Source organism: Saccoglossus kowalevskii, chromosome 21 (assembly GCF_978046115.1).
Source record: "Saccoglossus kowalevskii chromosome 21, keSacKowa6.1, whole genome shotgun sequence".
NCBI classification, from domain to species: Eukaryota; Metazoa; Hemichordata; class Enteropneusta; family Harrimaniidae; genus Saccoglossus; species Saccoglossus kowalevskii.
The window spans coordinates 10261568-10373940 of NC_140661.1; the positions used below are offsets into that span (position 1 = coordinate 10261568).

The 112373-nt window shown below is 37.0% G+C and overlaps 2 protein-coding genes, 1 long non-coding RNA gene and 1 pseudogene across 3 annotated transcripts; 3 read left to right on the plus strand and 1 right to left on the minus strand.

Annotated features, from left to right (window-relative positions):
• The first annotated feature begins 571 nt into the window (after positions 1–571).
• Positions 572–41220, plus strand: LOC144350483 (atrial natriuretic peptide receptor 1-like). Its single transcript, XM_085495437.1, has 21 exons — positions 572–1148; positions 19530–19861; positions 20064–20199; positions 21027–21121; positions 28323–28455; positions 30258–30339; positions 30634–30757; positions 30980–31054; positions 32331–32408; positions 32565–32669; positions 32944–33187; positions 34438–34506; positions 35369–35524; positions 37425–37593; positions 37808–37957; positions 38065–38188; positions 38346–38414; positions 39255–39429; positions 39608–39706; positions 39860–39951; positions 40125–41220. Exons 1-21 carry the CDS (start codon positions 572–574, stop codon positions 40257–40259), a joined length of 3219 nt encoding a protein of 1072 aa, XP_085351563.1. The 3' UTR covers positions 40260–41220.
• On the plus strand, positions 13234–14581 carry LOC146729619 (uncharacterized). Its single transcript, XR_014928084.1, has 2 exons — positions 13234–13513; positions 14223–14581. It is a non-coding gene; the product is annotated as an uncharacterized LOC146729619 (long non-coding RNA).
• Positions 41221–45859: 4639 nt separating the features above from the next.
• On the minus strand, positions 45860–75208 carry LOC102803279 (atrial natriuretic peptide receptor 1-like). Its single transcript, XM_085495438.1, has 21 exons — positions 74539–75208; positions 68933–69228; positions 68151–68286; positions 62967–63055; positions 62184–62322; positions 61123–61210; positions 60692–60803; positions 59330–59404; positions 59016–59093; positions 58610–58714; positions 58160–58231; positions 56071–56233; positions 55282–55440; positions 54346–54514; positions 53353–53502; positions 52393–52516; positions 50726–50794; positions 49173–49347; positions 48946–49044; positions 48096–48187; positions 45860–47788 (listed from the first exon to the last, which is right to left on the minus strand). Exons 1-21 carry the CDS (start codon positions 75206–75208, stop codon positions 47720–47722), a joined length of 3129 nt encoding a protein of 1042 aa, XP_085351564.1. The 3' UTR covers positions 45860–47719.
• Positions 75209–80473: 5265 nt separating this feature from the next.
• Positions 80474–105563, plus strand: LOC146729620 (atrial natriuretic peptide receptor 1-like; annotated as a pseudogene).
• Positions 105564–112373: the final 6810 nt, after the last annotated feature.

Genomic DNA, 112373 nt, shown 5'->3' on the forward strand with positions numbered 1-112373 from the left:
TCGTGGGTTAAACACCAAAGCAGCGGAGTACAAAGTGTGTGGGCACAGATCACAAGGTGAGTCGGAAACTCTACAGTGCACTGCGTGAGAACGTGAACTCGTTTCGAAGTCGTTCGCTACTTGGGATTAAATACTCGTAGATTTTCACCGTGACGGATACTCAACTCTGCGTTGACCATTGCGGGTGAAGGAATCAAGGTGTGCCCAGGCAGGGAGATGCCACGACACTGTACGTTCTGCGAAGAAAAGCTAACTTGGGCTGTTTATACATAACGTTAAGTCACGTACGATTGCCTCGCTAATTCAATCGGTGTTCTTATTTAAAATATTAACCATATTTAGTTGTTTTCTGTTTGTCGTTAAGTACACGCTGAAAAACACGATGCGTACACACGCACTTTTTTGTGTTTGTCTTTTCATTTTTGTCTTGTCCCTAATCGCGAAATCAAACGACGTATCGCTGGAGAGCAACGTTTGGGGCGAAGATGTAATCGAAATACAAATCGCCGTCATTCTTCCTAAGGACACTGACACACCGCCGGAAATACGACACTATCCGTACAGGTTCGAAATGGCATGTCCCGCGATCGACATCGCTGTTGAAAAGTTGATGATGGCGGAACATTCTTTCGGTGGACGGAATGTGACCATGACAATTAGGAAAGTGGACTCTGGATGTTCTAATGCCGTTGCTCCGATTCGTGCCGTAGAGTTCATCACGGAAAAACAAGTAGACGTATTTCTCGGACCTGCGTGTGACTATGCCGCCGCAGCCGTCGCCAGATTCGCCGCTCACTGGGCCATACCTTTCCTGACGACTGGTGCTAAAGCAAAGGAATTTGCGATGAAAGACATGGCTGATTTCCGCACACTGACACGAGCTCACGGTCCCTTTTTAAAAATGGCCGAGTTTATGATGGAAATATTGCGTACGTTCGAGTGGAATAGAACCGCAATTATTCACAGTGATAAAGACGTTTCCCTGTACAGAGACTGCTGGCTGTTCGGCGGTGCCCTGTTTCATTTGTTTCAGGGAGCTGGTTGGTACGATCCTGGCAAGGGCTACCCTGGGTACCAAAAATTTGAGGAGGACCTTGATCCCAACTATCGCGAAATCCTACAAGAAATCGTTATGCCACATGGTAGAAGTAAGTGAATTAAATTATATATATATCGCTAAGCATTTCCCAAAATGAAGCATTTAAATACTCATCATGTCTACGCGTGAAACGAAATGAAGGGCTATTTTTAAAGAGTACAAACATATTCGTGTTATTTTCTGACCCGACAAATAACGTATTGTCGCCAAAGCGAAACGTAAATGTTGACTCTGGTCTCGCATTGTTATGATTGAGCACGGGCGTTTATCTGTTCGTGATACTGCCGTCCCCACCTAGAGCCACATTCTTCTTACTTGGCACAACATGAATGACGGCGCATACGTCGAAAGTGCCGACGCGTGCTGTTAAACAATATTTCAAAATTACGTGGATCGGCTATTTCCTCAACGAGGTGGCATTTAAAACGTTGGCTAATTTGCGACAGTGAGAAATGCGACCAAGCACTAAGTACCGTCGACGTATGTGGTTCAACAATTGCACCCAGGGGAGAAGCACGCACGTATCTACCACTCTCAAAGACACGATTTTAAAATGTAACGAGCGTATTGGGTATACGAGTGGCTTGTGATCTGTCAACAGAAGAAAAAGTGGTTATATTTATTAGCAGACAATCGCGTCACTCTAGTAGTAAACGTAAGACGTATATATACGACCCCCATATATTTTCTGAATGCTGTAGTTAATAATTACCTATCACAAAAAGTACCGATGACATTTTTAATGAGTCCTCGTTATTATAAACACACGAATGTTTTTTATAATCGTCTAATTATTATTTATGCATGTTTTGGGAAATCGACATGAGCTGAGATAAGGAAGTAATTAATGAATATCATTAAACACTAAACATGATCATGTGTAGTATTTAATTAGTGACAACATTAATTAACTATTGTCAAATATGGTTATTGATATTATCATTCAAAAAACCGTAATTATGATGAATTGGTTTTCTGGGCAGTGATGATGAGATTATTAACGGGCAGTGATCGTAGCTGCTGAGCGCGCGCCCGAGTTTCGTGTATCGCGTTGTGTATCTTGCAGGGAATCCACGTCGAACACGACGCGGATCGACGATCAACGCCTTTTAACTGTTATCAAGTAATTCCCGGAGAAATATGACATTACTAACGTACTATATGATCAATGTGTTCCATTAAGCCGTGATAGTTATAGTATTACATACTGTCAAATGCGATACTACTATCTTTTAAACATAAGATTATTTTTACCCTTTAAGCTACGAGAAGCATGCAAGGAAACATACACAACGGTGTGGAGATGAGAGTGATAGGATAGAACAAATGTTGATTTATTCAAACATTGTTGAATAAATGCACTACACAAATCAAGATGCATACGATTTTAAAAGGTTTAACACGATACAGTGCGTGTTATCAGCGTGCGTACTGTCAAACGTGGTCTTATTGGACGAGTTCATTTCGTACATACACTTAATTGCAGTGTATGCGACCCATTATTCGCGATTCATATAGGTGTCATGAATACCATGGCAACACCGGTTTGTGTCATGAATTGAGTGTACTCTAAGAAATCCGATTTTTAAAACATCTTTTGAAAAGGGGGTCAATACGTCGATTTTTTAAAGTGCTAACAAAAAAGTGTTTACATACAAACGGCCTATGGGTGCTAAATGAAGACAAACGCACGGTACGGGTATCTAGTGGCATCCACCATTCAGACACTATTAAATAATACTTCGTCCTGATTGGTTACGCCTAACACAATAATTAGAAAAAAAAAACACGAATGAAAAAAAAGAAAAAAGTATTCAAGAATGTATATTTGCGTATTTAATATTCGTTAATAGAAACATTCAGATTGCCAACAAAATTTTACTGTAAATTAGTCGCAGTTTGCTCCATCGTAATTTGTGACGCTGTTATTGCGAAGTAGGTTCAATTCACCCGTGTAGATGAAAACAAAATTTTCGTGACACGTTCTGAATAACCATACTGTTGAGTACATCTACAGCGCGATAATTTTACCGGGTACACATACAATTTGTTATGCACTCATGCATATAATTACTCGTACTCTCCGAAAAACTAATATTATTACTACCGCTAACACCTGAATCATTTGGCGTAGTTACAATTGGTGGTTACAGTGAATGTGAAGTAATAATATTATTACTGTTCACCTCTACAAGCAGTGGGCGCGATGTTTATAAAAGTACGACGGTTATTGGCACCTTCAGCTAGCATAGCTCATGTTCATGTCATGCCCAGCGTGCGGAACAGAGTTTGACTTTTTAAAATAATATATTAAAAATGTGTCAACATTAATATGATCATATATCCTAGGGTTTACGACATGATTCAAGTTTGACCAATTAATGTCATTCTTTGCAACACGTGATATGTACGATGGAACGAACAAAAAAGCCAAAACAAAACAACAACAACAACAAAAGCACAGTGTAAGTACACGGACGCAACCCAGCCATTCACCCAAATCGGACTGGAATTCCACGGGACACGCTATTTGATACAATCGTATCTGCACCCCTACAACGTGTGGACATTTTACAAGATTATTACACTGCCATAGCAATAGTATAATTACATGTACATGGCGAGGGTATGCTGTGTATTGCCTTCAATTACTAAGACATTGTAAGATTCTCTCCGTGTGGCTTGATCGAAACGTAACAATACATTCACGCTGCACAAAGAAACGCACGGAGACACGCAGACTTTACTAAGTGCTTTCACTGTGTACACTAATGCTATAGAATTTTACGCCATAGTGTACGTTCTCCGAAACGTGCCATGTTTTTTTCCCATTCTTGTATAACGTTGTGGAGTCCAATTAACACGGGCATCTCATATTTACCCTATATTTCACACAAGCATCTTTATGTAACCGGAAAAAGTTTAAAAAGGTGTGAACATTTACTCATAGACTGGAAATTAATTATCGAAGATAAAATTGTAAGGGCTATTTCATACGTATCAATCAATTAATCGGAGAGTTAAGCACCCACAATTTTACAAAATTGAAAGAGTTATTTGTCTACTTTTTAAAATCAAACAGTAAAAAACGTCATTTGATCTGATTTAAAAATGGACCTCAAGAATACATGTATATAGTTTAACTACACTGGCATTGGGAATCAAGCTGAGCCGGCTGAATACTCCTAAATGAATTGTTCCAGCATTTCAATACCAGCTGGTTTTCGCTGACATTTTACTAACAAGCCTAATGCTTGCCTATTAAATCAAATAGTTTGAAACACGAACCCACCGTTCCTTGCTAAATGTTGTTTAATTTCAAAATAAAGTGGATTACATTACCTAAGTGACCGCTTGTTTTGATACAGCTTCCAATGGTGGATTGAAACCTATAATGAAGTTTTGCGTATTACCGCACCGAGGTCGTATTAACGCACTGAACAGAACGTAAATATGTTCTGATTCACGCATAAAATGTTCTTTTGTATTTTAAACTACACGCAAAATAGGATTCATTAACTTTATCCGTACTAATATTAAGCACGCATTCACGCACTAGACGAGGGGAGGCGTATTTTAGAACATACACACACACACAACATCGATGGATCTTCCATGGGAGCCAGCTTGGTGTGTTGCCGCAGGGCGTATACCGCTTCTTTCACAACGGGAGAAATTTCGATTACATATTGTTTTCCGAGTAATTTTATTATCGGATAGCATGACTTTTAATATACACAATGCTTTTGTTAGGTAGCAAACATGGAGACATTCCTTTTCTATTCAATCAAAATGTTGTAATTTATCATCGTTGGTGGGTGAATAATCACAGTCAACTGTCAGAACAAGTCGTCAGGTTACGTGATTATAAACTAAAACAGTCTGCCTTTATATGGTCACTTCGAGGCGAAGCGCAAATCTAAACTATTATTCATCTCTGTAAATTTCATCAAATACGTTGATGAAATAGGACATGCAAGCCCGTCTAATAAACGTTTGTCTTCTATATTCATTAAACCGATTTTATTGCATAATGAAATATACATACTGATAAAATAGAATGAACTTCTATTTCAAATAGCCACTGTCATGCAAGAGGATTTTGTTCGAAACAGGGAGTCAGTTAGCTTTGTTCAGCCTCATTGATTCCAATCAACGCCGGTGTTTGAATAAGGGAATACAGTGCTCGTTACGGTCAAATCAAATACCTCAGTTACATTGTAGTTTTTCAATACAGTCTACTGTAGAAATTGTTACATATACTCAACGTTTTCCAATACGATCGTTCGGGACAACGTGGTTTCAAGTTAATTATGTACAATTAGACATCAATTCCATGTTAACTAATACAACACATTGCTTTTAGATTGGTGCAGGGACGATTATTTGTCGACTGTGGTAAGTCTCATTGAGCACTATTTTCACTATAGTGAGTTGTAGTGTAAATTTTAATTAGAATCTTCCCCAGTGAAAGTAATAATGGTTCGACTGCACATTTAATTGTTCGAAATAAATCACCTTATAGGCGGTGCTCGCACTGGTGGCAATGTTCTCGACGTTATTTATGCGACGTCGCAGACTCACAAAGCCGTTTCCCCCACAAGCGAAGTTTAACTTAAATATAATAACCAGTTTAAGTATCAAGCGTCTTTTATAAATGACTAGGCGATAAATAACGAATTAATTCGGCAGCAACCTTACAAAACAGGTTTACTTACGAACGAACAGGTTTACGAACGCTGGGGGGGGGGGGGGTTGTGGGTCACGCCTGATCGGCGAAGTAAGCTAAACATACCCGCCCGTAGTTGGTGCAATTGTCATGTGTACAGGGTAGCTGTTGTTCTAAACAATTGATCCCAAGGCATTGGAAATGAGCGATATCAAATATCTGCATGGGTAGCAAGCTCAGGCAAGTGTCTCAAGTGTTCCCACCAGTAATGCGTCAGTACGGGTTTGGGGGTTTAGCTGGTCTGGACAGTTGATAAATAGTAATTATAGTAATTATCCTAAATGGGCCAAAAACGTCACGGGTAAATAAAACTAATGATATAAGTCATGCTATAAACAGTATAAACCTTCACCTACGACTTTGTCGGATTCGTAACAAGCGATCGAGATAAAACAAAATATACGCACATTTAAAGACGCAAACAATGGGCGGCTGGCAAACAGCTATGGTTATGCAAATTGAAACGGCATATCGTTCACGCTGAAGTACAAACTCAGTATTGCCTACAGAGGTTAGAGATACCCAACAGATGTTCCTGTAATAAAATACAGGTAGTTGTACGGCAGCGAATTTCACTGAGCCAATGAACTTGACCAGATTATGTTAAACATAAAGGTTTTCAAATAATTAGTCCCAGTGTCGAGAATGTGTGGTGTAAATTGTTGCGACGCTTGGTGAATTCCTATAATCGCCGCAGTGTACTCGTGTTTTACATTCAATAAAAAGAATGTTCCACTGGCAGTAGTGGAATGGGCTCATCGTCCCGAGAGAATTCGCGGTTTCTGTTCACTGAGATTCGTTGTATCATTGACGTCGAATAAATAAAGATATGACATTAAAGGACCAATCTTCGGGTGATTCTAAACTTCTTGACCTTCAGCATTGAGTTCTTCGCTATTGTTTCGAGATCGGATGAGCATCTGAAGTGTGATTGTATCGCTCATATAGTACAACATTTCAGTGTAAACACTGCGGTATTTACACTTCTGTGCAGCGAAGTACTTCGAATAACGCATAAACTTTACACTTAAACCCTTCTTCCAAGCTTTGTTTGTTTTGTAATTGAAACCAGCCATTTTGTACCCATGTCTGACCCACCATATGTTGAATTTACCACGATGATATATGCGATTGTAGTTTTAATCGGACTAAATAAATCGTCCATGCCTCTTCTGCTTCGCTTTAAAATGCATCTCACGAGGTTGGATATAATCACTACGTTGAATCCCATACAACGCGATTGAGACTTCGACAATGGTGCTCTTCCATTACGCAAATGGCCATCGGGTGTGAAGTGTCAATACGTAGTGGAAAAACGCCGATCCACTTATCCGTCTTACTGTTTGCACTGCGTACATTAGTTACCAAACAGGTGCAATGACCGGCTGTTCATACTTATAGTTAGAAAAATAATTTACATTAAAGGAAACACGTGATCTGCGCACACGTACCATCATGTCTGATAAAAGAATGATGAAACAAAAGCTTATCTGCCTAAACATGTTGTTTTATTTATATACATGTATATATTTTTAAATCTGCCTAACATTGTAACACAGCCTGGTTTGAATTTAGTTTAACCAGGAATGTTTTTAGAACGTTATAAACATGCTGTGAACACAGTCCCTTGAGGGACTGTGCTGTGAACTACTAGTATATCTGCGTTCCATCCAATTTCTACCACAATCCCTTGCGCGCAACTCAACCGTTGGGTACTTGACCGTGAAATAATCTTATATTATTTGGATTCAAATCATCAGCCAAGTTCAAATCTACTACTTTAAGGAGGTATATGATAGAATTTCCGACAATATTCGACCGTACCTTAAAAGAAATTTGTGAGAAATTAGGCATTGTCTTTGGGGCAAGCTCGGAGGACATCGGAAAATGAATAACATACCTCGGGTGCAAGCAGACTGACACACACACGGACAGACAGACAGACAGACACACACACACACACACACACACACACACACACACACACACACACACACACACACACACACACACACACACACACACACACACACACACACACACACACACACACACACACATACATGCATGTAGACGGTCAGACAGGGACATGACGGACACATAGTTATAATTGCATTACCTGTAGTGTAATGACGTATGTTTTCTCTATTGTTGCAAAGAGAGACTAATTAGACCAATCGTAAATGCTGGATCACGTGACAACCAGATACAAAGTCGCCATTTAGTCTTACTGAAAAGAACAAACACATTAGGAAGAATACGTAGCGGCACTCGTAACTACGGACTTTGCGAATGTTTTTTTTTTTCCTCGGTAAATACACAAATTGAAAAGATTACAGTTTGCCCGGATGAACATCCTTCAGTTGAACGAGGTTTCGAACTACTTACGATAATTGCAGTGGAATTGTGCGCTGGTTGTTAAAGTAACTCAAAACTTGTACGCAGTCCTGCTTAATTAATTACTCTAGGTTTTACTGATAATACGTTTAGTGAGTTGTACTCATTGTTTACTTACGCAGCGTTGGAATGAAGCGAAGTGGTCGTCACCTGCGCATGCGCGTGAATTGAGTCCCAAGCGACTGCTAGTACTCAACAGCGCACGCTAAAACGCAAGGGCGCATGGGTAGACGCTTTAGGTAAACAACGCCATGCTAAGGTCGTTTGCCGCATGCGCAGGTGACGACTTCCCGGCTTTAATCTTATCAGCGATACGCAGGGTAATATATTGAAATCAAATACGCATATAACGCATATATAATGTTTTATTCAGTTACGTTGTATTGGAGGAAATAATTTCCCATTAGAAACTAGACATAACTGCTATTTCGCCAGCATGTTATATATATGAGCTACTGATCTGAGCGATGATACGGTGGTTAGAGTGTTCGGCTCTATCAATGAGACGATTCGCGTAGCCGTCTGTTTACTCAGCAGTCGGCCCCGACTTTCTAACACTCAGTATTAGATCAAGGGGAACTGCTTTGCACGTAAACATGCAATTAACAACCAAAACAACAATGGTCATGAGATACAGGGGTTACTATAATGTCTTGGAAATCCCCCTTGCGTACACTTATTGAGAAAAAAGCTACCCAAATTTCATTCTTAAAATTTGTTTCAAAATGGCCGACAAGATGGAGTTACGAATAAAATAAATGGTGGTTGGACTGAACAGAGGGGCGAAGTCGGCTGTAACATACACTTTATTCTGGCGGGAAATCGATACAACTTAAGTGACGCTTATTTTTTTTTTTTTAGCAACTATATCTAAATAAAATATTCGTATATGAATAAATGGTAAACATTGCTTGTGTAATCAACACACAACAGGAGTGTGTTGGGGAGATATCGATTGTTGACGATGCAGTTCAGTAATTTCGTTGATACCGCCAATTAACCGCTTCATTGCCAGATTAATTGAGATTTATCGCCAGTTTATGGTCGGGACAGTGTCGTAAATACTACCTCCTAAGGAGGTAATGGCAAACTGATCAGCGAGCTCGTTAAAATGTAACGACCACCTCATTGACGATGTGAAAACACAGATAAACCTGTTTTTACAAAGCACGGTTTCTACTTTATTTATTTATCATTACGATAATTGAACTGTATTTATTTGCTTACTTGTACGTTCGTTGGTTACCCGTGGTATCAGTAAGCATTTCCACTTAATGCGATGCGATATAAGGCTTGAATCGAGCTCAGTCCCTTGGGAACTATAATTATATACATACTTCTCGTTTTTATCCCATCCATTCAATATTACTTATTTATGAAATTTTCATGCACTCAAGGGTACATGGCGTAGCTATATGTATTGGAATGTACGCGTCGTACTAGTATGCGAGGTTGCACCTAGCGATGCGGGTATTTATGTCATTAAAAAAAATACATAAATTCACACATGTACCAGCTTTGATCGCCACTTTAACGAGGTGGTGCGAAAAATCACCCATCGCGGTATCTCGGCAAATGCGGCGAAGGAGCGGCGTATATGAATTGATTCGGGAGAGTATTGTATTTATTTATTTGAGAAGCATAGAAATGGTCCGTATAATCGTGTTATACTGGATTGTTTCCTTCTTTGGGTAATTGTGACAATTTTTAACATATAAAACAATAAAACAAGATATAATATCATTCTATGAAAGTTTGGCGACAATTTGCTGACATTGACGTCTTTCTAATTGTTTCCCCTGCATGCGACGTTCTGACACACGGCTAGTAAATTCTTCCGTAGTTTAGTACTAACGTGTCAGACGATGACTCTGTCCACTGCGCAAAAATATTATCAAATATCCCGAAGGCCGTGAATAATAATTGCCATGTAATCTGAATTATGACTTGAAGAATTTATCGCAATTCGATGACTAATCATTATGTGATTGAAATCAATCATGTGACATTTTGGTGCGCAGTAGTTCGTTATACATACCTCCAGATACTAAACCCTTGAACTAATTATTTGGACCATTCACACCTTCAATTGCTTTGATCTATCCGCGTTGGTGTGTTACTTTTAAGCACCGCGTAATGTGTGTGGAGCCCAATCCAACCTACTAGTGCGACTATTTCGTCGTATTATTTGTTCTTTACCAGTGAAGCTGCTTGTGAGTGACCTAAGCACATTTTAAGACCTAAGACTATTTTAAATTTGTTTAATACTGTGTCACAATTTTCGAATTTTTAATTCGCGATTCAATTGTGCAATCTAGGTATTATGTAACAGTTAGATATGCCAGTGAGAAATTGTTCTTAATTACTGCCAATTTACATGATTACATTGCAAAGTGACAATTATTGCTCGCAACGCGTTTATTACATTATTGATTGATTGATTAAGAAGGATAATAAATTAATACAGATTTAATTTCTAGTCACGGTCGAATAACATGATATCATGGCCATATTCGATACTTCAAGGTGTCCTGTATGTTGCTCGGTATATAGTTAGAATATCTACGTACGCGACCAGAATAAAATGACAACCACATTATGCATCGAAATACACACGGTAGTTTGGTAGTTCTGGAAGAGAACTGCACCAGCACATAACGGTTTTACCCAGTTGACGAGTCGCGATGAAAAGTATCTCCGATGTGCAGTCATCTGAAATTCCCCGTCTACAACGTCTCGTTGGTTTTCATTGTTGATTATATTTTACCTAATCCCTTTTATTCACTTTGAGGTAAATATGAATATGTTGATGTTGGGAAGTTTGTTTTCATTACATTCGGGAAAACGCGCATTGGGCTATTGAAATCAGTATTTTTCATATAGTATTCGGCACATGCAAAGCCATCAAATCGCCGTAGCAACGGCGATGTCTTAAGAAGATGGTGATCATAACACTCAACAGAATGTTCGTATTTATTTCACGGTCAATTTGTGTTATTTTTTATCAAATTCTAAAGAACCTATTACCAGTGTAGTCTTCAGCTGCGCACAGTATGTCGCCTGTCTAATGTAGTTTCCCATGCTGTCTGGCTAAAGGTCACAATGTGTTTTGCTATTTTGTAAGGACAAAGTGGCGAGTGCTGAAAAACCAAGTTTCGAAAAAAATAATGCTTGCTCTGAGCTACGTTTTTGGAGAAAGGTGTAAGAACATAAAGTGGCACCAAGTATCAATTTATTGAAATATCTTTACATTGTTGTGTATATTACCTTGATTGTCACGTGATAGTTCTCATCCGGGTTACATTCCTATCGTATCAAAATGTGCATGCTAATAAAATTGTACTGTCCAACAAATATGGTGGTTGTCAAATTATTAATATGACGTAATCGCCAATATAGTACTCTTAGGTTGACAATGAAACATTCGCTATCCGTTCATCCTTATTTCGAGACGGACTAAACTGGAAAAATTAAATTACTCTCCTGATTTGCTATCAACATTTTGAGAGAAAGAAATCTATGTAAAGCCTTTAATTTAGTTAATGTACTCACATGAGAACCTGACCATGACTTTTACTCTATTTAATGACTTGACATTAAGGTAGCGGGACTATTATTTGCATACTTGTTTTCATCTTCTAATTGTGACTAAATGACTACAAATAGACCCGGGAAAGTATATATTTTTAGAATCGCCAGACTTCAAGCTTTTCACAAGTGTATTTTGCATGCCCGTATCTGCATTCTACGACGCGTTACTCAATCAAAGGTGAAAAATTACTTTTTCTGTAAAAAAAATAATTACGCATTTATGCTGGCGATAAGAAGTATTTTTTTCACTTTTCCTAGTTGTTCAATAGTCTGGTAAATTGAATGTGTCTGGTTAGTTTTATTCAAGCAACGCGTTTTAAAAAATAGTGTCCTGAATTTCAATTACTGTTTTAGTCGCATTGCCCCCAACTCAAACCACAACTCCTTGGTAAATAATCGATGAAATAGTTTGTCTGGACACATTCAAGTTCCTCTCATTGTCACCTTAAAGCTGTGAAAATTTGGTGTTAATCCGACGACAATAAGTATACGTTATTTTTTGTTAAAGACCTTGTATTTTGAAAAACATAAACTCCTAGAAAACGTCCATGAAGTCACAGCAAAGATTTTCAAGCTTGTTTATCTGCACAATCAATTTGTTTTCCCATCAAGGTCTGTTTTACCATGTGTAGGGACATCCAAATGTGTAAGGCTATTGGAAACCCAAAAAATAAAGGAATGGAATAGCTATAATTGGATACATTCGGCATATGAAAACACCAAAATCAATGATTTTTTTCAGTGGCTGTGTGACCTTGTGTCTGACACATTCATATGCAAATGACTAATCTGTGAAACAAACAGGGGCGGAGACAAACCACTCAAATGTTTGGAAACACTCATTGTGTGTCAGATAGCTACTGATAACACATCCTAACATTGCTTTGTCTTGAGTTTATCTTTGAAACTTATAGGCACACAGATTAAACCTGTGTTGTTGATTTTGGAAAACACTACTGAGGCTGCCTTGCTTCCCTTCAGAAAATCTACATTTTAACCAACTTACATGACATTCTATGTTATATTGACTTTATCATATGAAAGTTTATGGTGCATTTCATCAATTAATAAATAAATGTGAAAATCGTAATTTTCAACACAAATAATAGTCTCGCTACCTTAAATTAGTCTAATTTAATTTACCGATAATCTGTAATGCTATTTCAGCTAGATAAACGAAAGATAAACCTTAGTCTTTCGAGGCATTAAAGTGCCTGTGAAATGGCTGCTATTTTCACGCCTAAAATTATCAATTAATACATAAATATTATTAATTTTTATGTTTCTAAGCATAAATTATTTTTTTTAAGTGAAAAAATGCGTTTTGAACTCAGTCTACAGCAACTTTATTTTTTGTATTTTAAAACGAGGCTCCTCATTAGCTATTCATTTCCATGCAGAAATTCCCCTTGTGACGTCAGAAAGGGAAGTCGCATGGCAGCTTGCATTGCCGATACGTGTAAAAAAGGCAAATTTCTTGTGCAGTTTTCTCGTCTTTGACTAAATTGTCACTTATGTACTTGTTCGTCGAGGAAGAACGGGCCATAATGAACACTTGGTTATCAAATTTGTTGCATGTGGTTGAGTTAGATGCGAGATATGTCCGTTCTGGTGTAGCTGGTCACAGTGATGTCACCGTCCCCGGCGCACGTTTGTAAACTATCGCTGAACCTCGGCACTGGACAACTTTCGAGTCGGTAAGAAGTTCTAGTTTTTTTTTTGTTCTAGTTAAGCTTACTGCTCTTTATAAAATATCTTATCGATAACTTCAAAGAAGTATGTGTGAACTCTTTATGCTCGATAAACTTAGATCGCGAATTTCCTCAGAAATATTGCCTGCTCCGTTCAAACGTGCATTGGCATCCATATTGGATTTTCGTTCATGGTCGAAGGCGCGAGTGTCTCGTGTGGCCCGAATATCATCGGCGTTTTACTTTATCACGTTTGATTTTTTTTTTTTTGCACAAATGAAACTCTTATTTTCCCACCATCAACTATTTCTGTGGGCTGCCTTACACACGTAAAATGCCCAATGTTTTTACCTGGCTTCCCTTCACACGAAGCGCGGGTGTGCATTACATCCGCAAGTTTCAACATTTTAAACGTAAATTTGAAAAATGTTTGGTGAAATAAAATTGACTTATTATTATGAAAAGAAAATGAGGAAAAACAAATTTAATTATTTTTCGAATAATCGTTTGAGAGGATTGGGTGGCAATTGCTTATACTTATGTACTAATTAGTGATTGTACATGTGTTTAATATTTTTTTCATCCATAATTCAAACACATATATAACATAATAACTAATAATAGTAAAAAAAGATGCATCATAAAACGAATGAATTACGTATAAACAAATGCCAAATAAAGATTGTGACCTTATTTATTTTCTAAACCTCCACAGGTTAACGAGGGGATACTTGAAGTTCCTTGAAAAAGACTACAGATGTACTACCAGAGCGAGCAGTAACAGATTTATCAATATTTATGTCAGCGAATTATTTAGGACTTAAATTACCAAATCTTGGTTTTTCATAGATTCCAAAATCTAAAGATGTGTTTTCTTTTTTTTCATTGTCACACAGTGTCACTCAATTAAAACCATATACTATAGTAATATTAATCCATGTACAAATTATATTTTATTCACATTATTTTCTTCACATACATACCTCCATGCATACATGTACAGACAATCCAATGTTTACATTGTCATATTTCTTTGTTCATCACAAGTCTAAATAAAATTTGTGAACTGTGTAACGTAGCCGTGTTTTTTATTAGCATAATTGTTGCAGCATCTGGAAATCAACGGGGTTGGTCTGGGCTGCACAGTCAGTCGAAGTGTCGACTTTTACTTCCACGGAACTATCTACCCCTTTATTGTTTGTCAAAATCGGATTTGACGCCTGAATTGTCTTATTATTCAGCAGGTTACTAGGCACGTCACTACATTGTTTTATTTCATCGATCGTCTGAGTCAAAAAACAAAACGAAAAAAACATTCAAAATTAAAATAAAAAGAAAACATATTTTGACATTCTAGACGTTAAACTATAGTGATCAATAAAATAGGGAAATAACTAAAAAAAACGACAAATCACAGTTACTAAATAAATGACAGCCGCGTGGAAATAGATTCAGTTGAAATGGGTGAACGCGTCGGGTCACGACGAGGACAAGTGCGTGACTGGCGGCGTTTAATTGGATAACAAAAATAATTGAGAGCAACACGCATACAGACAAATTCAGAGTGGACTCGAGTTTGCGTGATTGTCATACTTATTTACTTGGTGATAACGCATTGACGGCCAAAGCCCGGATTCTTATTCCATAAATGATTTCTAGACAATTCGACCCAAGACACTTCGACCCAAATTGAACATCTCGACCCACCGCATCGACGCGACCCTGTCTCAATGTGGCGACGCGAACCTCTATCTAGTTCAACGTTGATCGACTTCTTTTGATTCGAAACTTCGTGTTCTATCTACTAGTATTTCCAATGCGTGTGGTCGGCGCCTTTGATTGCGTTAATTTTGTTTTTTATTCGCGAAATCTATCACTGGCAGCGTTTGTTTTGTCATGTCTCATAACTGAAAGTCCAAGCTGATTTTGTTTTGGCTGTAGGTATGAAAAACGGGTCGGGATTTTTTGGGGTCGAGATGTTCAGTACCCCCATAAATTATTTCGCAGATCAAGCTGGAAGTAAAGTAACAGAGGTGTGAACTCAACATTCAACACCAACCACCGAACAATTCAGAAACTTTTAGCCTGCGAAAATGAAAACAATTAGCAGTGTGTAAGGACTGCGTAATTTCCTGTTTGTCCGACGCGTCGTTTTCGTGTTACTATCAAAAATTATTGATACCTTTACGTAAGGCAAACTTAATTGTCTCTATAAAGCGATAATCAGGATGGCAAAACAAGTCGGTGATCATGGGCTGGTTCGGAATCTATTTCTTTCAAAATTGTTGCGCCAGGTTTAAGTTGTCGGCGCTTCTCTTTAAAACCTAGTTGTTTTTTCACGGCCGAAGACAGTTTTTCGAAAAAAGAATCTGAGGTGAAGTGGACACTACATATGACGCTGTAAGGAGAAGGTCCACCCCAACCTTTTCTCGTTGTTTTCACGGCTTTCGTCCACTGACGTCGCACCTTCGGATCGATTGGAAACGTATGAATACTTGCACTATGACTATACGTATTACTGCAACCGCCCACAACACAACGTTTAACCATCATAAACGTTTGTTCTGAAAACAACTTCTAAAAACTCTCTATCTCAAAAAAAAAAAAAAAATTGACAAAAAAAAGAAATGCCGACCGAAAAATGTATATCGTTTAAAAGTATGTTGAATGACGCAGTGTTATAAAAGTACAGCCCAGGAGTATGGCTTCCTCTCATATTTTGGCATTTGGTGGCGCACTTTCGGCGAGAGTCGGAAATCCGGAAACAGTCGACCGTTTCAGGATAGGTGGGCGTGGCTACAGCACGAGATATATCTTAAATTTACTTGGATAGGAGTAACCATTTTGAGAAAAAAAATCAATAACTGCTCACTTCAGTAGAACACGGATCTAAAATAGTTAACGTGTGGGTGGGCATTACACAGGCACTTTAAAGTGCCGCGCTGTGTTTGATATGAGACCCATGAAAGGTGTGTGAAAATACTCGTTTGCAATTCTAACGCGCGCTGCGTGAGAACCGCGGCGCGCTACCCGACGGCGGCAGCGCGTTGCGCAACGTGGGTGCTGCGCTGATTGACGCCTATGGCGCTACTTGGACGGTGGCGTGCTGCGTGACGACTGTGTCATGCTGCGTGACGGCGGTGGCGTTTTAATGTATTATAAATTAGATAAAAAAACACACAATTGTAATCGTATACATGGAATAGGTCTCCTATTCTTAATAATACGAGAAGGCTAAATCAGGTTTCACTCTGTTAATTGGGGATTCGCTATTGATTTCTGGTAAGTGGGATTTCTAATGACATGATTTAGTTGGGAGTCTTGGGTACGAACATGTGGCAAACGTCAATAGTACGTGAGTCATGATATGACGCCAGCAAGCCTACAAGCCTACACACATGTACGACTGGCGATTAGAGTGTTAATAACATTTGAATTGCATCTATCGCCGCTTGCCACAAATGGCAACCGTCGACGATTATCGATTTAAATGAGACGATTGTTTCGTAAGATTAGAGAAATATTCAATGTGTTCCAAGCTCCCGACATCTGTTTTTTTAAAAGAACACTTTTATATTTAACGAAATAGAAAAACAAAACAAAAAAAAACACATTACGGTGGATTTACATCTGAAGGCCAGTACGATCATTCAGTTCGCTCATTTAGTTACTTTTATATAACCGGGATTTGGCGAGGTCATGTAAGTACGTCATTTTATATATCGAATATCTCGTTACATTATAACGGCGGTCGCAGGTAAAATGGGGAAATTCATAATTTAATATATAATACAGAATATCGTCTGGAATATGGCTGGTATTTATGGTCGGCTGTCTGGTCTCTCTCGTAATCATGATTTGAATATATATTCTTCCCTAATTAAACGTGTCGACACATGTGCCAGTGAAATTATAAAACAGTGTAAGACTTCATACACATTCAACTTGAGAGCGGAATATCTATCTTTTCCTCATCAAAAGTGTCGGAACCTGTTCCAGTGAAATTATCTAACAGTATGAGATGTTTTACAGATTCAACTTGAGGGATGAATCACCAATATAAAATTCAGCAAATATTTTTTTTTTATTTCTTTTAACCGGAAGTCTATACACTGAACTCAATAAAATCACTGACAGTTTACGTCATCGTTAAATACAGATGTCTTGTTTCCGACTCATAAAATATTTGTCAAACGATTGCCGTATAGTGATATTCAAACTAGCGTTAAAACGCGTCGTATTCGTTGGGGTTACGCTTACAAAATGCCCCGATTGTCTCACATGACACTGAATGACAACAAATAAATAAATAAAACACTGTGTTAAGGTAGCGAGACTATTATTTGCTTACTTGTTTTCATCTTCTAATTGTGACCAAATGACTACAAATAGACCCAGGAAAGTACTAGTATATATTTTTAGAATCGCCAGACTTCAAGCTTTGCAAAGGTGTGTTTGCCATGCCCCTATCTGCATTCTATGACCCGTTACTTAATCAAAGGTGAAAAATTACTTTTTCTGTAAAAAAATTAATTACGCATTTATGCTGGCGATAAGAAGTATTTTTTTTTTCACTTTTCCTAGTTGTTCAATAGTCTGGTAAATTGAATGTGTCTGGTCAGTTTTATGCAAGCAACGCGTTTTAAAAAAATAGTGTGCTGAATTTCAATTACTGTTTTAGTCGCATTGCCCCCAACTCAAACCACAACATAGTTTAATTATATCCAAATTGAGCTTCTTACTTACGCAACAATTTCTGCGAACATGCTCTGCGCGACGGATTTAGTGCTTCACAGTAGGCGTTTCGTTGTTGTTTTACAATGTGTATCTAATTTTTCTAGTAACGTCTCCTGCCACACTGTTCAATTACAACCAAAAGAGCGCTAATTAAGAAGACCGGCGCTTATACTCACAGCCGGCGAAGTTGTTGCTTTGCGCTTTGTAATCAAATCTACCGTCGCACACAATAATGGCCAGTCTATATTTATTGCCGCCTCCACGTTAGGACAATGTATATTTTCTGTTATTCAAGTATTGGTTAAGAATATTAGCGCTAGACATTTGTTACCATGGTTATCCAATTATCTCAACTAACAACGTTAATCAATTTTAAAAACTATTTGGACAAGTAGAGCAAATTGCGTATCGATGTATTCTGAACACAACGGATCATATGTTATACTATTATTGTACTTTTGTATACTTTATGATAATCTCTTTAGTAATTTGCCCTCTATTTGACTTTAGCCTCTGCTGTTACAGAACATTACCTATTAGTTGGTGTATTACGCACAATTAGCCATTATTAAAAGACGTTCGTTTAATGTATTAAGGGAATTTATCGCTAATCCAACGTCTGAGTGCACACACTGTAGCGATTTTCCGACGCATCGATTTACCGGTAACATTCATTGGAGTCGAACTTATTCAGTTATTAAACAAAGTGATTAACCGCTGAGTGAGTGAAATTGCTTTCAGTCGAGTTACCTACCAACAGTCAATCATATTTTCGCGCAGTCATTGCTGCAGTGAACGGTCCGAGTCGCAGCACAATGAACGAACTACGATATTTTTTTGGAGGGGGGGGGGATTAAACATATCAGAAATCTTATCTTATATTAGTCTACACGCATTTCTAAAAATTGAAATAATCTGCCTGGATATACTCAATCCTATAAAAATTAGGAGAGTGTTCCACCCAACCGGAACGTTTTTTTTATTTTTGTTGAAATCGACAAAATAAATCAAAATAAAGCAGAATATTAAAGCCAGCAAACTTGATTTGCACTCACCCAGAGTGACAAATTTGGTACATTTTTTTGTTCTATTCCATGGAATCAGTGTTTGTGTCATTTCAAGGAACAGATTAATACTTCTTGAGGAAAAATGAATAATGACATTTCCAGTGTCAGTTATTGCACGACCTTGATCTATAAACTCCTGTTAACTTATATGAATCAGATTTTGTCAAAGTTTTAATTGAAATTGTTTCATGTAAACTACGTTTTCTCATTTACGCTAGTTGTGGTAATGTGCGCATCCGGAGCAGCCGTCAGAAAAATCATGTTAGCCGCCCACGACCTGGGGATGACGAAGATAAATAAGAAAACTGGCCGTGCTGAATATGCCTTTTTTAACATACAACTATTCGACAGTGCCTACTTCGGAGATATTGGTTGGAAAAATGGAACAGAAGGTGACGCAAGAGACGAGGACGCGAAGGAAGCTTATCGTTCGCTGATGACTTTGACTTTGAGAAAGCCCGATACGAAAGAATACCAAGATTTCGCTAGAGAAGTGAAACAGCGAGCACTGGAGGATTACGGATTTGACTATGACAAGGAGGGGGAAGATGTGAGTCCATTCTTTTTATTTCTGTTAATAAGTTAGTTTGAAAAACATATATCTCATTTAAAATAAATGTCTTTTAAACACTATTGAACAATAGCAACTATCGGTTCATCACGTGGATTTCGAGATTGTCTAGACATTACAAACGATGATTTCACTGTGAACACAGAACACTTCGTTCTCATAACGTGTCTTGGATTTGTAGGTGAACAGTTTTGTAGGTGCTTTTCACGACGCCGTTATTTTATACGCATTAGCGCTCAACGAGACTTTGGAGGAAGGCGGCACGCCGCGCGACGGTCACACAATCACGCACAAGATGTGGAACAGAACATTTGAAGGTGAGTCACATGGCTTTAATAATATATCTCTCTATTCATTCCCCGCGAATGTACCTCGTGGTAATTTGACAGTTATAAACATACCGCTAAAATTCTCTGTTGCATATTAAACTTGCATTTATATTCAAGTCTTGGACACAGTCAGCAGGAAACACGTACAGATCTGACTCTTGTATGATTCTTATGAACTTATTTACGAGCACCTGTTTACCTGTCATAGTTCGAATACCGAACTTTATTCCAGCCGTTCCGACAGTTACGGTTGACAGAATGATATCATACCGTGACTCGACATGTAATATAAAATGACACATATCTTCTATTGAACGCGTGAACACTTCATTAGCATTAATTTTTAATCGCCCTCTACGATAGTCATTTGTCATGTATGACAGACTAGGTTCGATAAATAAATACCTTCAAACTGAAACACAATATTTGTTTATTTCATCCAGGAAGATTTGTCAAAATTTTTAGGCAGTCGTTTTAAAATATTTTAAAAATATTTTTTAGGACTGCTTATTATAAAATGTGTGTTGTATGTCAAGTACGTAATACAAAATGGTTTGATTCCCCGGGGCATTTGTCTACAGCTCACGAAAATGCCCACATACTTTCTCAACGTTTTCCCAAATATTACCATTCACGAGAAGAATCCCAATCGATGTAGCAAATCACCGATTCAATCAACCACATATCCCATATACTTTTCTAAATTATTCAAACATTTACCATTGTTGCCACAACACGGTGGATTGTATCCATGCTTTTATCCATGCCTATGGATTGCCCTAGTGTGACCGTCAGTTTTTGTTTTTACAACACAGGCATCAGTGGCGATGTGAGAATAGATGACAACGGAGACAGAGACGCGGATTATTCCCTTTTGGAGATGACGGACATAGAAAATGGAACATTCTCAGTAAGTAACAGTCATATGTGTCTGTGTACAGTAATCGGGCCTGTTAGTATATGACCTAATATCTGTCATTGCTAAAACCCGCAAATTTAATTATTGGCATCGGTGACACCTCCGTAAACTTTGAATTGATGTCGCTGGTAGTGCTCCGGGGCATCGACACGTTGTTGAAGTCGGCTTTTAATTATATATACACTTGATGGCAGCATGCTCCTATTGTTCATACTATTACCCAATATAACTCTGCCTAATGAAATGCACTAGGGCTTTAATTAACCGCGATATTACGCAACTACTCTCAAATGCCGCGCAACGCGCCTAAAACACGTTACGAGTTTAAGCTAAGATGAAAAGACTTATAACTAGCAGCCTTGGTAATAATATTAGTTTATTTGTATCTTTCTCGAGAACCAAGCATAGACCTAGCATATCATCAATAACATACATTATTCCAGGGTTATATCCATCATACATATTTCATAGTGTTGAAAGAAAACTGCCGGGTTCTATGGAAACAACATTATTCAATGATCAAATTGAAAACTAATGAAGCGACGTCCTTTTTTCTTTTGCGCTAATGTCTAGCATCGAATCATTTAATCATAGGTCTATGATTCCTTTATCAATAGCTGATAGTCCAACTATGTAGGCAAATCTAAGTAAGGAGGTTATTAACTGGTAATACAATTTACGTGTAGGTTTTTCTCAAATGATACGCGCCAGTGATTAAACAAACAGATCCGACAAATATCGTCAAATTGGCAGCCTTTAATGCGATGGGCGGTATAGCTACCCACGGCGTCGAGGGTTAACCAGCACTTAACGTTATTTATGAATCAAAGGTCGACGCACTGCCGCTTAATTATTGTGTTACAACGGGGCAAGGACGGTAGGACGGTGTCGTGCGCAATATTACATGCCCATCCGATTAATTATGGGCAGTGTGGTGTCCCCTATTTCATTTCATTGCCTCCAATAACGAAATTGTTTATTTTTCGTACTGGAAATGAACTCGCGTTCTAGGTCGAAGTGACCGGTGTCTAGATTGACGATCGATCAATTCTACACAGTAATTGCAGCTCTTGGAGTAATTGCCACTGAAATCGAAAACATTGGAGTGACAATATGCGAAAGGGCGCTTCTAATTCATTATATAATGAGCCTTTTATATTTGCCTAAATTGTAGCAACGGTCACACACATTCAAATAGTCGAGATATATAAATACTTCGCTATTCGATGCTGTACACGTTTTTGGTATTGATTTTCTAAACTGATATTTTCATATAAAATATTTACTGAACAGCACAAAGCTATATATTGTTGGAAAGCTTATTTCACACTGGATATGAAATCGACAAGATAGTGTGTGTATGGACGTGTATAGTCACGTGATCTCTGTGTAAACACAGAAAGCCATTTTCGGTAAAAAATAATTGAACCAATAAATAAAACAAATTTAGTGGAACATTGGCAACAAAACAGTTTTTCAGACGACGCTCACCACCATTCCGTGTTAATTGAGATATATATCTACATGGTAGTTGGAGAATAAATAATAATTTAGCTATCTTGAAAAAACAATGCGATCTGGTTCTTTCCGGTATTAAGAAATTAGAATGTAATTTCGAAACAAATAGGAAAATAGAAAAATCCCAGGCGGCTTGAGAGGGAACATATCGTAGAGTGTCTGTGCGAAAAATTAGTATAATGCGTCCACTAAAACTCGAGATCAAAGGCCTGCAGTTGCCGTGAATCGCTGTTTTGTTTAACCGAGAACATGGCAAAAACAACTTAGCAGCAACGTATCGTCGGCTAACTCAAAATCCGTTTGTCCCTTGGATCAAAACAAACTCATAATGAATAGTCATGGTGTCTGTCTGTCATAATCACACAGATGTGTGGATATGCGTGGTCGCAATTGGTTATAAAGTACGAAATTATGCTCCCGAATCCAATAGGAAACACTGTTTCTCGGCGTGACAAAGCCGCGCCAAAATGACGTCATGATTTACATATTCATTAATACGTTGTGGGAGGAGATACTCCTTTTCTGGAAGACTCATTACCATACATTGCCCTCCATGGAAGGTCATTCTCTTGCTCAGCTGCTGAACCAATAACCGTGGCTGAACGCACCACCAGAGTCAACTACATGTAGTTTTCTTTCCAAGATTTTTTTTTACTGCGCGAGATGTCTCAACGAAGATCTGTATTATCTGATTTGAATGGCAATGAGGGGAAGAGAAGTCACAGCGAGCGCTGAACTGAATCGGGAGATGCGATCGCTTAGGTTTAAAGTGTCTGTCGATCGGGCGGTGAATTTTCAGTTTGTTTGCTCCGTTATTATTTTGTTGATTTGTAAAATAACCTGTTTGCCATAAATCGTGTTTTCCGTTTTTTAGTTCCCAAAACTGTTGTGACAAAATTAGTGTGATGATTCTTTTTCCATCTTCAATGCGTAATACATAGTACCGGAACAACTGCTGGCGGGGACTAATGCCGGTATCTTACATTCAGTTCACTTTCTATATCATGTATGACAAATCTAACTTCATTGAATCCGTCAAATTATTTATTGAGAATGTGAAGATTAAGAAAAATAAAACAGGTAAAACAAGGATGCTCACACACACGCTTTTACAGCTGCTTGACTCGTGCTTTACGTGTAGCCATGGTGTAAGTCCGGCCCCAAGTGTTTCACTTCCGACTCATTGTGGTCGGAGTCCATGACACGTAATTTGGTCACGAAAACTAAGTCTGCCATGTGCTCAAATTTTCTACCTTCTGTTTATACCTCCATGGTCTGATCAATTAAATCGTGGAAGGTACCTTCCATGATTAAATTTTCATAATAATCGCTTTACATACTGTCGACGTTCTTCTCCAAATTTCCTTGCAATCGTTTTCTTTCGTCACTGTCATAGTCGACCCCAAGACGGTCTCATAGTCGACTGCTTGAAGAGCGAGAAATTCAACGAAATTAAATTTGTGGACGATCGTAAATGGAATGCGTGTAACTTGTACCTCGGACTACTAATACTTGTATTACTAGTCTGAGCTTGTACTGAATGCACGAGACTGTTTATATTTGCTATGGGTGGTGACTATTATGCAAATTATCTGTCTATTATGTCTTTGGCTGATTAATTAAAACATGTCTTTCAAAACAATGACATGTGCTTTTGTTTTTAATTAACAAAAACTGATTTTTACACCCTATAAAAACATCCAATTCACTTGTTTTCCCACTGAGTGTTTGCTCCTTGTAGTCCAGCATTGAAAAATACAAAAAAGTAGAATTTTGTGTTTCAAAGCAAAAAAAGGTGTACAGCATCCTTAAACTGGCGCTCACACAACACCTCCGGTATCAAGGCCACTTATATCATAAACTACTGGGAAATTCATTAACTCTTCAATGTCTGTTTCAGAGCCAATGCACAAACAAACACATGGCTGATTTGAAGTGAAATCCCACCCTACACTGACTAAGAAGTCCTCTTGACATGACAGTACATAGTAAACATATCGCACGATCTGTTTACTTGATGCAAAGCTTCTCACATTCGTGAAGTGTATCGCATCGTTTTAACACGTGTTTGCACTTTATTCACCCGTCCAAATAAGTGGCAGAACGCCCACTTGAACGTGAGATTGCGGGTCAATGTCGACTATTCTTTATACTATTAACGCCAAACGAAAATAAATGTTGTGTTTCCGATAACATGCCCTTATAAATCGTGCTAGGTAGATAGGTAAATATTTATTTTTCCATTCTGTAATGGGCTATTTTTAGTCACCACTGTCATAAACATGTGCGCAACAAGGAAAACTGTCAAATTTGAATTTTTACTTATTATCAAACCTGAAGTGTTTTTGTATTCAGCTTCAGATGCCTTGTGCAAACGTAAACATTTTTTGAATCGAAAATATATTTTAAATGCAATAATTGACACCCTATATTGTAGTCACGAGCATGCCCACTAAATGTTACTACAAGTACTCGAAGCTCTTTCTGCAAATCCAGCTATACTTTTCTCACTTGCATAGTGGACATATGAAGCTTAGATGAATCATCTCCTTTACTACATCTGCTACAGCAACACGATACACGCTCACTGTCAGTGCAAGAACATCACGTTGATTTCTCAAGGGGTAGTTGTTACTTCGCCCAAGCAAATATGTATGAACGCTCAGCCAACCTACGCCCGATGCAGACCCTCAACAATCAGATACTAGTATTTATTTCATGTTGAAATCCCAGGATAGTTATCTTCAAAATTATCTTCCAAAGTACGGTTGTATTTTGTATTTACATGTAAACAATTCTATTAGCAGAGAGCATATCACGTTGTTGAATGCTATACCCCCTTATGCTCATGGATCATTGCGTCTGTAATCTGCGAGTGATTTTTTTTAACTCTGACTCTGGCTCTGACTAAATGATGAACCTCAAAATTGTTTGAAATTATCTTAACATCGGAGTTCGAATGCATTTACCTTATTTGATCAAGCCTAGTTGGTGATTTTTCGTCGAATGTTTATTCTATATAATGTTTTAATGAACAAATAAATCTATTTAATCACTAGTTTACCAATTGAATAATTCATTTTCGAAGAAAAATACCACAATCTTTTAAACTTTAAATTTCATTTCCACAATGGTAATTCGAATAACATAGATCAATATCATACAGCGACGATGTAAATCGTTGAATGTCGATAGTGAATTTGAATTAAATCAAAAGAAACCGTGCAAAAACGTGTCAACTCAAATCTCCATCTAAGTTTGAAGTTTTAATCGATTCCACAGAAAAAAATCAGGAGTGTCATAGAAAATACGTCGCGATATGGCATGTATTTATGACTATGTGCAAAAACGTACAAGAGGATATTTAAACAGTAGTCGGACTTCGTTATACATAATAGTGTGCTAGTCCATATGTAATGGAATAATTTGCAATAATAACAATTATTATACATATCCCACCATACCGCCATAAGTTACAGCGTGCCGTAATTTTGCGGTATATTACTGGGTATTTTCATCCTACCATATAAGGAAATGCGAATTCCAAATATGGAATTATTACGCGCGTACGCGTCCTCGTCCTCTAATAATAGAAACAAACATGGCTGATTCTGTTCTAAATTTTTTGGATTTCCCATGATGTATCCCTGAAAGGAAAAGATGCATAATAATAAGGTTATTACGAAGATACCTCAAAGTACTAGTATGCAATCAGACAGTACGCCGTCGCATCGACCTCCGCTGCGTGTCGATCGATACATCCGCTGTACTGTCTTCGTGCATACTTTGAGGTATCCTCGTAATAAACTCATATTGTTCTTCGAAGTAAGGGAAGTGCATTCCAGAGCTCTTTATGATATGTTCTGTTTTTGAGTCAAAGGGTCTGGACAAAGGTCTACAATATCAGCATTTAATATAATTTTGAAAGTAGAAATAACATCATACCAATTAAAAATCACATAAAAAATATTGTTAATAAACGCTATCATCGCGGAACGTGCTTCACTCTGTGTATTGTTCGTTTAACACAACAATAGATGACGTTTCGAGTGAAAACAATGCCGTTCAGTGTACAATTCCAGTAGCGTGGTTAACAAGCGTGTTGATGGTATTTATTTAATTCCAGACGTGTACTATACTTTATAATTCTATAGCTCATAAGAATGACGCAGAGCATTTTGTAAATTTCGTGTTCCAATAATACAAATCGTGTATATCCTGCATATAATATATTTTTTGGGAAGATTGAGAAAAAAAATGAACTCGGACCTTAATGGCGCATAGCTTGAAATAATGAAACGAGGCGAGATTGATTTCATTTTCCGTAATTGTATTGTTTCATATCTGAAATTAATCTAGTCTGAAGTCACCAATGGTTTGACATTTCAACAAATTGTCTATGCATAATAAATTACATCATTTCTCAATATGCAATTCTAATACACTAATTCATGTTTTTCTGTTATTATTTTTTTCATAATATTTATTCAATGATTCGATCCATCAGATTAAACCTAGATTTTTCAATCTCATAATGGTTGGTGAGATTGTTTAGATTAATTCAACAATTCTACCATGGCACGCATATATACGATTATATCATACACTGACTTTGTAGTTTCCTTATCTATCTAGTATTCAAAAACTCCTCTCTGATAATCGGAATGTATCGTAGGAGTTAGATGAGATACAATGATATGTTGAATGTACATTCTAACTTGAGCTTTATTTTCAACAGTTACATACGGGACACTACACCTATAGCTACCGAGTTGATATTCCCTCAGGTGTATAGGTTACTCCCACAATTCGTAATCAACTCCGCATGTTTTCGGTAGAAAAAAGGGAAATCTAATCATTATAATATCAATTTTTGAAAGATGCAGATTTTTCTCTGAAATGGACATATAATATTACACACATTTAACTTGGCTGTGAAATGCGATCCTAGTTATATCGTTGTATATTCAGTCAGTATTATGTTAGTTGCGGTGAAGTTCCTCGCATACCCACATAACATCAATGCGTTCATTCAGACACGGTCAAAGAGAGACCGATCCGTGGGGAAAGACGAATTCTTTCCCAAGGGTGTAACCGGCGCCGCTACTCAAGCCGCCGAGCATATACTAAATTTTTCTCGTTGAACCCGACGATGTTTGAAATTAAACTTCCGGCGATCTTGTGTGCTTGGGATACTATATAGTCGTATAAATAGTATAATACGGAAGTGTGCAATTTTTATTTGATTGCTGTTAACATTGGGTAGTTGCCATAGTTTCAACATTACTGGAGGGAATGGGAAAGGTTCAACTTATTTAGTTTTTATAAAATATTTTTTGCTTTTTTATCACATCATACTCTCAAATAGTGTTCCAGTCTTTGCCGCCATTGCGTTCTCTGTTCCTCCAAATACCACTGTTAAGTGAAAATGCACAATTCAGAGGGCAAAAATAAATCTCGCGACCCTCTCGCTCTCAGTGAGATTTCGGCGGCCGTTTTGCAGATAAAGTGTGTTGCTATACAGCTCAGAAATCACTTTCAATTATATCACTGACGCCTTATTATGTTCTTCTCATTTTAACCCCGGGCTCATACTCTACAGTACATATCGCATGCATCATTCGTTGTTCGAATTACACGAAGTGATGATTTCATATTACTATTATTATTTCAGGTTATTGCAAACTATTACGGCACCCGAAAAGTGTTTGAGCCGGTAGAAGGAGTTAAAATCGACTGGCCCGGAGAAACACCACCTGACGATGTACCGGAATGTGGATTCGAAGGGGAACTATGCATTGATACAGGTTAGTGAATAGCTCATAAGTCGATCTCATGTGGTTTATTAGTTCGTCGGAAGTACTACGAGATCCTAAACTTAATTATGTTAAAAAATAGTATTCCATTTGAAAAAATAATTGATGATACTGCTTCAATAGTAACTCGACAGCATCGCAGGGTCATGGTATCACGATTAGACCTCGCAAGAATTTTTGAAGCATCCCGTCGCACCATATATTTCACACGGCAGCAGAATGGGAGCATCAAATCGCGAATACAGCATGCTGGTTACCATCGTTACACATCACGGGGGTATCACACGAGCACCACGGAAGCATTATAGCACGGATGCGCCTTAGAAGCATCACGAGGGCGTCATACCACATGATTGAGGTGACGTGGAAGCATCACGAGAAGCAACATATCACATTCCAAAGGTATTGATGCAAGAATATTGCACGGCAGCATCACTGGGGAATCTTATCACGGAAGCATCACGAGAGTATCATAGTAAATCACGGAGATATCACGGTGGTATCACGTGCGCGTCACGTCACGTCACGAAGCTATCACGGCAGCATCACTGGAGCATCTTATCACGGAAGCATCACGAGAGTGTCATAGCAAATCACGGAGGTATCACGGTGCTGTCACGTGCGCGTCGCGTCACGGACCAATCACGGCAGCATCGCGGGAGCAACATAGCACGTAACAGATCAAGAGCTAGTATAACGAAATATTGGGGGTTACTGATTATGTGTGGGTGTGCGGTCCTAACTTTAAAATGATCAAAATATTTGTATGAGCTTTCCACCCGGAAAATCTGTTGTATTTAGAAAATGATTAGAAATTGTCCAAAATTACGATTACGTGTTTGTTTAACTATATATTTTTATTACATCCTTATATTTCATCGGAATGTTTCCTAGCAACCAATTGATCCACACCGCTTTCTCTTTTCTTTAATTAAACATTCCCAAAAAAGGAAATTAACCATCATTCCTAATACAAAAAGTGGAATGCTCATCAATTCAGTTGCTGGGCAACAACGGTCACGATGAAGAATGGATATTTTGTTATCCAGTAAGCTTAACATTTCACAACACTCTCACGTAGATCACTTTCATCTCAAAAGACCGTATTTGATTAGTACGACGGTACAAGAGAATTGCTCAGTAAATGGACTAATAAAGAGTTGTAATATATTGCGCTAGGTTGCTCATGTTTGTCTAGAAGTGGAAGGCACGTTCTAGTGTTAATATCCGCGTTGCACTACAGGCATGGACATGATAGCGTGTGCGTTGCATGTGCGCTGCTAGTTTAAGAACACGTGTAGCATACAAGTACCTGCATTGTGTCTCTGCGTATTGTTGACCCCGCCATCATGTCTCATTTCACACAGGCGTTAACCACGGCTAATCCAGCACGCTTGGCGTGCGTGGATACCAAATGTTCGCCCTTTTCAGTTGCATTGTCATACAACTCACCGAAACAGCCGATTTGATCCCGGAGGAGTTGATAAGTGTGAGATTGCCTTTCTTTGGAATGACATATTTTCCATCGAATTTCAATAAGTCAGAGAATGTGACAATGCCAGACACCGGGACTGCAGTCAATTGCATTCATGTCGATTAAGCATCTCGACTGTTTGTTCTGTCAGACTCAGGTTGTCATCTTTATTAAGGGATGGAATGTCTAATTAACAGAAAGTAGGTTTAAATGAACTTAACGGTCAACTTCCTAACTAAATCCAAGCCTGTGACGTCACATATGAAGAAATTGTTGTTATACATTTATTACTCTGTTTGTTTGTGTGTTTTTTTTGTAGAATTATCGGTGGTAGCAATTATTTCAATTGTATTCGGTAGTCTTATAGCTGTATTGGCGGTGGCTGCGTTTCTGCTGTACAGGTAATACGCCCTAATATACATTACATTTCATATCGCTGTGTGTGGTCATTCCCCTGGCAAACTCTTTGCGTTTGATCACTACATACAGGGAATACCTACGATAAACGTGGTTCATTTGCAATGAATTGAATAATTCGTAATAACGCGATGCTATCATAACCTTTTTTGGGGGAGGGTATAGTTTGCCAACGTCTAAAACTTTAAGATGTGCACTATACCTTTAAACATAAACCGATGAATTTGTTTTAGTGTCATCTGTCTAATTATATTTATATGTGTTTTTACCATACACAGAAAGTACAAATTGGAGCAAGAGCTGGCTAACATGGCATGGAAAATACGATGGGATGAGATTACATTTAGCATCCACGAGCGCAAAAGAGGTCACGGAGGAAGTCGCACATCTCTTAATTCTCGGGTAATCATACTGCCACGCCGCATCGCGTTCTAATGCGTCTCACGCAACTCTAAATACGCAGTTTGTAACACGCGATTCGAGCGCGTGCTGCGTTGCGACTCAAGCGCATTAAATATATACCTCATTTGCATATGAAATACTTTATGATATTTATTTAATCAAATACACGTTGATAATACGATTCATTATGACAATAATATCTTTTTTATTTTTCTTCTACAGAAATCTAGTAACCATTCTCAGCAATCCGTCTGGGACGCAAATCAACAGATTTTCACTATTACAGGAATGTACAAGGTATTATGCCGATTATAAAAGTTGCGTTATCACCTTTTAATTCAATTAATAGAACGCCCTTGTTCTTTAAAAAAAGGTATTTGTCACATCCCAAATAAGAACATAACAGTATTCTCAAAATCAAAGTGCCGAGAATTTCCGAGGATACTTTCGACGTCATCAAATCGCACAATCGCGCCCGGAAAGCTCCAGATGGACAATCCGAAGAGAACTTTTTCGCGCAGTTAATAATCAGTATATTCCATTGAAAATTACTGATTTTTTGAGATATTCGGATTGGAGCTGAAATCGAAACAGCAATGCATGATGGATGTTCAGGTTGTTTAGACAGTTGCCGAGCGGCTAGACGAATTCGGATTCGGTGTCGGTTGATCTATAACTTTGGAATTCGGTTTACGATCCGCTTTGGATGTTAACAACATTCAACAAAACGTTGGCGACACTACAAAGTATCATCCACGAAAACGATATCTTTGCAAGATCTCTTACGAAGCGTATAATGTCAACAGCGTAGAACATTACTTGTTCTCATATTGCACGCTAAATTACACGAGTTATTAAGTTTCCTAGGAAGTCGTTTATTTTGCTAGTGACTGATAGTTATAGTCAAACAAGGAGATGTGTCGCAACGACAAACGGTGATTTAATACAAATACAACATTATTAAGTTTCCTTCACTCTGTATATATACAGTATATCTTCAGTGATTAATCTTTGTGAAAAAAGTTATATATTTACATCCCATCTGCACCAGTTTAAGATACCTACGATCAGCAACTTGCAAATCGGAAACATTTTGCGGTATATTGGGTGCGGCGTGCAATGCCAGGTTATTGTCTGGTATTCTTATACATCTGTCACCGAACACCGTAAGTTACAACGTGCCGTAATTTTGTGGTATTGCACTGGGTTTTTCATCCTACCATATTAGGAAACGTGAATTCCAAATATGGAACGATTACGCGCGTAAGCGTCCTCTAATAATAAAAAAAAACATGGCTGCCCCATCCAGGGTTTGACCGGACCCCACACAAAGAAGTTTGCTAACTCTGTTCGAAACGTTTTTGAATTTTGGCATTCCCATGATGTATCCTTGGAAGGAAAAGATGTATAATAATAAGGTTATTACGAGAATATCCTCTGAATAACCTCATAACATATAAGAACTGATCTAGTCAAAAAATAATATTTACGGGTTCCGAAGTTGAGTCTTTGAAGTCTAATATGCTTTTCAAATAACTGCGACTATCTGTTGCATTTTTTTAAATATTTACAGAACAATGTGGTAGCTATAAAGAAAATCAACAAAAGAAGAGTAGAACTCAACAGAAAAATATTACTGGAATTTAAACACGTGAGTACACACGGGCACTAATGCGATAAAATGCCGACACAGAATATGTAATGGCAGTACGCGTACAGTACGTACGTAAGTGCTAGCGCTAATATTTCAAAATGCCAGAGCAATTGTATTCCTTGCAAAATATAACATGATTCGTTTTGTTTTCAGATGCGAGACGTACAACATGATCACGTGACACGATTTATCGGTGCTTGTACTGATCCTCCGAATATCTGCGTCATGACTGAATATTGCCCTAAAGGCAGTCTACAGGTGAGTTGGCGCATCCGAATACATTGTGAATTTCCACGACCATTTAACCCGATTATACCAGATCTAGTTCTCTCTTCATCTAGTTTTCTGTATTATTTAATTACGGCATTCTCACTGAGACAGTACACTGTCGAATCAACCTCCGCTGCGCGTCGGTCGATACTTCCGCTGTATTGTCTTCGTGCACACTTTGATGTATCCTCGTAATAACCTCATAGTATAACAGAGCACACACTTTTATCACAATTAAATTATTTTTCATCTCTTTTTATAGGATATTTTAGAAAATGACTCTATCAAACTGGACTGGATGTTCCGGTATTCACTCGTATACGACATCGTCAAAGGAATGCATTACATACACAACAGTGTTATCAACACTCATGGCAACCTGAAATCGTCTAATTGTGTTGTTGACAGCAGGTTCGTCTTGAAAGTAACCGACTTTGGCATGAACCAATTTAAGACTGACGATGAAGATAACGACATCGAATTTGAATCACACTCGTACTACATGCGTAAGTTAATTGCAATTGATATTGACCATGGGTGTGATATAAACGTGACTATTCAATCAGTCGTATTGTGTTTGCATCGTTTCGCCAAATAACGTCGAAAATGGCGAGGACGTCTCGCGTTGCATACAGTATCTTACGTTGCTCACTGGGTTCAATGAATGGATCCAATAAAAGCGAATTACGTAACACCTACCTACTACACATACCTAGAATAACCGGTTTTATTTTGAACGACATACTATTCTAGTCTGAAAATTATATTTTAAATTCTAATTCCTGATTAAATGACATTTTATTATCGCCGGTAAAGTTTATTCAAGAATCCAATTCATCAAAGAAGCTCATCAACTTATGACCGTCCCCAAACGCTTTATTTCCCCGGATGATTTCGTGGTTAGTGACGCACTTTCAATCACTCACACTAACAACCGCTTCATAAAAAGGTTAGAAAACTCGACACCATTTTTGCCGTGCGTGGTGCGTAATCGAAAACTCCTTGCTCCGACTACTCATCGAGTTCACAGACAATTAAAACAACACTGGTATAGAATATTTCTAACGCGTAATGTACCTGTTTCGTCATTGTGCCACAAATTCATTCCGAGCCCATGTCAACTACACATGTAATCCATTGGCGCCGTTTGAATATAAGATTGCATGCAATATAATGTAATATAATATAATGCATACAATATATAATATAAATATATACTATTTTCGAATAAAAGAACCACTTCGTAATATAATTGTAAATATTATAAAATGAATAACCCTGTATATTAATTATATTGGTTCGTCAATTGCACGTTCTGCTGTAAATATAATAAAATAGTAATATATATTCCAATAACACAAGTTCTATCATGTCTACCAGCTTATACATATATTCATAACGATTTGAAAAGATTGTTGCCAGTGTTGACATTCAAGTGTCGCAAATATATAGTGCATTCTTCAAAAATAATTATAGATACAAGTATATAACATGAAAATAATGATATATAAATAATATTTTACTTTTTTTGTTATTTCTGCATTATTCAGGCATTATTTGCAAGCGGAGATGCCTACATGTAAATGATTTCAGCGATTTTTGTTTGTAAATAATCGAATCTGTACACGTTGTTTTATATAATGTTAGTAAATCATACAGAATATCATTTGCATGTTATTGTACAAACGGCGCCCATAATGCACTGTGTTTATTGCATGGATGGTGAACTGTTTATTATTATAATTTGTATTTGCAGGAATGCTGTGGACAGCTCCGGAAATTCTCAATGACCATCTAGAACTCGTAACAGACCCCCAACTTGGTGGTACGCTGACAATTTATTTGTGCATGCCGTTTAAAGCGAGAACGATATAACAACCGGTTTTATTAACACACTACGCCGTTTCAGTTGACATATTGTAGGGAAAAAACTTGAACTAACAACGTAATAACGTGTGTAACTAACACATCCAGCGTCGATTTCCCTGCTCCTCGCCAAGAACCGTGAACAGAGCGATGCTTTACGCGAATGAAGTATTATTTTGTGTTTGTTCGTACACGGGAGTGCGCTTTATAACCAATGTACTTAATATTCGATATGTGATGGACAAATCCCACAACGAACGTCGACTTTCCTTTCCTTTGAAAAAACAGTTAGTTAGGAATAATGTGAGATGTTGATGTATTTATGGGTGTTATAAAACATGTATATGTTGAAGTCGAATGGATTAGAAATAACTTTGTAATATTAAATGTCAAAAGTTCATATTGTTTTCCCATAGTTCGGGAATAAATAAGCGTTTTCACATTTGTACACTTATGCAATATGGATGAAAAAAAATATTTTTTTAAATTTGTTATTTGACCAAATCAAACTGATGAAAACATCGAATTATAATTTACAATTAAACTAGAAACATTGTTTGCGATGAACATAATTGTGTGGTCGCTTGATGAATCAATAATTATTTTTATTGTATAATAGCATGACTTAATGTACTAACTGAAAAAAAATGCTATTGTTTTGTTAAATGACTACTATGAACTGCAAACGCAACGTACAACATGTGTTCATCAACATGCTGTACCAAAATATTATATGTTTCGTTTATAGTGCACAATTCAACACCCCAGAACAGTGGTCTATAGACACATTATGTAATTTATATCTGGTTCATGTTTTGCAGGGAAATTGTGGACGAGTCCCGAACTTCTTCGCTTGACCGAAGCACCGTCCGGCGGCACTCAAAGAGGCGATGTGTACAGTTTCGGAATAATCTTACAAGAAGTTGTTCATCGATGCGGTCCGTTCTATGTGTCACAAATGGATCTATCGCCTAAAGGTTCGTTTACTGAATTTTCTAAATCCGATATAAATGTATTGCGCGCGCATGTTTATTTTCACACACATGATTGCGACGTACATCTTCATAGGTCATATATCATAACCACGTGACGGTTGCGGCATAAATCGTTATTATTGTAATATATATTATTATAAATCTGACACCGAAAACGAAAAATTTACCCGTCTGTAAAACGCTGTACAGAAAGTGTTACGGACGCGTTCGAAATTTCTTTGTTATTCGGTAATTGTGCGTCACTTTTACGTCACACTCGAACACTTTCGTTTATTTACTTCAGACGCAGCGGCGCTATCGGCGCGTGGTGGAAATATAATCTCGTCGCTGAACGCAAACGTTCACACAGCGCGAAACGTTTTTCGTTACGACTCCGGGCTCTTGTCTCCCCTCAAATTCCTACAAGCAAAAAAAGATGTATTATAATGAGGTCATCACGAGAATACCGAAAAGTATGCATGGGTCGATATGATCATCGTACTGCAATCGTGCACGGTATTCTATTCTCGTAATGACCTCACGTCTAGCATCGAAAACAATAACATTTGCCGTTCTGCAGAAGACCGTATCTGCACCCGTTCCAAAACTCATTGGAACTTTCGAATATTCCCTTATATGGTATAAGTCCCCGTCACTGAACGGAAGCATTCGCTTAGCGCTAAACTTGTTTCGTTGCTATGTCGGGCTGAAATCACTTATTAAATTTAGAGCAGAAAAAAATGTTGCGTTATAATTAGGTTAACACAAGAAAACTGCAAAGTATGCACCCAGGCAGTACTGGGTCGTAGTGCGGTATTCTTGTAAGATTTCCACAGTATCTCTCTGTATTCTTGTATCATATAGTATGACTGTGTGTTATTGTGAACTCAGAGTTGGGAGTTTTCCGCAATTTTTACCACGCCGTGTAATCTCAAGTCTACAGAATGATGTAGAGATCTGGGAATCGGATCGTTCTAGTTGAAATATCAGCATTCATTGGGGTGTTCGAATTGCAACAAGCATTTTTTTACACAATCATTAGCGCTGGGCATTTTAGAAACCAGCACTCTGAAATACATTGATATCCGTTTGTTAACAAAGAATACAAAGTACACGCGTACGTTTACGCAATATCGGCATGAATACCACGACGCCTAACAAAAAAAAAAAAAAAAAAAACACGGTATAAACATACATGTAATTTGTTGCACCTGTCTATGATTCACAACAGAATAAAACATCAGTTACACCGCGCATTTTTAAGATGAAACACACTCACAAATATATTGATGCCAATTGGTTAACAAATGATGCGATTTCTACCCCGAGGGCACGAATCCTCCCGGTACTGTAGGGGTGATTGGAAGTAGTATCTGATTACAGTGTCTGTTCAACAAAGATGTATTGGGAATTCTACCTAAGCCAACATTAACAAGATAATTATGGTCATTATCGTACTCTTGCTACCCGAATCCTATAGTGCCATGCCGTCGACATCTGTGTTAATTAGGGCAGGTTTTATTTTGGAATCATCGATCACTTGAAACTAGAAACTTCCGAAATTGCGGTCGTCTCATTTAGTACAATCGATTTGTTGCGATGACGAATGGTCAGGGTACTCGTTACAGGGAATAACAACTTGTTTATTGGCTTCCATACTTGATCTCTAGAAGAGAGTTGTTAAAATGTCGCCACTTTCGAGTCAAATTAAAGGGCTAGGGTCGTCACGCAGAGCATGCTCAATGTATTTTACACGCGTACGCGTTGTATACGTCGCTGTGAGTCCCATATTAAACAGAACGCGGCGTGAAGACCATTGCCTTTTAAGGTTCATACCGCAACACATAATGTACCCTATACAAACGACTTCCTTATGTAAGCTGTTACATTTTTCGTCTTTCAGAAATTGTACAGAAGGTCCGAGCCGGCAACAAACCGTATTTCAGACCAAGTGTAGATAAATCTACCTGTCCCGAGGAACTATATCCAGTAATGGAGAAATGCTGGGCACAGGACCCGGCTGAGAGACCAGACTTTAGCTCACTCAGAACAACGATGAGAAAACTAAACAAGTATGTCAAATTATGTCTCGATTTATATTTTAGTTGATGTATCGAGCTCTATTTTCCTACTATACACTTTGTATTTAGTGTATGCAGTGTTTTGTTCACATGGCGAGACTGAAATAGCCAGCCATTTACGCTGATCAATAAAGCAAAGAAGCCATGGGGAATACATTGCCCAGGGCGTTACGAATGAAATGTGATTCGTGTTGTTGTTTTACAGTCGAAGTGCCACTGGTAATATTCTGGACAATTTACTACAACGTATGGAACAATATGCAAATAATCTTGAAAGCTTAGTGGAGGAGAGAACCGAAGCCTTCTACGAAGAGAAAAGAAGAGCGGAAGAGTTATTGTATCAAGTCTTGCCAAAGTAGGTTTCAAGTTATTCACAACATTCATTGTTTAATTTAAAGAAACACCCACCGCGTGGCGCTCGATAAACAATGCATTTTACCAAAATATCTAATTATATTCTAGACCCGTAGCTGAGAAACTGAAGCGAGGCGAAGCCGTACAAGCTGAGGCCTTCGATAGTGTCACTATATTTTTCAGTGATATCGTTGGATTTACAGCCCTTTCCGCGTCCAGTACTCCCATGGAGGTAGGTGATATTTTCTACTTTGCACTAACGTGAGCACCTCAGCTATACCGTGATTGCTGCTCACGGGCGTTGCAACCCCATATTTTAGAAGCGGCGCCTCGACACTGTTTTCTTTGTTTGTAGCTTCACTTTTAACATTGCAATGCATTTATTTCAGGTCATCGCTTTACTTAATGATCTTTACACTTGTTTCGATGCAATTATCGATAACTTCCACGTCTACAAGGTACGTTTGGGTGTGTTATATAGCAATCCGTAAGTAACTGCATTTAGTGGTCCTTAGACGCAAAATGGCCTCCGAGATCTCGTCGTGAGCGAGAAGGCCACGATACTAGATTTTGCCACTCATATAGTGTCCCTTTTCAACCAGTAAAATCTAGTCACGTTGCGTATAGCTGCCAAGCCACCCCTCATTATGAGGATTCCATCCGTATTCGGGCGCGATTTTGGCGTCACCCGCTTTCTGTTTAAAAATCACTTGCATTTATGTAAGTGTACAATATTTCTGTTGAAATGTATTAACGTATATTTGCGATTTCCAGTTGCGCCACCACCAGTGAGCACTGGATCAAAAGAGAATGTTGCCGCCACCAATTATAGAAGACGCCTAAGAGACCGTCGTTTTGCTTAAGGGCTTGTTTATTTGACGAAATGTTTGTTATAGTATCGATGGAAACCGACGCTTAAATTTAGTTTAACAGTTTCCCCTAATAAAAAAAAAACATAGTCACAATGAACAAAAAACAATTTTGTAGTTTCAACATTCCACCGTTGTGCGAATAAGCTAGTTTTCGTATATCATAATATGTGAATTATATAAAAAACTCTGATTGGACGCTTGATTTTTAGTTCTTTTAAGTATTACCTTTTTAAAAAGTGTGAAAAGTTGATTCAGAAACAAATACGCTGTTGCTTTCGTGCGAGATATCATCGTCATTTGCGTCAAAGGTCTATATGCACACATTTGTTTACACTCCTACGTTAAATGTCATACAATACGATATCGCATTTACGGTGACTACTCGTCTATTGCACGTTTTAATGTATAATCAATACTACGATGTAGGTGGAAACCATTGGAGACGCTTACATGGTAGTATCGGGTCTGCCCATACGAAATGGTGACTTCCACGCCAGAGAGATCAGTAGAATGGCGCTTGCGTTGCTGAAGGCTGTTGACACATTCAAAATAAGACACAAACCTGACGAGAAGTTAAAACTACGTATCGGAATACACTCAGGTAGGCCACTAATGAGAACTTTTTTTGTGCAATGTCACGTATTGCAAAAAAATACATAGTTTGGAGAATAGAAAACATATGTATTCATCAGACAAAATCACCATGCCCATTTTTTGGGAAATACGGTTATTCGCTACTCTGTTTTGTTAAATCAGTTTGTTACTCGGCGATCTTACAGGTATGGTATGTGCTGGGGTTGTTGGTCTTAAGATGCCTCGCTACTGTCTGTTTGGAGACACGGTGAACACAGCGTCTAGAATGGAGTCTAACGGATTACGTAAGTGTCTGTCTCTAAATGGCAACTCCATTCTGTATTAACAAAATATGTTATGTAGAATTGCATAAATACATCTAGATATGTAAAACCATTTACTACGCCACGCCGACAGCTGAATTCAGGCGAATTTAATTTGCTTTGTACCATTTGTAGCAAAGAAAATCCATCTCAGCAAACAAACTGAAGAAATCCTCAAGACATTTGGGACGTTTCAACTTGAATGCAGAGGCGAAGTCGAAATGAAGGTACGTTGACTTCTCCACTTAGGATACGAGATCTGCCAAAAAACTAATTAAATTGGAAAGCGCAATTACCACGATATCAATTTGTTAAAACACACTTTATATTTTTTCAATTTGTCGTATATTTTAACAAATAATTTCAAAGATTTTGTAATGTATTTGCTTTTATCTACTAGGGTAAGGGAAAACAGCTGACTTATTGGTTAGTGGGAGAAGACCCGCCTCATCAGATCGGTACAGGGGTGAACAAATCAAACGGACGTGTGCCAAATGAACGTCTTAACGGTGGATCGAACTTTGTGAATGTTTGATGCGTTGGAACGTGATTATCGAACTCAGGGTCAACCCCTTTTTTCCGGGAACGCCATGTTATGCAATGTACTCATTTTTACACCCCGCATACATGGTAACGAAACAAACAATAAGAAATCTACAAACAAATCGTTATCCGAGATGATACTAGAGAAAGTTACGGTGTCAGTAATATTTAATCAATTGACGTGGAGTGGAATTTGGCGTGGTGTACAAAGACGAGTGGAACATAAAGTATGTTCTTATCAGAAAAACAATCCACATTGAAGTTGAGAATGATGACGTATGTACCCTGGTATGTAAAGCGAACTGAGCTGGAAACACAAATAATTCAAGATAACAAACACCTGATATTATGAGCTCATATAGTGTCAATCACTAATATAATTGACACATCTATACACTTTCATTGATAACATTACGTCAACATAGAAGGGAAAATAGGATAGGATCATTATCAATAACGCGAACTTGACTACATTATAATATAATATATTATATAGATATTCGATGCGCTCTTGAAATGAAGTACACTTGCTTTGAAAGTCAGAATCCGCGAATAATCATACAATTTTAACACTAGTAAAATAAACTACTTTATTCTCACAAACAGTTTATTCAATTCAACAATCCAACTTATCATGTTTGTTAATTAAAGTTTTTATTTCTTCTATAATCAGAACTTAAGAGTGTGTTTGAACATTTGCTGTTTTGAGTCGAGTTACATTTCCCATACCAGTGAATATTCTAATATATGAATGTTTTATAAACAGTATAATAATAATAAGCCAGGAAATGTATCTTCTTTGACGGCCAAGATTTTTTAATTTGGGCGAGCATACTAAAGCTTTATTTGTTTGAGCAGTATACATAATCTTGTTTATGGAAACTATTTAATTTGTACAATTATATCACATTATTCTGTACATTTATCATGTAAATATAGTCATTTTATTAAAATATGGTAGTTCCAGTTGTTGTTTATTTTTCTATATAATATAATTCTAGTTGAAACACATGAAGTATGTAATAACATATTGCCCTACATAACACTTTGGTTTCAACGTACAATTATGCATATATGTGTATTAACAAATAGAAGGTCATCAAATCAGAATGTACTAGTATTTTCTGTCTCAATTCAGGAGCGCCCGCTAGCGGCGAAGCATACTTGTGACGTGCAAATGACGTAACTGGATCAACGACAACTGTATATTTGTTCGTCAATTAGAATGTAGAAAATAAAAACAAATTTTGAGGGGTATCTACAAACCAAATCAATATCGACGTTGCGAACTGTTTCCCATAAACCTGTTCATGTGAGGTCACAGAACTCTTAATCAATAGAAAGCACAACTTATGGTTTCTAAGAATATTTAATATTAAATAATTGATCATTCAATCAAAATGCTCACGTGACCGTTAACATAGTTACGTCTCTGTGTTAGGCGCAGTGAGGTGCGCGCCTGCTCACAGACCAAGGCGCTTTGCCGTGACCGAGATCGAATCCCGCGTGTTGCCTGTGTATATATATATATATATATATATACGCACATGCAGGTACATTGTTAACACTAGTGTAAACATTCTAATTAAGTCCCGAGTTACGGGAGAAGCGAATATGACATACACTGACACCGGACATAATTTGCTATCATACTCAATCCTTGTGAGTACAGTACGTATCATGTATTTACAAACATGTCAGTTACTAGTAGCGGAGCTAGTCGGTGAGCGTTCTACGTTACGTTGCTAAGGCGCGCACCAGTATACCATGTATTTCTATGGGCTCTGTGTGAGCTGCTGTGGAACTCCGGTCGAAGTTCTGTTTATACGCTACAATCTACTCATCAGTATTTTCCATTCCAATCGTTTCACACACCAATCAGATCAAATTGTCATACATTTGGTTTGTCTCAGGCAATATCACATTATTAAACAACGTGATACTGAAAACGGGTCAGGGGTCAGAGTTACTTATAACACGACATCTAATTTGTATTCATTTATTGTAATTGACACGTGCACCAATCCGATCTCAATAATGAAACCGCGCCGTGTTCTCCTTTTCGATCTATTGACGTCATTGCTCGTGATTTTCCGTCGAAAAAAATAGACATGAAATTGAATTTTAATGGCTATCGCATGATAAGTTTGCGCACTTATTTGTTTTATTTCATCAATGATAATGTAACGTTAGAAACACTGTAATTGAGAATCTTTGGGATGCGATTTTCGCATCTAGTGTTGCGCAATACTGACTATGTCGCATTTAGACCTAAAGCACAAAGGATGCCGTAATGCAGACTCGTATTAGAACAGTAACATTATCAGAGCTCCGCATGCCGGCCCGGATGTCATTCATGAATTAATGTTATCTGAAGCGACCAAATAAAATATATATAAATATTTTTAATCTAGCAGCAGTTTCGACTGACTAAGAAGTATAATTACCTTCGTCAGACTATTTATATGTATAAATTATTATAATTCTCCATAATTTTTCCTGCTAGAATGACCTTTAAAATAATAAGGTGTAAATATTAATAAATGTGTTCTGTTTCATAAGAATAAGCTACAGTGAGAATACTGAATATCAATTTATGATCGAGAGCGAGCGAGAAAGTGGGGGTGAGCGATGTTTGATTATGGCAACGTAATTTTGTTTCAAGTAATTACATTAAACAATCTGTTTTTTTTTTATTTCCCTAGATAACCGTTCATCCGTGTTTTGTTTTATTCTCGAATTTCTAGTCTCTTTATAGGCACTGTCAGCATTCTGCATGATTCAGTCAACAGGTTAGCCCCAGCCAGTCTCCTAAGCCTTGAATGTCTACTCGATTCTGTCAGATACTAGTAGTCATTGTCAGTTTAATAAGTAATGCAAGTCTGCTAGGCCCAGTCAGTCTACAGAATCCTATCATCCTACCAAGCCCGGATTAAAAAACAAACAAACACACAATATGTGTATGACATCTTTCCAGAAAATTTCAAATAACTAATTCAGAATTACATGAGTACTCGAATGCACATTCATAGTCAGTGCTGTTGATACCCTTTCAAAAACACAAATTACACGTAAATATAGTTGATTGTATTTTACAAGGGCGATAATACATTGAAGTAACGTGCACAGTTTCTGGTGCTACATTCTAATACTGTGCGGGCCTTTGTATTCCTTGATCGCGTATTGTTGTTTCCGCCTACAGTGACATGCCAGCTAGCCAGACAGACAGATAGACATACTCATTAGCAAATACGACAAGTGTCACACTTAAGTGTACTCGCCAAGAATGTATTACTGTGTCAAAGTATTTGTTGGTCTTGCTTGTAAAGACCACGCAAAGTCTTCGTGTGAACACAGTCTGGGGCTTAGATAAACGTGGTCGCACGTAGTTCGCAATGACAACGTAAGAGACATCATATCGTAGTTATCGATCCATAATGAAACAAGTGCGTAACAAGTCTGAATCGAGTATTGTGGAGTCTCTCAGAAACAGTATTCCAGTTATTGATTTCATATATAGTACATATGTAAATATAAAACAATTAATAACTACATACAATTTTAATTGAATTGGGCGTTATCTAAATGTTATTATTTTGAGTTAATGTTGATTCCATTTATCGATTTGTGAACACAACATTTAGTCTGTAACTGCGAAATTGTCACGATGATGACGAATATTCAAAACTACTATTTGTTAATGGTTCTTCATATAAACCAACATCCATATAAATTGGACACTGTCTGGCGAGACATTCTCAGTCCACCTACTGACTTCAAACCTAATTTTAAAGACAGCTAGGCATTACCAGTCACAAAGTATGAGGGTGATTTACAGTGGCGTATCATACATGGGGCGTACGCCACCACCGGCTTCCTAAAGCACTCCAATTTTACTGCATCTGACAAATGTCCACTCTGCGGAGATTTCGACTCTCTGTCACATATTTTCCTGGAATGTCATGAAATTGGCGCTCTTTGCAGGCTCGTCAACTGTATAGGATCCAGACTCCTGAAGCCAGATGTGTCAGCTCCATCATGGTGGTTTGTTGCGCTACCACCTCACAACTGTCACAAGTTTTTATCCAGGCAATGTGAAAATATATTTCTGTATACAATTTGTGCTGCAAAAATCTCCATTCATATCAGTCGTCGTAATAAACGGGATGGCAACGGTTCCAGTTACCCACTTGAAAATTTCAAAAACCGTGTAGCTAGCAGAATCAAATCAGAATACGCATATTATAAACTTAATGACCAACTACAACAGTTTGAACTGACATGGACGTGTGGTGGCGCTCTTTGTTCATTAGACAACGGATTGCTACAACTCAATTGGTAAATGCTTTATGTTTCATGTTAAGGAAATACGTCCTGGGCATGACGTTAAAACTGCATCCGGTTGTGGAGTTTTTGTACTTGGGAGAATTAGGTTACCCTTTGCCACAACTACCTCCAGGTCACCCTTGGGCAAGGTGTAGTACCTGTCAGCCTTGGGTACCAACTTCCCACATAATAAGTTTGGTTGACGTCAGTAAGGGCATACGGTCGTAAAAGCCTTGCACCAACTCAACCTCAAATGTGAGGTATTACCTGATAAAGACAACGTGTATGGTTTAATTATGTATATATTTATCCTGGGCAAGATTTTAAACTACATCCGGTTGTGGAGTCTATGGACTTGGGAGAATGGGGTTACCCTTTGCCACAACTACCCCCAGGTCACCTTTGGGCAAGGTGTAGTACCTGTCAGCCTTGGGTGCCAACTTCCCACATAAAATGTTTGGTTGACGTCAGTAAGGGCATACGGTCATAAAAACCTTGCACCAACAGATCCGCATAGGTGGACAATATTTTATGTAAATATGTATATATACGTTTCAGTTTTCCTTAGCATTTGGCAGGGGTGATCGTAACCTCTTGTAGTGAGAACCAGTGTGACTGGCCTGCCAACGGGATGCTAAGGTTTTTATAGTAAAAGTTATCAGTCACTTTCGTTAATGTAATTTCGTTTTATTTATCCGTATATCAAAAAATCACTATAAGGTACTAGTACTTTATTGTATGGCGCCCCCATAGTTGGAACCTCAGTGGCATAAATTACCCAACGAAGGTGGCGTTGTGTAACATCTGGTATACAATAGTACAGCAAAACTGGTTCAGTGATACTTCAATGATGACGTCACGTCATTTATATAAAAGTCGTAAGACAATTTATGAGAAAAAAGAAAGAAAATATTTTGAGTTGATAATAATTGCGGTCATACGAACATGAATCAGACACGAAAACAGAACAATTATCAAAATATATAAAGCTCCGCAACTGGGCTTTCTGATTGGATGAAATGAACAAGTAGTTATTCATAGGAGGTTGAACTCTGTGTGATTCGAAAGTACCGGGATCACACAAGAGTTCCACTCCATCGATGTTAACCACACAAATAAAACAAAAAATCGAACGTGGTAAGTTTGTGTAGTACATTATGCCATACGTCACATAGAGCGCCCCCTATCTTCAAATGATAGTGATCTCAACTTACAATGATTTTTATTAGGAAATATAGTACAGAGTAATTAATTGTCAACATAACATTTTTTTTTCTCAACTCATTTTATTATAATGTTTGATACTGGTAAGCTATTATACAAATCTATAAAAAAAATCATGTCTTTATTAACAAATGAACAATATGAAAATCATCATTATAACTATATATATTATATGTAAAAATGATGATGAGCGTTAAATATCGATGTCTGATTTTTGTAAATATTGTTTACTAAATTGTTCTTTGAGTACAAATTAATTAGCAGCATAACGTTTAAAAGCAATTTGGATAATTAGACGCAAAATAACATGGATATCACGGCTAATACATGAGATAATAGGGATAATATCGAAGACAAGGCGGCTAATGAAGAAGATAACCAGACTAATATAGGCAATAACATGGCTAATGAAGCAAACAACGCGATTAACCCCGGAGATAACGCAGCGAATAGCACTGAGAGATAAAGCGGCTAATACAGAAAATAACGCGGCTAATACCGAAAATAACGTGTGGTATTGCAAAAAAGCAGTATCGATATTTTTCGTGATATGCGGCAGATCAGCACACAGCAGATTGTTATGGTGATTACTACCTAGAATTCGGTTTTCCGATTTACTGACGCAAATTAGATCTTAAGCTAGCGAATGTTAAATAATCTCAGATTTCTTGCAATGTGATGTGTAAAATAGAGTCTATATGCTCAATTCAATGTAATCTCCGGATTTGTAGTTGCGCCCTCTGCGCTGTTACTATACATGTAACCCGCGTCAATGAAATGTCACGGGGTCAAAATATACCACGAATATGGTATTTCCGTGGAAATTTACTTCAGACAAAACAATAGTCTGTCGCACTGTGACGTCATACGTTTACCTTTTCGTAAATCTTCGAACGACCATTCTTGCCCAACCAGGCACGGTGTACGCGCATGCGTAAAGAACAAGTGTAACAGCCTATAGGACGCCGCTGGTATCATGAGTGCTTATACGGTAGTGTTAGTATAATATTGCATTTTGAATATTTCATATTGTATATTGCCATCAAATACGTGTACGTGTCTATAATGATTAAACCAGTACATGGAAAGAGCTGAAAGAAAATGAAATACAATATGACATGACGTGACGTCACATAACAGGATATTACACCGTAAATTAAGAAATCAGAAGGCATTCAAGACGTGTAATGTTGAAAATATATATATTCAAAACAACTTGTTATCTTAGTATATATAGACGAAATAGACGCAATTTTTTACTAAACACAGTATTTTTAGATACGACATTCAATCACAATAGGATATTGTAATATTTGACACAAATTCCATGTTCAAGTATGTTTCACTTTCATTCCCCTTGTTCTTTTACAAAAGTCGCAAAATACAGACAAAATGCAAGAGGAGCAACACAAGACGACCATTTGAACATTTCCAAATGATCGAATAAGCTATTGACAGCTGTATTAAAAATGAATTTCTAGCTGAATGTTCAGAAACAGAGATACTTGTTAATTTACATAACGACTCTCTCTGTACGTTAATTACAATGTGATATACGTGTTGTCACCGCCATTAATTATGTAAATCACATGCAGTTATGTAAATAAGATTTTAAAAATTAACTTTTTTCAATAAAAGAAAATGATGGTAAAAGAAGTAAACAAAGTTTTAATTAAAAAAAGTGCCCGAAATGTTGAATCTCATCTCTAATTTGTGGACTTGATGTGTAGCCACGGCGCATAAAATTCATCATGAAACTCAGACGAAGGACGAAAGCATGATCTTGGCCCTGACTCTTCACAACTCGCCGGTGGTGGCGCAGTAATTCAATAATAAAGCACAGTAAACATGTCATGGTTCTTTCTCTTCTTTCGTATTTTCTATTTTAGTAAAGTCGGCTACTTATTGCAATCTCTCATAGTTTTCTTCCGCCTCACCAATGAGCCAATATGTGGTTTGGATGCCTTTACCCTGCAGGGAAAAAAATGGAGATCTTTATAATCGGCGGCGACGAAGCTTTTATGTGTCATCTATTTGGCGTAGATGGGCGTGATGTCATGAACGGCTTACGCTCTCTATGTTACAGGTGCGTGTCATAGAGGGCGGGATGACAAAATCTGCGCACTAATTAGGCAAAGATAAGAGTATAAATATTTGTTTAAATTGTATTTAAATAAAACGAGTTCTTCCTAATCAGTTTTTTTTTTTTTTAGATGCAGTCCGCCAGCAAACAAAATGTTGAAAATATACACCAGATGGAATGATAAACGCTTCTTACCTTCATTTCTACGTCACCTCTCAAGTCCAAGTGAAAAGTGCCAAACGTGTCTAAGACAGATTTTGTAGATGAACTTATGTGGATTTTCAGCGCTGTAATAAATTATAATATTGTAAGTGAGCATGCAATACACGTTAGATCAAGCTTTGGGGAATGTGCGCGTGGCGTATCAGGCAGCGTGTCTGCTCACAGTCATGGTGGCGAGGCGGTTTTCTCGAGTTGCGAGTCGTGTTTCATCTTTATATGTCCGTATATGTATTAATTCGAAATACATAAATAAAGAGAGATTTTTGTTCAAATCTACTGAGCATATAAGAAACTAATTATGGGAGAAAACCTCCCATTGTGTATAAAATAGAAAACATTACCACATTTCAAACTTAAAGGACGGTGGCCGTCGCACCGCGCATGTGCGATGTGCGCGCATGTGTTGATAAACATTGATTTTCCCACAATCCTATGTGCTCTTTTAAAGGAAAAACGCGAGTACGATTTATAAACTGGGCGCCACATGCACTAATTACCACCGGTGACTCCTTCAATATCTTCCAATCACCAAAGAAATTACATCGTTAAAGATTAATAACGTCTCAGTTTGTACTCATTGCGCAACACGTCAAGGTTCATTTGAGTCTCACATCTCGCGCATGCGTGGCACAACCACTATCACCCTTCAATGGATTTATTCAAAGATTACCAATATTGAATTCACATTAATAACTTTTTCAGCCCAATGAGCTCACAATAAAATTAAAGTATATACTCTATTCGATCAGCACCCTCCATAAACATAAAACAAATTTGATCAGTATATACTAGTTGCACTAGTATGACTCACAGATGAACTAACCTGCTCCGTTTGATTCCATCCGCGATGCCGTGTTGACGGTATCACCGAAAAGGCAGTATCTTGGCATCTTGAGACCAACAACGCCAGCCACACAAGACCCTATTGTTGGTGCATTGAAAAAAGTAAACTACACGCACACGGATAAAACAAAGTTTTACGATATATCAACGTTTAAAGTAGTGTAATTGAATTGTAAACATGCAGTCAAGTTCAAAATTGCTACTCACCCGTGTGTACCCCAACTCGAAGCTTTATTTGTTCATCAGGCTTGTGCCTGATTCGGAAATCTGACACAGACTTTAGAAGAGCCAACGACATCCGGGCAATTTGGCATGCATGCTGCTTACCATTCGGAATAGGGAGACCCGACACTACCATGTACGCGTCCCCTATCGTCTCCACCTGTAATCAGTAAGTTACACCAGATAGTGTAGGTTCGGTAATTATAGGATTCCGAAGGAGGTATTATTCGCGCAATGTTGCCGTGAAATGCCTCCAGTGTGAACGAAGATACTAAAACTACACCTTAACTAGACTTGCTTGCATTCTGTTGCGATTCCGATGCAAAATTCTTGAAAAATAAATATAAATTGCGTAAACTAGGGGTGAACGCGAAAGTCATGTGACCGCGAAATCCCAACAGACTTGCCATCAGTGTAAGCGCCCTCACATTGCCGACCAGAATCGAGCTTGTAATGATTGACATGTCTAATATGTTGCAACCAATCAGAAGACAGGCATATCAACCGAGACCCCGGAAACAATACACACTTTCTTGGATAAACTTATATCCCGAAAATTGTACCCACTTTATCTTATCCGAATCGCATATGCCATTTTATTTTAAATTGAATTTCAAAAAAACGTGCAATGTTATCAGGAGAATATTTGGAGCGAGCCTTAAAAGTATTAGGATACCAAAGCCTTCGTGGATATCAGCGAGAGGTCGTGGAGGCCTACTCAGATGGCCGAGACGTTTTCGTGTCTGCGCCTACAGGCAGTGGAGAATCACTGACTTTCGAAATGGGTCCGTTTCGTATCGACTACAGGCGATGTGGCGAGTTTAATGAAAACATAGCGCGAGACAAGTAAACACGGGCACGTCCGGTTTATTGTTATGATCCGTGGCTCGGCTGCTCCACCCACCGTAAGACGTATATGCAAATTTACAAGCCCAAATCTGGCCAATAATGCGAGGGCGCTTACACTGATTACAGGTCTGTTGGGATTTCGCGGTCACATAACTTTCGCGTTCACCCCTCGTTTACGCAAATTATATTTATTTTTCAAGAATTTTTCATCGGAATCGCAACAGACTGCAAGCAAGTCTACACCTTAACTTAACAAACGGGGACATTTATAACTTTTGTTTCGAACGCATGAGAAGTATATCCATTTCATTTTTTTTTCTCGAATTTCCCGGAAAAAAACCTGTTAATTACCTTTCATGGAACATGTCCCGAAGATTGTGTAAGTTACCCGCATTTTATTAAATTTCATGCTGAGTTTCAAAGTATATCACTTTCCCGAGTAACATTATACACACATGCTGCCAATTAATGATCTAAGGTGGAAAGGGCGTGTTGGCTACAAATTGGCATACGTAAATATTCTCGAAGAGCGAATGCCAAGAGGAAGGTCATTCATAAAAAAAAAAAAAAAAAAAAAAAATATCTTCTTCCTGTGTCAGAGATCGAGTAACATCTTCGAAGGTTAATGAAGCGTGGTAATCTTTATAATTGCGGTCATCGAGTATCAATTCACAAATAATCGAACTCACCTTGTAAACGTCGTAGTGTTCGATTATTGCGTCAAAGCACGTATACAAATCATTCAACAAATCAACAACCTGAATAAGGAATATAATTAGAATGACGTCACGCTCATCACAACGCTGCTATTACAAACTTTAAAGCCAACCGTGTTTATGTTTAGAAGATAATATTTGGTAATCGTAGTCCTAAGTAACTATTAAGAGTAGCTGGACGTTTCGAGCAATGGCTCTTTATCTTTTAATAGCAGCGTTTATTAATTTATTAACAACTGCGTTTATTTTTAGTCGGATGTAATTATTTCACCACTTTTGTTGAGTCAAATAATTGTCAGTTATGTACACACGGACAGATTAAGACTTTTGACGTTTACTCACAATCACAACAAATAATAACCCATCATTTACAATATATGATTTTTTTTTCAATACATGCCACCAGCCTACAATTCGAGATATGGCATAATATTTTTACCACGGGAATCTAATAAAATAATAAAAACATTTATATTAATTACAAAAAGGCTACTACTCACTAAAATACATCATTTTCTCAAAAATTAGGCTGGTGACCACAACTTTTTTAAGGTCAACATCCTTGTATTGCCAGGGAATACAATTTACTGCAATTAAGCTTTGACAGTGATGTTATTACCCCATTACACTGTGCGATATTTGTTTATGAATAACGAAGTTGTGGGCACGCCCCACTGAAACCGAATGTCGGGTCAGAGCAATGATACCCGTTACACAAATTTCAAGAATATTTTCAGGATTTCAGAAAAAAATTAAACGGAAATCAACGGAAACCGGAAGGGGATTAGTATGATACTGGTAATTATGAAATAAAGCACATTACTTTAAGTTAAGTTAACACCGTTGTATTCCATGTACTAGTACTTGGCGTAACGGCAGCGTGTCTGCTCACAGTGGCGAGGCGGATTTCCCGAGTTGTGAGTCGAAACTCGCCACTATCATAAAATGCTATCGCGATTGTTTCGGTTCTACTTAATGCCAGTCTCCCTTGGACACCATTTTAAATCAAATGATATTCAAGTTCACGGACCATATCATATACTGAAACGTTTTGTTTACTACAGCTGCTAAGGGTCTCGTTCGTATTGATCATAGATGTAACATGATTCTAACCCTTGCTACGATATTTTGCGATAGAATATGTTGGAAAAACAACTTGAAGCATGATGCACGCCCGACTCACTTTACTACAGTAACTTCTACTGCCGCTAATAGGTGATTTTCCGTACAATTGCGAGATCTCGCGAGATGCATGAAAGACGCGCGTCGAACGTCTGCCGCAAACATCGAACGATTTGATTTTGAACTAGAATTTCTTTATTTCGCAGCTTACATTGACCGGCCGATCTTCGACAGAGGAATATTGCTTCCGAATACCCTTACTTAATCGAAATTGCCTATCATCAAATGTGGACAGCACATTATTAAGCATGGAAATGTCCCCGAAATACTTTCGCGTTTGTCGAATCCTACGCGATGTTTGACGCGACTACGACGCTATGACCTTTGTTCGTCCTGTTTTTACGTTCGATTTCACGCATAACGCGTGATTCTCGCAGTGAACGGAAAATGGTCTATTAATAATTATTTTTCTAATATGGCAGCGATAACACACATCATGTATAGCTTATCAATTTTACCTCTAATGGACTGCTGGCTGCGGAAATTGAGGTGAAACCAACGATATCACTAAAATATATCGTGACGCTTTCAAAAGCTTCAGGTCGTACACTCTGTCCCTTTTTAAGTTGTTCAGCTACAGGCCTGGTAATATAAAACAAATACCACGATATAATATAACTAGATCTTCTGTTCCAATCACAATGTTTTATTACAAGACCTTGTGTATTTCAAATGCCCAGATTCCGAGCCTGGTCATACTCTCTCGGAATGGCTACTAGAAGTTTAATGCCAAACATGTTTTAGGACGTGTAGATATATATCACCATCGAAGAAACATCAAATGAATAACCCGATTAAGATCAGCAGTACTACCACAATTGGTGTTGAATTACGGCTGATATAATGAGCGTCACGAATGACAGGTATTCACTGAATCAACATAGACACTCGATGGCATTCATTTGATTTCAGACTATATCAATTACAGAATGTGAATGTGAAGAATATAATAAGTTGGTCATTCACAAATTCTATAAAACAAAATGAAAACATATCCCGAAAAGTAATTCCATGAACATTCGCGAATAACGATTTTATGGATTCCCATTCAGAAATATATGCACACAGTGCCATTTTCGCAGCAACAACGAACATTCGCGCGGTACTGTTGATGGGATTCGTAATATGCATCCCAATAACACGGAACTTTCGCAAAATGTGTAGATGGTGTTTGTTGGAAGATTTTAAGTCGATAAAAGCTCGAAGACACTCTTGGATATACAATTCTACCATGCGTAAAACATGCGTTCCTGTCGCTTTAGATCGCGCGCGGATCAGAGTAGTATCCGAGACGAGTTCCCAAACCCAGGGTTTACCCAATACTTATACTAACTAAAGCGCGTAATTATAAATAACAGTTTATTCAACCTTGTTTAGTGGAATATTCTCTGAATAGCCCCTGAATATTCGTGCCATACCTTGGTAAAACTTGATAGAGTAACTCGTCTGATTTTCTTTTTTCGTCCAAAAATGCCTGCGTTCTTTCGTCCACAAGGCTTTCTAAGTTACTTGCATATTGCTCCATTCGTTTTAACAAGATGTCCACGAAATTGCCGGATGATGCTCCCCTGTTTTAAAAAATAAAATGAATATAATCAATGATTTTGTTTTCGACAACGCATTGACCAACGCCAATGCGTCATAGGTGTCTTGCATGATCTCAGGCGCTGTGTGTATCAAAATTATACTTCCGCATATTCATGTCATTTATATGTTTCGATTCCACAATAATCACTTGCGGGCGAAATATCAAGGTAGGACTGCAAATTACGTGACTAGTCAATTTGTGTGAATGCGTTTTAAAATCCATAGCGCATAACGTCAGTGTAATCAGTCGATGTGATTTTGTTTGTTTTTCCAGGCACAGATATTTATTGCCACGAATCCTAAGCGTGTTTGGCGTTCCGGGTCCATACATTTGTGTCAACGCGACCTCTAAATAGATTAAAACTGCTGTCAAAATCGATATACTACATTCTCTCAGCTAAGGGCAAGTACATATGTACATACATTCAGTAATAATGGGCCTCGTTCATAGATCTATGTTAATGGCAATTTCCATTACTTACGGGGTGTAAGTAATGGACATGATGATGAGGAGAAATGCTGACAACCCGAATTACATACGCGTGTTGACTTCAACTTTAAATTCCGTTTGTGTTTTAATCAGCCAATATGTACATTAGGCAATCAACAAATTGTAATGCAGAACTTGAATACAACAGTCATGAAGAATTCAGCAAAAAGTTTGGTACCGCATAACATATCATTGTCAAAACAAATAGACCAATGCCCGAAAATAATACATTATAAAAATAATATAATAAAATGTTATACTGAGCAACTAATGCAATAATAATGCCCAGAAATATAACAATTTGACAGTTATTTGACAGTTAAATATTTCTTACTTGTTAATTTTTGACATCGTGTGTTTCAGAGCAGGAACATCGGGTCTGTCTTCTGGAAGTTCTGACCAGCATCTCTGCATCAATGTGTATATTTCCGCCGGGCAAGCACCGTCCGGGATTTGAGGTCTGAACACAGGTTCCTCACATTTGGTAACTTTTGCAATTATTTCTGGTTTTGGAAAAAAAAAGAAAGAAAGCGTGTAAAAAATCAAATCAAATATATGATGCATGTAGTGAATACAAATCACGTAATTCTTATCACCAGCCTAATTACACTGTTACCATGATTCGCGCCCTCTAGTGAAGCAATAATTGCCGTTTATAACGTTTATTTTTTTTATCTGTGATAGTTTCATCACTAGGGGGCGCGTATCATAGAAATGTTAAACACGTGATGAAAAAACAAAGCAGGCGTTGCGAACCGGGGTCGGATCGAACATAGTTGTCGCAAACCATCTTTATTTTTGCTGTTGTTTATCGTTTTTAAATATGTCCCCACATTTTATGCATATTTCAAAATATAAACAAACTGACGTCACATCTAGGCGTATTTGATAAATAGACCATTTTCCGCTCACTGCGAGAATCACGCGTTATACGTGAAATCGAACGTAAACACAGGACAAACAAAGGTCATAGCGTCGTAGTGGCGTCAAATATCGCGTAGGATTCGACAAACGCGAAAGTATTTGGGGGACATTTCCATGCTTAATAATGTGCTGTCCACATTTGATGATGGTCAATTTCGATTAAGTAAGGGTATTCGGAAGCAATATTCCTCTGTCGAAGATCGGCCGGTCGATGCGAGCTACGAAATAAAGAAATTCGTGTTCAAAATAAAATCGTTCGATTTTTGCGGCAGACGTTCGACGCGCGTCTTTCATGCATCTCACGAAATCTCGCAGTTGAACGGAAAATCACCTAAATCGTGTTTACCTTGGGGTGTCAATGTCTGGTCACTTTCTGGATTTTCAAACGGTTCTGTCCTCAAAACAATTTCTTGCAATATGATACCAAAGCTATATACATCGCCTTTCTGTGAACCTTTCTGCGAGTCATTTTGACGAAGGATCTCTGGACTACACCACAACATTTCTGATATCATTGAACAATGAAATAGACAAAGCAGGTGACTGATACGAAATATACTCTATAAGTGATGAGATCACTGTCACGAAATATACAATAAGTAAGTACGTCACTAGTCAACGCGAGTGAAAATCGTGGAAGTTCTCGCTATGAATTTCGAATCCGTTTTCAAACATGTCGGCCTTCTTAGAAATGCCGCGTAATCATTCCGTATTTGAAATTCGTATGTCTTAAAGTTGTATTATTATTGAATATATTTCTTTTGCACCTTTTGACTGATGAAGTAGTAGTATGTGTTATTATATATAAAATGCAACAAATACGGTAGTCGCAAGAAACGCTAAGAAGTTGTTTGAGAACTGCCGAACATAGCCGAACATAGCCGAGCGTTTATGCAAACTCGCCCGTTATAGATTTTTTTTATTATCATAGGGCGTCAGCACGTCCATCGAATTGAACGCGGAGCTACCGTGCTTAATAATTTTGAAGAACCAATTTTGAAAAAAATATAGTCAAAGGCGAAATTTCTAATCCTTTCTAAATTAGGAGGCATCAACTTACAAGATTACACTAAGTCTGCAAAATGTAATATGAATGCTACCTGTATTTACATGTGATAACACTTCTTACACTCACTTCTATAACATGCATGCGTTTTCTCCGCTTCCACCTCCTCTTTTCTGAATTTCTCTAAACCAAAATCGGTTAATTTCAACACAAATCGGCTGTCAACCACACAATTGGACGATTTCAATCTACCATGACAACGCACAATGCTGCCGTGTATATACTGCAGACCCTGTAAAAAGATTGCAAAAAGATTATATCATGTACTGTAATACGGAAACTATCGATCAGCACGATTATAACAACGTGAATACGTTTTGATTATAAAATATATTAAGGTTGCGGTAGGAGAAAAAACGAGTGTCGATAGTTTAATTGCGATTATGAAATTCTTCATCAGTTACTAAGCATGTAACTATGGTAATATATATGAAGTATGAACGTGTACATTTCGTGTTGATAATTGCTTGGAACATTTGGTTACTAGAGTTCCAGTAAACCTATCCAGAATGTACTGAGTTTTTTGCGAAATTTGCCGTTGCTCGCTCGCTTGATTTTAATTTTGTCGCAGTTACTTTACAAGTTAATACTTTTTGAAATCGATGGATGGATAGTGTAATTCGTGCATTGTTAGCGCGGAGAAGAGTATTGTAAGATTAAATTTCCAATAGTAACGATAGTTAAAAATCAGTTTCCTCAAGAAGTCATTGAAAATGACACAGTCCCCGTTAATTTTTTGAAAGTTCTCTTTGTGCTCGTCATATTAAAGCGGAGGGTTGTCGCGAGCGTGTCCTTGAAACTTGAATTCCAAGTGGGGTATACAACAGATTGTTTATTTACATCAAAACACGTGTTCCTTGTAGTAGTAATATGGCGAAAAATGAAAACAGCCGTTATTTGGCCATCTTTGATCTGATTATGAAACACACTGATATGTATGATGTATGTGCCAAATATGAATGAAAACTGACAGAGCACGTCCAAGATACGGTATAAAAAAAGAAACAAAATGCCTGCCAGTCGACCATCTTTGATCCAATTGCGAAATAAATCGCCATGGACATGTATCCCAACATGTATAATCTATGTACCAAGTTTGAATGACAACTGACAAAGCATGTCCAAAATACAACATTTTCAAAAAACAATATGGCTGCCAGTTTTGAATCAAATCGCTAATCCACTGCATGTGCATATGTCCCACATAAGGTACTAGGCACATGCAAAGAATGAACGGAATCGGTCCACAGGATTCTGATATATGACTCTGGACATACTGACACACGGAGGGACGGACACACGGACGGACGGACAGACTCAGGAACTCACGGATGGTCGGGGACATGTATCCTAACATGTAAGATCTATGTACTAAATTTGAATGAAAACAGACAAAGCATGTCCAAAATACAACATTTTCAAAAAACATGATGGCTGCCAGTCGGTCATCTTTGATCCAATTGTGAAATAAATCGTCATGGAGATGTATCCTAACATGTATAATCTACGTACCAAGTTTGAATGAAAACTGACAAAGCATGTCCAAAATACAACATTTTCAAAAAATAAGATGGCTGCCAGTCGGCCATTTTGAATCGAATCGCTAAACCACTGCATGTGCATATGTCTCACATAAACTACTAGGCACATGCAAAGAATGAACGGAATCTGTCCAAGGGATTCTGAGATACGACTCCGGACGGACGCACAGACGCACGGACGCACGGACGCACGGACGCACAGACGCACGGACGGAGACCGAATTATAAGTACCCGCTTTCGGACTTCGTCCGAACGGGGACTAAAAACTCAATAAACGATTACTTCGTATTTGACCGCCGACAAACAAATTTTTGAGTCATTCTGGGAAAAAATGATAGACGATCTCACAGAAACAACGAAACTAAGCAACTGTTTATTCGCAACTAGGTTTTCAAAAATAAACTGAAAATAAGGCACCAAATGCGTCGCGCACAAAACATTTTGGACAACGATAAATATATATATATAATATATTATAATACAATCAGAGATTTTGGAAAAAGTACGTTTTCTCGTTTTCCCAAATCGCTACATTGAACCGGTGATGGCGCATTATTTATCTCATGACACATAGTGAAACGTTTCGCTGAATCTTATTTGTATTTATTTTACTAACCGAAACTATGTCTTGTACGAGTGACGATCTGAAAACCCAGTCCAACTTTATGGCATCGTTCTGAAGAATATCCTGTGGGTATATGTATAGAGAACACGTATTATGGCTGTGTATTGTCTTTGTTCTGCCTACAGCAGAGTAACGCATAGCATGTACATTGCATGCACGCTGCGGGTCTGTGGATGCGTGTAACCTAGGAGTTATCAATAATGTGTTTATGTTGTTGATTACCAACATGTCTCATTTCGATATGAGCGTTTTCTTGAATTCACACGCTTTATAATTGTAATCGTTAGCACTTCCATTAACATCGACATCTATTTCTGCGCGTGTGAGACAAGCGACTCCATAGTTAACACATACAAAACGAAGTCACACTGTTTTGTTCTCGGCCGTAGATGACATAAAATCAGCAAAACAGTAAGTGCAAAAAGAATGGGTTCATATTACCTGTAAACTGCCCTTAGAACAGTACTCCATCAATATACAAATATTTGGGGTGTCCACGCATGCGCCAACAAAGCTTGTGATATTACTATGGTGGAGATCTCGCATCTGAGAAAATAACATTATAATATTCAAAACTTGCGTTTCCCGACTTTGTTGCGATACGACCTCACGGGAACATAAGCTAACTATAGCCAAGTTTGTATAATTTCGGACGGGAATCAATGTCAGAGCTGTATATGGCCAAAGAAAGAAAGAATGTACCAATCTATAGACATTGATGTGAACAGATTTAAGACGAAAATGGCCGCCGAGGTCTCGTCAGGTGAGAGAAACACAAGTCTCATGGCCTTACTCGTTCTCAACAAGATATCGGCACCCATTGTGTTTTAGGTCTTTTTGAACTTACATGTTTTAACTCTAGAAGAAGACTTCGGGATAGGTCAATCTTATCCGTATTTATATGCTTGACAGCCACAACAATTCCCTGAATGTAACAAAATATGTTTTTACAAACGTTATACACAATGTATAGCTTAATCGGCAACGTAAGTACCTATCCATAGCAATATATGCAATATATGTCATGATATGCGCTGCCCATATACCGGAAGTGCGCCATTTTAAAACTCCCAGGGTATATAAATTATATACATGTTTATTGAACATTTGTCAACCTTGAGATCAGATGAAAGAATACTAAATGACGCAATTACCATATACCTTATACGTTGCAACTGTCGTGAACACTTGCCCATGTTGGACTGTACCGTCACTGGATGCACGTGACTGTGGCCGCTAAAGTAAAATAAATAAAACAGTAAATAGTGTGCAGAGACAAACAATATATTAACTATTTACATTTGCATCAGTTTATATGCAGTGAAATATTACTACTTTTGACTACAAACCACACTGTTCCATTGTTTTTTTGCGACAGCTAATTTTTATTGAAGAATACTTACTAACCAAATCTTCAACTGGGAATACTAATGCGTTTTGAAGCTCGCACAGAACGAATAGAAAATCACTCACGAACAGGAACGTGCATTGGTGATAACAGTGTGGGCGTGTACATTTCAGACGCGTATCGCCTAATAACTACGTGCAATACAAAGACATTATGTTGTTCTTTGCTGTAGTTGTAAAACGTATACAAGTGACTAAAATGTCGACGAAGTGTACATATAGTCCTATTAATGTACAGATGAATGGGGGAAATACACATGACTAAAGCTTGATAGAAATGTAAAGTGGGTGCACTTATTGCTTATCGCGAAGACGCTACTTACTACATATATGTACACATGGATTAGAGTGAGTGGTTCTAAAAACATCGTATGTGATTTGACGAGGGATCAGAGTGTATTTCAAGCGAATTTAGTGAGCTAGTTGTGAAATATGAGACGCTATTGTGAAATGAAATAACATTCGCCGGCTTAAACGATGAATGGCGAAATACGCAATGCACAGTATATTCATTTCAATACACTAGACAAAATATATCAAAGAGAGTTGTCCGAATATTTTCTGGAATATTAGGATTAGTTGAAGTAGATTTATTTTAACGAAAATCAATTAAACTGTGACATGCGACATGTGGACTAGGCATTCTTTTAATTGTGAAGTTCGTTCCGCACGATGAAATGCAATCATAGTATAAAAACGTAATTGTACACGTATATGTTCTTTGACGTATTATACGTAGACAAAATGATTGACAGCACGTCTACGTGGCAGGATTTAGATAATGATTTCTTGATGAAAAAAAATGTGTTATCCTACGCCCTCACAACACCCCTCTATGCCGCGGTGTTTCCTATACTTAATAGAAATATATTATTTTTACAATTATCGAGAATTTACGTTAAAAAATATATATATATATATTCACGAAGCTGGAAATAATGTAGAAAATATGCAACTATTGTTGTCGTTTATTCTTCAAACAAATGCTAAGCACTGCTATCGACTTATATTGCTATCATAAACGGCAGTGTGATCGACTGATAAATGCGGTCGGTAACCACAAACTACTACGGTGTTATTTGGATACTACGTGAGAAATGAATGTAATATAATCACCATCAAAGACAGCTTAGATGTGGAGTGGCCTTTATCTCCTCTAGCAAGTATAACATCTTCCCATTTTATCTTCCAAGTCATCTCTGACAACTCCTTTTCTAATCTGTATCGTCTACGTTAATTACATATACGATTGTTTAGTATATACAATATGTCGTCATATACCGTCATGCATCATTAGGACACGCCATCTAGCGACGAAGCGCTATTGCAACGTCATAATGGCGCAGACGGGCGTAGAGAAAGCAATTCAAAAATACGAAGATGATTGTTTTGTTGTCATTGGTTAATAAGAACATCTCTAAAAGAAAAGCATTTTCTTTATACTCGGACGCCCACAGAGCGATTATTTTGTTTATGCTCATTTATTCAATAGAAGGTCGTCGTCGCTAAATGGCGTACTGAAGATCGTGATCTGCACGCGTACTTGCCTGTACATCAGAAACGCGATAGTACCCATTACAATTAGTATAATGCCACCAATTGAAAGTCCAATGATTCCAGACAATGGGAAGGAATCTACAAAGATGAACAATAGTTAAAAACATATTACGCGGCTTTCTAAAAATGTAAAAAAATACCGCGAACAACGTTTGTAATACATTGTTTACATAGATTTAAAACGCACACTAAAACGATAATCACCGTCCTATGCACCTATGAAATATTATGAGGTTATTACGAAAATAGCTCAAAGTATGCACGAAGACAGTATAGCCGGAGTATCGACCGACGCGCAGCGGCGTACTGTCTGAGAGCATACTTTGAGGTATTTTCGTAATAAGCTTATTATTATTTTACATCTTTATCTTTCAAGGATACACCGGCCAAATTCTGGTGGCAGCGATATTTGTTTTTATTATTGGAGGACGCTTACGCGCGTGATCATTCCATATTTAGAATTCGTATTTCATAATATGGTAAAATGAAAATACCCTGTACCTACTACCGCAAAATTACGGCACGCTGTAACTTATGGTGTTACGGTGAGAGATGTATAATAATATGAGGTTATTACGAGGATACCTCAAAGTATGCACGAAGACTACAGCGAGAGTGTCGACCGACGCGCAGCGGGGGTAATTGCGACGGTGTACAGTCTGAGTGAATACTTTGAGCTAGGCTCGTAATAACCTTATTATTATACATCTTTTCTTTTCAAGGATATATCGTGGGAATGCCGAAATACAAAATGTTTAGAACAGAATCAGCGAACATCTTTGTGTGGAATCAGCGGTCAAACTCTGGTGGCAGCCATGTTTGTTTTTATTATTGGAGGACGCTTACGCGCGTAATCATTCCATATTGGAAATTCGCATTTCCTAATATGGTAGAATGAAAATACCCCCGCTGTAACTTATGGCGTTGCGGTGACAGGCGTATAATAATATTTAATATTTGCATTTTATTTGCATTAACATGGAATGTGATTAACATGTCAATAAAAATGGAAGGTAATAATCGGCTCAGTACAATATCAGACGTATTTTACCATTGCATTCAGGTTTCTCGCCATAGAATCCACAATACGGTTCGTCCGCCGGAGGCCCCAAAGACCCCGCTGGCCATCGTATCGATTTACCAGGTACAAGATCGAACGCTCCATATGCGCCGAAATAAGTAGCAATGACCTATACAGAAAATATGAATTTTAAAAATATTAATTTAGGAAAAAATACACATTGAATTTGTATCAAAGAAAGAATAGCATATACGGGCATGTACACATTGTACAAGTAATCAATACTGCTCTCGAATTTATTGTTTACCGCCATGTCGAATTTCAGCGGCAGTTGTTTTGGTCATAGTTAAAGGGCGGTAGTCGTCGCGCAGCGCGTGTTCGAATTCCATGTAAACAAACAATGTGTTTTACACGCGTTGTGTACGTCGCTATGAGTCCCATATCAAACAGGACGCGGCGCGACGACCACCGCCCTTTAAGATAGGCGCAACAAACAACGCAGCGTATGGCGTGTACATGAATCGACAAACGATGAATTATTCAGCCACTGAAACCAACGAACCTTGACAAAAATATGAGTAGGCTTCTACTTTTAGGTCAAATTTAATCCAATCAATTCGAACGAGACGGTCACGTGGCACCATTAGCGCGCATGAGCAACACAATTTCCCTTCATTTAATAGGTCCACTAATCGCTCACGTTATTCTATAATCGATTGTATTTGCACATAAATTCTGTGCAATTTCTCTATTCATTGTTTTAATGTTTAACCTACAAATTAAAAATAAGAACAAGAGAAAATAAGATTTCACCTCGAATTGTCCATTCTCATTCATATCTAAGAAAGAGAAATCGGAATGGCGGTCTCCATTTGCATCCATGACAATATCACCGAGCACACCTATTGAAAGACGAAATCGACACTGGAATGTATTTTTTAAAATCGGATGGAATTTCCCAATATTTTCGTTTAATTGAATTCAGACGTAACCCTGAAATAAAGTAAGTTATTCAAACATAAAAACATACAAATGAAATGGTCTTGAATGATGACAACAATGACAATTGACTTTAGTTTGCTGACTATGATGGCGCTATGTTTCTTTTGACGTGATGTTTTAATAAATATATGGCTAATATCAGTGTCCCCTTAATACATTGATTATAATGTTACCTTTGGTATACCTGTTGCATAATGTGACAAAAAAAGCCAACCAATTGAAGTGATGTTGCTATGACAACGTTATCTTACAACGTCTCTGTAAAACATATCAGTCGCAGATACCTTTGAAAGCAATGTTTTGTGCAATTCTTTTTTTATGAAATGGTATATAGTTTTTTTTTAATTATGCAAATCTTACTGCATTTCCATGTTCATTACAGTCTTAAGTAACCTGCCATTGCAACCACTCAGTATATTAGGAACGCATTGTTTTCACTGAACGTAGATAATCACTAAGGAAACGTGCCCTTTTACAGTTGAGGAAATCAAATTCTATGTTAGTATGCCAAATATTACTACTTATGTTGCAGTGCAATGCTTTTAAGGAGTGCTGAACCGTGTACGCTTATAAGTCACTTATATTGTAGACACACCAAAATTGACCACTGCGGCGTAAAGAAACCATATAGTAAGTCAGTCGGTTTGCTATAATTTTAGTAATACGAGTTTCGGGTCAATGAAATTTGCTCACAATTCTGCGTTTGTGCTGATCAATCATTTAAAATATAATTTAGACACGATATAGTGTTGCCATGGCAACCTGTAATAGAAAGTATGTAGTTCATATGAATTATATGGTAAAAGAACAAGGTTACCACATAAACGGTACTGCCGACGTTATGAGAATACTACGTTACAGTGTTCGTGGAAATGTCATTATGATCATTGAAACTTAACTTGATGTAAGTTGTGAAAAAAAACATAACTTAATAACGTAATGTTACTCTAATAAAAAACACAGTAATTATAAAAGCACAACAGATTCATGATTTTTAGCTAATTTAGCTAATGAAAATTAACAAATAGAATGAAACATTCATAGAATAAAAAAAGTGTTTCTGTTACTACAAGTTTCATCATATCATATCATATCATATCATATCATATCATATCATATCATATCATATCATATCATATCATATATTCAAAGATATTTATATAATAACCATGACCACCCCTGTTTTAAGTTCACAGACTACTTTTTTATGCAAGCGAGCAATATGTCATATGCAAGTCAACTTCTATGCACCACTATCAAAGCACCTTTACAAAGATTGCCATTATTTTATTATGAGCTCCTCCAGTGTTGGAAATCTGTAGAGAAAGTGCGTAAGTTCAATGATAATAACGTAACTGATATTCTTAATGAGCCACTGTTTAACAACCCACTCATCATACATCCCATACGAAATGAGCCTTTTGCGCTCAGACATTTTGTTGACGCGGGAATAACCAAAGTATGTGATTTGGTATCATAAACGAATAAAACTTGGTTGGAGGCCGCTGATATGTCGGATAAAATTAAAATCCATTCCGAGCGTATTCTCCATCTCAGTATCAAGGTCATTCACGATTCTATTCCTACCAAATGGAAAGATACTATCAACACCTACTTCAAAGGGAATGGGAAGTGTAATCAACCTCTTTCACATCATAGCTTTGAACTGCACTTTTCTGATGAACTAAATTTGCCACTATATAAGTTTGAAAAAGGCGCAATCTATAAATATCTAATACGTGTCCAGTCAATAACACAACACTTACAAAAACTTGACACTGTTTGGCGGGACATCCTTAGTCTGCCTGAAAGTGCTAAACCCAACTTCAAGGATTGCTATGAAACACCAGTCATTAACAAATATGGGGATCTGCAGTGGCGTATTGTCCATGGTGCCTTTCCAACGGGGAGATTTCTGTTCAAAGCTCGTTTGAACAATTCAGATAAATGTCCCTTTTGTGATGAAGTTGACACACTTCAACACATTTTTTATGATTGTCCATCAAATAGCGCCTTACTCCATTATTTTAATAACATCGCGTCGCGACTGCTTCAACCAGATTTTCGCATTCCGATTTGGTGGTTCACTATTTTACCACCCCATCGCTCAAAACACTTTATGTCGAGCAAGGCACAAGGTTTATTTTGTTTCTTAGCGTGCATGGCTAAGGTTGCAATTCATGTCAGCCGTCGTAATAAAAGGCAAAACAAAGGATCGAGTGAGCCTCTGGACATTTTTATTCAAAGTATTAAGTCGAGGCTTGAAACAGAATATGAATGTTTCCGGATCATGAACCAACTGCCTGAATTTGAGATTATGTGGACGGTAGAGGATGCACTATGTAAAATCGAGGATAACACACTTCGCATTCTACTGTAAACATGGCAGGTACGATATATTTAAAGCAGGAAGTTGCTTTGTCTTGTTGTTAAACATCGATACAAACGAACATCATTGTATTTACAAACTTAGCACACGCACAGGAGCCAAGAGTTTTGTCCTCTTGGTGGGCTATCATTGCACACACTTACAGCAGCGCATATATGTTTTATGTTACTTGTTTTAAATGTTTTGATTTTCCCTTGGAATTTGGCAGGGGGGTTGGTACCCCCTTAAGTGCGAACCGGTGTCACCGGCCTGCCTACGGGGTTCCAAGGTGTTTTTGTACTGTTACGTGATCGTCTTTTATTTTATTTTACCCGTGAACCAAAAAGCATCATATCATATCATATCATATCATATCATATCATATAACTCATATATACGTTCATAGTTCGGAAGGTCAGCCACTGTGTATACAAATGTATTGGACAATTTAAAATACAAACGAAACATTTAACTCAATTTAAGACCCAGATGAATAGAGTTATCACAGTTTATTGAATATATAAACACGTTAACTGGCATCGAGTTGCAGCATCAATGCATCTCAATAAGACGACAATGATATCTGATAACCATTAGTATATAATTAAAAGCTCGTATTTATTAATTTCACAGAAATACGATATAAATAGACAAAATGTATATAATCCGACGGGATTGCATCTTAGTTTGACATTAGCAACATTTGATTATCGCAATCATACTGTATAGACACATTAATTTGTTTATATATTTTGACAATTGGGCGGAAATGCCTGGAACTAGAAATTTTCATTTTAACTGATTGCATTTATTATAATGTATTGTATAGACTTTCGCACACCACGGGAATAGATCCAAATCGTGACAAAGATACCATAAGACGGACGACCATGTTAACTATCTTGCTCGTTCTAACTCAACACCGGATGTTAAACGATATGTTCGTCTCCAAATAATCAATAATAATAATCTTTATTATCCAAATTTATTAATATCATTTAACGAGAAATAAATCAGTAGTAGTGAAAGATGTAGTCATTAGAATAAATAACCACGAATACAAAACAATGGAAAGAGAAAACTTTGGATAAAAGCAATCTGAATATATCCCAAACACTAATCTAGTCAGATCTTTTGACTAGTACCGGTAACTAAAATTTGTATATAGCTCTAAACTAATGGACAATACAAAGTATTACATCTGATAATGGAAGGTAAATAAATAAATAAATAAATAAGATGTATAATAATAAGGTTATTACGAACATCAAAGTGTGTACGAAGACAGTACAGCGGCAGTATCGACGGACGCGCAGCGGAGGTCGAGTCGATGAGACAGTGTACTGTCTGAGTGCATATTTTGAGGTATCTTCGGAATAACCTTATTATTATACATCTTTTCCTTCTAAGGATACATCATGAGAATGCCAAAATCTAAAAAGTTTAGAACAGAATCAGCGAACTTTATTGTATAGAGTCCGGTCAAACCCTGATGGCAGCCATGTTTGTTTTTACTATTAGAAGATGCTTACGCGCGTAATAATTCCATATTTGGAATTCGTATTTCCTAATATGGTAGGATGATAATACCCCGTAAAATACCGCAAAATTACGGCACGCTGTAACTAATGGCGTTAAAGTGACAGATGTATAATAGTAAATACTCTCAAAGTAAGTATTGTGTGTGGAGTTTTTCCATGAGTAAGGTCATAAATATAGATAGAAAGAAAGAATAATTTGTAAAGCTTAAAGATTTTGAGTTGTTTAAAAAATCGGTTCAGAGGGCGCGGTGAAATCGGAGAATGGTACAATTCTGTCGGTCGTTGTGTGATATTTCATACTCTCTAGTAATCAAGGGAGAACACCCTTCGAACTCGAAGTTTCCAGATAAACATGACATTTATTCGTTGCTCAATGGGTACACTTTAATTGGTTCCCAAAGGGTTAATTACTAGCTCACACCAACATCTTAACACAATCACATCGGTGTCTATTTTCGAATTTTTGTCACCCACGGCAAAATCGACATCGTCAAATTAACGATTTCCGTATGACGTCATTATTACCGAACATACATTTGGTATAATTATTTGTAAATTATTAGGTCTATAGAGAACCTTTCCACTGTTTGGAGCCGTAACGTTATAATCTATTGCCTATACTTACTATAGTAATAATGTCTCAAAACATGTTGGCTTGCAGCACATTTATATATCTATAGTTTTGGATGACATGAAGGTCTGTTTGATCGATATACATCACATAATTAAGTAAGGTTGTAAGGGCGAGTCAATGAAATTCATATTTAATTTTTTTCAAATTATATAACACAATTCCATGCGATTGAAATATATAATGAAAACAATTTGAGAAGTGTATGCATAAAGTTTTCCCTGACCTCGAATGTACGTTTAATTGCTGGTCGATACGGAAGTGTTTTTTTTCAAAAAATTTAGTACTGCGCACGCGTTTATAGTTGAGCGTGAGCGCATGCGTGGGGAGTTGCGCATTTGTGAAAATTATCAGATACCTATATTATTACCGAGTTGAGGGATGTATTGCATGGTTATTTGCCCATTTGTAATACTCTCACAGTTTTGCTGTAATAAAATGTAATATTTACTCACCTTGAAATGTTCGGTTCCACATTCTATGAGAAAATTGTACACCATCTTTGATATTTCCACCATCTGACAAAGTTTCATTCACGGCCAGTGAAAACAGAAGTACTGCGTCGTGGAACGATCCGATGTAGTAGTTGAACTGAATCATAATAAATACAAGTGAAGACAAATAACGCTGTTTGCAGGGTGATACATATAGTACTAATTAAAAGAATTATTAAATCTTCAATAACAGATCAAAACATCTAGAATAAATAACACTCAACGTATACATGTACATTATTTTCAGCAACTATCGGCGTGGCCAATAAAATGTAATTATATATCGCCAAATACACTACAGAATAAAAATAATACAAGTTCAAACGTTCGAGGTGCAAAACAAGTTACATCACATACATGCAAGACCCATATTTCGAGCTTAAGAAACAAAAGGTCACTACACAGTTGACATGACATCGTTTTTCATGTTTCACTCTTCAAACTTGAAACATATTTGATTGAGCATCTTTAAAACAGGCGACTACTATTACATAGACTACTGAACAAATGTGATTTCTGCGGCCTTGGACTTGCCGCAATCACTCGGCTGCTCAAAAAATGAAATTAGCAATAGACGTCACATGACACCTCTTTCAACCCCCTTTGATATATTCTGCTGTTGGCTTTCTCGGAATTCTCTAGCGTAATTAATTCCACTAAAAATACTCACACAATTATCTACTATATCATTAAAAAAAACGTTGTCAGGTCACCCATAAATTCTGACATTTAATCGAACTTACATCGTTATCTTGGAAATCATAATTAAACATCTCAATCGATCGCTGTTTCACTTCCTCTGCAAACACTCGGTACTCTTCGGTGGATGGTACAAATAACGTCACGGTGTTTAGTGCCTCGTATGCCACTCTCGCTAGATCATCGTATTCATCATCCATATACCAAGTGTTTTCACCGTAATACTTGTAGGAAACGAGGTAGATGTTGAAAAACGCGTAGTCGCCGTTAGTCATTCCACGTTCTTGTGCCTTGATGAGTAATTGTCTGACCGCACCACCGGAAGCAGCGATTATTACAACTAGAATAACAAAATAGTATTGTAATTATTAACATGATATGAAATAAGGATGGACTAATGCTTTTTTTTTTTAATTTGACTATTTATACCAATTAGGTGAGCATTGCCTACAGCAAATATCGAAACGTATGATAAAGGTAATATCCAATCACCTAGACGCAAATAATAATTGCCAGTCATTAACAGTTGTGTTCCTATCATTACAAGAATAGTAGCGCTGTTATATAAGGAGTGGAAACGGAAGTTGTAATCTCTATACAAAGCAAACCCATTTCAGGAACACATTCATATATTTGCAGATTAAAGTATTTAACCGAAAAATAATATTTGTTTTTGCCAAACAGAGATAATTGACCCAAGCTTTCATGACCCACGATACCTGTAAATTAGAGTAATAAAGTTCTTTGCTGCCTTGTTATTTCTATCTGCTTTATTGTCGAGGCAGGATAATGGGAGCCACTGCATTTTGCAAAGATATACCCTAGGGGAACGGTGAGTTATTGCAATGTTAAATATCCACAGCTGTATATGTACATCAACCGATTATAATATCTGTACGACAACCGGGAGCTAAAACATCGTAGCCTGTGGTTATATTATCCATTAATAAAATAAAGGAAGATATCAAACACGTAATTTGAGATTGACACTAACCTCTCAAAAGGTTGTTGTCATATAGCAAGACAAGAATATGAAATACAATTTGGATTATAATGAACAGCGCGGCCCCATAAATTACCCAGCATTCCTGATGATTTGTTCCATTTGACATTGGTTTTCCGAAAATATTGTTTTGTTGGCTTGCCGTTTTGGACAATTTCGTAAAAAGTATACTGTATTTGTTTCTTAACTGCTCGTTTCAAAATCTGTCGAAAACAATTTACAGAGGGGCTAGAACGTAGTAAATGTTTGGGGGAATATAATCACATCACATAACATAATATAAGTACTCGCCCTCGTCACTTAACAGTTATTTTTATACATCTGTCACCGTAACGCCATAAGTTACATCGTGCCGTAATTTTGCGGTATTTTACGGGGTATTTTCATTCTACCATATTAGGAAATGCGAATTCCAAACATGGAATGATTACGCGCGTAAGCCTCCTCTAATAATAAAAACAAACATGGCTGCCACCAGGGTTTGGCCGGTCTCCATACAAAGAAGTTCGCTGATTCTGCTGTAAACTTTTTGGATTTCGGCATTCCCATGATGTATCCTTGGAAGGAAAAGATGTATAATAATAAGGTTATTACGAAGATACCTCAAAATATGCACTCAGACAGTACGCTGTCGCATCGACCTTCGCTGCGCGTCGGTCGATACTGCGGCTGTACTGTCTTCGTGCATACTTTGAGGTATCTTCGTAATAACCTTATATTATGCATAATGTTTGTTTCATTTAATCAAAAACAGAACCAGGTGCTGGAGATTTATATAGCATGATAAGTTTGGTTTACTGTTGACAAAAACACTACTTTCCTAACAAAACGTACAAACCATTCCGCAATTTAGAAACAAAAATGAAAAAATGTATGTCAGAATACATGAGGCATATTCACGAATAGCTGTGTGATGGTGATATTAACTAAACTTTAACCTCAGACACTGTGTAATCAGAATACATTCATAAAATTCAATATTTATATAACAATATTTATTGCGGAACAAACAATGTATATATGCGGACAAATACATCAATACAAACAGTCATTCACATAGTTTCTATTTAACGTGGTGAATTTGATCACTCCCAGAATAACTTATAAATGTATAAAAAAAATTTGGTGATGCTAAACAATATCAAATTATATATATCCCAGTAATTTCCCACTGTTTACAAATCTAACTTACTTTAAAAACCGCTCAAATCTATATGGGGGGGGGGTCGTTCCCTAAAATCACGCTATCAAAAGAATCATCTAATATTTTCCTTGTTTCATTGATTCCTTGGCAGGGCAGCTGCTTCATAACCTGTTTGCGTTATCTGGCGTTGAGGATGATTGCTTTGAAAAATTCGTTCCCGTGGCAATATAAACCAGATCTACAGTTATATAAGACATTATTCCATACCTTGCCGAGTGATGCTGCTCACAGACACAATATGTCTACAGTGTGTCAGTAACAATGTCAATCTTAATAAGTATATGTCATACATAGTATGTCTTTCCTTTAAAATATATTATTTTTTAAAAATATTTCAGCTGTTTAACTTGTAAATAGGAGCCTGCTATTTAAGACGCCGCCAAATCTGAATCAATTCAAATTAACTGAGCTGAACACAATTATTTTATTATAGTAAATTTGCGTATTGAAGTTTTCTACTAAAGCATAGAATGTGCGTTCGTTATGTAAATTGTTTCCTTTACCTCGGCCTCTAATAAATATGCACCTGCTACATATTTGGCTGTCTTGTCTAAATCAAATTAAATTCACTGAACTGTTAATTAAAGCAAATCGATGTTTATTTCAATTTGTGAATGTCTTAAAGCACAATACTGCATAATACTAAAATGAAGAAAAGAAAGCAGACTTCAAAGGTTCGAAAATAATTGCGTATATTTTTTATGGAATACTGGCGTTATCTATCGTCACAATCAGTGCTTCCAGTCAAGTCGGAATCCTGGTATACCAAACTATAAAAAATAATACTTAATAACAGTGTTATAGTACTGAAAGTATTGACTAAAATGTGATTGAATATGCCAAATAACCAATTTAACCAACGCTGTGAACGTATTTGCTTGTTGACGCACTATGTAATGGGCACTGTATGCGCTGACTCGTTTTTGTGTAAACATTTTAACTACACTATAGAAATTGGGAGAGCAGTTACGTCAACTTTTCCTATTTGATTTCCTATCGATTACGTTGCCGGTAAGATCCGTTCAGGGAATAATATACAGTATAAAGTTTAAACGATATAATAAAAACAAACAGTAATAAATTAAAATTATCGAATTGTGCAGACGTTTCAGTTTAGACCATATTCTCAAATGGTGCCGAGATCTTGTTGAGAAAGACTGAGCCACGAGATTGGGTTTACCCTCAAATATTGTCCCAGTCGCTGTCCCAATCGACTCTAATGTGAAGTCCACAGTTGACGTAGCGGTTGAGAATGGAGCACTATTTATATTTGGGGCAACAATCCCTCGCGTGACTCTCTTTCGTAATGAGATAACAACTGCATGTGCAAAGTTTTTATTCAGATAGTGCAAATACAGAGCAATATAATCACTGAGTTTATTTGCGTTTTGTGAAGGTCATCACATATTAATTACATAACTGTATAATATGTTGAACCTAAAACTTCACAGTTACAGTTATTTGTTTACATTAAAGTGCATGTAAATATTGATTTTCAATCACTATGCTCCCTGCTTTTATACATACAAGCCCCAGTAATAGGATACTATTAAGAGCTTTTCATTCAGGAAATACAGTATTCAATGGTCAGTAACAGCGTACGTTAGTTATTGTAGTTGGCACATCGCTATAGGCACTATAATTATCAGATGTGTAATTTTGATCGATATCCAATTCATTACGTTTCCTAGCCGGGACCCACGCTGCGAATAATTGTACGACATACAATCAATTTGTGAAAAGGTGTCTGAATTGCTTCCGCGGGACTAAAATGTGTATGTAATGGAGCAACAGTGCTGCCTGATTTGTTTTTAAATTGTTTACTAGGGGAGGGAGGCCAAGATAAAAAACATATTTTTTTTCAAAAATTAAACCAGTGTTTGCTAGTGGGCCGTGAAACACGCCGATTTTCTTTTGCGTCAGTGAGAGTCTGATTAATTTGGTTAACAACTTGCTTATTACGGGGTCCTTATATTCATGGATAACAAACTCAGGTGTCATATTAGATATTACGCCGCGGCCTTTCATCGCACGTAATACTTTATGAGAACGTTGAAGCACGCATTCGTTCCAGTGATTTTTTTTAGGAAAAATCAAACGTAGAATTCATTTGACCCAGCTAGAACAGCAAATAGTCATACAGTCATTTAATTATATTTCATGCACAGTGCTTGCTTATATAACAACGCAGAATAGAATACGACACATTTATTTTACCATTATTGTTATTAGTAACGTGATCGAGGTCTACACCAAAGATGTTTCAATCTCCAAATAATTTTACCCATGCGCGTTTGTCCACAGCTTTATCTCGAACATGCCCTTACTGATCACGTTTACATTACACACATATATATTACATCTTCGGAAACATATACACGTGCATTTGTTTTGTTTTGTTTTCAAATTAAAAGTATTCAAATGGCGTCCTTTCTACGACTAATAATTCATTAAATCGAGAAATTCTAGAATTTCGAAATCATATCTTAGTCGTATGTTTGACAGGTTTTGTTTATACTTAGACATGTATTAACATTTCGCTTTATTGTCTGCCATTCTCGGATATGTCTGAACCGATGTACTCGTTTCATCCTCCAATGCAAGGTAGCCAAATGACAGCCATTTTGTGCTGAAAACTCATAAAATCGTGCGTTTCTGGGGATCTCATTGACATCATAGAAAATTAATACAGGTCATTTGGTTTCACAAATCCGACTCAAAATGACCGAACGAATCATACATAATATTACACATATTCACATACATTTGTTTCAAGAGCCAATTCAATACGGCCGACTGGTGGCCATTTTACTGCCAGTATGCCCACAAATCAAGCATTGTGCACATGACTTTAATCTGAAATATACGTACATGAATTTATGTCATAGTCCAATCACGATTGTCGATTTGGGACTAGGATGTAGCTAAACAGAATGAACCAACTTGGTGGTTAAAATGTAATTTGAATAATTACATTTATCGAAACTGAATGGCTCAATACATTTTATCGATAGCAATAAAACTAAAAATAACGACGGTAACCAAGAAAACATGGAAACCAAACAAAAAGCGGCAGTTTTGTTCTGACAGGAAACTGCCTAAAATTAAATGTTTGGAAATCAGGGTGTTACCTACATACGGAGTGGCAGCTCTCACCCATAAGCACATCACACAAGTTGTGCGAAATGTGAAATTGCGATTTAAGTAATCAATTAAAGTATGTGAAATAATGCAGATAATGAGACACTTAAACAATAATTTATATGACCCTTCACGTGACTCTAGTTTATTTCACCGCAAGAAATGAACAATTATTTATTGCATCTGAGCGGATTTAATTAACTTATTTTTAATGTGTTTTTGTGTGAATTTTCGGGACATTTAAAGAATACGTTTTTTATCGTAATAAATAGATATGCATAAACACATATATAAATACTTACTTCTTGCTTCTTGAGTTGCCTCCGTGAGAATTTCATCATAGTCGGGCTCAGCTGATTCGTTAATGTCCACCCCATATACAGCATACCCATCAAGCTCGGCGAAACCATTCAAGACACTGTTACCCATGATTTTCCAAATTACATTATCTGCTACAATAACCGACGCTTTCATCCAATTGAAATGTTTAAACACTCGAATAAAAAAGCTAGAAAGGGATGCCGAATTAAAAGAGACACGTGTCAGGGTCCGGTATACAGACTTTTGGATGAGCTGCTGTTCCGTGGCAACACCGGAGACAACGGCGAGATTCCACACCTTTGCAAGCCGCGCTGTCGGCTCCGTCGCCCAGCTGCACCCGGGGCCGATAAACGCGTCGACATCGTACTCGTAGTACAGATGCGCTGCCGCAGCGGGACCATAGTCTATCGCCGGTGTACACTCTGCTCCCGTATTTTTCCAAATGTATGACATCGTAAAGTTGATGTATCCACCATGTTGGACACGGCGCTGCACCTCTTCAAATGCGATGTCAATACCAGCCAGTGCTCGACGCGCATCGAATGGTAGAGTTCCGTTGACGGGAAGTAGCAGTCCTACCGTTATATGTGGCACGTCGTTACAAAGCGCCGACCAATTGCCGATCAAAGTATCAATTACGACAGCAACCATCACTAGAAGCAGTTGCGAAGGACGACTTGCCATTGATAAAGAAAATATGTGGTTTAAACAAGCTAGAGGCCGGATGCAACTAATGCATCTGTCAGAGCACTGCTGTTATTTTCTGTAAACAAGATTACCCACTAATTTATAGAATAGATTTCCCACTGTAGTCATGCTCTAATTCAAAAACGATTTGCGCATGCGTACAAAAACGGAGGTTCATGCGATTTAAAAAGTAATTAGCCGGAACCTAACAACGTCATAGCACCACATTTTATGATACATTCCATTATCGGATGTGAACACAATATACTGGGCTAGCTTGAATTTTGGTTTCAATATTAATGACATTTTTTAAATTTAGAACATAAACAAAAACAGTTATTCATTGTTATACGTTGAAATATGAAGCGATTTTTTGCGGTAATCCTAAATGGATTAGCGTGAGGGAATATTTCTACATACAATTAGTTTTTCAAATTACGTTTTTTCAAAAATATTTGTGAACTTAATGAGAAAATGGATTCTATCGTCACGTGTTAAATGAAGTAATTGAATGGTTAAAACCCAGGGGAGTCAAAGCCCGTTACATGCTTTGCTTGGTGTCATAAGTTGATATTTTACAATGGTATCATTTTGTTAAGTTCAAGGATATTATTATGTAAATTTTATATATTTTATAGTATTCGTAAATTATTAACCGTGATTCCTCAAAATGAAAATAAAAATGCTCGCATTTTTAGACGAAATATTTCTGACGGTTCTAAATTATAAATAGCTACGAATAAACTATTTGTTGACATATACAAGTACGTAACAAAAACAAAATAACATCACGTAGAACATAAAACCCTTCATTTTATTTACGTATGAAGGGTTTTGTAATGTTATTTGGTGAAATCTTGCATTGCCGTAAATTCTATGACAACAGCTTTTTTCCGCCATTTATATATACATGTACTTGCAAATTAAAAAATGAAAGTTACATAGCTGAAAAAATGTTGGAGGTTTTCCTCTTAAACAAAACCACTTTTGGTGACAGAATTAACTCTAATCCCGGTAAGTTCTATTAATTTTTTGGAGCGCCTAATTTTATTATCTTTTAATGGTAATATATTATCCACTAATTAGAAATAACACCGGCACTGAGACGAAGACAAGGAAATGCACATCACACAAGTTCTTCAAAATAAACAACATTGAAATAAATAAAATCATTCACAAATTTTATTCCTGCTTCGAGCCAGCTACCTCAGAATGAAAACTCATTAATGTTTATAGAATAATTATACCAGAGTAATTGAAATAAAATGTGTTCAATTTTTGTGAATGTCAAACATGTCAATAAAACATCCAAGTTCGGTACTGAAATGAGAACAAAAAAAACACCTGCCAGCTGCTAAATCAGTGATACTATCAGCATTGGACATTTAACCGCTATCTACATTTATTCAAACTATTCTTTCATACTAATTTTTTTCACTCAAACACATGTAAAATGTTGTCGATGTGGAACAAAGCAACGTATCGCTGCGTTTGATTATTTATTCATGTCTGGCGTTGTACGATGTACTTTATGTCAATAATATCCTCCTGTACCATAACGCGACAATTGATGGCAAGAAGCACAACAAACGAAAGACCTTTATCACTTCACTGCACGAGTAATAATTAATTTTAGCTTTCAATGGTTTAACAATTGAAATGAAGTCAGAACATCAACACAGAGTATATTTATTTTAAAAGCATTGATTTATTTATTACATGCGAAATTTTGATGACAGATATGACAAATTGAGAGTGAATTTGCAAATACCATTTTTCTTAAGAATATTTAAATCCTCACACAAATCCTGTGCCTGTTTCTTTAGTCTAATCGCGCAACAGATGTACTTCACAAGGTTTAAGTTACAATGGGGAATAACATTCAAGTTTATAGTGAAAACAGTAGAATCATGGTGTATTACCGTGGATTTCTTGTATTTTGATCGGACGTTAGTGTTTACAGGTGACCTGTTATTTTAGTCACGACAACTTATCGCTTAAAGCGCGGGAGTCATCACCTGCGCTTGTGGCACACGGCCATATCGTGTCGTTATTTTTTTTTTTACAAACACGCGTCTACTCACGAATCTCTGCGTTTTTAGCGTGCGTCGTTGTTGTTGCTCAGGACTCAATGGATACGATTTACAAACACTCGTAGTCAATATGGAATAAATATGCAATTCTGCAATCATCGGAATAATTTATGTAACCTTATAGATACAGTTATATGGAATAGAACATACTTTTTCCCGTACGCATTCCAAGATTTGGAAACAAAAATAATACGATTAAAGTCTGCGTTGTAATATTTCGTACAACGTAATGAATAGAGTTTCTTGCAAAAACAATCTTTCTGGCTATAAAACCGAGCCCCTCTTCCACGGCGTAACATATCACCGACCTGTTTGAGGGTTTCCCATATTGTATTACCAATTATAACGCGTGGTGTGTCGTTCACTGTTTAGGCTATGTATAAGAATCAAATGACCATGTCAAGCAACGCAGACTAGTGTTGTCTGAGTAGATTGTAACACTGTTACGTTTTTATGTAAATTGAAACAAATGTACTAATCTCGACGTAGATATATTGATAAACATTTCTCAGCCCAAGAATGTAAGAAGCACAAACTGTAGCTTGATTTAACATTATTTGGACGTGATCGAAATCCTCAACTCGTTTCAGTACGTGCTGTCATAGTATATAGTGCATGGCTCCGTGAATACGGATGCGCTATCTGTTGAATTTGTAGTCGAGATAGGGGGTCATATGCGAGTCGAGAATGTGGTGAGATTATCATATGTTATGTGTGCGATAGTTGACGACTGAGCCCATTACATGTCATGACACTTATCCAATGTGTTAGCGGGGTTCAAACGCATGACTTGAAATGACTGAATTCGGATTGGATGGAAATATGAAAGATTAGACGAAATGAGTTTAAACTGTGCTTGTTCACAGAAGAGTAGCGTTAAAGCATATTCGAACACAGATCGCGAGATAAAAACTTGCAATGTAATTATAAAGCAGGTTGTGACAATAGACCTATACGACCACCGCTTAATTGACGATCCCATTTTCTACTGCATTAATTTGCAATAATTGCTTGATGGGTATGCTGTATACGGGGTGGACATTAACGAATAGTTTTATAATAATAATTTCAACGCGTTTTGCATTAAAAATGAACTTTTTGTGAGAAACCCTCAACGCATTTTGGAATAAAATATGCATGTTAAGTTTAACCGTCGGCGTTTTGTAATATGCGTCGTTTACGCACAGTGTGCGTATTTTAACTTATTGGATACACGTTTTAGAAATTAATTGAATTACTAAATTAATACATACATATACTTGCTAGTGGGTCTTTGGAATATTTACATTCAGACAAGTCTTGTCACATTTGTTAACACCAATTAGTTAGAACGTAATTGTGTAGTACTGCACAGGGTGTCATAACCTATTAGGAGATGTCAATTCCAAATATGGAATAATATATTACGCTACGCGTGGCATCCGTTGACCACTCGTCGTATTGGCGTATTAACTTCATAGTTTTTTACAGCTTTACCCTAAGTGCAATAATAAATATTGGTGAATTCAACCAATTACACGGGTATTCTTTTTCCAAAGTATAGAGATTGCTACACTGTTTTTTTACAATGAGCTGGTTTATAATATGTGCGAAAAATAACTTTGTAAAACACCTTAGCACTAATTAATAAATGATTGTACAACAAAGTTATAGCATGACACGCTGAATTGAGTAATGAAATTTTCGAATCTAAACTACCTTGCCAACTGAAAAAAACAACAACCAAACGCTGATAAAACTATGTTAACATTTTGTTATTACCACAGACTTGTCTCTTTCAAGCTATGGCAAACTCGAGCAGTTTGTTATGTGTCTACGAAAGATTGCTACACAAATGCTAGAAAAAAAACCCAGAATATATCACATCGTTTTTGATGTCTGGCGAGTAATCAAACACATTATCAGTTTGAAGACCGCGTTTACACATATGAGTGAACTTGGTAACAGAATGATATCGATTTATGCGATTTTTTGATTTATGCAATTCCTAATAGATTGTTAATACGAATTATTGTAACAGTGAAAGTATGAATGGCGCCACACACGAAGTCTATTACAAAACACGGTGAAATTATTACAATACTACAACGCGGCAATGACATTTTAAAAACACAAGAAAATGTAGCAGAGTAGTCTCAAATATATGCTATTTTACACGTTGCTGGAGGACGAACAAGAGTTCGACAGACTCAATGTGGTGAAATGTGCTCGGTCGCAACAGCGTGTGGTACACTGTCGGAAAATCTCAGCCGCAGGGACTAAACTAATTTGAACACAACTGAACGCAATTGTGTTGGATCGGGTTTTATACATTGCATGGGAAATTACATCGAACACAACGGTGCCGTCGCAACTTTGGCGCTCAAATGTATTATTTTAGTTCATTCACGTACTCGTTTGTCAATTCGTCCATTCGTTTTATTTCATATCCAGCGAAACTATCAGTGCTCCGAATACACCAGAGCGTCTGAATAATACGTCCTAGATCACATGAAGTGAAATGAACATTGATTTAAAATAATTATTGTTATTATGTTGAATATCTAAAGTATATATATAAAGGAAAGTACACAAATGTACCAATGATATAATGGTCAGTTCTCATCAATCTTTATTGAATATTGAAATGAGTACACTGTAAATACGTGTACTCAATAATCCAACACTTCGGCAAATGCGGTTAATAGGGCTTATTCAATAACCGTTTTCATAGACAGTATGCATGCATGTCTACCGTATTCTGAGTATATCTGTAAATACTATAATGACTTGTTTCCGGGTACTAAGTTTGACAGCACAATGGGGATAATATCCTTCTGGCTACAGAGTTTCCCGCTAGGAAAATTACTTAGTGAAGAACATTGCGATCCTCGGGCATGTTGGGTCTTTAAGACAACATACATGTAAAAAAATCAGAATTAAGCAAACGACGCCAACAATAAAAAGAAATGTTTACCGTCTTTGGTGTCTTGCTTGTGAAGCCGAAGTTGTTTCCAACCTCGAAACGTAGTCGTTCATTGCGCAATAATACTATAATCGGGGTCTCTACTGTCAGTGACTGTCGACTGAGGCGATATTACATATATTAACGTTGTCGCTCACAAGAATCTTCACGAATAAACCTCACAACCCCACAATGCGGATTGGCGCCACCACGCGACGTATCTACAATCTCCATATAACGGTAGGACTGCTACTTCCCGTCAACGGAACTCTACCATTCGATGCGCGTCGAGCACTGGCTGGTATTGACATCGCATTTGAAGAGGTGCAGCGCCGTGTCCAACATGGTGGATACATCAACTTTACGATGTCATACATTTGGGAAAATACGGGAGCAGAGTGTACACCGGCGATAGACTATGGTCCCGCTGCAGCAGCACATCTGTACCACGAGTACGATGTACGGCCCCGGGTGCAGCTGGGCGACGGAGCCAACAGCGCGGCTTGCAAAGGTGTGGAATCTCGCCGTTGTCTCCGGTGTTGCCACGGAACAGCAGCTCATCCAAAAGTCTGTATACTGGACCCTGACACGTGTCTCTTTTAATTCGGCATCCCTTTCTAGCTTTTTTATTCGAGTGTTTAAACATTTCAATTGGATGAAAGCGTCGGTTATTGTAGCAGATAATGTAATTTGGAAAATCATGGGTAACAGTGTCTTGAATGGTTTCGCCGAGCTTGATGGGTATGCTGTATACGGGGTGGACATTAACGAATCAGCTGAGCCCGACTATGATGAAATCCTCACGGAGGCAACTCAAGAAGCAAGAAGTAAGTATTTATATATGTGTTTATGCATATCTATTTATTACGATAAAAACGTATTCTTTAAAAGTCCCGAAAATTCACACAAAAACACATTAAAAATAAATTAATTAAATCCGCTCAGATGCAATAAATATTTGTTCATTTCTTGCGGTGAAATAAACTAGAGTCACGTGAAGGGTCATATAAATTATTGTTTAAGTGTCTCATTATCTGTATTATCTCACATACTTTAATTGATTACTTAAATCGCAATTTCACATTTCTCACAACTTGTGTGTGTGTGTAACACCCTGATTTCCAAACATTTAATTTTAGGCAGTTTCCTGTCAGAAAAAAACTGCCGCTTCTTGTTTGGTTTCCATGTTTTCTTAGTTATCGTCGTTATTTTTAGTTTCATTGCTATCGATAAAATGTATTGAGCCATTCAGTTTCGATAAATGTAATTATTCAAATTCCATTCTAACCACGAAATTGGTTCATTCTGTTTAGCTACATCCTAGTCCCAAATCGACAATCGTGATTGGACTATGACATAAATACATGTACGTATATTTCTAATTAAAGTCATGTGCACAATGCTTGATTTGTGGGCATACTGGCAGTAAAATGGCCACCAGTCGGCCGTATTGAATTGGCTCTTGAAACAAATGTATGTGAGTATGTGTGATATTATGTATGATTCGTTCGGTCATTTTGAGTCGGACTTTTGAAACCAAATGACCTGCATTAAGGTTCTATGATGTCAATGAGATCCCCAGAAACGCACGATTTTATGAGTTTTCAGCACAAAATGGCTGTCATTTGGCTATCTTGCATTGGATGATAAAAAGAATGCGAGTACATCGGTTCAGACATATCTGAGAATGGCAGACAATAAAGCGAAATGTTAATGCATGTCCAAGTATGAACAAAACCTGTCAAACATACGACTAAGATATGATTTCGAAATTCTAGAATTTCTCGATTTAATGAATTATTAGTCGTGAAATGGACGCCATTTGAATACTTTTATTTTGAAAACAAAACAAATGCACGTGTATATGTTTTCGAAGATGTAATATAAATGTGTGTAATGTAAACGTGATCAGTAAGGGCATGTTCGAGATAAAGGTGCATGGGTAAACGCGCATGGGTAAAATTATAATTTGGAGATTGAAGCATTATAAAATTATTACTTACTTATTATTAAATATTTTTTAGAAACATTGCGATGCGAGAGTGACACATGTGTCTTTGGTGTAGACCTCGATCACGTTACTAATAAAAATAATGGTAAAATAAATGTGTCGTATTCTATTCTGCGTTGTTATATAAGCAAGCACTGTGCAAGAAATATAATTAAATGACTGTATGACTATTTGCTGTTGTAGCTGGGTCAAATGAATTCTACGTTTGATTTTTCCTAAAAAAATCACTGGAACGAATGCGTGCTTCAACGTTCTCATAAAGTATTACGTGCGATGAAAGGCCGCGGCGTAATATCTAATATAACACCTGAGTTTTTTATCCATGAATATAAGGACCCCGTAATAAGCAAGTTGTTAACCAAATTAATCAGACTCTCACTGACGCAAAAGAAAATCGGCGTGTTTCACGGCCCACTAGCGAACACTGGTTTAATTTTTGAAAAAAAATATGTTTTTTATCTTGGCCTCCCTCCCCGAGTAAACAATTTAAAAAGAAATCAGGCAGCACTGTTGCTCCATTACATACACATTTTAGTCCCGCGGAAGCAATTCAGACACCTTTTCACAAATTGATTGTATGTCGTACAATTATTCGCAGCGTGGGTCCCGGCTAGGAAACGTAATGAATTGGATATCGATCAAAATTACACATCTGATAATTATAGTGCCTATAGCGATGTGCCAACTACAATAACTAACGTACGCTGTTACTGACCATTGAATACTGTATTTCCTGAATGAAAAGCTCTTAATAGTATCCTATTACTGGGGCTTGTATGTATAAAAACAGGGGGCATAGTGATTGAAAATCAATATTTACATGCACTTTAATGTAAACAAATAACTGTAACTGTGAAGTTTTAGGTTCAACATATTATACAGTTATGTAATTAATATGTGATGACCTTCACAAAACGCAAATAAACTCAGTGATTATATTGCTCTGTATTTGCACTATCTGAATAAAAACTTTGCACATGCAGTTCTTATCTCATTACGAAAGAGAGTCACGCGAGGGATTTTTGCCCCAAATATAAATAGTGCTCCATTCTCAACCGCTACGTCAACTGTGGACTTCACATTAGAGTCGATTGGGACAGCGACTGGGACAATATTTGAGGGTAAACCCAATCTCGTGGCCCAGTCTTTCTCAACAAGATCTCGGCACCATTTGAGAATATGGTCTAAACTGAAACGTCTGTACAATTCGATAATTTTAATTTATTACTGTTTGTTTTTATTATATCGTTTAAACTTTATACTGTATATTATTCCCTGAACGGATCTTACCGGCAACGTAATCGATAGGAAATCAAATAGGAAAAGTTGACGTAACCGCTCTCCCAATTTCTATAGTGTAGTTAAAATGTTTACACAAAAACGAGTCAGCGCATACAGTGCCCATTGCATAGTGCGTCAAAAAGCAAATACGTTCACAGCGTTTTAAATTGGTTATTTGGCATATTCAATCACATTTTAGTCAATACTTTCAGTACTATAACACTGCTATTAAGTATTATTTTTTATAGTTTGGTATACCAGGATTCCGACTTGGCTGGAAGCACTGATTGTGACGATAGATAACGCCAGTATTCCATAAAAAATATACGCAATTATTTTCGAACCTTTGAAGTCTGCTTTCTTTTCTTCATTTTAGTACATGTATTAAGACATTCACAAATTGAAATAAACATCGATTTGCTTTAATTAACAGTTCAGTGAATTCAATTTGATTTAGACAAGACAGCCAAATATGTAGCAGGTGCATATTTATTAGAGGCCGAGGTAAAGGAAACAATTTACATAACGAACGCACATTCTATGCTTTAGTAGAAAACTTCAATACGCAAATTGACTATAATAAAATGATTGTGTTCAGCTCAGTTAATTTAATTTGAATTGATTCAGATTTGGCGGCGTCTTAAATAGCAGGCTCCTATTTACAAGTTAAACAGCTGAAATATTGTAAAAAAATAATATATTTTAAAGGAAAGACATACTATGTATGACATATACTTATTAAGATTGACATTGTTACTGACAGAGTGCAGACATATTGTGTCTGTGAGCAGCATCACTCGGCAAGGTATGAAATAATGTCTTATATAACTGTAGATCTGGTTTATATTGCCACGGGAACGAATTTTTCAAAGCAATCATCCTCAACGCCAGATAACGCAAACAGGTTATGAAGCAGCTGCCCTGCCAAGGAATCAATGAAACAAGGAAAATATTAGATGATTCTTTTGATAGCGTGATTTTAGGGAACGACCCCCCATGTAGATTTGAGCGGTTTTTAAAGTAAGTTAGATTTGTAAACAGTGGGAAATTACTGGGATATATATAATTTTATATTGTTTAGCATCACCAATTTTTTTTTATACATTTATAAATTATTCTGGGAGTGATCAAATTCACCACGTTAAATAGAAACTATGTGAATGACTGTTTGTATTGATGTATTTGTCCGCATATATACATTGTTTGTTCCGCAATAAATATTGTTATATAAATATTGAATTTTATGAATGTATTCTGATTACACAGTGTCTGAGGTTAAAGTTTAGTTAATCTCACCATCACACAGCTATTCGTGAATATGCTTCATGTATTCTGAAAACATACATTTCTTTCAATTTATTTGAAAATTGCTGAATAGGTTGTAGTTTTTTGTCAAAAGTAAACCAAATTTAGTTCATTATCATGCTATATAAATCTCCAGCACCTGGTTCTGTATGCAAATTAGCTGTCACGTGATGAGAGCGAGTATTTATATTATGTTATGTGATTATATTCCCCAAACATTCACTACATTCTAGCCCCTCTGTAAATTGCTTCTCGCCAGATTTTGAAACAAATACAGCATACTTTTAACGAATTTGTCTAAAATAGTAAGCCAACACAACAATGTTTTCGGAAAACCAGTGTCAAATATAACAAATCGTCAGGAATCATGGGTAATTTATGGGGCCGCGCTGTTCATTATAATCGAAATTGTATTTCATATTCTTGTCTTGCTATATGACAACAACCTTTTGAGAGGTTAGTGTCAATCTCAAATTACGTGTTTGATATCTTCCTTTATTTTGTTAATGGATAATATAACCACAGGCTACGATGCTTTAGCTCCCGGTTGTCGTACAGATATTATAATCGGTTGATGTACATATACAGCTGTGGATATTTAACATTGCAATAACTCACCGTTCCCCTAGGGTATATCTTTGCAAAATGCAGTGGCTCCCATTATCCTGCCTCGACAATAAAGCAGATAGAAATAACAAGGCAACAAAGAGCTTTATTACTCTAATTTACAGGTATCGTGGGTCATGAAAGCTTGGGTCAATTATCTCTGTTTGGCAAAAACAAATATTATATTTCGGTTAAATACTTTAATCTGCAAATATATGAATGTGTTCCTGAAATGGGTTTGCTTTGTATAGAGATTACAACTTCCGTTTTCACTCCTTATATAACAGCGCTACTATTCTTGTAATGATAAGAACACAACTGTTAGGTGATTGGATATTTTCGATATTTGCTGTAGGCAATGCTCACCTTATTGGTATAAATAGTCAAATTAAAAAAAAAAACATTAGTCCATCCTTATTTCGTATCATGTTAATAATTACAATACTATATTGTTATTCTAGTTGTAATAATCGCTGCTTCCGGTGGTGCGGTCAGACAATTACTCATCAAGGCACAAGAACGTGGAATGACTAACGGCGACTACGCGTTTTTCAACATCTACCTCGTTTCCTACAAGTATTACGGTGAAAACACTTGGTATATGGATGATGAATACGATGATCTAGCGAGAGTGGCATACGAGGCACTATACACCGTGACGTTATTTGTACCATCCACCGAAGAGTACCGAGTGTTTGCAGAGGAAGTGAAACAGCGATCGATTGAGATGTTTAATTATGATTTCCAAGATAACGATGTAAGTTCGATTAAATGTCAGAATTCATAGGTGACCTGACAACGTTTTTTTTAATGATATAGTAGATAATTGTGTGAGTATTTTTAGTGGAATTAATTACGCTAGAGAATTCCGAGAAAGCCAACAGCAGAATATATCAAAGTGGGTTGAAAGAGGTGCCATGTGACGTCTATTGCTAATTTCATTTCTTGAGCATCCGAGTGATTGCGGCAAGTCCAAGGCCGCAGAAATCACATTTGTTCAGTAGTCTATGTAGTAGTAGTCTCCTGTTTTAAAAATGCTCAATCAAATATGTTTCAAGTTTGAAAAGTGAAACATGAAAAACGATGTCATGTCAACTGTGTAGTGACCTTTTGTTTCTTAAGCTCGAAATATGGGTCTTGAATGTATGTGATGTGACTGGTTTTGCACCTCGAACGTTTAAACCTGTATTATTTTTATTCTGTGGTGTATTTGGCGATATATGATTACATTTTATTGGCCACGCCGATAGTTTCTGAAAATAATGTACATGTATACGTTGAGTGTTATTTATTCTAGATGTTTTGATCTGTTATTGAAGATTTAATAATTCTTTTAATTAGTACTATATGTATCACCCTGCAAACAGCGTTATTTGTCTTCACTTGTATTTATTATGATTCAGTTCAACTACTACATCGGATCGTTCCACGACGCAGTACTTCTGTTTTCACTGGCCGTGAATGAAACTTTGTCAGATGGTGGAAATATCAAAGATGGTGTACAATTTTTTCATAGAATGTGGAACCGAACATTTCAAGGTGAGTAAATATTACATTTTATTACAGCAAAACTGTGAGAGTATTACAAATGGGCAAATAACCATGCAATACATCCCTCAACTCGGTAATAGTATAGGTATCTGATAATTTTCACAAATGCTCAACTCTCCACGCATGCGCTCACGCTCAACTATAAACGCGTGCGCAGTAGTAAATGTTTTGGAAAAAACACTTCCGTATCGACCAGCAATTAAACGTACATTCGAGGTCAGGGAAAACTTTATGCATACACTTCTCAAATTGTTTTCATTATATATTTCAATCGCATGGAATTGTGTTATATAATTTGAAAAAAAATAAATATGAATTTCATTGACTCGCCCTTACAACCTTACTTAATTATGTGATGTATATCGATCAAACAGACCTTCATGTCATCCAAAACTATAGATATATAAATGTGCTGCAAGCCAATATGTATGTTTTGAGACAGTATTACTATAGTAAGTATAGGCAATAGATTATAACGTTACGGCTCCAAACAGTGGAAAGGTTCTCTATAGACCTAATAATTTACAAATAATTATACCAAATGTATGTTCGGTAATAATGACGTCATGCGGAAATCGTTAATTTGACGATGTCGATTTTGCCGTGGGTGACAAAAATTCGAAATTAGACACCGATGTGATTGTGTTAAGATGTTGGTGTGAGCTAGTAATTAACCCTTTGGGAACCAATTAAAGTGTACCCATTGAGCAACGAATAAATGTCATGTTTATCTGGAAACTTCGAGTTCGAAGGGTGTTCTCCCTTGATTACTAAAGAGTATGAAATATCACACAACGACCGACAGAATTGTACCATTCTCCGATTTCACCGCGCCCTCTGAACCGATTTTTTAAACAACTCAAAATCTTTAAGCTTTACAAATTATTCCTTCTTTCTATCTATATTTATGACCTTACTCATGGAAAAACTCCACACACAATACTTACTTTGAGAGTATTTACTATTATACATCTGTCACTTTAACGCCATTAGTTACAGCGTGCCGTAATTTTGCGGTATTTTACGGGGTATTTTCATCTTACCATATTAGGAAATACGAATTCCAAATATGGAATTATTACGCGCGTAAGCATCTTCTAATAGTAAAAACAAACATGGCTGCCACCAGGGTTTGACCGGACTCCATACAATAAAGTTCGCTGATTCTGTTCTAAACTTTTTAGATTTTGGCATTCTCATGATGTATCCTTGGAAGGAAAAGATGTATAATAATAAGGTTATTACGAAGATACCTCAAAATATGCACTCAGACAGTACACTGTCTCATCGACTCGACCTCCGCTGCGCGTCGGTCGATACTGCCGCTGTACTGTCTTCGTACATACTTTGATGTTCGTAATAACCTTATTATTATACATCTTATTTATTTATTTACCTTCCATTATCAGATGTAATACTTTGTATTGTCCATTAGTTTAGAGCTATATACAAATTTTAGTTACCGGTACTAGTCAAAAGATCTGACTAGATTAGTGTTTGGGATATATTCAGATTGCTTTTATCCAAAGTTTTCTCTTTCCTTTGTTTTGTATTCGTGGTTATTTATTCTAATGACTACATCTTTCACTACTACTGATTTATTTCTCGTTAAATGATATTAATAAATTCGGATAATGAAGATTATTATTATTGATTATTTGGAGACGAACATATCGTTTAACATCCGGTGTTGAGTTAGAACGAGCAAGATAGTTAACATGGTCGTCCGTCTTATGGTATCTTTGTCACGATTTGGATCTATTCCCGTGGTGTGCGAAAGTCTATACAATACATTATAATAAATGCAATCAGTTAAAATGAAAATTTTTAGTTCCAGGCATTTCCGCCCAATTGTCAAAATATATAAACAAATTAATGTGTCTATACAGTATGATTGCGATAATCAAATGTTGCTAATGTCAAACTAAGATGCAATCCCGTCGGATTATATACATTTTGTCTATTTATATCGTATTTCTGTGAAATTAATAAATACGAGCTTTTAATCATATACCAATGGTTATCAGATATCATTGTCGTCTTATTGAGATGCATTGATGCTGCAACTCGATGCCAGTTAACGTGTTTATATATTCAATAAACTGTGATAACTCTATTCATCTGGGTCTTAAATTGAGTTAAATGTTTCGTTTGTATTTTAAATTGTCCAATACATTTGTATACACAGTGGCTGACCTTCCGAACTATGAACGTATATATGAGTTATATGATATGATATGATATGATATGATATGATATGATATGATATGATGAAACTTGTAGTAACAGAAACATTTTTTTATTCTATGAATGTTTCATTCTATTTGTTAATTTTCATTAGCTAAATAAGCTAAAAATCATGAATCTGTAGTGCTTTTATAATTACTGTGTTTTTTATTAGAGTAACATTACGTTATTAAGTTATGTTTTTTTTCACAACTTACATCAAGTTAAGTTTCAATGATCATAATGACATTTCCACGAACACTGTAACGTAGTATTCTCATAACGTCGGCAGTACCGTTTATGTGGTAACCTTGTTCTTTTACCATATATGTCGTATGAACTACATACTTTCTATTTCAGGTTGCCATGGCAACAATATATCGTGTCTAAATTATATTTTAAATGATTGATCAACACAAACGCAGAATTTTGAGCAGATTTCATTGACGCGAAACTCGTATTACTAAAACTATAGCAAATCGACTGACTTACTATATGGTTTCTTTACGCCGCAGTGGTCAATTTTTGGTGTGTCTACAATATAAGTGATTTATAAGCGTACACGAGATTCAGCACTCCTTAAAAGCATTGCACTGCAACAAAATTAGTAATATTTGGCATACTAACATAGAATTTGATTTCCTCAACTGTAAACGGGCACGTTTCCTTAGTGATTATCTACGTTCAGTGAAAACAATGCGTTCCTAATATACTGAGTGCACGTGGTTGCAATGGCAGGTTACTTAAGACTGTAATGAACATGGAAATGCAGTAAGATTTGCATAATTAAAAAAACTATATACCATTTCATAAAAAAAGAATTGCACAAAACATTGCTTTCAAAGGTATCTGCGACTGATATATTTTACAAAGACGTTGTAAGATAACGTTGTCATAGCAACATCACTTCAATTGGTTGGCTTTTTTTGTCACATTATGCAACAGGTATACCAAAGGTAACATTATAATCAATGTATTAAGCGAACACTGATATTAGCCATATATTTATTAAAACATCACGTCAAAAGAAACATAGTGCCATCATAGTCAGCAAACTAAAGTCAATTGTCATTGTTGTCATCATTCAAGACCATTTCATTTGTATGTTTTTATGTTTGAATAACTTACTTTATTTCAGGGTTACGTCTGAATTCATTTTCAGAATGTAATTGAATAAGATTTCCCATGATCCGTACAAGACCCGAAGCTCTCACGAAGTCTGTATAAGGGATTAGTGAGAGGTTTTCCACAAATTATACAAAGTGGAAATGCAGCTTTTTGTTGAGAAGTGATGATTAGTAAAAAAAACCCATCAATAAACGAAAATATTGGGAAATTCCATCCGATTTCAAAAAATACATTCCAGTGTCGATTTCGTCTTTCAATAGGTGTGCTCGGTGATATTGTCATGGATGCAAATGGAGACCGCCATTCCGATTTCTCTTTCTTAGATATGAATGAGAATGGACAATTCGTGGTGAAATCTTATTTTCTCTTTTTCTTATTTTTAATTTGTAGGTTAAACATTAAAACAATTAATAGAGAAATTGCACAGAATTTATGTGCAAATACAATCGATTATAGAATAACGTGAGTGATTAATGGACCTATTAAATGAAGGGAAATTGTGTTGCTCATGCGCGCTAATGGTGCCACGTGACCGTCTCGTTCGAATTGATTGGATTAAATTTGACCTAAAAGTAGAAGCCTACTCATATTTTTGTCAATGTTCGTTGGTTTCAGTGGCTGAATAATTCATCGTTTGTCGATTCATGTACACGCCATACGCTGCGTTGTTTGTTGCGCCTATCTTAAAGGGCGGTGGTCGTCGCGCCGCGTCCTGTTTGATATGGGACTCATAGCGATGTACACAACGCGTGTAAAACACATTGTTTGTTTACATGGAATTCGAACACGCGCTGCGCGACGACTATCGCCCTCTAACTATGACCAACGTCTTGCGCAAGATGTTTTAGAAAGCGTGTAAAATTAAAAACTGCCGCTGAAATTCGACATGGCGGTAAACAATAAATTCGAGAGCAGTATTGATTACTTGTACAATGTGTACATGCGCGTATATGCTATTCTTTCTTTGATACAAGTTCAATGTGTATTTTTTCCTAAATTAATATTTTTAAAATTCATATTTTCTGTATAGGTCATTGCTACTTATTTCGGCGCATATGGAGCGTTCAATTTTGTACCTGGTAAATCGATACGATGGCCAGCGGGGTCTTTGGGGCCTCCGGCGGACGAACCGTATTGTGGATTCTATGGCGAGAAACCTGAATGCAATGGTAAGATACGTCTGATATTCTACTGAGTCGATTATTACTTTCCATTTTTCTTGACATGTTAATCACATTCCATGTTAATGCAAATAAAATGCAAATATTAAATATTATTATACGCCTGTCACCGTAACGCCATAAGTTACAGCGGGGGTATTTTCATTCTACCATATTAGGAAATGCGAATTTCCAATATGGAATGATTACGCGTCCTCCAATAATAAAAACAAACATGGCTGCCACCAGAGTTTGACCGCTGATTCCACACAAAGATGTTCGCTGATTCTGTTCTAAACATTTTGTATTTCGGCATTCCCACGATATATCCTTGAAAAGAAAAGATGTATAATAATAAGGTTATTACGAGCCTAGCTCAAAATATTCAATCAGACTGTACACCGTCGCGATTACCTCCGCTGCGCGTCGGTCGACACTCTCGCTGTAGTCTTCGTGCATACTTTAAGGTATCCTCGTAATAACCTCATATTATTATACATCTCTCACCGTAACACCATAAGTTACAGCGTGCCGTAATTTTGCGGTAGTAGGTACAGGGTATTTTCATTTTACCATATTAGGAAATACGAATTCCAAATATGGAATGATCACGCGCGTAAGCGTCCTCCAATAATAAAAACAAATATCGCTGCCACCAGAATTTGGCCGGACTTCACACATAAAAAAATGGATTTCGGCATTCCACTGGTGTATCCTTGGAAGATAAAGATGTAAAATAATAATAAGCTTATTACGAAAATACCTCAAAGTATGCTCTCAGACAATACTTCGCTGCGCGTCGGTCGATACTCCGGCTATACTGTCTTCGTGCATACTTTGAGCTATTCTCGTAATAACCTCATAATATTTCATAGGTGCATAGGACGGTGATTATCGTTTTAGTGTGCGTTTTAAATCTAGTATGTAAACAATGTATTACAAACGTTGTTCGCGGTATTTTTTTACATTTTTAGAAAGCCGCGTAATATGTTTTTAACTATTGTTCATCTTTGTAGATTCCTTCCCATTGTCTGGAATCATTGGACTTTCAATTGGTGGCATTATACTAATTGTAATGGGTACTATCGCGTTTCTGATGTACAGGCAAGTACGCGTTCAGATCACGATCTTCAGTACGCCATTTAGCGACGACGACCTTCTATTGAATAAATGAGCATAAACAAAATAATCGCTCTGTTGGCGTCCGAGTATAAAGAAAATGCTTTTCTTTTAGAGATGTTCTTATTAACCAATGACAACAAAACAATCATCTTCGTATTTTTGAATTGCTTTCTCTACGCCCGTCTGCGCCATTATGACGTTGCAATAGCGCTTCGTCGCTAGATGGCGTGTCCTAATGATGCATGACGGTATATGACGACATATTGTATATACTAAACAATCGTATATGTAATTAACGTAGACGATACAGATTAGAAAAGGAGTTGTCAGAGATGACTTGGAAGATAAAATGGGAAGATGTTATACTTGCTAGAGGAGATAAAGGCCACTCCACATCTAAGCTGTCTTTGATGGTGATTATATTACATTCATTTCTCACGTAGTATCCAAATAACACCGTAGTAGTTTTTGGTTACCGACCACATTTATCAGTCGATCACACTGCCGTTTATGATAGCAATATAAGTCGATAGCAGTGCTTAGCATTTGCTTGAAGAATAAACGACAACAATAGTTGCATATTTTCTACATTATTTCCAGCTTCGTGAATATATATATATATATTTTTTTTAACGTAAATTTTCGATAATTGTAAAAATAATATATTTCTATTAAGTATAGGAAACACCGCGGCATAGAGGGGTGTTGTGAGGGCGTAGGATAACACATTTTTTCATCAAGAAATCATTATCTAAATATTGCCACGTAGACGTGCTGTCAATCATTTTGTCTACGTATAATACGTCAAAGAACATATACGTGTACAATTACGTTTTTATACTATAATTGCATTTCATCGTGCGGAACGAACTTCACAATTAAAAGAATGCCTAGTTCACATGTCGTATGTCACAGTTTAATTGATTTTCGTTAAAATAAATCTACTTCAACTAATCATAATATTCCAGAAAATATTCGGACAACCCTCTTTGATATATTTTGTCTAGTGTATTGAAATAAATATACTGTGCATTGCGTATTTCGCCATTCATCTTTTAAGCCGGCGAATGTTATTTCATTTCACAATAGCGTCTCATATTTCACAACTAGCTCACTAAATTCGCTTTAAATACACTCTGATCCCTCGTCAAATCACATACGATGTTTTTAGAATCACTCGCTCTAATCCATGTGTACATATATGTAGTAAGTAGCGTCTTCGCGATAAGCAATAAGTGCACCCACTTTACATTTCTATCAAGCTTAAGTCATGTGTATTTCCTCCATTCATCTGTACATTAATAGGACTATATGTACACTACGTCGACATTTTAGTCACTTGTATACGTTTTAAAACTACAGCAAAGAACAACATAATGTCTGTGTTATGCACGTAGTTATTAGGCGATACGCGTCTGAAATGTACACGCCCACACTGTTATCACCAATGCACGTTCCTGTTCGTGAGTGATTTTCTATTCGTTCTGTGCGAGCTTCAAAACGCATTAGTATTCCCAGTTGAAGATTTGGTTAGTAAGTATTCTTCAATAAAAAATAGCTATCGCAACAAAAACAATGGAACAGTGTGGTTTGTAGTCAAAAGTAGTAATATTTTACTGCATATAAACTGATGAAAATGTAAATAGTTAATATATTGTTTGTCTCTGCACACTACTTACTGTTTTATTTATTTTACTTTAGCGGCCACAGTCACGTGCATCCAGTGACGGTACAGTCCAACATGGGCAAGTGTTCACGACAGTTGCAACGTATAAGGTATATGATAATTGCGTCATTTAGTATTCTTCCATCTGATCTCAAGGTTGACAAATGTTCAATAAACATGTATATAATTTATATACCCTGGGAGTTTTAAAATGGCGCACTTCCGGTATATGGGCAGCGCATATCATGGCATATATTGCATATATTGCTATGGATAGGTACTTACGTTGCCGATTAAGCTATACATTGTGTATAACGTTTGTAAAAACATATTTTGTTACATTCAGGGAATTGTTGTGGCTGTCAAGCATATAAATACGGATAAGATTGACCTATCCCGAAGACTTCTTCTAGAGTTAAAACATGTAAGTTCAAAAAAACCTAAAACACAATGGGTGCCGATATCTTGTTGAGAACGAGTAAGGCCATGAGACTTGTGTTTCTCTCACCTGACGAGACCTCGGCGGCCATTTTCGTCTTAAATCTGTTCACATCACTGTCTATAGATTGGTACATTCTTTCTTTCTTTGGCCATATTCAGCTCTGACATTGGTTTGATTCCCGTCCGAAATTATACAACCTTGGCAATAGTTAGCATATGTTCCCGTGAGGTCATTTCGCAACAAAGTCGGGAAATGCAAGTTTTGAATATTATAATGTTATTTTCTCAGATGCGAGATCTCCACCACAGTAATATCACAAGCTTTGTTGGCGCATGTGTGGACACCCCAAATATTTGTATATTGATGGAGTACTGTTCTAAAGGTAGTTTACAGGTAATATTAACCCATTCTTTTTGCACTTACTGTTTTGCTGATTTTATGTCATCTACGGCCGAGAACAAAACAGTGTGACTTCGTTTTGTATGTGTTAACTATGGAGTCGCTTGTCTCGCACGCGCAGAAATAGATGTCGATGTTAATGGAAGTGCTATCTGTTACAGTTATAAAGCGTGTGAATTCAAGAAAACGCTCATATCGAAATGAGACATGTTGGTAATCAACAACATAAACACATTATTGATAACTCCTAGGTTACACGCATCCACAGACCCACAGCGTGCATGCAATTTACATGCTATGCGTTCCTCTGCTGTAGGCAGAACAAAGACAATACACTGCCATAATACTTGTTCTCTATACAAATACCCACAGGATATTCTTCAAAACGATGCCATAAAGTTGGACTGGGTTTTCAGATCGTCACTCGTACAAAACATAGTTTCGGTTAGTAAAATAAATACAAATAAGATTCAATGAAACGTTTCACTATGTGTCATGGGATAAATAATGCGTCATCATCGGTTCAATGTAGCGTTTTGGGAAAATGAGAAAACGTACTTTTTCCAAAATCTCTGTTTGTATTATAATATATTATATATATATTTATCGTTGTCCAAAATGTTTTGTGCGCGACGCATTTGGTGCCTTATTTTCAGTTTATTTTTAAAAAACCTAGTTGCGAATAAACATTTCACCTTACAGACACATAGTTTGAGTGGCGACCAAAGGCAGTGTAGTTGCTTAGTTTCGTTGTTTCTGTGAGATCGTCTACCATTTTTTCCCAGAATGACTCAAAAATTTGTTTGTCGGCGGTCAAATACGAAGTAATCGTTTATTGAGTTTTTAGTCCTCGTTCGGACGAAGTCCGAAAACGGGTACTTATAATTCGGTCTCCGTCCGTGCGTCTGTGCGTCCGTGCGTCTGTGCGTCCGTCCGGAGTCATATCTCAGAATCCCTTGGACAGATTCCGTTCATTCTTTGCATGCGCCTAGTAGTTTATGTGAGACATATGCACATGCAGTGGTTTAGCGATTCGATTCAAAATGGCCGACTGGCAGCCATCATGGTTTTTGAAAATGTTGTATTTTGGACATGCTTTGTCAGTTTTCATTCAAATTTAGTACATAGATCATAGATCATACATATAAGGATACATGTCCCCGACCATCCGTGAGTTCCTGAGTCTGTCCGTCCGTCCGTGTGTCCGTCCCTCCGTGCGTCAGTCTGTCCAGAGTCATATATCAGAATCATGTGGACCGATTCCGTTCATTCTTTGCATGTGCCTAGTACCTTATGTGGGACATATGCACATGCAGTGGTTTAGCGATTTGATTCAAAATAGCCGACTGGCAGCCATATTGTGTTTTGAAAATGTTGTATTTTGGACATGCTTTGTCAGTTGTCACTCAAACTTGGAACATAGATTATACATGTTGGGATACATATCCATGGCGATTTATTTCGCAATTGGATCAAAGATCGTCGACTGGCAGGCATCTTGTTTCTTTTTTTATGCCGTATCTTGGACGTGCTCTGTCAGTTTTCATTCATATTTGGCACATACATCATATATATCAGTGTGTTTCATAATCAGATCAAAGATGGCCAAATAACGGCTGTTTTCATTTTTCGCCATATTACTACTACAAGGAACACGTGTTTTGATGTAAATAAACAATCTGTTGTATACCCCACTTGGAATTCAAGTTTCAAGGACACGCTCGCGACAACCCTCCGCTTTAATATGACGAGCACAAAGAGAACTTTCAAAAATTTAACTTGGACTGTGTCATTTTCAATGACTTCTTGAGGAAACTGATTGTTAACTATCGTTACTATTGGAAATGTAATATTTCAATACTTTTCTCCGCGCTAACAATGCACGAATTACACTATCCATCCATCGATTTCAAAAAGTATTAACTTGTAAAGTAACTGCGACAAAATTAAAAACAAGCGAGCGAGCAACGGCAAATTTCGCAAAAAACTCAGTACATTCTGGATAGGTTTACTGGAACTCTAGTAACCAAATGTTCCAAGCAATTATCAACACGAAATGTACACGTTCATACTTCATATATATTACCATAGTTACATGCTTAGTAACTGATGAAGAATTTCATAATCACAATTAAACTATCGACACTCGTTTTTTCTCCTACCGCAACCTTAATATATTTTATAATCAAAACGTATTCATGTTGTTATAACCGTGCTGATCGATAGTTTCCGTATTACAGTACATGATATAATCTTTTTGCAATCTTATTACAGGGTCTGCAGTATATACACGGCAGCATTGTGCGTTGTCATGGTAGATTGAAATCGTCCAATTGTGTGGTTGACAGCCGATTTGTGTTGAAATTAACCGATTTTGGTTTAGAGAAATTCAGAAAAGAGGAGGTGGAAGCGGAGAAAACGCATGCATGTTATACAAGTGAGTGTAAGAAGTGTTATCACATGTAAATACAGGTAGCATTCATATTACATTTTGCAGACTTAGTATAATCTCGTAAGTTGATGCCTCCTAATTTAGAAAGGATTAGAAATTTCGCCTTTGACTATATTTTTTTCAAAATTGGTTCTTCACAATTATTAAGCACGGTAGCTCCGCGTTCAATTCGATGGACGTGCTGACGCCCTATGATAATAAAAAAATCTATAACGGGCGAGTTTGCATAAACGCTCGGCTATGTTCGGCTATGTTCGGCTGTTCTCAAACAACTTCTTAGCGTTTCTTGCGACTACCGTATTTGTTGCATTTTATATATAATAACACATACTACTACTTCATCAGTCAAAAGGTGCAAAAGAAATATATTCAATAATAATACAACTTTAAGACATACGAATTTCAAATACGGAATGATTACGCGGCATTTCTAAGAAGGCCGACATGTTTGAAAACGAACTCGAAAATCATAGCGAGGATTTAGACTCCAAACTGTAGCATTTAGAACACAATATTAATGAGAGTATTCCGAGATTACTGCAAAATTTACACTAAGAGACGTACATGGTCGCATCGACTAGTGACGTACTTACTTATTGTATATTTCGTGGCAGTGACCTCATCACTTATAGAGTATATTTCGTATCAGTCACCTGCTTTGTCTATTTCATGTTCAATGATATCAGAAATGTTGTGGTGTAGTCCAGAGATCCTTCGTCAAAATGACTCGCAGCAAGATTCACAGAAAGGCGATGTTTATAGCTTTGGTATCATATTGCAAGAAATTGTTTTGAGGACAGAACCGTTTGAAAATCCAGATAGTGACCAGACATTGACACCCCAAGGTAAACACGATTTAGGTGATTTTCCGTTCAACTGCGAGATCTCGTGAGATGCATGAAAGACGCGTGTCGAACGTCTGCCGCAAAAATCGAACGATTTTATTTTGAACACGGATTTCTTTATTTCGTAGCTCACATCGACCGGCCGATCTTCGACAGAGGAATATTACTTTCGAATACCCTCACTTAGTAATCGAAATTGCCTATCATCAAATGTGTACAGCACATTATTAAGCATGGAAATGTCCCCCAAAATACTTTCGCGTTTGTCGAATCCTACGCGATATTTGACGCCACTACGACGCTATAACCTTTGTTTGTCCTGTTTTTACGTTCGATTTCACGTATAACGCGTGATTCTCGCAGTGAGCGGAAAATGGTCTATTTATCAAATACGCCTAGATGTGACGTCAGTTTGTTTATATTTTGAAATATGCATAAAATGTGGGGACAAATTTAAAAACGATAAACACAACAAAAATAAAGATGATTCGCGACAACTATGTTCGATCCGACCCCGTCAAGTACACGGTTCGCGACGCCTGCTTTGTTTTTTCATCACGTGTTTAACTCCCCCCGACAACATTTCTATGATACGCGCCCCCTAGTGATGAAAAAGACTATCACAGATAACAAAAAATGGACGTTATAAACGGCAATCATTGCTTCACTAGAGGGCGCGAATTATGCTAACAGTGTAATTAGGCTGGTGATAAGAATTACGTGATTTGTATTCACTACATGCATCATATATTTGATTTGATTTTTTACACGCTTTCTTTTTTTTTTTTCCAAAACCAGAAATAATTGCAAAAGTTACCAAATGCGAGGAACCTGTATTCAGACCTCAAATCCCGGACGGTGCTTGCCCGGCGGAAATATACACATTGATGCAGAGATGTTGGTCTGAACTTCCAGAAGACAGACCCGATGTCCCTGCTCTGAAACACACGATGTCAAAAATTAACAAGTAAGAAATATTTAACTGTCAAATAACTGTCAAATTGTTATATTTCTGGGCATTATTATTGCATTAGTTGCTCAGTATAACATTTTATTATATTATTTCTATAATGTATTATTTTCGGGCATTGGTCTATTTGTGTTGACAATGATATGTTATGCGGTACCAAACTTTTTGCTGAATTCTTCATGACTGTTGTATTCAAGTTCTGCATTACAATTTGTTGATTGCCTAATGTACATATTGGCTGATTAAAACACAAACTGAATTTAAAGTTGAAGTCAACACGCGTATGTAATTCGGGTTGTCAGCATTTCTCCTCATCATCATGTCCATTACTTACACCCCGTAAGTAATGGAAATTGCCATTAACATAGATCTATGAACGAGGCCCATTATTACTGAATGTATGTACATATGTACTTGCCCTTAGCTGAGAGAATGTAGTATATCGATTTTGACAGCAGTTTTAATCTATTTAGAGGTCGCGTTGACACAAATGTATGGACCCGGAACGCCAAACACGCTTAGGATTCGTGGCAATAAATATCTGTGCCTGGAAAAACAAACAAAATCACATCGACTGATTACACTGACGTTATGCGCTATGGATTTTAAAACGCATTCACACAAAGTGACGAGTCACGTAATTTGCAGTCCTACCTGTGATATTTCGCCCGCAAGTGATTATTGTGGAATCGAAACATATAAATGACATGAATATGCGGAAGTATAATTTTGATACACACAGCGCCTGAGATCATGCAAGACACCTATGACGCATTGGCGTTGGTCAATGCGTTGTCGAAAACAAAATCATTGATTATATTTATTTTATTTTTTAAAACAGGGGAGCATCATCCGGCAATTTCGTGGAAATCTTGTTAAAACGAATGGAGCAATATGCAAGTAACTTAGAAAGCCTTGTGGACGAAAGAACGCAGGCATTTTTGGACGAAAAGAGAAAATCAGACGAGTTACTCTATCAAGTTTTACCAAGATATGGCACGAATATTCAGAGGCTATTCAGAGAATATTCCACTAAACAAGGTTGAATAAACTGTTATTTATAATTACGGGCTTTAGTTGGTATAAGTATTGGGTAAACCCTGAGTTTGGGAACTCGTCTAGGATCATACTCTGATCCGCGCGCGATTTAAAGCGACAGGAACGCAGGCTGAGATGTTTTACGGATGGTAGAATTGTATAGAATTGTATAGAATTGAGTTTCTTCGAGCTTTTATCGACTTAAAATCTTCCAACAAACACCATCTACACATTTTGCGAAAGTTCCGTGTTATTGGGATGCATAGTACGAATCCCATCAACAGTACAATCAATCAATGTTCGTTGTTGCTGCGAAAATGGCACTGTGTGCATATATTTCTAAATTGGAATCCATAAAATCGTTATTCGCGAATGTTCATGGAATTACTTTTCGGGATATGTTTTCATTTTGTTTTATAGAATTTGTGAATGACCAACTTATTATATTCTTCACATTCACATTCTGTAATTGATATAGTCTGAAATCAAATGACTGCCATCGAGTGTCTATGTTGATTCAGTGAATACCTGTCATTCATGACGCTCATTATATCAGCCGTAATTCAACACCAATTGTGGTAGTACTGCTGATTTTAATCGGGTTATTCCTTTGATGTTTCTTCGATGGTGATATATATCTACACGTCCTAAAACATGTTTGGCATTAAACTTCTAGTAGCCATTCCGAGAGAGTATGACCAGGCTCGGAATCTGGGCATTTGAAATACACAAGGTCTTGTAATAAAACATTGTGATTGGAACAGAAGATCTAGTTATATTATATCGTGGTAATTTTTTTATATTACCAGGCCTGTAGCTGAACAACTTAAAAAGGGACAGAGTGTACGACCTGAAGCTTTTGAAAGCGTCACGATATATTTTAGTGATATCGTTGGTTTCACCTCAATTTCCGCAGCCAGCAGTCCATTAGAGGTAAAATTGATAAGCTATTCGTGATATGTGTTATCGCTGCATTTAAAATATTAGAGAAATAATTATTATTTGGCGTCAGTGGAAGTTACTGTAGTAAAATGTGTCGGGCATGCATCATGCTCCAAATTGTTTTCCAACATATTTGTTCGATTGTACTTTTTTCCTGCAATAGTTTATCGCAAAAAATCGTATTAAAGGATTAGTCTCCTGTTACATATCTGATGAATACGAACGAGATCCTTATTAGTAGCTGTAGTAAACAAAAAAAAAAGTTTTCAGCATGTGATATGGTCTGCGATTACCGAGTGGTTTAAAATAGTGTCCAAGAGAGACATTAAATAGAATCGAAATAATCGTGATAGCATTTCATGATAGTTCACGTACATGGAATACAACGATAATAACTTAAAGTAATGTGATTTATTTCATAATAACCAGTATCGTACTAATCCTCTTCCGGTTTCTGTTGATTTCCGGTTGATTTTTTTTTTCTGAAATCCGGAAAATATTCTTGAAATTTGTGTCATATTAGTTTAATTTAAGCAATTGAGAAGAGTTTGATAGTAACGGGTATCATTGCTCTTACCCGATAATAGGTTTCAGCGGCGGGGGCGTGCCCACAACTTCGTTATTCATATACATATATCTCACAGTTTAATGGGGTAATAACATCACTGTCAAAGCTTAATTGCAGTAAATTGTATTCCCTGGCAATACAAGGATATTGACCTTAAAAAAGTTGTGTTCACCGCCCTAATTTTTTATAAAATGATTGATGTAATGGATAGGGGTCATTTTATAATTATTGTAAATGCCTTTATGCATATATTCCTATAGTAGAGGTATTAAGCAATATTTCAAATTTTAGACTTTTTATTGTAATTATGAATAGACTTCTAAATTCTTAATCTGTCTCTGTGCACATAACTGAGAATTATTCTACTGAACTAAAGTGATGAATTAGTTATATCCGACTAAACATAAACACTGTTGGCTTTAAAGTTTGTAATAGCAGCGTTGTGATGAGCGTGACGTCATTCTAATTATATTCCTTATTCAGGTTGTTGATTTGTTTAATGATTTGTATACGTGCTTTGACGCAATAATCGAACACTACGACGTTTACAAGGTGAGTTCGATTATTTGTGAATTGATACTCGATGACCGCAATTATAAAGATTACCACGCTTCATTAACCTTCGAAGATGTTACTCGATCTCTGACACAGGAACAAGATTTTTTTTATTTGTTTTGTTTATGAATGACCTTCCTCTTGGCATTCGCTCTTCAAGAATATTTACGTATGCCAATTTGTAGCCAACACGCCCTTTCCACCTTAGATCATTAATTGGCAGCATGTGTGTATAATGTTACTCTGGAAAGTGATATACTTTGAAACTCAGGATGAAATTTAATAAAATGCGGGTAACTTACACAATCTTCGGGACATGTTCCATGAAAGGTAATTAACAGTTTTTTTCCGGGAAATTCGAGAAAAAAAATGAAATGGATATACTTCTCATGCATTCGAAACAAAAGTTATAAATGTCCCCGTTCTTTAAGTTAAGGTGTGGACTTGCTTGCAGTCTGTTGCGATTCCAATGACAAATTCTTGAAAAATAAATATAAATTGCGTAAACGAGGGGTGAACGCGAAAATTATGTGACAGCGAAATCCCAACAGACTTTCCATCAGTGTAAGCGCCCTCACATTATCGGCCAGATTTGGGCTTGTAAATTTGCATATACGTCTTACGGTGGGTGGAGCAGCCGAGCCACGGATCATAACAATAAACCGGACGTGCCCGTGTTTACTTGTCTCGCGCTATGTTTTCATTAAACTCGCCATATCGCCTGTAGTCGATACAAAACGGAGCCATTTCGAAAGTCAGTGATTCTCCACTGCCTGTAGGCGCAGACACGAAAACGTCTCGGCCATCTGAGTAGGCCTCCACGACCTCTCGCTGATATCGACGAAGGCTTTGGTATCCTAATACTTTTAAGGCTCGCTCCAAACATTCTCCTGATAACATTCCACGTTTTTTTGAAATTCAATTTAAAATAAAATGGCATATGCGATTCGGATAAGATAAAGTAGGTACAATTTTCGGGATATAAGTTTATCCAAGAAAGTGTGCATGGTTTCCGGGGTCTCGGTTGATATGCCTGTCTTCTGATTGGTTGAAACATATTAGACATGTCAATCATTACAAGCTCGATTCTGGTCGGCAATGTGAGGGCGCTTACACTGATGGCAAGTCTGTTGGGATTTCGCGGTCACATGACTTTCGCGTTCACCCCTAGCTTACGCAATTTATATTTATTTTTCAAGAATTTTGCATCGGAATCGCAACAGAATGCAAGCAAGTCTAGTTAAGGTGTAGTTTTAGTATCTTCGTTCACACTGGAGGCATTTCACGGCAACATTGCGCGAATAATACCTCCTTCGGAATCCTATTACCGAACCTACACTATCTGGTGTAACTTACTGATTACAGGTGGAGACGATAGAGGACGCGTACATGGTAGTGTCGGGTCTCCCTATTCCGAATGGTAAGCAGCATGCATGCCAAATTGCCCGGATGTCGTTGGCTCTTCTAAAGTCTGTGTCAGATTTCCGAATCAGGCACAAGCCTGATGAACAAATAAAGCTTCGAGTTGGGGTACACACGGGTGAGTAGCAATTTTGAACTTTACTGCATGTTTACAATTCAATTACACTACTTAAAACGTTGATACATCGTAAAACTTTGTTTTATCCTTGTGCATGTAGTTTATTTTTTTCAATTCACCAACAATAGGGTCTTGTGTGGCTGGCGTTGTTGGTCTCAAGATGCCAATATACTGTCTTTTTGGTGATACCGTCAACACGGCATCGCGGATGGAATCGAACGGAGCAGGTTAGTTCATCTGTGAGTCATACTAGGGCAACTAGTATATGCTGATCATTTTTTGTTTTATGTTTATGGAGGGTGCTGATCGAATAGAGTATATACTTTGATTTTATTGTGATCTCACTGGGCTGAAAAAGTTATTAATGTGAATTCAATATTGGTAATCTTTGAATAAATCCATTGAAGGGTGATAGTCGTTGTGCCACGCATGCGCGAAATGTGAGACTCATATGAACCTTGACGTGGCGCAATGAGTACAAACTGAGACGTTACTAATCTTTAACGATGTAATTTCTTTGGTGATTGGAAGATATTGAAGGAGTCACCGGTGGTAATTAGTGCATGTGGCGCCCGGTTCAAAACTCGTACTCGCGTTTTTCCTTTAGAATATCGCATAGGATTGTAGGAAAATCAATGTTTATCAACACAAATGTCGCACCCACATGCGCGGTGCGACGGCCACCGTCCTTTAAGTTTGAAATGTGGTAATGTTTTCTATTTTATACACAATGGGACGTTTTCTCCCATAATTAGTTTCTCATATGCTCAGTAGATTTGAACAAAAATCTCACTTTATTTATATATTTCGAAATTATACATATACGGACATATAAAGATGAAACACGACTCGCAACTCGAGAGAACCGCCTCGCCACCATGACTGTGAGCAGACACGCTGCCTGATACGCCACGCGCACATTCCCCAAAGCTTGATCTAACGTGTATTGCATGCTCACTTACAATATTATAATTTATTACAGCGCTGAAAATCCACATAAGTTCATCTACAAAATCTGTCTTAGACACGTTTGGCACTTTTCACTTGGACTTGAGAGGTGACGTAGAAATGAAGGTAAAAGCGTTTATCATTCCATCTGGTGTATATTTTCAACATTTTGTTTGCTGGCGGACTGCATCTAAAAACAAACAAACTGATTAGGAAGAACTCGTTTTATTCAAATACAATTTAAACAAATATTTATACTCTTATCTTTGCCTAATTAGTGCGCAGATTTTGTCATCCCGCCCTCTATGACACGCACCTGTAACGTAGAGGGCGTAAGCCGTTCATGACATCACGCCCATCTACGCCAAATAGATGACACAGAAAAGCTTCGTCGCCGCCGATTTTAAAGATCTCCATTTTTTTTCCTGCAGGGTAAAGGCATCCAAACCCCATTTTGGCTCATTGGTGAGGCGGAAGAAAACTATGAGAGATTGCAATAAGTAGCCGACTTTACTAAAATAGAAAATACGAAAGAAGAGAAAGAACCATGACATGTTTACTGTGCTTTATTATTGAATTACTGCGCCACCACCGGCGAGTTGTGAAGAGTCAGGGCCAAGATCATGCTTTCGTCCTTCGTCTGAGTTTCATGATGAATTTTATGCGCCGTGGCTGCACATCAAGTCCACAAATTAGAGATGAGATTCAACATTTCGGGCACTTTTTTTAATTAAAACTTTGTTTACTTCTTTTACCATCATTTTCTTTTATTGAAAAAAGTTAATTTTTAAAATCTTATTTACATAACTGCATGTGATTTACATAATTAATGGCGGTGACAACACGTATATTACATTGTAATTAACGTACAGAGAGAGTCGTTATGTAAATTAACAAGTATCTCTGTTTCTGAACATTCAGCTAGAAATTCATTTTTAATACAGCTGTCAATAGCTTATTCGATCATTTGGAAATGTTCAAATGGTCGTCTTGTGTTGCTCCTCCTGCATTTTGTCTGTATTTTGTGACTTTTGTAAAAGAACAAGGGGAATGAAAGTGAAACATACTTGAACATGGAATTTGTGTCAAATATTACAATATCCTATTGTGATTGAATGTCGTATCTAAAAATACTGTGTTTAGTAAGAAATTGCGTCTATTTCGTCTATATATACTAAGATAACAAGTTGTTTTGAATATATATATTTTCAACATTACACGTCTTGAATGTCTTCTGATTTCTTAATTTACGGTGTAATATCCTGTTATGTGACGTCACGTCATGTCATATTGTATTTCATTTTCTTTCAACTCTTTCCATGTACTGGTTTAATCATTATAGACACGTACACGTATTTGATGGCAATATACAATATGAAATATTCAAAATGCAATATTATACTAACACTACCGTATTGGCACTCATGATACCAGCGGCGTCCTATAGGCTGTTACACTTGTTCTTTACGCATGAGCGTACACCGTGCCTGGTTGGGCAAGAATGGTCGAAAAGGTAAACGTATGACGTCACAGTGCGACAGACTATTGTTTTGTCGGAAGTAAATTTCGGCGGAAATACCATACCTCGTGGTATATTTTGACCCCGTGACATTATATTGACGCGGGTTACATGTATAGTAACAGCGCAGAGGGCGCAACTACAAATCCGGAGATTACATTGAATTGAGCATATAGACTCTATTTTACACATCACATTGCAAGAAATCTGAGATTATTTAACATTCGCTAGCTTAAGATCTAATTTGCGTCAGTAAATCGGAAAACCGAATTCTAGGTCGTAATCACCATAACAATCTGCTGTGTGCTGATCTGCCGCATATCACGAAAAATATCGATACTGCTTTTTTGCAATACCACACGTTATCTTCGGTATTAGCCGCGTTATTTTCTGTATTAGCCGTTTGTATTAGCCGTGCTATTCGCTGCGTTATCTCCGGGGTTAATCGCGTTGTCTGCTTCATTAGCCTTGTTATTGCCTATATCAGTCTGGTTATCTTCTTCATTAGCCGCCTTGTCTTCGATATTATCCCTATTATCTCCTGTATTAGCCGTGATATCCACGTTATTTTGCGTCTAATTATCCAAATTGCTTTTCAACGTTATGTTGCTAATTAATTTGTACTCAAAGAACAATTTAGTAAACAATATTTACAAAAATCAGACATCGATATTTAACGTTCAGCATCATTTTTACATGTAATATATATAGTTATAATGATAATTTTCATATTGTTCATTTGTTAATAAAGAAATGATTTTTTTTAGATATTTGTATAATAGCTTACCAGTACCAAACATTATAATAAAATGAGTTGAGAAAAAAAATGTTATGTTGACAATTACTCTGTACTATATTTCCTAATAAAAATCATTGTAAGTTGAGATCACTATCATTTGAAGATAGTGGGCGCTCTATGTGACGTATGGCATAATGTACTACACAAACTTACCACATTCGATTTTTTGTTTTATTTGTGTGGTTAACATCGATGGAGGGAACTCTTGTGTGATCCCGGTACTTTCGAATCACACAGAGTTCAACCTCCTATGAATAACTACTTGTTCATTTCATCCAATCAGAAAGCCCAGTTGTGGAGCTTTATATATTTTGATAATTGTTCTGTTTTCGTGTCTGATTCATGTTCGTATGACCGCAATTATTATCAACTCAAAATATTTTCTTTCTTTTTTCTCATAAATTGTCTTACGACTTTTATATAAATGACGTGACGTCATCATTGAAGTATCACTGAACCAGTTTTGCTGTACTATTGTATACCAGATGTTACACAGCGCCACCTTCGTTGGGTAATTTATGCCACTGAGGTTCCAACTATGGGGGCGCCATACAATAAAGTACTAGTACCTTATAGTAGTTTTGAATATTTGTCCTCATCGTGACAATTTCGCAGTTACCGACCAAATTTTGTGTTCACAAATCGATAAATGGAATCAACATTAACTCAAAATAATAACATTTAGATAACGCCCAATTCAATTAAAATTGTATGTAGTTATTAATTGTTTTATATTTACATATGTACTATATATGAAATCAATAACTGGAATACTGTTCCTGAGAGACTCCACAATACTCGATTCAGACTTGTTACGCACTTGTTTCATTATGGATCGATAACTACGATATGATGTCTCTTACGTTGTCATTGCGAACTACGTGCGACCACGTTTATCTAAGCCCCAGACTGTGTTCACACGAAGACTTTGCGTGGTCTTTACAAGCAAGACCAACAAATACTTTGACACAGTAATACATTCTTGGCGAGTACACTTAAGTGTGACACTTGTCGTATTTGCTAATGAGTATGTCTATCTGTCTGGCTAGCTGGCATGTCACTGTAGGCGGAAACAACAATACGCGATCAAGGAATACAAAGGCCCGTACAGTGTTAGAATGTAGCACCAGAAACTGTGCACGTTACTTCAATGTATTATCGCCCTCATGCAGCATTGTAAAATACACTCAACTATATTTACGTGTAATTTGTGTTTTTGAAAGGGTATCAACAGCACTGACTATGAATGTGCATTCGAGTACTCATGTAATTCTAAATTAGTTATTTGAAATTTTCTGGAAAGATGTCATACACATATTGTGTGTTTTTTTTAATCCGGGCTTGGTAGGATGATAGGATTCTGTAGACTGACTGGGCCTAGCAGACTTGCATTACTTATTAAACTGACAACGACTATCTGACAGAATCGAGTAGACATTCAGAGCTCAGGAGACTGGCTGGGTCTAATATGTCGACTGAATCATGCAGAATGCGGACAGTGCCTATAAAGAGACTAGAAATTCGAGGATAAAACAAAACACGGATGAACGGTCATCCAGGGAAATAAAAAAAAACAGATTGTTTAATGTAATTACTTGAAACAAAATTACGTTGCCATAAATCAAACATCGCTCACCTCCTCTTTCTCGCTCGCTCTCGATCATAAATTGATATTCAGTATTCTCACTGTAGCTTATTCTAATGAAACAGAACACATTTATTAATATTTACACCTTATTATTTTAAAGGTCATTCTAGCAGGAAAAATTGTGGAGAATTTTAATATTTTATACATATAAATAGCCTGACGAAGGTAATTATACTTCTTAGTCAGTCGAAACTGCTGCTAGATTAAAAATAGTTATATATATTTTATTTGGTCGCTTCAGATAACATTAATTCATGAATGACATCCGGGCCGGCATGCGGAGCTCTGATAATGTTACTGTTCTAATACGAGTCTACATTACGGCGCCCGTTGTGCTTTAGGTCTATTGGCGACATAGTCGGTAATAGATCGTGTTTACTGCGCAACACTAGACGCGAAAATCGCATCCCAAGAATTCTCGATTACAGTATTTCTAACGTTACATTATCATTGATGAAATAAAACAAATAAGTGCGCAAACTTATCATGCGATAACCATTAAAATTCAATTTTTTATAATGTCTATTTTTCGACGGCAAATCACGAGCAATGACGTAAATAGATCGAAAAGGAGCACACGGCGCGGTTTCATTATTGAGATCGGATTGGTGCACGTGTCAATTACAATAAATGAATAAGTAACTCTGACCTCTGACCCGTTTTCAGTATCACGTTGTTTAATAATGTGATATTGCCTGAGACAAACCAAATGTATGACAATTTGATCTGATTGGTGTGTGAAACGACTGGAATGGAAAATACTGATGAGCAGATTGTAGCGTATCAACAGAACTTCGACCGGAGTTCCACAGCAGCTCACACAGAGCCCATAGAAATACATGGTATACTGGTGCGCGCCTTAGCAACGTAGAACGCGCACTGACTAGCTCCGCTACCAGGCCCGTAGCCAGCACTTTTGAATAGGGGGTTCGAAAACAACAATAACATATTTGATATGAAACGTGTGAATTTTATGATTTTCAAAAAGAAAAAGAGCGGATTCTTTAGTGTCTGTTACAGACATTTTTATATTCCCGGTTTTAAATTATATTGACTTTGTGTAACATAGACAAGATTGTTTGTATCTTAGCATTATTGTCTGAGCATTTTAAGGTTGAATGCTACTCTCGAGTTTTTTCGTTCGCTGTTCGCAAATGTCTACAATCATTCATTTTAGTATAAGTCAATTTCTTATTCTGTAATTTTATTTCTGTACAGGGCCTCAACCAAACGTACAAAATGTAATGGGTAGAAAAGTGCATAACATGTTTTAAAAAAATAGAACATCCGTGTATGGTACTAAGTTAAGCTGGATTTATATTCAGCTTAAAAAAACGTTTAAAAAATACAGAGCTAGTTGATAATTTTTTTAAGTATTATACGACATGTTTTGGGGCTCCAGCTATTTTTTGTCTTCAAGTAATTTTAACCAATATGAGATACAGCACTTGAAATAAACACAGTTTGTACAACTATCAATGCTAAGTAGATATCTGCAAAATGTTGTCTGTAGCCTCTCGATGATCTCCAAATACTCGTACCCCCATATCTCGCTACCATAACAAATAGCTGGCACAATTGTTGCATCGAATTAAATGCACTATCCAATAGCATACCACCAAGTTTCTTGCAGTATGTATTTTTTTGGGTTCACTGTACATTTATTTTTTAGGGGGCAGTAAAATAATTTGCATACAGTGGTAGTCTAGCAGCGGTCTCAATAGACTACAATGACTACATCTCTTTTTTATGAACCCACTAAAAATATAGTAACTTTTCTAAAACAGCAAAAAGAAACGTGTCAGGCACTATATATATATATATATCTTTTTCACCATATGTTACCGAGAAAAAATGTAAGATATTGGGATATATGCTTGCCATATCCCAATAATAAGTAATATGCCCTAAAAAAGACAAAACATACATATCATTTTCTACATTTTTGTAACATAATTTGTAAATGTAAAAATGAAACTGATAATAGTTTGTGTAGCACACTACTCTGATACCACATACTTTGACATATCACACAGTGCATTACATAAGTTATCCTCCTCGGATGTGATGGCGAACGTATCCACAACACGATGAATGTGGAGTAAAGCTAGAGATGTCAATCTCTATTGCCCCATATATGTATTCAACCTTCTCAATGCGGAGAAACTGCGCTCATACTTGCAGCTTGTTGCAGTTTTTGTAGTAAAATAAATATGTTTGAAAATTATAATTCATCGCATAGTTTCAGTGCTGAAGTAACACTGAGGGGTTGACTGCAAGAAACTCTTTGACCTATACAACTCGTGATGAAAAATTATTTTCTTGAAGAATACAAAACTAATGAACCAAACTACAGTATCGTGTTGTGCTTGAAAAATTACGGTTCTGATCAATCCCGTTCGATCCCACACTTTACTAACTGAGCGAACACTAGCACAAGACAAACGATCTATTTCAGGACCACCACATCCTTTAGAAAGAGACTACCATATGTACATTATTGTTGTATAAATATGCTTACTCGTTATAATATTTAACATCAGCTGCTTGAACGCGATCTTCATTACACCATCGCGGAATCGCCGAATAAAAGCTTGCCCATTTATAACAATCTTTTTTAATTGGCTGCTGCTGAGCTGAGACGGCGTGAATTGACATTTAAAGCTCGTTGCCACCAAAATGCTCATTACTATGCAATTTCGGCTGAGTCTGATAGTTACCTCACTGAGTCAAGTGATTTAAACGATGATAATTATTTTAATTAATACTGTTCGTTTTAATATGTTCTAATCTACGATCATAATTGTATTCACTTCTAAAATTTAGGGGGTTCGACTGAACCCCCCGAACCCCCCCCCAAACTACGGGCCTGGCTACTAGTAACTGAAATGTTTGTAAATACATGATACGTACTGTACTCACAAGGATTGAGTTTGATAGCAAATTATGTCCGGTGTCAGTGTATGTCATATTCGCTTCTCCCATAACTCGGGACTTAATTAGAATGTTTACACTAGTGTTAACAATGTATCTGCATGTGCGTAATTTTTACGAATATATATATATATATATATATATATATATATATATATATATATATATATATATATATATATATATATATATATATATATATATATAGGCGCGCACCTCACTGCGCCTAACACAGAGACGTAACTATGTTAACGGTCATGTGAGCATTTTGATTGAATGATCAATTATTTAATATTAAATATTCTTAGAAACCATAAGTTGTGCTTTCTATTGATTAAGAGTTCTGCGACGTCACATGAACAGGTTTAAGGGAAACAGCTCACAACGTCGATATTGATTTGGTTTGTAGATACCCCTCAAAATTTGTTTTTATTTTC

Excerpts from the sequence above, each read along its gene's own strand:
- LOC144350483 (XM_085495437.1), top strand. The coding sequence starts at position 572 with ATGGCATGTCCCGCGATCGACATCGCTGTTGAAAAGTTGATGATGGCG. Across the intron at positions 38,189-38,345 it reads CGTCCAGTACTCCCATGGAG|GTCATCGCTTTACTTAATGA; the intron begins GTAGGTGATATT and ends CATTTATTTCAG. Across the intron at positions 39,707-39,859 it reads AATGGAGTCTAACGGATTAC|CAAAGAAAATCCATCTCAGC; the intron begins GTAAGTGTCTGT and ends TACCATTTGTAG.
- LOC102803279 (XM_085495438.1), bottom strand. The coding sequence starts at position 75,208 with ATGGTTGCTGTCGTAATTGATACTTTGATCGGCAATTGGTCGGCGCTT. Across the intron at positions 69,229-74,538 it reads GGCAACTCAAGAAGCAAGAA|TTGTAATAATCGCTGCTTCC; the intron begins GTAAGTATTTAT and ends TTGTTATTCTAG. Across the intron at positions 62,323-62,966 it reads ATGAGAATGGACAATTCGAG|GTCATTGCTACTTATTTCGG; the intron begins GTGAAATCTTAT and ends TTTTCTGTATAG.